We start from the raw sequence: 120,251 nt of genomic DNA on the forward strand, positions 1-120,251 counted from the left end.
GAGATCATTGAAATATCCTGCCAGATTTCTTCATACTGGGACAATAAAATGTATCAAAAGATAGATATATTAGAAGTGAGGAATATATTTGAAACTGAGAGGCATTTGGAACACTTGCAAATCAGACTGGATTTGAAGGAGAAACTGTATGAGCAAGAAAAGCTCTGAGCCCACCAGTTGAGGAGCATATTAGAAGAACTTGAGAAGCTCAGGAAGTTCAGAGGAATTGCATTGTGCAGATGAAAGGACAACTAGTAGAATTAGCTGAGGAAGCTGCACTTTTGGCAGTAGTGAATGAGAACAAATCCTGGGCGTGCTCCTCCTTACTACATAAGTAAGTCTGCTGAAGCCATACTTCTGGAAGACTCTCTCCCTTTGCTTAAAACCCAAAATTTCTTTTGTTACATTTGGAATATCTTAAAGCTCTTGCTGTTAGTAACAGTTTGTTTTAGACTACTCAGTTACTATTTTATCAGCAATAACATTCCACTATTGTTCAGTGGCAGTATATTTGATATACTGGTGCAAATCTTGTACCCATACTTCATTTTTAAAAATGAAGGACTATTACCTTTTGAAGAATAGCTGTAATGGCTCTGCAGAGCTGTCCACATCAATTTAGGAATCTCCCCTTGTACTGTTTTTGGCTGGGGTAGAGTTAAATTTCTTCATAGTAGCTAGTATGGGGCTATGTTTTGGATTTGTACTGTAAACAATTTTGATAATACAGGGATGTTTTCATTATTGCTGAGCAGTGCTCACACAGAGTCAAGGCCTTTTCTGCTTCTCACCCCACCCCACCAGCGAGTAGGCTGGGGGTGCACAAGAAGTTGGGAGGGGACACAGCTGGGACAGCTGACCCCAACTGACCAAAGAGCTATCCCAAACCATATGATGTTGTCCTCAGCAATAATGGGGAGGGTGAGGGCTGGCATGTGCTACTGTTGCTCAGGGACTGGCTGGGCATTGGTTGATTGGTGGTAAGCAATTGTTTTCTTTTGCATCACTTGTTTTTCTTGGTTTTGTTGTGGTTCTCCACCCCCTCCCCTCTTTTTTTTTTAATTATTAAACTCTCTTTATCTCAAGGAACAAGTTTCTCACTTTTACCCTTCTGATTCTACCCCTAATCCTGCTGGGGGGGAGTGAGCAAACAGCTGTGTGGTGCTGAGCTGCCTACGAGGGCTAAACCATGACACCCCTTCTGTGAATTAATACATGAGTTCATGCGTTTTTTTAGATATCAAGTAAACTTTAGGTTCTGAACATAAGTTTGGGTTTTTTTTTAATTAGGCAGTTAACTGTGAATATATTTTATAGTAGATAGCTGCATGTAGTAAAAATCCAACAGAGGACTCACTGCCTCAGGCAACAGAGGCAAAAAAATTGCAGTTTGTCCTAATCTGACTGAAAGTGGGCAATGTGCAGTACTTGATCCTGGAATCCACTTCCCTACTAGACTGCCAGCTTCTAAGTTTTTTCACCTATGGGTCACATTGCAGAGTATATCTTTTCTCCAGACTTTGAGGAAGAGCATGGAGGAATTAAAAGATACGAAAGGGTTTAGTATGTTAGTTGAGGCTGGTTAAAAAGGGCTTTCATTACTGGACATTAATTCAGACAGTACATATTTATATTTTGCTAAAACCTTTTGTTTGTGCATCTAGACACAATAGGCACAGGGACTTTTAAAATACAAACAAATAAATACATGCCATTTTGTGGATGGAAAGTTAAATCCTAAAGACCAACATGGTAGCTGGCCAACTGGTAATCATGCTGAGCCTTCATATTTAGCCCTGACATTTATGCACAAAGCAGGTAAACGAAGCTTGCCAGGCAGGAGCTAGCAAACAAACAGTACACTGAACAAATAAGATACAGGGAAAAAACTCTTAGACAGTGAAGTGAAAGCTGTGATTCCAGGACATCATTTTCACTGTAGGTTGTAGCAGTGGCAGTGGAGAAAAAATCCAGAGATGAAAAGACTAGAACAACCCCTTAATCTCCTTCGTGCCTGTCCTGTGTGACAAGTCATCCTTTGAAATCAGAAGAGATACAGCCTAGAATAGAAAAGTTTGAGCATAAAGAGATCGGGCAATGCTCAGAGGTAAGGTGAAGTCAGAAGAAGGTTTCTATTTAAGATGCTGAACTGTGACTCAGAGGAACTAAATTTTCTTCCTGCATCCTTCCTCCTTTTCCTCTGGCAAGGCACTTAATCTCTTCATATCTCAGTTCCCCAACTGAATAATGAGGCAGTAATATTAAATAGTGTGTTTCTTTTCATACTTGAGAGCATTTGTTTGTTTGTTTGTTTTAAACTAGAATAATTTTACAGATCTGAGGGAGGGAATGATAAGATAAAGAGTTGAAATGGCAAAGTGGAGGGGGCAAAAGAGAAGAGGTTGTGGCAAAGGCTGAGGGTAGAAATCTCTTACCCTGGATCAACAACACCAGTGAGAACAGTTGACGTACACATGAAAATGGCTTAGTCAGAGAAAATGCCTGGTACAATCTAAATAGAGACCCAATCTAAATAGAGACCTTTAAGTACTATTGTTATTGGATAATATTAATAATGAGAAGTGAACTGCCTGTAAGGGGGTATTTGGGCCAAGGTAGTCTGAACTGTATTACCTGGCAATTCATTGACAATTGCAGCTGTGCAAAGCCAGACTGATGTTACTTAATTCTTGTTGCCCAGTGCCACAGGGAAAGCCATGAGAAAAATTAATGTTCAGTGGGGTCAAAGTTAAGAAGGAAACATGGTCACAAAGAAAGGGTTCCAGAAATATATCTGTCATGGTTTAACCCCAGGCGGCAACTAAGCACCACACAGCCACTTGCTCACTCCCCCCCGGTGGGATGGGAGAGAGAATCAGGAGAGTAAAAGTGAGAAAATTCGTGGGTTGAGATAAAGACAGTTTAATAGGTAAAGCAAAAGCTGCGCACGCAAGCAAAGCAAACCAAGGAATTCATTCATTGCTTCCCATCGGCAGGCAGGTGTTCAGCCATCCCCAGGAAAACAGTGCTTCATCACATGTAATGGTTACTTGGGAAGACAAACGCCATCACTCCGAACGTCCACCCTTCCTTCTTCTTCCCCCAGCTTTATATGCTGAGCATGACATCATACGGTATGGAATATCCCTTTGGTCAGTTGGGGTCAGCTGTCCCAGCCATGCCCCCTCCCAACTTCTTCTGTACCCTGAGCCTACTTGCTGGTGGGGTGGGATGAGAAGCAGAAAAGGCCTTGACTCTGTGTGAGCACTGCTCAACAATAACAAAAACATCCCTGTATTATCAACATTGTTTTCAGCAGAAATCCAAAACATAGCCCCATACTAGCTACTACGAAGAAAATCAACTCTACCCCAGCCAAAACCAGCACAATGTCCTGCCAAAGAAGATAACTCTGCAATGGAGTAGATGATAGCTTTCTTGCCCTCATTTTTCAACAGATCTTCTCAACCAGCCTCAGCTGTTGTCCTGTATGCATAACACACATGAATTCTGAGGGTGGCTTACATAAAACTTCAGAGGCTTCTGTAGGAACCAATGGCAGCATTACAGCTTGCAAATGTATTTTCAGTAAAAAATTGTTACGTCATGTAACACATAAATATGGGGTGAATTCTGCACAGAGAGGAAACAAATCTCTCTCTGTTTTTGATAAACTGTTTCAATAGCAGTATTTACAGGTCATACAAAAATAAGGTTTTCCTGTTAAACCAGGGATAAAGAACCAGAATGAGGCAAAAAATCACATATGCAGCACTGTCCTTTCTATAATTTGCAGTCTTTATGAATGATGTATAGAAGACTCAGATAATCCTATGATGTTTCTGTGTTTCCCATCTTTATTTAAGGAAAAAAAAAAGAAAAAAAATAAAGAAAATTATGTGCTTGGTTATCACAGAAAAAAGCAAAGTCATATTTTTAATTCACACCTTTTTCATGTTCTGAATATAGCTGTAGGGCTGAATTCCTGCAGGGAAAATCTGTACAATTACAGTCAGGTGACAACACCTTTCCGTTGAAGACCCCATATGTGCCAGAAAGTGCTACACAGTGCTATAAGCAGCAGAAGGGAAGCTGAGCAAGAAGTGACTTGAAACAGGTATGTGAGCATGTTATATCTGTGTGTTATATAAACTTTTGCTTTCTTTACAACTTCAGTTAAAACCATGCTTACAGCAGCAATTCATTGCTTTTAAACAGCAATTTTCTTAATCTGAAAACTTGACATACAAAGATGATGAAAACTAGCTTTTCTTACCTGCCTTATTTCGTTTTCACTCTTTGATTGGCTTAATTACTTTTTCTGGCATTCATTCTTTCCAAGTGCATTCTTGTAGACAACTTGAGGTGTACATGAGGTCTCACGGGGGTTCATATGCACACATACTTCTGCAGTTACCCTAACTAGAAGACCATTGTACATTAACAAGTTAGTGATCTACAAAACAGTTAACCTGAGAAGGTGCAGGCTTGTGCTGTGCTGTACATTCAGCTTGGTATTCGGGCCTGTGGTGTGCTGCACATATCCTTTGGCCTCAGGGGAAACCTAGCCTGCTGATTGTAGTGAAGGAGCCTGTTGGCAGCTCCCGTGTGGCACCAGGGATTAGACCACCTGCACGTCCTGTACCTTAAAAAACACTTCCATTGTTCCAAGTCTTTCTCCAGACTTTCAGAAGATAGAAAGGAATGAAGTACACTCTCAAAATATCGCGCTTGTAATTTCTTCCTGTAAATTACAGTATGTATATTACATATTGCAGTAAGTGCTGAAGACTTTGACCAAAATGACCAGAATGACCTTTTGTGATAAACACTGTATGCAGGTTTATTGACAAATAAATCCTGCCCTTGAGCATGCAGAATTGCACAACAGGTGTGTTAATATTGCCTTATTTGGGAGCAGAGAGGCAGTGTGGCGAGATCAAATTACTTATTGAGATCATAGAGCCTGTGGAAACTGAACTTAGATCTTCAGCCAGTCTAACAAGATGAATATTACTCTTGTGTTTAAAGCAATTAGCTTTAAACACAAGAACAATACCTCATTAGAAGTCTCCTTTGTAGGGAGAAAATTAATTTTCTTATTCACTTGGATACTTGGGTGACTGAACACTAAGGTGACACCTTATATGGTGACACTTAATGATCAGTGAACAGAAGTAGGAGTCAGGAAATGCTTGAAATATTTAGCTACAGATGTAGACTCATCCAGTCCAGATGCTTGAGAACTCTGAAGCTACAGCTGACTCAGCATCTGATTGCTTTTCCTCAGCACTGTCTCTAGTACCCTAACAACTTTGAGGTTGTTCAAAGAAACCTGCTAAAAGGTTGCCAAATGTGCTGCATTTTCAGAGGTGCTGCACTCCTGCAGCTCTTATTGACTTCCCTGAGGCTGAGGTAAGGCAGCTCTGCAGAGAAGCAAAACTGCTGTCCCTCCCTGGACAGAGCTCCAGACCCTGTTTTTACATTGGTGCTGACTTCAAAGGAGGCTGAGGATCTGACCACAAAGAAACCAGAGCCAGTACCTTTCAGTGGCTGGAAAGAATCCTTTCACTGCAGGCACCAAATGTGTTTCTGTGCAACTTACCCTGTTCCCCATAACCTGTCACATTCAGCAAGAAAGGCTCTCTGGGGGAAAGATGGAAATAGTAAATCAGGCTATTGTATTATTTGAAAATAATCTTTTCCAAAGGGAATATAGGCTAGGGACTTTTAAGAAGATGGGACTTCAGAGCTGACAAGTGTGTCTAGCATGTTAACGGGGTAATGAAGTTAGTTCTGCACTGTTCGGAAAACAGCAAATTTCCTTGCAAGGTTTGTGATTAAACATCTAACAGAAAATAATGATTTCCTTGCAGGCACTTTTAGGCACCAAATATAAAGACACAACCTGAGAAAGAACCCGCCAAATATCACTATTGAAAGACACTATTATTGTAGGGTCCTCTTAATATTCACTTTTAATTATAAAAACTAATATCTATAGAATTGAAGTACCCAGTGGGAAGAAGTACGACATTTAACTTGCAGAATTCCTTCTCCCCTCGATCCTTTTACACACACAAAAAGTTGGTGCTTATTCTGGAAAAAACAGCAGCTGGAGAGAGGAGAGAGAGAGCATATTGATTTTCATGTGTATCTTGTTATTGAAGAGGAGCAACAAATTAGATAAAGTACAAGGGAGAAAAACTGTGTTTTGCTGCATATAAGCAAAGATTTCTATAATGAACTTGAGTAAGCGGAAGAGCAATGTTTGCTTGCCTGGGATGGAGTGGGAGAGAAAGTATTTCTGCCCATTACTATGAGTGTGGGGAATTGTACCTTACGTAAACCAGTGGGAAATGTTTGTTATGTAGAGCAGAGATTCACATTTGCACTACTTGTGCCTACACAAAATATTAGATCAAATGGGAAATGTATAAACAAGTTGAGTATGAAGTATTTGGAAGAAATCTGAAAAAAAATTAGGCTTGCTAGCATTAGTCTAAAATAATACCCATAACTTCTTGAAGGAAGTTGTTGCTTCTTCCTGTGTCATTGCACTTTTATTTTTTATCGTTTTTCTCCTAATGTGTCTTAATTTATATTTTGGTGAGGGGAAATTTGGTGAGCAGACAAAAACAATTCCTTCACTTTTCTACATATTTATTTTCTTTTTGGAGAAAAAAGAAAAGAGAATAGAAAAGCAAAGCAAAGCAAAGCAAAACAATGAGAAAAGACAACAAAAGAAAAGAGGAAAGAAAAGAAAAAAGAGCAAACAAAAAAATGAAACAAATACATGGAAAATCGTACGGCATATGAACAGGATTCCTGCAATATCTACTCACAGATTGGGATGGTACTAGGTACAACTATGGATATCACAACTGAGAATGCCACATGTCCTCCTTCTGTGAGACTATAATGCCAAAATCTAAGTTGCCTTAGTCTTTCTTTTCAAATAATGACTTCTGAATTCTGTCTTTTTAAAAATGAGGCAGCAGGGAATTTTCCTATTTGAGAAATAATCTAGATAAAAAAAGGATAATCTGATTCAATAAAAAAGATGTGAGGATTTCATTTGCTAGACTTCTCTCTAGAGAAGAAAGCAGCTTCTTTTTAAATAAACAAAACATGTTGATTTATTCACAATTACTGTGGGTAGATATTTTTGCCAATCAAACATAACAGGTATACATTGTAGAACAACTTCAGGAGGAGTTGAGAGGAAGCAACTCGATAAAAACAAACAGGTCAACCCACTTAGACAAGAATAATGAACTGCAAAACATAAGGCGAGGAAGGACAAGCTAAGTAACAGCATAACAGAAAAAGATTTGGATGTTAACATAGATCACAGGCTGAACAGGAGTAAACAATGTTATGCTGCTGTAAAAAAGGCAAACCTTACTGCAATCTACAGCCAGTGTTATCACCTACAAAACATTTAGTAATTCTCCAGCTCTCCTTGGAGCTGTCTGTGCCCCAGCTGGAATGCTGTGTCCAATTTTAGATACTTCAAGGAAAGTACGGTCCTGTTGGGAAAAAAACAGAGGAAGACAACAAAAGTTATCAGGCTTCATAAAAATATAAGGAAAGGCTGAAGGAACTGGGTTAAGTTTAGACTGACATTCATCTGAACAGCTGAATTTCAGAGAAAAGAAAATTAAGAGGTAAAACAATAGCTGTTTTCAAATACATAAAAGGTCATTTCAGTGAGAGGAACAAGCTGTTTTCTGTGTCTATTGTGGACAGGACAAAGACATTTTGCTCTCATAACTGTTTGCTCATCTTTTTTGAAGTGCTGTCTGGAAATCAATGTGTTACCCAAATAACACTAAATACAGTCTTTGCACTGCTACAAGTTTCATGGTGCATTAAAAATACACTTAAATACAATTCAGGAAAAGCATGGTGGAACTGGAGAGAAGGGAAAAAATCTTCCTACAATTGTAGATTGCTCTCCTCCTCTGAAGCAGCTGCTGTCTGAAATTGTTTTCAAAGAACCTTCTCCTCACCTCTGTGCTGAATGAGCCTACAGAAAAACCTGGCACAAGCTTGATTTGAAATGAAATAACTCCCATTTTGGAGTGGACTGTGTGATGAAGATGTAGTTATAAAATAAATAATGATTCAGCTCTAACTTTCCATTTTGTCCTTATTAAGTTGCTCAACCAGGTGTTGAAGCCAATAGAATTTGCTTTTCCTCTGTTGGAAAGCTATTTTGAGTGCAGTGTGACTGAAGAACAGCCACTTATTAGCTGTTCGGCTGTGCTCTCGGCTTTTCTGCTAGAATCTCCTGCAATTGCTCAAACAACACTTTTGCCAATACTCATCTAGCTCAATCAGTAGCTGTAACGCTGGAGTATGAAATTATGTGGTGGTTGCAATGGTGATAAGTTGCCTGCTGTTTAACATCTCTGTTTCACGGCCTGGTGTCGGGAGGGATGCAATACTTATTTTGAGCTTCAGTTTGTATTTCTTTCTCTCTTCAGCCTATCCAATTGAATTCCCATGTAATTTCAGTGCAGTACACATCCTGGCTGGAATTCCTGGGTAATGTTGTTGTGTGCTGTTACAGAGTTGCCATGTTTCACACTGGAGCTATCTTTCCTTCGTGATGAGGGATGTAATCCTTCTGCATCCCAACTGGACTGTGAGGATTAATTAAAGTTTGCAGTGCACTGCGAGTACCTTGCATGCTATTGAAGTGGAAATTATTGTTTGTTACAGCCAGTCTGAATGCCATCTGGGATTTCCATGCTATTGTTTCAGCTCTGTTGTACATCACCAAGCTCGAGCTGGTACCATGAACAAAAGATTAGCATTGCACTCTGTTGTGTGTTCGGTGCTGTGTCTAGCACCTATATAAGGCCACGTACATCCTGAGAAGCTGTGCTCGGCACACTAGGACTCCAAGGGCTCTTCTGTAGCTTGAAGCCTGCAACATCCCTTTCCTTTTTTTTCTGCACTTCCACTCTGGTATGGGCTGGATCCATAGTGCAGTGGATCCCTTTGGCCTTCTCCACTGTCACCCTCGCCTGCTATTAACTTCAAGTCAGCTTTGGGAGACTGCATAAGAAATTATGGTGGAATTGGGCTCTGCATTTGGCAAAAGATGCTTTTCCCATGCAGCAGAATTGTACCTTTGTGTGGCATCTGAAGTCCTATGGGGACATGGCAAAAAGGGCTGATCTTGCCTGAGACCCAAGCCAGTGATGTAAGCAATGCATAGCCATTCTTATATTCTTATAATAAACTTAACCCAAAACCTGTTTTGCTAGTTCGCTGTGAGATTCTTCTTCAGTCTCTGCAGGGCCAGATGAACATATTTGAACGAAACAAATCACAGCCATGATTTGTTACTCTGCTTTTATGCCCCAGCTTTAGTTCAGGTAAGAGTGCATTTTAAAACACATTCTTGTGACTTCATTGCCTTTGTAAGCCACAATAAACAAATGGGGTTTAAATGACTGTGGGAAATCCCCTAGTATCATGACAGATACTCATTATTGACAGAAAAAATGGCATAAAATGTAACCACACAATTCACCTCTGAGCTGAGAAAGAGATCAGCTAACAAACAGTTTGAAGTCCACTTCCTGTCTGAAGGATTCCATTATGTGTCTTACCTAAATAAACTGGGAGGCCTGACCTTCCTTAAAGGGCACTATTAAAGAGGTACAAATGTAGTCCTCTCACCACACTAATTACTGCTGTTTACATTTTTGTAGATCTGAGAGGTTTCAGGTTTAGAGTTAGACCCCAATGCTGAGTGCTAAATAAATACCTACCAAAAGTTAGATGCTATCCCATTGAGCTTCGTGTTCCCTCACTCCCCCCATAGCATCAGACTCTTCTCAACCTTTGAAGTGTCCATTCTGGTTCTGTGAACAAGTACAAAGTTAATTTGGCAGGAATTCTGCTGTAACTGTTCTTCAGTGAGGACAGCATCATGTACATTACTCTTCTCCCCTCCTCCCCCCCGTGAGACATTAGTTTCTGTTTTTATGAAGAAAAGCATAGGTGGTATCTACACTTCCAGATTCTGGAGCCAGCTTAAGGAACAATGCCTATTTGATAATTTTCAAACAACCACACTATGTGGACTATGTTTGTCTCTACACATCTCCAACCTGCTGCCCAATTTCAGTCAATTTTTACTTAATGTCTTCAGAGATACTAAGGTCTTAGAAATTTCATAAAAATAGGCAACTGGTTACAGAAAATAAACTGTATTAGTGACCCCACCAGGCAAAGGTTTCAGCAAAGGTAATAATCATCTTTGGCATTTGGCCTGGTATTGGGGAAGCAGCATGGAGAGCTCAGAAACATGCATTGCCTCTTACCCAGCCAGTAGCTGGGAGCAAGGAGATGAGGTTATAAAAAATGTGAACAGAAAGCTCCAGGTGAAATTTCAGGGAATATGGGGCTTATGACAAATCTGTAGGAAGCAAAGTTAAATAGAAAAATGTAGGAGATGAAACAGAGTGTCAAAGCAAAAGAGAGGATGGAGAGGAGATGCAAAAAGGGTAGAAGCATTTAGGAAAGAACAGATGGGGCAATGGAAAAAAAAGGGCAGATTTGGGTAGGGGAGATTCTGGGAGGGACAGGTGAAGAGATGAACAACTGGGAAGAACAGAGACTGGGAATCAGAATGAAGGAATGATACAAGAAGAACTGACGTCTAAATTTTTATTACAATATAAATGCAATTTATTGTCATTAGAGCTTCTTTAATTCCCTTTCAACCTTTCTTTAATGATGCCCATATGTTGCAAATAACAGGGTTTTATGACTTTTGTTCTCTCACCTTTCCCATGGCTTACATTCCCACTTTAATTACTACACTGACATCAGATGCCTCGCGTAATGTTTTTGCACCAGTGCTCCCTATTTGTGGTGATATCGCACTTGGGGAAACAAAACCACCTGTCTCTCCTGGTCGAAGGCTACTTGCTGTTCTTGTGGATGTCCACCAGATGGCAAAGCCGGTATTTTTGTAGAGTTTCCAGGCCACCTTCAGATACTAATTTACCCTAGAGAGAGCGGGGGCTTGTTTAACAGCAGATCCTTTACTGCATAGATAAAAATAAGTGATTAGATTCTGTGTGGATTTCCCGGGAATAATAATAAAACAGGAAAATAACATGCAGTTAGAAAATGATAGTGCTGTCAGGAAGGCACAACGTTCACTCTAGTCACTGCATATCTCTGTATGAGGAAAACAAATCTCAAAAATCTCTTGAGTTAATATTACTACTTTTTTCTGTTATTATAAATTGTATAGAGACAATAATGTTTTCTCATGTCTAGTCTCTTTGAAATTGTTGGGACTAGACCAGGTCTTAGAATGAAATCTACATAAGTAAAACTAACTGCCCATGACTTGCCTAAAACTAATTTCCTAGCTCTTGTGGTTATAGACATAAGAATAGCAATGAGGCTTGTTAACGCTCTTTTCCTTCCAACCTGCCCTCATGGTGGCAAGGCTGTAATTATGCAGATAAGCATTGATCTTCTTCCCTTACCTCTGTGGAGTTTACTTACTGTTTTAACCATGTTGGCTCAAGAAACTTCTGTCATTTCATCATTGAAACTCGGTTGCATGTATATACAGCACAAAGACATGGAGAGTTTCCTTAAAGAGGCTACATCTGGATAGCACTTGTTATAAACTGATGTAACACTATCGGTACACAAGCTCTGTACAGACAGGGCACGATATTGTAAGATGTTGAATGTTCTTAATTACTTAGCTTAATTTTACATTGCATTGCCCCTTCATATAGTGCACTATCTCTGCTGAAAGGCCTATACAAAAGGCAGTGAAAAAAATCTAGTCCCTTTAGCTTCCTCCAAGAAATTTAACCCCTTCTCCCTGCAAAAAAACCCCTATGTCAAGAGACTGTTTAGAGACTTAAAAAAAAAAAAAAGGAAGAGGGTGAATTTACCTCTCTTTTTTAAGAAAAAAATCCCTGTCTTTTCAGGTTTGGTCTCTTTTCTAAGTGGTAGGAACAAAGGAAGGATGATTTGTTTCTTTAATGGTTTTGTAGGTTGACCTGAATTCTGCTTCCAGCAGATTGATAGGGGTAAGAGGGAATGTTACAGTCTTTCTCTTCAGCTGGCTGGTTGACTTACAGCTGGCATCAAGTATATTCGTTCAATGGCTCCCAATCAATTATATCCTGTAGTACTCGTTTTTCCGAGTATCAAGACACAAGTAAAAAGATGAGGCCGTTCCCACTCCAAGTAGATGTTAGGGCACTGTGGGAAAAAAAGCCAGTGCTATATTTGGAGCATTCCTAATTGCACTGTTCTATTTCCAGCTGCCCGAAATCTGCGCTAGAATTTTAATTAAGGGCTAAATTCATGCAGCAAATCCTAACAACAGGAAACAGTTATGTTATTTAAATAGGCTTTGAAGTGATCAGATTTTATCTCCCAAAGCAGCCCTCGGATGAATATTAAAGCCGCTTTTGTTCTTCTGGAAAGGGCTGCAATTGCTTGGCAAGCTGAAGGAGGTCACGGTCTCTGGTTCGGAACACCACTAACAGCGGGCCAGCCGTCCAGGGGACAGGCTGGGCGAGGCAAGCAGCCGTTCCCTTACGCACACCGCCCCCGCTGGCAGAACACCCAGCGGGGAGCACTCCGCGGGCTGCCGCGCCAAACCTCCGCCCGCTGCCTCCCCGCGCGGGGGGCGGCGCGCCTCAGGCCAGCGGGGGGACGCCACCTCCCGCCCCAACATGTCGGCCCCGAGGCCTCGTACCCGCCCCGGCCTCTCCCCAGCGCCGCGGCGCCCCCTAGCGACTGCGGCGCCCCCCGCAGCGCTCCGCTCCGTTGCGGGGGCCGCGGAGCGGAGCGCGCATGCGCAGGAGTGGCTCCGCGCTTCCCGCTCCGCCCCTCTCAGTAGGGCGACAGGCGCAAGCGCAAGGAGCGGTCCCCGCGTGCCCCGCCTCCTCCCCTTGGCGCATGCGCACGGCGCGGCTTTGGAAACCGCCAGAAGGGGCGGGGGAGGGATGGGTTGCTGCAGGCACGCGCGGCGCTGGGGGCGGGGCCGGGGTCAGCTGACTCGGCAGCCTCGCGCTGAGTGACGGTTAGCCGCGGCCGTTGGAGCAGTAACGGTAGCGACGGCGGCGGTGGCCTGGGGGGGCGGAAGGAAGGAAGGAAGGGAGGGTCTCGGCCCGAGGGAGGCGCTATGGCGACGACCGTCACGACTCAACGGGGCCCGGTGAGTGCTGCCGGGTGAGGATCAGCCGCAGGGGCCTCTGAAGGTTGTCTCCTGTTAATTCTCGCGAATTGCACCGCGTTGGGCTGGTGAGGCCCGGCTTGGACCCTTCTGAGCTTCGGCTTCTGTCCCTCTTCCCCTCGGCCCGGCTCCTGCCACTGGGCTTCGGTGGGAGGGTGACTCATCCTTCTTGTCTCCCTCCTTCCTTCCCTTCCCCCGCTCGCGGCCCGTGGCAGAGAGGAGAGAAAAGACCTCTCTTCTCCAGACTGCCGTGATACGGCAGGAGGGGGCGGGGGAAGGAAAGTCTGCCTCTTCTCCTGCTTCTCTGTCTTGCCAAGAGGCTATGGGAAAGGGGAGGGGAAAGTCCCTCCTATCTGCGTGTAGGGCTTGAAGAGGCTGTTCTGCCCGTCCTTTGTCTTAAGGGCCTTCCAAGGGAGGGAGCGGCTTAAACTAAACCAAAGTTAAACCTCTTTCTTTTTAAAGCAGGGTAGAGCTTTGTGTTTTCATGGTTGCGCTGGGCAGATTCAGGTAGCTGTCTCTGAAATTGCTACCTGAAAGCTGGAACGTGAAACGTGCTGAAAGGCGCATTCAATGGTAGTATGTAGGCGTGTGCATTGAGGGGGAGGAACTGAGCAGTCTTAAACCAATTTAACAGTCTTCTCAGAGTTCGTGTTGATAGTTTATTGGGAATGTGTTATTGGCTAGTTTTGCCTTGGAATAATCTTGCCCCACACCGGACTGTTCTACTGTGTGGTGTATAACTCTGCGGTATAACATCAGCTCTCGACTGATGTGCTGTTCCTGTCTGTTCCTCCTGTCTGGAAGGATCTGGTAGTAATTGACAATACGATGTTGCTCTGCAGGTGAAGTAAGATTTTCTCAAACAATCAGTTTAAACTGCTGTATTTTATTTTTTAGAAACAGCTACTTTTTTGTGTGTCTATGCAGCCTTGGTGAAAGACTAGAGAAGTGAATTATTAAACTGCTAATCTTGAAAAACTGCATCGTTGTCTGTTGTTATCTCATGACAGTAATGTTATATGATCATCAATTTAGTTCCTTAAAATGTCTTATTTGTCTGGTCTTCCAGAATAGATTCCTTTTACAATGGATTGTGATGATGGTTGTGTTGTAGGAATAAAAGTCTGAAGCGGAGAATTAAGGTAAAAAGAGTGAATTAAGTTTTTTGTTCTCTCTTGATGGTATTGTGAAAAGACAACGACTGTTGTTCTGGTTGAATCTGTGGTGAATTAGGTAGTTGCAATCCCTAAAGCCGTGGTGTTTGAGAGTTGATGGTGTGATTGCACCCAAATAGAATTCTGTCAATATGTAACAGGTTTTACTCAAAGAAGCTCAAAATAATATAAATACCTTTTTTTCTTACGTGTTCCTGACATTGTTGTGTATGTTTTTCTTCCTTGTCTTAACCACTTTAGAGATTTGAGTGCTTTCAAATGAATGAATAAATTATGCATTATTAAGCTGCCATACACAGGTTAGGATGCTGATATGGTACATGCTAGCCTTTCTTAATTCTCTCTAGAGCAGAAGATAGAATTCTATTTGTTTCTATATATACAACTGCATTACAAATGAATAACCACTAAATGGTGCTAAAGGATTGGGAAACATTTTCTCTTTAGTGCTGCAGAGAACAGTTCTGTCCCTTTCTGTTTGAACAGGCAAGAAAATATTCAAGCTTGTTTCATGCAGGTAGGAAAATAAAGTATGCTGCTATACTGTTGCCAGTCTTGTTCTTATACCTGTGCTTTCTAGTTTCTGACGATGCTTATTTGGTGAGTAATTAAAACTTCTGATTGCTGTTTAGTTTTCAGATGAAACAGAACTGGAATTCATCCTGTTCGTTAGTGGTAAATATTCTGCTAGAATGTAGAATTCTCTGGCTGTTTTCAGTATGTTATGGAATTAGCGTGTTTTCATGTTTTGTGATCTTTTGAGAACAAAACAGCTTTTGAAATCTGAACTCTAGCTGAACATATAAGGGCTGCTAAATGATACCTCTCACTTGGAAAAGGTATTAATGAACAATTTGATCAGGCTTCAGGTTAAGTCTGAGAGACCAAAACCTTGTATTTGTGATTCCTTAGCTAGCCAAGCACACCCAAAATTAATCTCTGTGATTATTCACCATACTGGCAAATATGTCAGGTCCTCCAAAATTAGATCAAGTAGCAAGCTAGGAGTACTTAGATTTCTGCTCCTTATTTCCCTAATAATCACTACTCTGATGACTGGAAATCTTCTAACGGGCAGGCTATATTTATGATTACTTCTCTTTTCTTGTCCTAATACTGTCATTTAACTACGTAAGTCTTATTTTCTCTGATTTTACTTGAAGTTTTGTTTCGAGACCCTTCAAAACTTTGGTATCTTTTTCTGAATGAAGGTGACAAAGAAGCAATTCCTCTTTGCATTGTCCAGTGTTGATATGTTATGCTGTCACATGAGCAATTTTGAATACAAAGTCCCATCAGCAAACTAATTGTGTTGATAATTCTGGGTATAATTGAGTATTTTATTAGATATTTTGTTTCTTATTAGAATGTGAATATATGTAGTATTAAAATCCTGATCTGTGAAGGTGGAAATTTCATAGAGATACATTGTTGCAATCAATTTGGATTTCAGAAGTTGTTTAAAAAGTTGAGGGTGTAAGATGTCATTGAGTGTTTCTAAGCAAAATGTGAATTAATTTTTAAGTGCTGTGATCTGATCTCTGGAGCATGTTCCTTTGACAGAAAATGCTGAGAGCAGCATTGGTAATGGTGTGAAGTTCTTGCTCTCTAACAGGTAAGAGAAGTACCTTAAGGCACTAAGTGACTTATTTTCTGTTGCATCCAATGGCATTTTCTTTTAACCAAGACTTGGAGGGAAGAGAGGTCTGTATTAGTATGTCTAGGGGTAGTGTAGAAAAAATCAGAAGCCTGTTCCTGGAATTGATGGCAATTATCCTTCTCCTTAATGCTAATCCCAATGTGAATTTATGGGTTTCCTTATTTTGAGCTGTTTCTATGGCTTTTCCTAATGTTATTCCTCTGTTACATTGAGCGCAGACCAAATCTGCATAGCTCAAATGTGCTAGAAACACTTCTTGATTTTGAGATGTCTATGAACAGTCATTCTATCTTTAATTTTTAACTCACGTTCGAATATAATAGTTCTTGCTATACTTAGTAGGAATTTATTGTTTTAGTGAAGAACGGAATCTTTCCTGATTGTAACCAATATTTCATATTGATTTCTTCTTCAGTGAAGTCAAACTTTTTTTTCTTTATTAACAGTTGTGCTTTTGCACTGTGGAATGTATTTTGCAGATATTTAAATGTTAATGTCTTTGACAAATTTAGATGTGCTGGGAAAATCTAGAGGCAGTAGCTTGTGGAAAAATACTTGGTCAAGATTAAATATAGGTGGTGTAATTGGGGGAAGGGGAAAATACTGTTAAGGTGATGACTGTAGAATCATAAAGCCTTTATAGGTAGATATATGGAAGCAACAGAAGTGACAACGTAGATGGGAAATTTCTGGCAACAGGAAAAAATAATAAGAACAGGAGAAGAAATGTCTGGTACCTTGCAGTCCGTGACACTTGTTTTATTTTGGTGACGTTTAAAAAAACAACACAACCCTCTCCTCCCCCCAAAACAAAAAAAACAAACAGCAAAAATCTGTAAATGTAATAAACTTTATTGATGTTAACTCTTTCCTTTGTCCATCTCTAAATTGAAATTCTGAAGTAGAGCCTTTGACTATGATTCTACAGGAGTTTAACTGGGGATGTGTCATGCTATAACGTGAGTTCTACAGAATCCTAGAGTAGTTTAGGTTAGAAAGGATGTCAGGAGGCCATGTAGTCCAACCTCTTGCTAAAAACATGGTCAATTTTTAATTCAGACCAGGTTGCTCAGGGTTTTATCCAGTAGGATCTTTGCAATCTTCCTGGGCAATTTGTTCCTATCTGTAGCTGTCCCTGCAGTGAATTCTGCCCCACCCACCCCCACCCCCCCTTATTTCATGTCAAACTTCCCCTGTTTCAGTTTGACAGTTGAGGTCTCCTTTCTTCTTGCTTTCCATCTCAGAAGAGAATGTGGCTCTGTTTTCTTAATGACCTCCTTATAGATACTGTAAAGCTGCTATGAGGTGCATCCTAAGTTTCTTCTACTCTAAACAAATTCTCAGCCTGCCCTCAAAAGTCTTGTGCTACAGCCCTTTTCATGGGCCCTCTTGGTGGATCTTTGCTGGGCTCACTCAAGTTTATCATTTTTCATGTACTGCTGGGTCCCAAATGGGTTGCAGTGTTCCAGATGTGGTCTAATGAGTGCTGAGTAAAGGGAAACAATCATTTTCCTCAGCGTACTGGCTAGGCTTTTGTTGATCCAGTATAGTATGCTTCATTGTATATAGGCCGCATTGTTGTGAGAGTGCTCTGCTCATTCATGTTTAGCTTGCTCTCCACCAGGACCCGCATGTTTTTCTCTGCAGAGCTGCAGCCCTGCCGGTTGTTCTCTAGTCTGTACCAGTGCCAGGGATTTTTCTGTCCAAAGTACAGGACTTTGCACTTGTTGAATTTCATGAGATTCCTGCCAGTGAATTCTTCTGTGTCTCTGGTTGTTTGTCCTGTCCTCAAGTATACCAGTCATTCCCCCTCAAATTTGGTGTCATCCTCAAAACTGATAAGGGTACATTCTGTCTTCACCTCTGGTCACTGATAAGGAAAAATATTAGACACATGTTAGTCTCGGTACAGACCTCTGAGAAACTTTGCTTTTAACCAGCCTCCAGTGTCATTAACCACTGAACTTCAACTGACAAGCTTAGTGACCCAGCCAGTCTCTCATCCATTCAGTGGTCCACCCATTTGGATTGTAATGACCCGGCTTTGATCTTTGATACATACCACTCTCTCCTTGTTCATAGATTCTAATAATTTTACTGTAGAAGGCAATTGGGCTCATTAGGCTGCTTTTTTTTTTTTTTTTTTTAAAACCCTTGGCTATTCCTAGTCCCTGTTTTTTTCCTTCATATGTATAGAAATGGCTTCCAGAAGGACTTGCTCTATGACTTTCTTAGCAACCAAAGTGAAGCTGACCTGCCTGTTGATCCTCAGGTCATCCTTCTTGCACTTTTGAAAGCTGGGTATGACATTTGTCTTTCTCCAGTTATAGGGGACTTTCTCTAATCTCCATTACCTTCAAAGATGATAGAGAGTAGCCTTGAAAAACTATCAGCTAGCTCTATTAGGACCTCTGGATGCATCCTATCTGGTCCCAATTTTTTCTTTAGTGTGCAAAACATAGAATAATAGTTCAAAATTCTCTCTCGTTCACTCACTTATTCTTTCTTAAAAACAGTAAGACCATTTAAAGGGGAATGGTTACAACTTTTTTGACTAGTAGGTGTTTAAAGCTCTTGAACATGAAACTTCTCTGAAACCTAGTATCGGAGTTCCTTGGTAATTGCTAGTGTGGAAGCCTTAGTTACAGTTCCCTAAACGTATGTATTGTGTCTTGGCATGTGGTTCTGTAAGTCAGGGCATTTGCGGTTGTCCTTGCCTCTGTTCCCTTTTCCTCCCATATGTAGGTACCAGTGCTCACATGATCAGTTAGCAAGGTAAGAGTCCTGATGACTTCTTCTGCTCTTCCCTGTACTTCCAACCCATGTTTCATTTTCTTCTGATCAGCCCTCTGCACTAGCATAAGTTAAAATTGCCTTAGCACCATTTAATGTTGCACAAGAAATGGGGGTGAGAAGAAGCAGGAGGGTGAGACTGAGACCGCCCAGTCCTAAATTAGCTCAAATAGCTGTAGAACATCACACCGCCTTCGATTTGAAGAAGTTGAAATGCAGTTTGTATACCTGCAGCGTTTCACTTTGAAGATCCTCAAAACTAGCTCTAAGGTAGTTTTAGCAGATAGGAAGGGCAATATTATTCTGTTTCTAGGTAGTTCATATTTTTGATATGCAGTGCTGTCAATAAAGTTTATTAGGAAGTAATTAACAAGGCAGGCTTATTTTTGTGAATGCCTGCTTAACACTGTCATATTGCTGTCTTGCTTGAAAAGAGAGTTGTAGTAAAATTCAAATGTTAAATGGAATTAATTTTTTGTTCTACAGTTAATGGCAGAGCAGGGTTGAATTTCACATTCTTCCTTAAATGTTGTTATAGTAGAGGGAAGCGCGTTTTTTGTAAAGTAGGTGTTGAGTAGGATCAGTGATACAAGCTTGTCACTTATGTTCTCCTTGCTTTAAAAACAAAAGCTGTGTTTGAACTTTGGTTATGTAACTTTGTATTTTTGATTCAGGTTTGGAGGTGGCAATTATGTGCCTGCTTTTTAAATGCTTTGAGGAAAACATCAATTACCTGTTTTCTTTATAGATAAAAGATTGCATGGTACTGATTTGTCTCTATCAATATGGAATCAACTGATAATTAGCACAAGAACTTACTGCGTAGTGTATTTTCCTCAATAAGCATCTCTCCTAGATATTTCACTGAATATATCACCAGGACTTGTGTACCAGATCTCAGTCAGAGCAGAACATTTAAGATGGTAGCATATGCATCTCCTGTTCCCCACTCTTCCTTTTGGGGGGGTTTACCAGTCGGATCTTTTGAGAATTTAGTTACACTGGCTGTTTTCAGTTTCTGTGTATGTCTGCCCTGCAATTCCAGGAGAAGAATGTAGCTTTGTGTGAGATAACTGAATGACCTAAAATCAGCTTAGATGCTGTAAGAAAACTTTGGTCTCACTTACGGATTTTATTTGTCCCTTTCAGACCTCAGTACAGAGACTAGTTTATATATTTTATTTTGGAGTAGTATTTGGGTGACTTAAAATAAAATTTAAAAAGTTAAAGATATTATTAGACTTCTCACTTGTTGTGAATGAATTAAACTTTCCAATGTCCATGTTAAGGTGGTTGAGACAAAATATGCTATCCTGTTTTCTGAGAAGTTGACAGAGGGAGCTTGCACATATGGGGAATGTAATTCCAGGGCTGCAGCCACCACTTCTGACTATGGTAAATCTTTGATGTCTATTCTTAGAGATGCTAATAACATCAGATTTGAAACTTCCTGGAGGTCAAGGGTTGGAGGGGACCTGCTGTGTTGTAAGTGCCATTGCCTTGCTAATTCTGGTGCCATTTCAAATCTTTTCTAAATGGATTATGTTTTATTTTAAAGCTAACTCCTTTTTTTATAACATGTATTCTAATGAGAAAGCTGTTGCAAGACCATGTCTAATTTCCAGCCTAACTTAAATAAGCTTTCTTTTAATATTAGCACTATCTTTTAGTATAGTCTTCTCCCTCTCTGCCCGCATTTCCCTCCCCACTTTTTAAAGCTTAAGCTACTTAGGATCTTAATTGTAATATTTTAAGGTGCTTCTAAGCAGAAATGATTCAGTCTTTTCCCTCCCTCCCAATAACGTAGCAGCAGGCATTCAGTACTTCCTCCTTAGCTTTTTAATAAAGTTCCTTTCTGGCCTGTAGCACCTACTGTTGCCTACTGAGGCTCTCAGGCAGAAATTGCAGCTCTTGCCAAATAACATTTTGTATGACTGTTGCTATCTCCAAGATGTAATCTTGGCATGCAAGTGCTGACTGATCTTCAAAAGCTATGTCCTAGAGGCTTGTTAACGTCTTAAAGTATGTTCTGTAGGCATGTGTCTGCCAGATATACAATTGAGTAATTTTGCCTGGGATAGCAACATAATAAATTGCACTGTCTTTTGTCTTGATGCGGTGGACAGTTCTGTATTAAATATGTAAGCAACTCTAGACAACAGAAATGAGTACAGCTTAATTAAAAGTTTTCTATGCCACTTTATTTGCCTTTTAAAATGTATTATTATAGCATGCTTGTTATTTTAATGTGATGGTCTCTCCAAATGTCTTAGTGATAATGTTGGCTGAGCATTTAAAATGTAGAAACAACCTGAGTTGTTGAATTGACAGTAATAGAACTGACAAGTAATAGGTAGAAACTTTCCCTTCTTTTACCATAAAGCTAACTGAAAATACGTGGTGACTGCCGATTCTTATTGGCACATGTGACGGAGTTCCGCTAAGATTTCTCTACTTTGAATTTTTTTTGTTCTTTCTTATGATGGACCAGATCTTGAATTCCTCCATTATTGTTTTGAATATGGTGGGATTTCATCCTCAAATTGTCCCCAAAGTTGCAGACTGGCCATGTTTAACATTGGAAAAGCATTAGGGCATCTTTGTTATGTTCAAGGATTCTTAGTTATGTTAAAGGATTTGGTTCATAGAAAACATTGTCTTTATGATCTGTCTTGAAGGTGACTGTGAAAATGACCCTTTCAAATGAAAGCAGGGTGCTATGTCTTGTCACAGGAATGATTGGGTGCAACATGAGTGATAAGTGAAAGAGCTAGGTGCCATCAGATGTCATATGTGAATGGGATGTAAAACTTGGTAGCTCTGACTTTTCTGTGGACTACTTAAATGTCTAGTTGCAGAGCAGACTTGGCTCTGTGTGTCCTACTTTTTTTCAGAGGCTTATGTTGGAAATTACTGTTTTTGAAAGTGAGTATGAGAACATTCTCTACATGAGTTGGCAGTTTTGTCATTTAATTAGTTCTTTGTTCATGCTGTCAAAACTAGACTAAATTCTGCTGAATGTTTTTGCTAAGCTTTTCTTTGATTTATATTATTCTCTCTTTTTTCATTGTGCAAGTAGAAGACCTAAGTGTGAAGGTTTTTTTAATCTTTTTCTTTTCTTTTTTAAGGTATATGTTGGTGAGCTTCCTCAAGATTTTCTTCGCATTACCCCAACCCAGCAGCAACAGCAAATCCAGCTGGATGCCCAGGCAGCTCAGCAGCTACAGTATGGAGGACCAATGGGTACAGTAGGCAGACTCAGCATTACTGTAGTACAGGTATAAATTGTACCATCTTTGTACAATTAAGTAATTATAATTAGCAGATAAGGGGGCAGACAGTACAGTGTTCAAGAAGGAGTTTTGTATCTCAGTTTGAGTGGCTATGTACAGAAACATCCAGATTCCTGTTTGGATTGGTGAACTGATGGAGTTGATACTGGTCTTTATCAGGTTCAATCCTCGTTTATTTTTAGGTGCTTGTGCAGACAAGAAAAAAATATTTATCTTACTTGAAGAATAAAATCTAATGGCTGTTCTTGGTGCCATGTCTGTAAGTAACCACTTGTTATAGAATCAGAGGATAGTTGAGGTTAGAGGGGACCTCTGGAGTTTATTTTGTCCAAACCTTATCCCACCCCTACCCTCCCTAGGCCAGTCCCTTAATTGAGGATTAAGGAGGATGTTATATACAAGGAAAGGCTGAGAGAGCTGGGGAACAGTCTTGGGGGGAATCTTACCAATGAGTAGTCCCTGCCATCAGGTATTTATGAAGATGACAGCTAGGTTCTTTTCAGTGCTATCTAGAGGAAAGACAAGAGGTGCAGTGAGCAGAAATTGAAATACAGCAAACTCTTTAAATATATGAAAAACCTTTCTACTGTGAGAGTTGTCAGACATCAGAACAGGTTGCCTGAAGGGGTTGTGGAGCTTCCACCCATGGAGACACTCAGAACTTACCTGAGCATTTGACCCTGCTTTGAGCAGGAAGCTTGGGCTGGACAATCTCTAGAGGTCCCATCCAACCTCAGTAATTCTGTGAAACCCTTAATTGTGTTAGTGGCCCTTTGCTGGACTTGTTCAAGTATGACCATGTCTTCTACTGGGCAGCCCAGAACTAAAGAGAACAGTACTCCACATGTGGTCTCCCCAGTGCTGCGTAGAAGGGATCATCTTCCTTGATCTGCTAGCTGTGCTTTTCCTAACGCAGCCCAGGATGCTGTCTGTCTTCTTTGCTGCAAAGGTGCATTGCTGGCTTATTTCCAACTTGGTGTCCACCAAGACCCCCAAGTCCTTCTCTGTAAAGCTGCTCTCCAACCAGTTGGCCCACAGCCTATTGTTGTACATGTGGTTGTTCCTCCTCAGGGGCAGAACATTGCATTTCCACTTGTTGAACTTCGAGATTCTTGTCTGTGCACTTCTCCAGCCTGTCAAGGTCCGTCTGAATGGCAGTGCAACCCTATGGTGTCCCAAGAGATAGTCTTCTGTACCTGTCTGAGAGTTTGTGCAAGAATGCTGTGGGAATCTTGGCTGCGTATTGAGGCATGTGGCATTCTGGATAGGAGACTTAAAATGGCAGAGTTAACCTGTGGAACATGAAAAGCTGGTTGAAGTCTTTTGTATTTAAATACGTGTTGATAAAGTATACAGAGCAGCATGCCTTAATTCTGTTACTAATAAACTGGTGGAAGATCAAAAAATGTTTTTGGGAAGGTAATTTACTGCTTTTTTTCCTTGCAGATATATAGGAATGGTGGTGAGTTTGTCTAAGCACGGTTGATTGTGTCCTCTTAAATTACTAGACAGACAATTTATGTGCTGTTTTTTGTTTTGGTGAGGTTTTATGGTAAACTGCCTGATCTCAGGTCTTCAGAGTCTAGAGAGCACATAATTTAGGTGCCAGCTTTCCTACTTTAATTGTTAAGCCCACATTTACAAGGAATGGTTTGACACACTTTTGACCAGCTCTAATATATGAATTACTGAACCAGCAGGTGCCCTGATTGTACGATTTCTACTTTGGCATAGCTATGCAAAGTACTCAGTGTTGTCTTCAGGACAATCATCAACTTGTTTTGTTCTATTCCTCTGATGTTACAGCGAAAGTGTGTTGGATATCTTCTGATTCTCTGCAGCATCTGTTTTTATACTAACATAGAACTTAAGTTGCCCACTGAATTAAGTGATATCAAATGCACCCACTGAGTTAAGTAAGTTTTTTAATTGCTTTGAAAAGTATGATCTACTATATTTTACCTCAATTGAAATGCTTTTGGAGTTTGTGCTTTTGTATTGTGTGATATTCTTGAAGCTACTGGATTTCTGTATTTTATCCTTTAAAAGTGCTTCAGTGAGAGAGGACAGGTTACCTATCCCATTAAGTTTATGATTGTGTATTAGAGAGCAGATACCTAGGCAAAAATTGAACTTATTACTATTTCCTTGTAGTCATATATCTTTTGGTTTGGTATGAAGTAACTTATTTTAGCTGTGGTGAAGATGTGTATTTTCTACAACAGACAGGTTAAAAAGAGGCTCCCTTTTGAAGGTCTCCCAGACATTTAGTGGTGTCATTGCCTGTTCTATGTTTTAGATAATCTTTTTCCTTCCTGTCTACCTCATAATTGAATCTAGTCCTTTGTTCAATATCTGATTCTCTTTGTGAACGAATAGTAATCAACTTCTCAAGTTAATGTCAATATTGTACACTTATAGGCTTTATTTTCTTTCCAGGCAAAATTGGCAAAGAACTATGGAATGACCCGCATGGATCCATATTGTCGAATACGGCTGGGGTATGCTGTGTATGAAACTCCAACAGCGCATAATGGAGCCAAGAATCCCCGCTGGAACAAAGTTATTCAGTGCACTGTTCCCCCGGGTGTGGACTCTTTTTATCTAGAGATATTTGATGAGGTCAGAACTACCATACATTTTTATATTATATTTTTATATTATATATATTTAATATTATATATTATATATATTATATATTATATTTTTATATTATATTATATTTATATTATATTTTTATATTATATTTTTATATTATATTTTTATATTATATTTTTATATTATATTTTTATATTATATTTTTATATTATATTATATTCTGTACTGTCCCTATTAAAAATGGCTTGCTTATACAATGCTGAAATTCTTCAGTGTTATTCTAATGCAGGAGGAGCTCGGAAGCTTTCCCAAGCTTGGAAATGCCAAAAATAAAACTGTCAAATATAGACTGTGTGTGGTCACTAGGATTTATTAGCAGAAACATAACTTAATCTCTATTTGCCTGAATTTCATTCCAAGTGGGCATGTAGGCACTTGTCTATGCTTTACTTAAGACACAGTGGTAATAAATACCTAACCTCCGAACAATTTCATTTTCTTAGAGAATGAATGGGTCTGATTGCCTACCAGAGCTATTAATCTGCTCTACAAAGCTTTTCTAGAAGAGTACCATCTCATGTTCTAGTATGTTGTTCTGCTGGGTGTTGTTATTGTTGGCAGCAGGGAATATGTGCCTGCATCTCAGCTGTTCCACTTAGCACAAACGTACCTTCTTGAACAATTTAAACTAAGTCTACAACTGAGGCTAGAATCTCTGGTTTACCTTTTTTTTGCTGCCTCTCTTACTGTGTGTAGTAAAACTTGACACTGCACCAGCTGTGTGGTCATTACGCAAGTGAGGCTTTTGGATGGTATTTTGCGGGCTTAGTTGATTGGTTGAAGTGTCTGTTTCTTGCTGCAACAGGGGTGGCAGATCAGTATTTGTATCTGCACTTGAATTACTGGAGTTCACAGCCTATTGTAGAAGTGTAAATGGAAGCTGTTTGCATTCATTTAATGGCATCTGATACAATGTCACTAGATTCACATAGGTTTTCAATTTCTTATTATTGAATATCTGCAATCAATGCATAATTGCACGTAAAGCATCATTCATCCTTGTTGGAAAGGAGATGGCTAAAATATTTACCAACACTTTAGTAATTTCAAAAGGAATAACTTAAAAATAAAATTGGCAAAATGAAATAGACTGAAACTGAAGGAAGTGTTAGTCAAGAATAATCAGAAGATTTTTTTTTTCCCCTCAAGACAATTAACTTGATAATTTTTTTTTATTATATTCCAGCGGGCCTTTTCAATGGATGACCGCATCGCTTGGACACACATTACAATTCCTGAGTCTCTGAAACAAGGAAATGTGGAGGATGAATGGTATAGTCTGAGTGGAAGACAGGGTGATGACAAGGAAGGAATGATTAATCTAGTTATGTCGTACACGGTAAGCCAAGTTTGGGGTGGGAGGAGGAGGGGAGAGAAGCTTCTTGGGTAGTGGGAGGGAGATATTTTAGTTTGAGGTAGAAGTAGTTCCATTGTACCTTACTGGGTGTCTGTGTGTGTTAGCATTTAAAATAATTATACTTAACTTGGGGAATGACAGTCAAAAATATTAGTTAAGGCAGTAAATACTTCTTGGTGCAGTGGTAAGTGGGTATTTATTTATCTGGTTTTGCAATTACAAAAAATCAGCTTACTGCTGTGCTAATAGAAGTATAAAAAAGAAATCCTCAGTCAAATGGTCCATTGTCATTTCTAATTTAATACTTTTTAAAAGGCTTCATGGAATCTAACAATAACTTACCTTTTTTCCCCTACATCTTTAGAAAGTCATGTCAATTTAAAAGCAAAAATAATGGAAACTCTTCTCTGTTTTAGGTCTTTCTGGATAGTTTGAGTGCTCTTTGGGATTACTTTGTTTTTTACTTCCGTTCTTGTTCATTTGGTGCTCCTAGTCATGAACTGCTGACTTACACTGGTCCATTTAGCAGCTCATGGACTATTCTGTCATCTATCACTTTTGTCTTAAGTAGCTGTTGGATAGCATGTGTAGCATGTGCAGCCCTGAATGCTTCCTAATATGCTTGTACATGATCAAAAGTTCCAAGTTGCTGTTGAGTGTACAACTGGGAACAGATGTTCCCTGCTGTTTGAAATTCACATTCTGCCCCACATCCATTATCCCTAGGAGAAATGAGTTTGTAATTAACCTTTAAAACTGTCTGCCCATGAATGTACTGTACATAGAATCTGACCTTTTAATATTTTCCAATATAAAACTGAACAGGAATTGTGATAGTAAAAGGGAATGGAGTTAAATTGATATTTTGTTTAAAGTACTGGTTTATCTCAAAAATAATTGATTTAAACTAAAATTTCCTTCTAGGAGCGGTATACTGCTTTTAATAAAATTTAGGTTTGCTCTACGTTTTCATTTACAATGAATATGTTGTATATTCATTTCACAAGAATAAGGCATGGAAGCTGAATAAACCCTTATTTTAAAATAATTCACTTCAGTAACAAAATTTCAGTGGCAAAATTTATCACTACTGTTGCAAAAGGCTAGTTTGACATGATGTGTTTATATTGATTTACAGGCAAATTAATTGTCGCTTAAAAGGATGGTAGTTCAGTTAATTTGCCAGAGATTTTGCTTAATATAGATTAGCACTTAGTATAATCATATTGTAATATTGAACATGGATTTGCAATGTAACAATTTTTTTTGCAAATACTATTTTAATTGTTTTAATGGCTGCTTTAGTTTTTTTCTATTTCTTGAGTAGTTCTAATCTGTCTATTGTGCTTTTTGTGTCAAGTCTTTGCCAGCTGCCATGATGATGCAGCCCCAGCCAGTGGTCCTGATGCCCACTGTATATCAGCAAGGAGTTGGATATGTGCCTATAGCAGGTATGTTTTCTCTCCTTGAAGACTCTTAAAACTTCCAGGTGAAGGGTTTTGCAGAAATAACTACCAAATTTCTCCTGTTTTTTAAAATACAAAGGAAGCTATAAATGGTTTTGTCTGTGACCACTTTCCCATGTTACATTTTTGGGAGGAAAAGAGTGAGTGAATGAAGTATAGGTCTGCTTTCAGGCTTGTACCCTGTTTAATGGAGCTGCATGAGTTTGATTAAATGGATTAAAATGAATATTAAGTTGGAACAAGTAGAGTATTTCTTTTAGACTTATGTCAGGTCACTGAATAACTAAATATCTAGCAGGCTACACTCTAATATAATGTGTGCTTATTTAAATGGTGGCAATCCATGTGTGAAACTGTTCAGACTTCAGAAAGTGCACCAAATGACTTGTGCTGTCAGAACTGCAGCTTAAATAGCCCGTAAAGCGATTGACTTTTCTGCAGTCTTTGCTGGAAAAAGATGCTTTCTGTGTTTTCTTTGCTGGAAAAAGATGCTTTCTGCTTTTTTCTATGCTTTGTTGGAAACTTGCTACACTGCATGTGAAGCGTGTAGCACAGTGAATGAAAAATGTTAGGGAGCTCTGAGATAGTTATGTAAATACATCAAGAAGAGCTAAAGTAAGTATTGTCAGTTTTCTTAGTCTGTGCAAAGTAAGTTTTGGACTTGTATAGAAAGATGTGTTAACTTAGGTTTTGTAGTTTTTCTATCAAAGATGAAAAGTTTAAAGTATGTTAATAAGCTTGAGTTTGCCCTGCTTAGGTAACTGATAAGTAAAGTTCATTTGGGTTTTTTTGTCCATTTCACTTACAGCTCTTAAAAGCTCCAGTTTGTTGTATGGACACTTAGTCATTAATATGTGTACTTTTTAGGGAAAATAAGACATAAATTTAGATATTTTGAATTTCTTTGCATACAAGTGTATGAATGAGTGATAGAGTGTGTGGGTCATAATTGCAGTGCTGACTCAACAGATATATTTTTTTTTTTAAAGACTCAATTCCTGATTGAATTTAAAATTTAATTCTCTGTAAAAACAAACCTCCTCAACAGAAGACTGCATATGTAACTTAAAAAATCATACCTCCTGTTTCATTTTTATCGAGTTAAGTTAGAGCAAAACATGGAAAAGTTAGGTTAAATACTTTGCATGTTTTCATCAGGGAATAGTTTACTTCATTTAAAGTGCTTTTATCTCTATAGCTTAATTCTCAAGATTTCAGTCTTGCTTGCTTTGCCAATGAACTAGTTTCAACTTGTGTGTGCATCCTGAAGTGTGATCCATTGTGGTAAGCCAGACTTCTGTGTAGCTTTTCTGTGTTTGAATTAGATGCCATATCTTTTTTGCTTGTAGGTTCATCGCATCCCTATATACTGAAGCAGTTAGTGAACTTCAAACATAGTTATCTTGTGTATGGTTAAAAGAAAAACAATAGCTGGGGTGGTACATATAGCAATGTAATAGAAGGTGCTATAGAATTTCTTTAACGGATCAAAATGACAATATTCGTACTGCAAAATTACTGCGCCAGTGAGAGTACAAACAGTAGAAATCAAGAGACTAGTTTCAGGTATAATTGAAACTAGACATAGAACTGAACAGATGAAACTGATACTAGACCTTCAACGTTGAAAAACAAGTACGGTGGTGTACCTTGATGTTCAGATCTTAGTGTTCTGTAAATTTTGTATTTATCTTGAGAGTATTTTCAGTAATACTTATGAAATGTACTTGGACAAGTGAAGAAATAACTAATATTTAGCAAGTGATAGTAATACCTGACATTTTAGAATATAAGAATTTGGCTTTATATAACAATTTTATTGATCTGTATGTTGGAGCATTGCCCTTCTGGAAAGATCCAGCATGTTTGTTTTAATTACTGCTATGATAATCTTCTGTATTAAAAATTCTTCCTTATTCCATGACTTGTATACCTAAAGCATTGCAAAGTTCTACCCCTTGATTTGAACTTTTCTTTTGTTCTGGATAAGCTTGAATACACTTCCTTGACTTTTATAAATGTCAAACTTATTACAAGCCACCTTTGACGTATTTAGATTTTTTTATATTTTTGATGTTTTTTTAGTATTACTGTGCTTTGTGTTTGCTGTTCTAGAACTTCTGTGTGCACCATCAAAATTTCTCAAAACACTGAGTTTTAAAGCTTTTGCCTATTCACTAATCAATGACCCACTCATAATAATTAGATGGATGGTTAGGTTTGGACTTTGAAAGTGACTTGACTTCGGAATACTTCTGCTGTTTCATACATTTAATTGTATGGATTAATAACAGTAATTTCAAATTATGAAGGAACTAATAGTGCATCTTGGAAGACATGGAGTATTGCCAGAATGTTTTCTATATACTGAACTAGATGCTCCACCTGAATTCCATAAGCTCTTTCATGCAAACTACTGGCCTTCCCTGCCCAGCTGAATTGGTTGTATCTTATGGGGAAACTGTTGATAAACTTGCTTTGGAACACTGTATAGGGTTTTCTCTCTTTTTGAGATTGATTCAAGAAGGGCAATGGTAGGGCATCAGTATTCTCCACAGGAAAGTGTTTACCTTCTTCCCATCTTGTTAGTTTAGTTTTTTACCTATCCAGTTAAATGAGCATAGTCAATAAGCAAGTTCTGCTCATTTCCTTCAAAAGAGTGGAAAAGCAGCACTGAACAGTTTATTACATCTGAAATGGAGGAGATTCTGCTGTTGGGCAAGACTGTTATATTCTAAGTCTTATCTGTGATGGAAATACAATGGGTGGACTAAAATGCTTATCCAGACAATTTAACAGTTATTTGTTAACTATTTGTCCAAAATAATTGCGCTTTAAAGAGAGATGGTGTTAAGTCAAATTTAGCTGTCATGAAGGCCAACCTGTTTTTTCTGTAACTAACCTTCTAATTAAGGTTGAAGCAACTAATTCCTATCACATGTATCTCTATCATACAAATTGAGGTGAATAGTAGTAGCAAGCAGTTAGTCACTGTGGTAAGCAGATGAAGCTTGAAATGCCAAAACAAGTAATGCTTTTTTCCCCTCATTTGATGGTACATGTTACAGAACTGTGGTGAAAGCAGAAATGGCCATAGAATATTCTTGCATCATGCTAATCCATTTCAAAAGTTTTAAAAATTAAACACCTGCTGACAATAGAGCTAGTTGCTACAGACTACAGTTGCCATTGATGATGTCTGTGGATTGGGTTTGGGAAAATTTGAACTTGTCAATCCTGTTGCTCTTCTGAAAGTTGAGTTTATCTACCATTTCTTCCCATTTCTTTTTCTAAAGATTACTTAATTTAGGCTGTACAATATTGTGGTGTACTGGTTGCTTACAGTCCAAGCTGGTGGTCTTGATAGTGTATGGAAGCCAGTAAGCGAAAAGAAGTTAGTTCTATGAAGCAAGCTATATTTCTTATCAGCTAAGTATTTGTGGGATAAATAGGAAATATATTTGTACTTAACTTATAAACACCTCTGTAAAAAGTAGGTTAAAACCCCATGTGTTTCAGGGCTCTGTCAGAGTCCAGAATATAATTTTTCATTGAGGCAAAGTTGTATGTATGTGTACATTACTCCTTTAGGTGTCTGTATTGAGTTTCATAGGTTAGCTTGTGATGTTATTGGTATTTGTTCAGAAAACCATGGGTGTATATTGTCCTTTGTGGGCTATAAAATATAATCCTTGCTGCAAACACCTGGTGGCTTACGTATTTTGAAAACATTTCCTCTAATTGTTACTTCTGTAAAAACAGCACACTTAGGAAATTTGTTCAGAGCACTGAAGCAAATTAGTTGGGAGACTGAATCCTAGCAGCATTTAGTTTTTGATATTAGGTAGTTTAGTTTTTACCCAATTGCCTCAGTTTATCCAACTTTCACCTTTGGAAGCTAAATGGTTCATTTCCTTTTAAAAATAGATTAATATTTCTTTCCCATGTCTTATTCCTTTCCCCTTGCCCCTTCATTTTCACCTATCTTTAGGGCTTGAGTACTTTGCTCTGGGTAAGTTTCCAAGCTCTTTTTTCACTCCCATCCTCATTGGCTCAAGAATCTTTGCATGAACATATCTAAACAGCTTTATTTGTTACAGCAGACTGTATCACAAGGTATTGCCACTTGAATGTCACAATAGAACAATTTAATGCATCTCCTGGAAATTAATAAAGCCCTTTTAACCTGTTGGAAAGTCTTTAAAGGCATCTGCTCAGCTTCAAGCTATAATGATTAAAGTAATTGGTGATAGCGTTGTTGATGGCTAAAACATGATGTTAATACTCGTCTGTAACATTTGCATGTCAGTGAGCTGTTCTAGGGGATAGTACTGGTTTCATAGAAGAGAAACTTTAATCTTGCATTTGTTCTGCTACTGCAAGATTTGGAGAGAAGCAGGTAATGTCATGATTTTTTGTAAACTCGAAAGCGAAGAACTCAGTGCTGCAATGACATTGAGAAGAGAGCCTGCCAGTTGCCTTCTGTTAATCTTCAAGTAAGCCTTTTTTCAAAAAATAACACTTTTTTCATCAGTGTGTATCTTTCATGCACATCTGTGTTAGATCCGTGTCAAGTTGAGCATTTGACTTGAACTCTAAAGGCAAATTATGTTAAAGGAAATCAATTTTCCTTCAATTGAGACTCACTTTACTATGACACCTTTGATTATGAATTGTGCAAAGATGTTGTGACGTCCTCAACTTTGATAAAAGCATTAGTCTTCAATCAAGTACGTTCAGAAAATTCTAGAATTCTGTGAGATAAAATGTCATTTCTTGATGCTCTGAATTTCAGAAAGATGCTGTAAATAAAACTGATGTGGTTGTTGCAGCGTATTTGGTTTATTCAGACCAGTGGAATTGTAGAATTTTTCTGCAGGTCCATACACTCCACTTTTCTACTAGTTTGCAAAGAAGAAACATTTTAACAAAATTGAGATGATGGCATGCATATTTTAGCACTGAATTTTTTTCTGAAGCAAGTGTCATTAAGACCTATTTGTGTATATTAAAGAAGGTGATACTGGTTTCTTCCTTTAATTGAAAGAATTTGTGCTGAGAAGGTTCCTGAGTTTACTCTGAAAGGGTCTATGCATGGGACAGAATAATAATGAGTTAAGAAATTAAACACAGGTCACTTAACAAGAAAATTAAAAGTATGTAATGCCTTGTGTGCAGTTAAAAAAAGTGTATCCTGTTAATGCTGCTTTGATGCTTCCATTGTTGCTTGTAGCAATTGACTTGCTATTGTACATACTGGTTTCATGTATTGGAATTTCACTGCTTATGCCAGCATGTTTGTCATTGCCATTTCACTGAATTGGAAAACAATGCTCCATTCTTCTGATTTATAATGCTTACTTAATATCTGAGAACAACACAGGAGTGTGCAATTCCATTTATAGTGGAGTCTTACGTGGTTTAGTTTCAGTTTTCACCTGTTAGTGAAATGAGGTGCTTAATATGTAAAGCAGCTTTTTACTGAACATTTATAATTTTGAAGTTTATTATAACTTTCTCTAAAGACTGCATATATATATATATGTATATTTGCTAAATTTTAGTGTGTAGTTCTTTAAGTTTATGCTTAAGGTTTGCTTACTATTTTGTAAATCAGAAGTTATGGATGCTTTTAGTCTGAGTGTGGAACAAAGCAAAAAACCAAGGTACTCTTTAGATTGGTATTTGTATAGCTTGAACATTGAGTTTTGTGAAAAGTAAGCATTTATCATGGAAATATTAAAATCACTGTGATACTAATTTCCATTTGTATACAGTGTAGCTGTAGACAGCATAAACTAATTCTACAACTGTAAGAGCTGAGAAAATGGATTTTGAAAATCATTAGTGAAAAACAATACTATCAAGAAATTTCTTGACTCTAAAATTGAATATTTATATTGAAAATACTTCCTGAATACTGCCTGTGCAGACGTCTGGCTTCGTAATTTGTGTGCTGGTCTTGATTTTTTTTTTTTTTTTTTTTTTTGGACTCTGACAATACACTGAAACTTTATTGGTAAGCTGTAGGATGCTGTGGTACTCGAAGCAAGCCTCATGTTTCATTTGGATTAATATTTTAAACTGACGTCTTGTATGGACAGTTCCTACACAACTTAGGCTGATAGTTGGATAATCTTACGGTGCTGAGGACTTACTGAAGAATATTAGGAAGCTCATGTTAGAAGTAAAACAGAACTTCTGTTGCTCTGTTCTTTCAAGTACTTTGCAGCTTTATTTTTTGAGGCCATAAATCTTTGTTCACCTCTTGTAAATGCCTACATTGTTTGTAGGAAGCGTGAGGAATTCATTGAAGCTTGTTGAAGCTATAGAAGAGGCAATTTGAAATGCTGCTAGATATGGTTATTGGGTAAAGTGTATTTGCGGTGTTGGTGAGGACTGCATAGTGGTTTGCATCCAGGGTACACACGTGGTCTGATTTACGAGATGTTCAAACACATAGTGCCAGACAGAATTCCTGGGACCATGGTCCATATGTTATAAGAAGCTCTAGAGCTAAAGTTTAGGTTGTTGCAGAAGAGGCGATAGATATCCTTGGTAGCAGTGTGATGCAAATGGCTGGGCAGAGACATGGTTCAAGTGTGTAGGTAATAAATTTATGGTGAGAGGGACATTTCTTTAGTTGCCAGCATGAACCTTTTTGCATAGATGCAGCCTGTACATTAGACTTAAAGCATCTAGGTTCCTTTTTTGCTTCTAATAAAACTTAAGATGATTACAAGGAGAATTGTAAAATCAAAACTGGAGAACATTGATAAGTGTGGAGGTGTTTACAATTCAGTAATGCATCCCTTCAGATAGGACAAAAGTCCAAGCTGAAGAAAGAAATAGCAAAGAGTACGTTAGGCAAAATCCCAGTTGCAATGCACACAGTCAAACTATATTCAATTACAGTACCTTGTCAACCAGAGTTATGTAAATTAAGATAGATTTAGCTGATCTGACCTTGAATGTGAATTTTAATATAGCATTTTTAAAGCTGATAGAAAAACGATAATCACTGAGATGCTAAAATATTTGTGCAAGTCAGAGTGAGCATAGACATTTCTGACTAAATAGTTACAGGTTAAAGACAATCTTGAAGAAACAGGTAAGTATTTAAATTGCTCTTTGCTCTTTTTTTTTTTTTTGGAGGTGTTAAGTCTAAATAGAAGTAGTATGATATAGTTGAAACACGTTTGATCACATAAGTAGTACTTCAGTCATTATGCTAAGAGAGACAAGGCTGCGAAGAGGCACACTTGAAAATAATGTTGATTGTAGATCTGCTTTATGTTATTATGCTTTGAGCAGTTAGTCAGAATTCAATAGAGGAGAAGCAGGTTTTGATCTACTCCTGAGTAATATATGAAACCTGGTTCAAAAAGTACCTTATTTTGAAGATGTATAATAGTGGTGATGCAAATAGTTCATCCTTTGTTTAACTTAAGGAGAAGTAATTAATGTCTGAGAAAGAAAGCTAAACAGGTGAACTAAAAACTATGTTAAAAAAAAGTTGTTAGCCGCTCAAAGTAAATGTATGCCAAATTTTAAAAAAAAAAAAAAAAGGCACTCTTGGAGAACCCTAAAAAGTCTCTGCAGTAAAACAGTAAAGTAGGTTGCTGCCAAAAATTGGTAGGTCTGCCCAAATGAGGGGATGTGAGAGTTAAATTATATATTAAATCTAAAGTGGTAATAAGGTTGGCTAACAAAGCCTTTGAAGATTGAATGTGTAAGGAGTTGAGAACTATTTATTTTAAAGAAGCAGAGAACCTAGAATCATTTAGGTAATTAAGTGACTATAAAGATATACTTATGTATACCAGGGAGTACAAAAAAAGCAGTTGCAATGTGAGACCATAACATGGGGAGGAGGAAAGTGTTTGGTTTTGTCCTTCCTAGGCAGGAATGCTTTTTTTTATGGAGAAGGAGCCTCTAATTTTAGAGTTTAACACTAATTGTTAAGATGATCAGTAAGGAAATGCAGGTAAGATAGCATTTATTCCCAGTCTTTTGTTTTGGATTTTTTTACCAAATGCAGTATGTAACCCATTGCTTAATTAGTCTTGCTTTCAGAGGACTGGAGGATAGCAAACAATTTTATTTTTTTTAAAAACAGTTCTGAAGTAACTGTTTTCCCTATTGCATAAACTAATTAAAACCTATGGAGATTAGAATGAGCTGATTTAAAACAGACAACTAAGTAGGTAAACTTTAGAAGGAGGTGACATGGTTATGTAGGGAAAGCTCATACCTTAGAAATTATAGGTGCATGAGTATGTGGATAAGAATGATGTGGTCTGTGTATATCACCTTGTCAGCTGCATTTTGAAAATGTTATTTGCTAAGGACTCTTCCTATCATATGATATTCTGATACAATAAAGGTCCTGCTGTGGTTTAATAGCTATTTTGAAAAGCTGATGAACAGATAAAATAAGTGATGAGTCATCCCCCAGTGGAGGGAGGCCTTTGGTGGGGTGCATCATATTTTTAAAAAAACTAATCGAGGCAAGGGGACTAATAGACAATTTGTCAAAACAAAAACTCTTAGCAGTTTTCTAAGTCTCTCTGCAGCAGGTTGCAGAAGGATCTCCTTATAGTAAATGGGAAATAAAATCACATATAAAGGCTGGTGTTAAAGTATTATGTGTAAAGAAAAACCTTAACTAATGCATATTGGGTTTGAATATTTGAATTGCTGTGGACTATTTTATGAAAATACCAGGTGAATAGTGTTTGAAACAGTAGAAAGCAAATAAAGAACAAATACAAAAGCTTTATCATGCTGCTGTATGAAGCAGTGCCATGTTTGTGTCTAGATGCAGGTGATTCTACCTTAGAAACAATACAGCAGAACTGGAAAAGTAACACACAAAGGTGTGGGACTAAGATAATCAGGGTCTGGAACTACTTAGAGAAGAAATGACATATGCCAGTTTCAGAATTGATAACAAACGACTCTAGATGTATACTATACCTGGTTTCAGTTTTATAAAAACAAATGGTAGTTTTTTCAGCAACGGATCTATGCTTAATTAATGATAAAAGCTGTTAAGTGATGAAAAGGGACTTTTGTCTGGTAGTTCCTTTTAACAGGAATTAGAAAACTCACGTTCTAAAACTGTGTTTATAAACTGACAGTGCTTTAATTTTACACAGACATACAAGTAGTGCATGAAAAATGATCAGATTACTTTTGTCCTCTGGCAGAGGAACAGGGAGAAGTAGTCTGTATCCCTGTAGGCATAAGAGGAGTTGTTCTTTTGCCACTTTGTGACTTTGCAGGCTGAACTGGATGGAACTTTAACCAGGGAAAAACATTTGCTTAAAACTTGCTTATGAGTGTGATCCAGTCTCCTAGTGGACCTAAATACTTTGTTTTCCTTTGAACACAATAGAGATTGTATTCATTGGATTTCTAAATATCAGTTATGTATATTGCTGATGTAAAACCATCTTTTTCATCACAACATAAATACACTACGAACTATGATGGATGCCTTGTTTTTGGAGTTTAGAGGGTGGGGGGAAAACACCCCCACCTTTCTGTGGTGCGCTTAGTGTTTGGTTAGTGATTCATGTGTAAACCTGGTTAATGCAAGTTGTACCTAAATTTTGAGCTATACCTGTTGCCATACTGTAGTTTACCACTTCTGGAACATAACTTGGTCAGAGAACCTGTTCCAGAAAAATGTATTCTGATTGCAGCAGTCTAGGTATGATCATCTCTGCCATCTTTTTTTTTTTTTTTTTTTTTTTTCTTCCTCTCTTTCCTGGAGTACATGTTAAAAAACAAAAAACAAACGCTGAAGTTGGTGGGTTGGGGTGAGTCATGAGCCGCTTTCTTCAAAATCATTGATTACTGCCACCCCTGCCTCATGTATGTTTTGGTTTTTTTCTTCTGTTTTTTGCCTGCAGGGATGCCTGCAGTCTGTAATCCAGGCATGGTACCAGTGGCAATACCACCTCCTGCGGTCAACCCTCAGCACCTGTGTAATGAAGAGGACCTGAAATCTATCCAGGACATGTTTCCCAACATGGACAGGGAAGTAATCCGCTCAGTGCTAGAAGCTCAGAGGGGGAACAAGGATGCAGCTATCAACTCCCTGCTTCAGATGGCTGAAGAATCATAGATCCCTACTTCCTGCATAGTCCCTGTCCTCAATGCCACTTATTTTTACTTGCCAAGCCAGGGATTTAGCTAGAGGAAGAATTTCCCAACAGCTTTCTGTTAGCGCATCCTGTGTGAAAGATTATACCCCTTTTCTCCTTGGACATTTGGATCTTTTTCACTTTCTTTCTCAGTCTGTACATATTCAGTTTAGCTTATGTCCTACAATATAGCATTGAAGCATCTTTACTATCAGCTGTGCCCTGTGTGGCTATATTCTGATGGGATGGGGAGTAATGCTGCTTTTTTTTCTTTCTCTCTCCCTTTTCATAAACTTGTTCTTACAAAGTAACTCTATGCAGTACAGGATTTACTAGTGTTCGTTAGGTTGAAAAAAATTTCCTTTCCGTGGAGGGTTTGCTCTTTAAACATAACTGATTCGTTTAAGTATTTACGTTTCATCAAGCAGCCTATTTCTGCCAGAAATTAAAAGAAAGACCCTTTCCTTGTCCTGTGGTGTTTAGTTATTGCTGTGATATATTCAACTGTTTCTGACTGAAGATTTTTAATTTAATAAGGTAAATTTCTTAGGTTGCACTGTTGGTATTTGTAATGAGCATCTTCTATTCAATCTAGTCATTGGGCACCAAAGCAATATAGTATCTGGTGTGCATTTGGGGCTTTATCCTCCCATATAGTATTGTTAGATATCTCTAAAATCTTAACAGGTAACTTTTAACTTGTACAGTATGTATTGCTGTAGCAGAGAACAGGACTGAGCCCTAATGTACTCGCATGGTTAATTGCACTCTAATTACTACTTCTGCATTCCCATGGCTATTTCAAAGAATAAATGCAGAAGGAAAGATTTTTATACCTGGAAAATTACTGAAGCCGTAAACAATTATTTAAGGCGTTGTCTTACATGAAAAAAGCAAAAGCTATGATCTAGTTATAAGACTTCTTTCTTTACACCTATATTTCAGCAAAATTATCATTTTATGTCAGTGGAAAATCTATTGTATTTTTTCCTGTAATCTGAAATAAGAAGCACGAAAAGTAGCTTCAGAATCTTTGAATGGCATTATGAGTTGCTCAGTGACTAAGACTACGGTTGCTGTAGTCAATTTATTATTATTTGATGCAGATGGAAATAAATTCTTTGTGAGAGAAAATTTAACATAGCTGAGTTATAGTCTGATCCTCAGAGGAGGTTGGAGGTTGCTTGTATTTATTGTTAGTGTTATTTTTTCAGATAACAGTTCATCTTGGAGCTGCAGAATCTTACAGTATGCACCAGTTACACCTGCTGGACAGATATCTGCAGCGTCTGTTTTTGTAGCTGGTAAAGTAATGCACTTTAACTAGTATGCACCAGTTTCTTTTTCCAGTGATGTGCAATGTTGCTGTTTTATCTTTTTAATGTTTGATTTCAAATACTTTCTACAATAGCCATAGACCTTTATATTTTCAAGAGTTGGAATGAATGTACACTTGAAATCTAGGCTCTTGAGTGATTCATGAGAACATTAAAGCCAGGTTTGGAATAGGGAAAAGGGACCTGTATTCTCTTCTTCCCTACACTTTGTTTCATGTCCCACGCTTAAAATATTTTCTTTATTACCTGCCGAAAAGCTGATTTTTATCCCCCCGCCCATTGAAGAAGCCTTTAGTTAGCACTGTCAGTAGAGTGTGAATATTTATTTATTTTTATGATTAAAAGTGATACTGAAACTTTTAAAATACAGCACCAAAAGTCATCCCAGTTTCTGACCTTCTAAAGCTGTTTTTTCATAATGTATGATTTTAAGTTTTGTTATGAATCCCTTACCATTTTAAATTTACCATTGAAAGCATAAGTGTCTATACGTCCTCCGATTGGCTTTTCAATAATGAGTTTCAAGGCTATGGTTTCTGTGTCCTTTAGTTGTAGAATCACCACATTTTTATTTTCTAAAATAAAACAGGTGTTTATCAAGAAACTAGTCTTGCCCCTTCCCTACAATCATGGTAAATTTTGTGACTGAGTAGGTGTAGAGGCATTTGGTCTTTATTGCACAGTGATTTGTGACATTGTCACCCAAAAGGTAAATCTTGGTAAGGATTTAATGCTTAGATATCTCCAGGAAGAGTCCCTTGCTCTAACTTTTACACAGCATGAACTGCTAAGGATGGAACAATTCAGGGAAAATGTATATATTTAAATTTTTATATTAAAATGTTGGGATCCATAATACAGCTTTTTATAAAAGCAAGTGGTCATGGTTCAATTTAATGGCTGGTAAATTGTACTGCATCCTATTACAGCTCAATTTTAAGCACAGAATAAACACCTTTCAATCCGAACCACCAGGAGAGGTAAGTGTGAATGTTAGGTTAGCCAGGTTTATTCATAAATAAAGCTCTGGGCCTCTGAGGAAGGCTCCTGTTCTTAGATTTTATTTTTTTTTTATTGTTTTGTTCTAGGCAAATGTCATGCAAAACAGGGTAGATATGAGTTGAAGGTGGGATTTGTAGGAGCAGTATGGCCAGTAGATGGATTTCAGCATGCTACACTGAATATTAAATACTTAAATATTGTTCTGGGGACTTTTTTGTCTTGATTTAATTAAGCATTATAGCTGAAACTCTTATGTCAAGATGTGCTACTTTATCTTGTTAAAAAGAACAAAACACTGATCATAAGTCTACTCAGCTTTTCAGCATACATATCCTCTCAGTCAAGCTGTTCATTGTCAGGTTTGAGTTGGAGAGATGAAAAAAGGCAGGGAGTGTTTAGTTATTCTAGGGTGTGTGAAATACAGGTATTGGAACTGAAAGTCTATTTCTTGATTTAAAACAAATAAATTGTCACTCATTATGGTTGTAGCTTTTGACAAAATGCTAATGGGATAATACTGTGTTTGATGCTGCTCTTCTGCTCAACAGCTTCAAGCAGCTTAGAGCCAAAGCCAGTTGTGTAAGACTGGCATCTGCTAAAAGTTAGTGCTCTTAGTGCTAGTTTGAGTCCTGCCAAGAGCCTAAACTTGCTAAAGGTAGGAACATTTTTTGTCTAGCTAGATCCTTGCTACTTTCTTCTCTACTGCTCTTTGCATCTGCTGATGGTACTGTATGTTTTTTCCCTTACAAATGTTATTGCTTGTTTAGTTGATATGTAATACCGTACAGAGGATGTTTTTCACTGTAATAATTCTGAAGACATTGTTTCTCTGTATTGAGGTCCAGTGTCCAATATGTTTCTTGCACTCTAAAGTACATTAACTTTTTCATTCTAATTTAATAAATGTATCATCTAAATGAAAGTGTATTATGTCTTTGTTGGAGAGCACCACAATTTGAGTCTTTGTCTGTAGACAGATGTAGAACTCAAGTACCAGTTACTGTCTTTTATTCAGTCTTGCACATTAGTTAACAAGTTACACTGGTTCTTAATGTGATCATCTGGTGGGACTAGTACAGTAAACGCTCAAACGTATTTTAAGCATTCATCTTTTGGTAGATACCTTTTTCTAACTCTTCTAGGTGCTACTTTCTCAAGAAAATGTTACGGTATTGCAGGCGTAGAGGACAGAATGAGGCAGTAGTGACATTGCATTGTTTGAAGGACAATGTTGGAGGTACAAGGGAGGAGGGAAGAACAGTATGTGGGTATGGATGAAATGCTCTGCATTATGAAGGGGTTGAGAATGCTCTAGATAAGAGTGGTGTCCAAGTGAAGAGTTATGAAATAGACCTTGTTATGTGCTATTTTAGTTACAGTAAGAGCTGGCTTTATCTGCTAATATGTAATGAATTAATTTTAAAGATTTTGGTTTACATAGCATCTCTTTTTAATTCTATGAATGACTGTAAAGCTATCTGAGGTCCTCTTTCTCATTTAACAGCATTGATATCCGTGCTCAGTGATTATTAATCAACTGCTAGAGTATTACAGATAATATATAATTATATATAATAATAATATAATATAATATAATATTATCTATAATATTATAGATAATAATACTGTAGAGTATTATCAAGCTAACATTTTGGGGTTTACTGTCCAGATCATAGTGTGGTTTTTTTATTAGGAGTTAATTTTTTTTTTTTAACAAATGATAGTTGAGAGGAATCTTTCAAAACTGAATTTCCTTTCATTTATTTCCTTAGTGTACTTAGCACCTAGTATGAAATGAAACTGTATTCGAATTGTGCTTTCTGCTAGCCCCTGAGTGTCACTTTGTATCTCAATTTGTGTTCTAAACCTTACAGTTTGCTTTCACATTTCTCCAGTGCACTGTGAGAGATAAGAAAATTGAGAATTAATTTACTTAAACAAACGTTGCTGTTCTTGTGGCTGCTAAAACATCTATTTAGCATTTTATTATTTACTAGCTTTTTCATTTCAGTGCTAATCAACCAGTGATGATGTGTAGGGGTGTAAAGAGAAATCAGTGTATTTTGAATTACTAAAACATTTAAGTACATCAATGAGAGCAGGGCCTCTAGGAAGAAATACAAATATGTGTTTTCTTAGAATAAGTAGGAGAAATGAAAACCCATATTAACAATCTCCTCTGCTGCAGTTTTAAGTTGTAGCCTACTTCAGCTTTCTCTCCTAGATATTCAGAAAACTTGTTTAGAATCCCAAGTTGATCTATTTTCATACTACAGTATATTTTAGATGGATTTTCTTTACTGTCTTGCCAAAAAGCTTAATTTTGTAAGAACGAGTAGTCTGTATTTATTGTATACCATAACTTTTGAAGTAAAATTTGCATATAGGTGGGAAAAGTGAATTCATGGAAAGCAAGTAGATTGAAATTGATCTTAGCTACATCTGTGTTTCCATGTGTGGGAGAACTATGAAAGTACTGCTGTTTGGAATATCCAAACAATTCACTTGGAACACGTTTTTAAAACATTAAGTGTACTAATCTGGAATATGAAGCAGACTAGATGCAAATGGACAACCTTTATAATTTTAATGCATTTATCATTGGAAAAGAATGAAGGATGATTCAATTTCTTTTAAAATCATCTCCAATTATGAAATAACTACAGTGAGTGAAAAAGTACACTGAACTTATCTTCCATGTCTGTGCTGTCCATGTTTCTCTATGGATTAGTTTCAGGAGCTTGGCACTGTGTCACAGGACAATGTTTTTTCCACCTTAAATGCATAATTTTTGTACTAGTAATCAGCTTAATGTGGAACAGTCAGGTTGATTTGAAATGCTTAATGCTATTTTAAAAATTAACCACTGAGTAATTATAGAAGTGCACATAGTGGGGGGAATGGCGACAAGTTCCTGCCCAGTGCAGCAGGCGAATCTCCTCTGTGACTGCCCCACCTTCTCAGGTGCCCTTGCATAATAGGTACAAGGTTCCGCAAGTGGAATCGAACAATAACGAAGACAATGGTTCCATCTAGGTTGGAGGCATTGCCAAGGTTAAGTTGGCCTGCGCCCTGTGACAGAACCACTTCCATAAAGAAAAAAACACTGGTCATTGTCATAAGAGACCCTCTTCTGAGAGCAACAGAAGGCCCAATATGCAGACTGGACCCTCTTCATAGGGAAGTCTGCTGCCTCCCAGGGGCCCGCGTTAAAGATGTGATGGTTTCCTACCCTGGTATGGCCCTCAGATTATTATCCATTGTTGCTTTTTCATCTAGGCAGCAATGAAGTTGCAATAAGAAGTCCAAGGGCGATGAAAAGGCCTTGGGATGACTGGTTAAGGGGTCAGGAGGACAAGTAGTATTCTTATCTGTCCTTCCAGTTGCAGGGAATGATAAGGGAAGAAACAAGAAGACCCAGCTGATCAATAGCTGGCTCCGAGACTGGTGTCACTGGAAAAGTTTTTTGGGTTTTTTGATCATGGGTCGGTCTACACAACACCAGGCCTGCTGGTGACAGATGGGGTACACCTGCCTCAAAGGGGGAAAAGGATCTTTGCGCAGGAGTTAGCAGGGCTCATTGAAAGAGCTTTAAGCTAGATTTGAAGAGGGAAGGGAATAAAACCAGGCTTGCTAGAGATAAGTGTGTTGGTAGCATACCAGTGAGGGATGGTGTGGTTAGCAAGGTTCTTCAGCCTGCCCCATGATGTGCTGCGTACACTGGAGCACATTTGAACTGTCTATACTAATACACACAGCATGAGAAATAAACAAGAGGAGCTAGAAGCTTTGGCCCAGTCGCAGAGCTAAGACATCATTGGCTTAAGCAAAACCTGGTGAGATGTGTCCTCTGACTGATGTGTTGTGATGGACAGTTACAGGCTCCTCAGGAGGCATAGGCAGGGCAGGCGAGGCAGAGGGGTGGCGCTGTCTTTAAGGGAGGGGTTGGATTGTATGGAGATTAGAGTTGGTGACAACATGGTTGAGAGCCTCTGGGTAAGGAATCATAGAATCATAGAATACCAGGTTGGAAGGGACCTCAATGATCATCTGGTCCAACCTTTCTAGGCAAGAGCACAATCTAGATGAGATGGCCATGTCCAGCTGAGTCTTAAACATGTTCAGCATAGCGGAGTCAGCCACTTCCTTGGGGAGATTATTCCAATGATTGACTGTTATCATTGTGAAAAATTTTCCTCTCATGTCCAATCGGAATCTCCCTGGGAGTAACTTGTACCCGTTACCCCTTGTCCTCACCATGTGACTCCTTGTAAAAAGGGAGTCTCCATCTTTGTAGCTCCCCTTTAAGTACTGGTACATGGTGATGAGATCACCTCTAAGCCTCCTTTTCTCAAGGCTGAACAAACCCAGCTCTCTCAGCCTATCCTCATACGGCAGGCTTCCCAGACCCTTGATCATCTTGGTGGCCCTTCTCTGGACCCCCTGCAGCCTGTCCACATCTTTTTTTGTATAACGGGGACCAGAACTGTACAGAGTATTCCAGGTGTGGCCTGACAAGCGCTGAGTAGAGTGGGATAATGACTTCTTTATCTCTGCTGGTGATGCTCTTTTTGATCCAGCATCCTATTGGCCTTCTTGGCCACAGCAGCACACTGTTCACTCTTATTGAGCTTCCTGTCCACCAGGATCCCCAGGGCCCTTTCCACGGAGCTGCTCTCTAGCCAGGTGGATCCCAGTCTGAGCTGCACTCCTGGATTATGTTTTCCCAGGTGCAAGACCTTACACTTGTCCTTGTTAAACTTCATAAGGTTCGTGTTAGCCCACTCTACCACCCTATCCAGATCTTCCTGCAGGGTGGCTCTCGCTTCCAGAGTGTCTACTTCCCCACTCAGTTTGGTGTCATCTGCAAACTTCATCAGGCTACACTTGATCCCATTATCCAGATCACTTATGAAAATATTGAATAGTGTTGGGCCCAATATCGATCCCTGGGGGACCCCAGTTGTGATGGGTTGCCAGTTTGAAAAAGAGCTATTTACCACCGCCCTTTGTGTGCAGCCTGCCAGCCAATTCCTCACCCACTGCACAGACCACTTGTCTAGGCCAAAACGCATCAATTTCTCCAGGAGGAGGCTATTGGGAACCGTATCGAAAGCCTTGGAGACGTCCAGGTAGACAATGTCCACTGCTCGCCCCATGTCAACCAAACAGGTCACTTTATCATAGAAGGCCACCGGATTTGTCAGGCATGATCTGCCCTTGGTGAAGCCGTGTTGGCTTTTCCTAATCACGTGCTTCATTTGACTCATGATGGCCCCCAGGAGGATCCGTTCCATGACTTTCCCGGGGATTGAAGTAAGACTGATGGGCCTATAATTACCTAGATCCTCCCTTGGGCTCTTCTTGTAGATAGGGGTAACATTCGCCTTCCTCCAGTCTTCTGGGACATCCCCTGATCTCCACAACTTCTCAAAGATTATAGAGAGTGGCCCAGCAATGACATCAGCCAGCTCTCTCAACACCCTCGGGTGGATAGCATCGGGGCCCATTGATTTGTAGGGGACAAGCTCCTGTAATAATTCATAGTAACTCCTTCTTCACTGATGGTGGGTCTATGTTTGGATCATCCTGGATTTTTGTTCTCAGTGCCTGGGATCCAACAGTGTTGGTAAAGACAGAGGTGAAGAAAGTGTTGAGAACCTCTACCTTTTCAGCATTGTTGGTGACTGATTCACCTCTCCTGTTTAACAGTGGGCCTGTGTTTTCCTTCTGTTTCCGCTTGCAACTTACATACCTGAAGAACCCTTTCTTGATATTTTTGACATCTCTCGCCAGTTCCAATGCAAGCTGAGCTTTTGCTTTTCTAACTGCATCTCTGCACACTCTGGCAATTCCCTTGTAGTTCTCAATGGATAATCTTCTACTTCTCCATCTCTGGTATGCATCTCTTGGTTTTAAGCAGACCCAGGAGCTCGTGGTTGAACCAAGGGGCCCTCTTGCTCTGCTTACTTCCCGTCCTTTTATAGGGGATAAACTGGTTTTGTGCTTCCAAGAGAGCATTCTTGAAGAGCTCCCAGCACTTGCTGGCTCCTTTATCCTCCATGGAAGCTTCCCATGGAATCCCTCCCAACTGAGCTCTGAGCAAGCTGAAGTTTGCTCTTCTAAAATCTAGAACCCTTGTTTTGGTGCTAACCTTCAGCATGCTCAGCCGGATCCCGAACTCCACAGTACTGTGATCACTGCAGCCAAGGTTGTTACTGACTGAGATACTACAAAGCAGGTTTTCTTGGTTTGTGAATAGCAGGCCTAGCAGTGCCTCCTTCCTGATTGGCAGGAAGGAGGGGGAAGCAAATAAAGCGGATGTTGTTGTGGTAGTCTACTATCAACCACTCAGCCAGAATGATGACAACGATGAATTATTCTACAGTAAATTAAGGGGTATCTCTAGATCAACTGCCCTTGTCCTTATGGGTGATTTTAGCTTCCCAGAGATCAACTGAGAATATCATACAGTGGACATAAACAGGTCCAGGAAATTCCTGAAGCGTGTTGAAGATAACTTCTTGGTGCAGGTACTAAGGGAGCCAACTAGGAAAGATGCCCTCCTAGATTTGTGTGTAAACAGAGAGGGACTTGTGGATGAAGCGGTGATTGATGGCTGTCTTGGTCACAGCGACAGTTGAGTTTCAAATCATTGGTGATAGGAAAAACACTGCCAGTAAAACTTTGACCCTGGATATGGGGAGAGCAGACTTCAGGCTGCTGAAGGAGCTAGTAAGGGCTCCTGGGAATCTGCTTTTGAAGGTATTGGGGTCCATGAACACTGGTCACTTTTTAAGAGTCATCTCTTAAGAGCGCAGGAGCAGACAATTCCAGAGTGTTGGAAGTCAAGCAAGCGGGGCAGAAGGCTTACAGTAAATGGGGTTATGTCAGGCTGGTGGCCAGTCACCAGTGGGGCTCCCCAGGGCTCAGTTTTAGGGCCAGTGCTCTTTAATGTTTTTATAAATGGTCTGGATGCAGTAAGTACATTAAGTTTGCTGATGATGCTAAACTAGAAGAAGCTGTGGACTCCCTCAAGGGTAGAGAGGCCTTACAGAGAGATCTGGATAGACTAGAGAGCTGGGCAATTGCCAGCCGTATGAAATTTAGCAAGAGCGAGTGCCAGATTTTGCACCTGGGATGGGTTAATCCTGGTTTTATGTACAAACTGGGGGAGGAGAGGCTGGAGAGCTGCCCAGCAGAAAGAGATCCTGGGTGTTTGGGTTGATGGCAAGTTGAATATGAGTCAACAGTGTGCCCTGGCAGCCAGAAGGTCCAACCATGTCCTGGAGTGCATCAAGCACAGCATAGCTAGCTGGTCAAGGGACGTGATTGTCCCACTCTGCACTGGACTGGTGTGGCCCCATCTGAACTGTGTGCAGGACTGTGTGCAGTTTTGGGTGCCTCAATATAAGAAGGACATCAAACAATTAGAGTGTGTCTGAGGAGGGTGACCAAGATGGTGACAGGTCTCGAGGGCAAGACTTACAAGGAGTGGCTGAGGTCACTTGGCTTGTTCAGCTTGGAGAAGAGAAGGCTGAGGGGTGACCTCATTGCAGTCTACAACTTCCTCAAGGGGGGTGGCAGGGGGGAGGTGGTGATCTCCTCTCTCTGGTGACCAGCGATAGGACACGAGGAAATGGAATGAAGCTGCATGAAGGGAAGTTCAGGTTGGATATTAGGAAAAGGTTCCTTGCTGAGGGCGTGGTCAATCCCCGGAACAGGCTCCCCAGGGAAGTGGTCAGGGCACCAAGCCTGTCAGAGTTCAAGGAGTGTCTGGATGATGCTCTTAGTCATATGATTTAGTTTCAGGTAGTCCTGCAAAGAGCAGGGAGTTGAACTCAGTGGTCCTTATGGGTCTCTTCCAACCTGAGATATTCTATGATAGTAGCTTTTATTTAGAGGCAGCTCACTAAATGTAATTCCCTTTATAAAATAGGATTTATTCTGTTCTCAAATGGCACAGTTTGAATTAACAAGCTTGCTTGTTATCACAAGATTATTATTTTTTATTTTAATGTGATGTGTAAATAAACTGGCAACAATTTCAGTGTAAATAAACTGGCAACAATTTCAGTTTCATTTCATGTCTGGGTGGTAACTCTGAGAGTCCAGAAGATACTTTATATAGTTTCAAACAATACAGCTGTGCTTGGAATAAATCTTTGAGAAGCTAGAAATCCGGACAGCTGAGAATAGTAAAAGTTTAGCTCCCCAACTTTAAGGTGTCCAGGTTTTGAGCTTTATAAAGGGAGGTTGATTTATACATTTGTCCTGCTTCTAATAAATTTGCAATGCTGACTTTTGTAAGCTACTTCCTATCTGGGCTTGATCATTTCATTTTCTATCATTTTGAAGAATGAAAATACCACTCTGCTTGTTCTAGTAGACGTTTCCAAGCTTAACAGCTTTTGTAATCTGTTGTTAATCAGCCTGTCTCATGTTTTTTGGTTGTCACAGATAATGATTTGTTTGTTCGCAGATAGTAAGGCATTGAAGAACATTGAACACTGGAAATCAGATGCGCAGTTCCAGCACAGCCATAGCACTACTGAAGAAAACACAAAACATAAAAGGCTATAACAATATGGCTTTAATGGCATAGAACTTTGTAGTAAGTTCGTAACTCCCATTAACTTACAAATGGTGTTAGAGAAACTCTTAAAGAATTGGGGGGGGAGGGTGTGTGCTATTTTTTCATCTTTTCACTTCAAGTGTTTTCTACAGTGGTGAGGTGTTAAAATATTTAAGTTTCAGTAATAATTTTCTTCATCCTAAGTATCCTAAGTATTATGAAGAAAATTACTACTTAAGTTATTTTTTACAAAGTGTAAATTTAAATCTTATTGAATATCATTAAAAATTCTGATTGATTAGAAAGGGCAGGTTCATGTACAGCTTAGAAGTTCTTATATTGTGTGCCCCATTTTGAGTTGTTACACTATCTACACGCACAATCGGCAAGGGATTTCTCATGTCCTCCCATTTCATGTTACCTTGCTCTTAAGTATGATACCCAGAGTGGGCTATCTCACAGCACTAATGTTCTCCATGAATACACTTGCATCTTGAAGTATGGGGCAAATAGTATATTCTCTTAGAAAAACAGAGTTAGCCTAGTTGGAGAAAGGAGGGAAACTGGTTTCAGTGTTCTGTAACGTGTGCTTGAACCCTCTCTTGTGAAGAGAGGTATCTGCAGGCAAGAAATGAATTACCATTGGCAATGCTTCCGACCAGTGTGAGAAGTGTTTAAAAAGAAACTCTTCTCATAGCAGGTGACTAGCAAACCCAATCATTACAGTCATAAGAATAAGGCTGCAGTTTCATGAGTGAGGTACTTAACATAATTTAAACAACATTATCTGCTTTTTTCCATAAACGCGAGGTTTGATTCAAAGCCTCCTGATATCAGCAGGAATATTTTCACTGAATTCAATGGTTTAGATGAGGCTCTGCTTCATTACAGGTCACATGGTAAGTACTGGAGTGTGAGAGGCTTTGGGTTATTGTTATATTTTCAGATGTCTTCTATTCATCAACTCTGCATTTCCTTGATTGTTAATTGACGATACATATAAAGCTATAGTTATACCTTCATTTGGATCTTCCAATTTGATTCGAGTCCTACTAAGAGGAATAGGCTATCAATTATTCTAACCTGTCTGCTGCTGCTGGCAGAAACTGGTACTGAGATTGTTGCACAGAAAATAACCCTCCAAGGTACCTGCTTGGGGTTTTTTATAGTACTGGTAAGAAGAAGGTGTGAAGGGAGATTTTTTTTTTTTTTTTTTTTTCCCCCAGCTCAAATTAAAAATCAGCATGTGGCCTGTAGCAGGAGGATTGAGAACTTTTTCCCTTTTCATCCTAAGTAACATATTTTTCAAGTGCTATTTTTGTCCATTTGAAAAAGGTCACTTAAAACTACTAAAATGTGGGTGTCTGAATAAGAAAACCTTAGCAGGATGATGCCAAAAGAAATGATGATTTTATTTTTCTTTTATGACACAGAGTATTATGGGAATACTTTAAAATGATAAATACTTACATTGAAACAGCTGGTAAGACAAACCTGATAACCTCTCTGAAGCACATTTCTTTTTCAAAAGAAATGGAAGGATGATTTATGTGTCTCTTAAAGTTTCAGCGTGTTCACACAGCATGGAAGTAAGAAGCATCTAAATACTTTCTGGCATACTTCAGGACTTAAATTCATGTGATACAGAACCTGAGGACCAGGACTCAGCCTTCATATCGAGTGAATGTTTCAAAAGAATTTAACATGATCTGTGTCTTCACTATTAAAATATAGCAGAAGTGCTAAAATGTACCTCAGAAATGGTTCAGCCTGTTGAGCTGATCTGAATATTTTTATATTGAAGGTGATCCATTACTGCTCTCCTTAGTGGGGGGAACAAAACAAACAGTGAAAGCAGCTGGGAGAATCAGGGGAGCTTAATTATTTTAGTGTTGTGGTATAGTTAGCTGTTGGCAAACGGCATGACGGTAAGGACTATGTTGTGACTATCTCTGCATAAACAACCACAAAGTTGCTGTGATACTTGATGTTAGAACACAGCATTTTTGTTTCTTTGCCACTTTTACGTTTTAAATAAAAACAATTGTGCTATTACGTGAGTTGGGTTGGATGGGATGAAGGAAGCTTATGCAAAAGAAATTCTCAATCCTTTTCTACAGGAGGCAAAATCCAATTAAGAATCTTCTGCTTCTCTAGAGAGGAAAAGGCAGAGGCTTTAGAAAGAGGAATAAGTAAAATGGATTCAAGATCTGCAATATCTTAATTTGTAGATTCCAAGCTAGCATATCTATGATTTTTGTAACAAAAATAAATGGAGTATGATTGGTCATTTAAAGAAGGTCAGCATATTGTGTTTTAATGATCCCTTCTGACACCATGTAGAAAGGAGGTATTCTTTACTTTGTAGCCAACTCCTTATAAAGTTCTATGTCTCCAAAATCATGAAAATGTTAGGGCTCTGTATGATACTCATACATCAGGCAAGCCCTTCTGCACATACCTCCTATTTTCAGGATTACAGCAAGTGAACTTTATGTACTTCTGTTAGCTACTGCCACAGTATCTGCCAAGTCAGAGACTTATCCTCCTGTTAGCAACTAATCTTGAGGATCAGGAAATGAAAGTGTGAAAACAGGAGATACAAAAGTAAAGGTAACTATAAAAATGTTCTGGTATAACTCATTGCCCAGAAGCATGTTACTTCTTAGAGAACAGAATCTCTGCTCTCTCAACAGATGGAATTGCATTGTGTGCAGTGACAAAATTAACAATGCAGAAACTCCATGTGTTGTTGGGAGACAAGTAGGTGGTGTAAATGAACACATCAAGCTCCCTAGACATAATGTTATTGTATTAAAAACATGCATGGTGCTATCAAATATCAATAGAGGAAGGGAGGTAAGGGAGGTGAATGAAAGTCAGAAGCCAAAATCAAGCTCCTTAAATCACTGCCTGGAGGCGCTGTTTCAAAAGAAGAGGAAACAGGGAAAGTTACAGTGAAAGGTGAGGAGGAAAGAGAAGTGTTGGCGTAAAGGGAGAAGTATTTATCTTGTTCAGTATTTCTGTATCATGCAAATTTTTCAAAATTTGCTTAAGACTTAGGGAAAGATTGATAAATAGGGACTTACTATTCTTTATTAACCAAAATAATTTGGAGCTATTGTTTCCCAGTTTACAGGATAATTGGTTTCATCTAATCTTTCAAATTACTTTTAGTCTATTCGGCTATTTTCCAGTCCTCCACCTGATTGAATGTTGTTGGTATTTTCTGTTTTGGAAAGGCTAGAGCAAGCATAAGTCATTAATTTGGATTGGGAGGTAAAGGGCCCTGCACATGAATGTTGTACACATATCTTACCCAATTTAGTTTGTTCAGTGATATTAAATTCTGTCCTCCACCTGATGAATGTATATATTAACAAATGTCTTTCATGTGGTTAAGTACAGTTCCACAAATGCACTGATTTTTGAACAACAGCATAACCTTCATATTTGCCCAGTGTAGTTGATCAGACAATAAAACCTGTAAATTATTTGCTAATGGGACATGCTATTCAATAAGCTGTTTAAGATTCTCAGTATGGTTGACAGATTTGTTTAAAAGGCATCAATAAAATGCACTAACTGGGTAGTTTCACCATGTATATGCTTATTACTACATAACATTCCCTAATGCAGTAGTCCATGTAATTGACTATTAGTGGAACAGGAGAGTGAGTGTTCTGTTTCCTGATGTAGGTAAATGCTTTTCTATGGTAATTTTTAGTGAAGCATCGGTATATTTAATTATGGTAAATATCATAGGATGAAAAGACAGCACTTTCTGATTAATTTGATACCCCACGGAAATGACAGGAAAGAGCTGAGGATTCATTTTATATTATATACCGTTTCTTGTTTTAAATATTATTTATTAGTCTGTAGTTCTATAACTGGAATTATTTTGCTGCTATGATTGTGCATTTTAACGTATTTGGAAACTGCTATAAAATTAGGGCATACATGCATTTTATCATTTCTAGTTCTAAGGAGCTTGGTATAGTACACAATAGCTAGATATATTTTAACATAAATGGTAACTTCTTGTATATCAAACAAATGTTTGTCTTCGTGTTTTCCTATTTAGCTAATTTCTCTGCTTTAAAGTAATTACTAGAGGTTCCTTGGACTTGTAATTGTAGTATAGCATTTGTTCCAAAGAGAAATCTAAATGTTTGTCTCCTCCTCAATCCTGTTTACTTAAAGTGCAAATCCTCTGGGTTTTCTTCTGTGTAGGCTTGAGAGAAAAAAGGTACAAAAATAGATTTCCCTTAAAAAAAAAAAAAATGGAAGCTGTATTTTAAGGAGAACAGAGAAAATTCAGTGGTTTCTAGCATTTTGCAGTGGGCTGGTTTTCAAAGCGGGAAAAAAAAACCAAAACAAACCAAAACAACCCTAAACCAAAAAAAAAAACACCTAATCAAGATTATCTCTTCTAAGCAGTGAATTGTGGTGCTGATTTGTTTTTGTTTTGTTTTGTTTTTTTCATGAACACTATTGATCGCAATGACATCTTCAAATTAAACTCATGGGTAACCAGTCAGCTACCTGGAAATAATGTGGTGTTCAGCTTTGAGAAATAGCCTCTACATCTTCCATAATTTGGGAATTTAAAATCAAAAAATAATTTTACATGCTAATATAATTGATCTCTGATGGATGAACATGCTCTGCAAGGCTGAATGTTTCCAGTAGAATTAAGGGAAAAGTTCCTGGTTTAGTTTTCTTTAGAGAAGCGAATAATGACCGTTAGAGGGCAGCTTAAGACTTGAACTGGAACATACTGCTAACATGTTAATACAGTGCTTAAAATAGTTGAGGAAAACCTACAGACCAGAAAATGTTAGGGAAGCTTTGAACCGGTGAACGTGGTACTAAATACTCAATATAAAGACTAGGGAGTTAGGGAGGAAGAGGGAAAAGCATGCAGATTTCATTGGCTTCAGTCTGAACTCAAAGCCAACTTTAGAAGTGTTTACAGCCATTTGTTATATGTTACGTAAGTGTCACTGGGTTTTTGCACTCTGCACCCTGGCCCATCAGCTCTGCAGGCATCAATTTGTCCAGGTTGGATTAATATTGCTGGCTCTGCATTATAACACCAGGCCTAACACGGCTGGTGTATGCAAATACCTCTCACGTAGGAAGCCCTCCTACAGCCAGCAGCACTGTTTTTTCACTGCAGTACAGTTCTAGATCCCAGTTTCTCACTGCAGTACAGTTCTAGATCGCATCAGGCCCTCTCTGTTCTCGTGGTGCTATGCCCAAAGTGCTAAACCCTCTGGAAGCCAGAAACCTGGGAAGGTATGTTGACGCTGTCAAACTGCTTGACCCACTGGTCACTCTGTTCAGGACTGTTTGGATGTCTCCTCATAGCGATACCTGGTGTTCAGGGTCTGAGGATGCAGTGGTGAAATTGTAAAAGTGGTGGTGCGCAGCTGGTCTGCCTTCAGTGCAGGTTCCCAATGAAAAGTGGCTTATTACTGGGTCAGAGGAGGTGCAGGGAGTGAGTGGTACAGCTGTCTGCTCCACTGTCACAGCTGGTAACCCTGTGGGGAGCCTGCATACCTGCTGCTGTGGGACAGGCAAACCGGGGGTAGTTGAGAGATCAGTTGAGTTCAGCAGTAAAATGCGAAGCTTACAAACCTGCCTACTTCTCCCCACTGGTTAACCCTAATATGATATCAGGTCGTGCCTGTGAAGGCCAATACATAGGGCTCTGCTAATTTCATTCAGGGATTGAATTTCGCTTCTAAATAAGCATGTATAAAATGTGCAATTATTTGATCAAACAGTTCCTCCTTTATTTTTCAGCCAAGCCTTCAGGGCAGATTTCAGGCTTTGTATTATAACAGCTACTGATAAGGTAAATGCTCCAAACAGTTCAGGTAAACATGATGAACTACTGTGGCAGCCAATTTTCTCACTAGTGTAAATCCAATCAAAATCTTTTAGATAGGACAGGGAAAAAATGCACAGTTTAAAAACATATCCTGAACTTATTTGTGAATATTGTTAAAATTAGGGGCAGGAGAATTTTCTGATTTTACTAAGTTCATTGACTTCACCTTAAGTATTCTTCAACTAATTAGAGCTTTCATTTATATGCGGATTTGTTTCTTCAGCTGAAGAAGCAAGTGCTGATTTCTAAGGCCAGATACCTTTAGATCTAGAACATGAAATGGTAGTGATGAATAAAGTTTTCCCTTCCTCCTTTTTTTTTTATACTTGTCTTCTGGACCTCTCCACTAATTACAGGGAAGACAAACTACAGCCTGCCTGTTATCCCACCATTCTGGCAACTAGAATGCAGCGAGCAACTAAGAGGGTTTTTTTTATCTCTGTACCTTTTATTGCCAGTGAGCAGAGTTATTTAGGCCTGGGTGAGGGAATTTAACCTCATCCAGGAAAAGGGTTTTGAGAGTGTCTTCATTCCCAAAGGCTGCTAGAGAATATACCCACGCGAGTTGGAGAAAACTCCCTGATGTCATTGGGCTCTCCGTCATTTAGATAATGAAGATGAGTGTCGAATAGTCACCAGTCACCAAAATTGAAAAATGCTGAAAGTTTTATTAAGTAAGAGATAAAATGAATAGGAAAACAGTCTTCTCCCTGTCACTGTGATGTCTGTTAGGACCATTACATCCATAAAAATGATATGCAATAAATCTTTCTCTAGGCACAAGATTTAAATGCAATGTAGCTACCATGTTTTCTGGTTTTGTTTTTTTAGAGACCCCTTAAACTTTTTTTCCAAAATGTCAATTTTGTGATCGAATGGAAACATATTTGCATATTTCCATAATTTACACAAAGGTATTTTACGCAGTCATCTATTTCTACCCTTCAATATGGTATCACTTAAAATTAAAAACAAAACAAAACCCAAGATTTAATTATTTGACTTTTTTTTTTTTTTTACAAGTAACAAATGAGAAAAGGTGATAACAGAAACTGAAGTAAGATCTGTTACAGAAAGAGCACAATTCTGCAGAAAGCATGAGTCCAGCTTCCCTAGGGTCTCTGCTTTCTTTTTGCAATGATCGTCTCTTTCTTCTGCTGATTTTTCTATTGGGAACCATATGCTGAAGATTTTTTCTGTTGGGAACTATATGCTGCAGAGTTTTTCGAAGTGCATGCATTCATGCACTGGCATTGTTCCACGTAAACATAGTTATAATTTATGCTTGTTCCATTTTGGCAGGTCAGGGTCACCTCCCTTGTTTGGCTGCTGGACTCCTGGCAGCAACTACACTCATGTTGCATCTGGTTTGCTTCAAGAGAATACCTGTGTTCCAACAGGAAAAGAAAATATTTCTCATTAAAAACTGATACACGGAACTCCCCCAGTGACTTTTGTTTTGGGGGTGTATTTTATTTTTTTTTTTACATCCTCTCTTCCTCCCTCCCACACACACACTTATGAATGTGATTTTAATTACCTGTCTCTTCAATAGTGAAACTGTTCTTGCTTCCATTGAGTCTGATTCTGCTCAATGCAATCATATAAACACATTAACTTTGTTGCTATTCTGTAATCATAGAATCATGTAGGTTGGAAAAGGCCCTTAAGAGCATCAAGTCCAACCATTAACCTAGCACTGCCAAGTCCACCACTAAACCATGTCCCTAAGCATGACACTTACACATCTTTTAAATACGTCTAGGGGTGGAGACTCAACCTCTTCCCTGGGCAGCCTGTTCCAGTGCCTGACTACCCTTTCGGTGAAGAAATTTTTCCTAATATCCAATCTAAACCTCCCCTGGCGCAACTTGAGGCCATTTCCTCTCATCCCATCACTTGCTACTTGGGAGAGAAGACTGACCCCCACGTCACTACAGCCTGCTTTCAGGTAGTTGTAGAGAGCGATAAGGTCTCCCTTGAGCCTCCTTTTCTCCAGGCTAAACAACCCCAGCTCCCTCAGCTGCTCCTCAGAAGACTTGTTCTCTAGACCCTTCACCAGCTTCGTTGCCCTTCTCTGGACACGCTCCAGCACCTCAATGTCTTTCTTGTAGTGAGGGGCCCAAAACTGAACGCAGTACTTGAGGTGCGGCCTCACCAGTGCCTAGTACAGGGGCACTGTCACCTCCCTGGTCCTGCTGGCCACACTGTTTCTGATACAAGCCAGGATGCCATTGGCCTTCTTGGCCACCTGGGCACACTGCTGGCTCATATTCAGCTGGCTGTCGACCAACACCCCCAGGTCCTTTTCCGCCAGGCAGCTCTCCAGCCACCCTTCCCCAAGCCTGTAGCGTTGCATGGGGTTGTTGTGACCCAAGTGCAGGACCCGGCACTTGGCCTTGTTGAACCTCATATGATTGGCCTCGGCTCATCAATCCAGCCTGTCCAGATCCCTCTGTAGAGCCTTCCTACCCTCCAGCACATCAACACTTCCACCAAATTTGGCGTCATCTGCAAACTTGCTGAGGGGGCACTCGATCCCCTCATCCAGATCATTGATACAGATACTGAACAGAACTGGCCCCAATACTGAACCCTGGGGAACGCCACTTGTGACCGGCTGCCAACTGGATTTAACTCCATTAACACCACAACTCTTTGGGCCCGGCCATCCAGCCAGTTCTTTACCTAGCAAAGAGTACACCCATTCAAACCATGAGGAGCCAGCTTCTCCAGGAGAATGCTGTGGGAAAAGGTGTCTAAGGCTTTACTGAAGTCCAGGTAGACAACATCCACAGCCTTTGTCTCATCCACTAAGCAGGTCACATTGTCACAAAAGAAGATCAGGTTAGTCAAGCAGGACCTGCCTTTCATAAACCCATGCTGACTGGGCCTGATCAGCTCGTTGTCCTGTACGTGCCATGTGATGGCACTCAGAATGACCTGCTCCATGACCTTCCCCAGCAGGGGAGGTCACACTGGCAGGCCTGTAGTTCCCTGGATCCTCCTTCCAGTCCTTCTTGTAGATGGGCATCACATCTGCTAACCTCCAGTCCACTGGGACCTCCCCGGTTAGCCAGGACTGCTGATAAACGATTGAAAGTGTCTTGGTAAGCACTTCCACAAGTTCCCTCAGTACCCTTGGGTGATTGATTAACTTGAGAGACTGCAAGTGTAAATGAAGCCATAGAGATACTAAATTAAGTTTTTGGATCTTACACTGAGGAGCCAGGACAAGTTCCTTCACAATATGCCAGCTCAACAGGTTCAGAAGATTCACAGTCACCGTGGTGGATCACAGTTTTCTTGCTGTAAGGTTTGCAGTTTGTAGCTGCACAAGAATAGGGGCAAAAAACATGTACTTCAAATCTCTAGTTCAGAACTAAATGAATGCCAAAACAATTTCAAAGTGCACGATGTCTGATTATTGAGACTGCAGTATGTGACAGTAGTGGGGAGGATACTGCATAACGTATCTGGAGTTCTCAGGTTATTCTTTGATCTCAGCTATACAGTGTCTTTGGAAGATAATGCAGAGGCTTGAGCATTGGTGGCTTGAGTTGCACTATTATTCAGTATCAGGAAAACAAATTTGCTTTTTCCTTCTGAATAAATAGTGAAACACAGGGTCTTGATAAATAGAGTAAGTGAAAACTGGGGGAGTGAAGAATCCTTCCATTCATGTGATAGTTAGAAGTTGAATACAGCACTTCTCAAGCAGAAAAAATGAACACAGCATTACTTACGTTTACATATTTTGCAGCAGCCATCGGGAGTAGTCTCTGCTTCATCCTTTGCAGAAGTAAATAAGGAGGATTTGTATTAATGCGCAGATGACAATCATGAGTAAGTATATGAGTTAGCATTACTGACACTGGGCAGAAGGCTCCTCTGTGATGAACACTGAATGACTTACTGTCCCCACCACAGAAGTCTTGAATCCTTGTAGACTCATATAAAAATACGAAGCTTTTCTTATCGCTAATGTTACAGCAAGATTGATTTCATTCTTAAGACATTCCTGCAACTTTAGTGAAAGTGATTTGTTGTATTCTTCTTTGCCCCCCCCCCCCTTGTTCTTTTAAATGTCATTTAATCAATGAAAAATTGATTAAAACTTACAGGGTCGCACTCTTCTGGGTTGTACTCGGGGCATATTTTTTTAGTTTGGACTGCAACAAATTGATCTTCAATTTTTTCACATTTGTAATGGCTGCAATGATCGAGTGGCATGATCTCATCAATCTAAGATTTTATAAGAAAAGAAAACAATTTTTTTTTCATTGTGATCGGGTATAGTAGGATTACTTCAAAAATGTCTGAGATAATTAAGTTCTCACACCTCAAAGATTCTCAGATGCTTCTGAACTTCTTTTAATTGGCAAAAGCAAAATTTTGCAAACTATGGCTAGCTTGAAAGTTTAAATCCTGGATCTGCATGCTCAGACCACAAATTAGAAACAATTGCCCAGTTAACCATAAATATCGAGAACTAGTTATTCCAAGTAAGTGTTCAATTCAGAAAAATGGTGTATTGTTTTCAGAGTAATTTCAGTGTTAATTAGGTATTTACTAGTAAGGGACATGAGTTGGTTCCTAGCTGTTCTATCCTGTATTGGCTAATACGCAGGTCTGAAAATGAAAGGAATACTTACATCGAGCAACACAACAGTGTCGTTACTTAGTTTGATTTTGCAAGCTACCTCAATACACTTCCCACAGCACTCTCCATCCTTAGGCGTATATTGATGACCCTACTCACAAGGAGATGAAAAAGAAAGTATGTTGAGCTGGCGATGGAGAATTCCAGTCTTCCTGTAATTGTGGTCTGACTGGGCAGCCTAGAGAATCTGAACTCACCAGTGGGCAAGATGTTTCACATTGGACTCTTTCACAATGCACGATATTTGCGTTACTCACTGGGTCTTTCTCAGAACTGCAGGTACAATTCATACATGAATTGATTACTGTTGACATTCCAACCTGGAAGACAGAAAAAAAAAATTAAATGGATAAAGTTTATATTTTTATGTGTGTATATATATAAAAATAGTACAGACAGAGTTGAAAGCATTGCTGAGAACCATTAAGGTTGTTGAAATGCAAGTGCGACTGAGTTGTTCAACTCTCTTCGAACATAATAAAGGTGTTTGCCTTTATGCCTTGCAAGAAAACACACATTAGGATGAAACTGAATGAAGCAATATAAAAGAGAAAAGTAAATTAATAAAATACAGGTAAGACTGGTTTATACTGCCTCATTAATTTACCAGCTTTTCAATGCTCCATTTAAAAAATTTTTTTTCCCTGTACGTCATATTCAGTGGTTATAAAACAATTATAATTTACAAATGGTGATTAAAATAATTGGATACATATGCAGATACATAAGCAGAGATACAAATTTACAAATGGATTTTAGTCTTTCTGAAATGTATCCCCAAAAGGCTCCAGTGCTAATGTTTGAATTCTGATTAAATAACCTAAGTACCAATTTTAGCAAAAGATTAAAGCAAAAAATCTTAGCTTTATTTTTGAAGGTTCTCTGGGCTTATTTCAAAGAATCATTGATTTTGGGCTATTCATCAGCTCGTTTGGAAAATTCATTAATTCCAGAAGTGGGAGAGAGCTTAAAAAGTACATCACTAAAAATGGCACACTCTTGTTCTACACTACATGTTGAGGAACTCTTCTGTGACAATTTTGGTTTTGACATTAGAAAAAACCCTACACTTCCGGTTAAGGACTAGAGATAAAACAGCATGTACTGGGAAAAGAACTGTCTCAAAGGCTTATTTTTGTAGAAAGGGTGTACTTTTCACTTCCAGCAATATACCACTATAAGTATAACATTCTCACCCCATACGTTGTACCATTAATGACACAGATGTCAGGTATTGGTTCTGAAAAACAACAAAAAAAAAAAATTCCAATGTAAACTCAAATTCTGAGACTTCCTGAGAAGTCAAGATGTTATCAAGGTTTGTTAGTAACACAGAGATTATGGAAAACTTGAATTCAATCCCCCCTACATGCTTACACCTCATATTAGTATAGCTGGATGTTTAAGTAAAGTTTCATCTTTGAAATCAGCTAGAAGAGTTGAGGAGGAATGGCTTCAAACTTGAGCTATACATGAAAAATCCCCTTTTTGCCCTTTCAATATCAGGTTCACTTCAAATTAAATTAGTTGTTTCCTCTTTGAACCCTAGAAGTCCAGTAACCTTCAAAGATGCCTTTGTTATTGATTCTTTATGACCTCTCTGAACATGGCTTGGATGGAAGATTGACTCTGAGTGGAAAAAAGGTATTTTTACTGTGGTTATATAAATAATTTGACAGCATGGCAGAGCCCATTCATGTCTTTCACAGAACAACTTCAAACTTGGCAGTTCCTTTGTTCTGATCTTCCTGTTTTGGGCTTAATTTATGGCTACCCTTTTCTTTGTATTGTTTTGTATAAATATATGTGTATAAAAATATACATATATAAAAAATTATGTATATAAATAAACATATATAACTATTGGATTTTTAAATTTTCGTGAACATTCAACAGTGTAAGTATAATTATTTTTCATACATCGACAATTCGGTTACTGATTACAATTCACTTTGTATTATTGCTTCGTGTAACTTGCTTTTGTAGTTAACTGTTAAGATTTTTGCTGGCTTATTCTTATGTTTATGCATCTTAGTTTAGCTACAGTTAGGCTAATTCTAATGTGCTCCAATGCTCCCTTAATAACATTAAATAAAATGCATTAATAACATTTATGATTACAGATACAGAGATAGTTGAGCTACATAGACCACTTGAAGGTTCAAAGTATTATCCTGCTCTCCCACCCATTCCAATTCTCTCAGCAAACTTCATTGAAAATAACATTTTGGTTTTAAATAAACTTGTAATGCATATTTAGCCAAAAACTGATGCGTGTTCCTTGAGCCAGAACAATTTAAGGAAGCTATTGCTGGTTTTGTGATACATGAAGAACTTGCTTAGATATTAACAGAAGTGCAAATGTAATTTACCAGAGTGTGTAGCCTCGTGTGTATATATATATTTTCAATACTTACCACATACAAATTCAGGACAACATGGGTCTTTTATTGGTAGTACAGTCTTGGAAGCAAATCCTAAGTCACAAATTGGTGTCTGGCATAAGAGCGACTTGCATTGTGTGGTAGTAGTGAGAGGGTCACAGACACACTTCTGGCATTCATTTATCCAGTTCTCTCCAGGCTGAAAATACATAAATGATTTACTCTTAAGTGCTCTCTCACCCTAGTTGTTCCAAGTCACCTTGAAATAGACTCTCAAATTTGGTAGGGAGTTCAGATTAGAGTTTTCTTAGCATGTGATTTCAGGCCTTAAGAGTGGGCAGAATTTTCTTCTGTGTAGAAGGAATGATATTTTAACATTTTCATGGCTGGTCTACTTATTTCTATGACATTTAAATGTCTTTTGTTAAAAAAAGTCTCTGCTATGGTATTAGTGAGCTTTTCCATTTCCAGATTACTTAAAAGCCTGGTAATGCCAGGTTGAAGAATTGTGCGCTATCACATCATTTGTAACATGACCAACTTTGTTACTGAAATACATACAAGTTGATTTGAATTCATTATTAGAGGGCAGAAATTGGGCTGGTTTTGCAATGATGATATATTAGAAAATAATGAGGGGAACCACCTTTCGTGGAGGACTGACATCAGTACAGTTTGCTTCTACTGAAGTTGTGAGGGATGTTGCTGTAGTTGGTGAGACAGAAGAAAATCCACGTTCTGTGGATGAGGAGACTTGTGTTGTCGTTACTGAGGTGACTGGAGTGAAAGGAGTTGTCGAAGGACATGGCCCCTGAAATGGGTCAATTCCGCATTCCTTGCTGCAAAGTGCATAAAAATTACAGCCAGCCCTATCTGTTATGTTGTATACCACTTCCCCTGTAGAGAAAAATTGGAGGAGAAATTAAAAGACCAATGAAAACACTTAGGGAAAAAAACCCAACAGAATATTGTGAAAATATAAAGTGTATTCATGTATAAAAAGTTCTATGTTTAGGTGATTTTGTGTGGTTATATTTAATTGAATAGGGTATTAAGGGTTTATATTGCTTATGAAAATTTTTATAACCATAAAATAAGACACTTACCAGGAGAAAAAAAATTACCAAACACATGACAAAAACATGGAGTTGTTTGTCTTGATGTAACATATGTACTTGCTTCTGTTGTGACAGGTGTGCTGGGGGAAGAACTGAAGATTGCAGAAGTGCTTTTTGTGACATGACTTGATTGTGATGTACCAGTTGTAGCTACTGTTGAGCACAAGACATACTTTAGTTTGCATCACAGGATTTTGTACTCATAATTTTAACATATTGGAGAGGACTGTTCAACATTCCGGCAAATCAAGCCAAAGTTTTTGTTGCATTCAACTATTTGACCTACTGATAAGTGGAGATTGTGGAAATCTTTTAGCTCTACGCTAAATATCATCTGGGATTTGGCAATTATTATGACATTTAGCTCAAATGTTTTCAAAAGTTTCAAAGTCACCACTGTCTCCTCCAAGCTCAGGATAAGTAATATCAAGCTATAGGGTCCACTCACACACATGTCTAACACAGATACTAGTAGCAGAGGGACAGAAAAGGTGGTTTATGTATTGGAAGAAGTAGGGATAATGGTGGAAGAAGGCACGGGCCACAATGATACCAATGTTGTTCTACTGAAATAACTGTTTGTAACCTTTCGTGAGGCAGACAATGACATACCTGGGCTCCTTGTGGTAGTGAAACTTGTGGTGAAAACAGCGGTGGCAGTAGTTTGTCCAGTAGAAGAAACAGATGTTGGAAGAATATATATGGTGCTTCTAATTCCTGACTGTGGAAGACTGAAGGCGGTAGTGGGTGATGTTGGAGTCTGTATTGCCACAGTGGATGTTTCTGCTGGAGCAGACGTGGCTGTGGACATTGTGGTGCTTCTTAGAGTTGTCCTGTAGGTGCTGGCAGTGCTACTGGCTGAGGTGGGCACAGTTGGTGTAGTTGTGATGATGGTCGTTCCTTGTGTTGGAGGGGGAGAGGTCTTGGCGGTGCTGGCCCTGCTGGTGGTAGTGATGATAGTTGTGCCTTGAGTTGGAGGGGCAGTGGTACTGGGGATAACCGTGGTGCCAGCAGTGATACTTATTTTTGTTTCGGGGACAGCGGAGGCAGTAGTGAGTGATGTTGGAGCCTGTGTTGCCACAGTGGATGTTTCTTCTGGAGCAGACGTGGCTGTGGACGTTGTGGTGCTTCTTACGGTTGTCCTGGAGGTGCTGGTACTGCTGGCTGCTGAGGTGGGCACAGTTGGTGTAGTTGTGATGATGGTTGTTCGTTGTGTTGGAGGGGCAGTGGTCCTGCGGACAGCTGTGGTGCCAGGGGCGGTACTTATTAGTGTTTTGGGGACAGTGGAGGCAGTAGCGAGTGATGTTGGAGTCTGGGTTGCCACAGTGGAGGTTTCTCCAGGAAAGGTTGTGGTGGAGGAGCCTGCAGTGGTGCCTGGGGGTGCTGATGTTGTCTGGCAGTGTTTACGGTCACAGCACAGCACCTTGACCTCATAGTCAAAGCACATGGGGTACTTTCTGATCTGATCCTTATTTCTGCACACAAGCCCAGTGTCAAGGCTGCACTCAAATTTCTGTCCCAGTTTGTCCAGACTCCTATCAGGATAATCTTTAGCACGGCAGTTGATGTCTTGTGGCTTGTCACACAGTGCATACCCAGCGGCTCGGATTTTTGCAAACGTCTCTACGTCTCCATTTTCTCTACCGGGGCTAGGGGAATCCAAGTTAAACCACTGCGTCCAGGCACATTGTGGCTGGCAGATGTTTGTGGTCTTGGAGGTGCTTGCGGTGGTGGTGGCTACTGAGGTGGGCGCTGTTGTTGCTGGTGTGGTGGTGGTTGTGACACCTTTCAGAGGGGGAGAGGTCTTGGTGGTGCTCTGCCTGCTAGTGGGTGTGATGATGGTCGTTCCTTGTGTTGGAGGGGGAGAGGTCTTGGCAGTGCTGGCCCTGCTGGTGGTAGTGATGATAGTTGTGCCTTGAGTTGGAGGGGCAGTGGTACTGGGGACAACCGTGGTGCCAGCAGTGGTACTTATTACTGTTTTGTGGACAGTGGAGGCAGTACTGGGTGATGCTGGAGCCTGTGTTGCCACAGTGGATGTTTCTTCTGGAGCAGACGTGGCTGTGGAGATTGTGGTGCTTCTTACAGCTGTCCTGGAGGTGCTGGTACTGCTGCCTGCTGAGGTGGGCACAGTTGGTGTGAGTGTGATCATGGTTGTTCCTGATTTTGGAGGGGCAGTGGTCCTGCGGACAGCTGTGGTGCCAGGGGTGGTACTTATTACTCTTTCGGTGACAGTGGAGGCAGTAGTGGGTGATGTTGGAGCCTGTGTTGCCACAGTGGATGTTTCTTCTGGAGCAGACGTGGCTGTGGACGTTGTGGTGCTTCTTACGGTTGTCCTGGAGGTGCTGGTACTGCTGGCTGCTGAGGTGGGCACAGTTGGTGTAGTTGTGATGATGGTCGTTCCTTGTGTTGGAGGGGGAGAGGTCTTGGCAGTGCTGGCCCTGCTGGTGGTAGTGATGATAGTTGTGCCTTGAGTTGGAGGGGCAGTGGTACTGGGGATAACCGTGGTGCCAGCAGTGATACTTATTTTTGTTTCGGGGACAGCGGAGGCAGTAGTGAGTGATGTTGGAGCCTGTGTTGCCACAGTGGATGTTTCTTCTGGAGCAGACGTGGCTGTGGACGTTGTGGTGCTTCTTACGGTTGTCCTGGAGGTGCTGGTACTGCTGGCTGCTGAGGTGGGCACAGTTGGTGTAGTTGTGATGATGGTTGTTCGTTGTGTTGGAGGGGCAGTGGTCCTGCGGACAGCTGTGGTGCCAGGGGCGGTACTTATTAGTGTTTTGGGGACAGTGGAGGCAGTAGCGAGTGATGTTGGAGTCTGGGTTGCCACAGTGGAGGTTTCTCCAGGAAAGGTTGTGGTGGAGGAGCCTGCAGTGGTGCCTGGGGGTGCTGATGTTGTCTGGCAGTGTTTACGGTCACAGCACAGCACCTTGACCTCATAGTCAAAGCACATGGGGTACTTTCTGATCTGATCCTTATTTCTGCACACAAGCCCAGTGTCAAGGCTGCACTCAAATTTCTGTCCCAGTTTGTCCAGACTCCTATCAGGATAATCTTTAGCACGGCAGTTGATGTCTTGTGGCTTGTCACACAGTGCATACCCAGCGGCTCGGATTTTTGCAAACGTCTCTACGTCTCCATTTTCTCTACCGGGGCTAGGGGAATCCAAGTTAAACCACTGCGTCCAGGCACATTGTGGCTGGCAGATGTTTGTGGTCTTGGAGGTGCTTGCGGTGGTGGTGGCTACTGAGGTGGGCGCTGTTGTTGCTGGTGTGGTGGTGGTTGTGACACCTTTCAGAGGGGGAGAGGTCTTGGTGGTGCTCTGCCTGCTAGTGGGTGTGATGATGGTCGTTCCTTGTGTTGGAGGGGGAGAGGTCTTGGCAGTGCTGGCCCTGCTGGTGGTAGTGATGATAGTTGTGCCTTGAGTTGGAGGGGCAGTGGTACTGGGGACAACCGTGGTGCCAGCAGTGGTACTTATTACTGTTTTGTGGACAGTGGAGGCAGTACTGGGTGATGCTGGAGCCTGTGTTGCCACAGTGGATGTTTCTTCTGGAGCAGATGTGGCTGTGGAGATTGTGGTGCTTCTTACAGCTGTCCTGGAGGTGCTGGTACTGCTGGCTGCTGAGGTGGGCACAGTTGGTGTGAGTGTGATCATGGTTGTTCCTGATTTTGGAGGGGCAGTGGTCCTGCGGACAGCTGTGGTGCCAGGGGTGGTACTTATTACTCTTTCGGTGACAGTGGAGGCAGTAGTGGGTGATGTTGGAGCCTGTGTTGCCACAGTGGATGTTTCTTCTGGAGCAGACGTGGCTGTGGACGTTGTGGTGCTTCTTACGGTTGTCCTGGAGGTGCTGGTACTGCTGGCTGCTGAGGTGGGCACAGTTGGTGTAGTTGTGATGATGGTCGTTCCTTGTGTTGGAGGGGGAGAGGTCTTGGCGGTGCTGGCCCTGCTGGTGGTAGTGATGATAGTTGTGCCTTGAGTTGGAGGGGCAGTGGTACTGGGGATAACCGTGGTGCCAGCAGTGATACTTATTTTTGTTTCGGGGACAGCGGAGGCAGTAGTGAGTGATGTTGGAGCCTGTGTTGCCACAGTGGATGTTTCTTCTGGAGCAGACGTGGCTGTGGACGTTGTGGTGCTTCTTACGGTTGTCCTGGAGGTGCTGGTACTGCTGGCTGCTGAGGTGGGCACAGTTGGTGTAGTTGTGATGATGGTTGTTCGTTGTGTTGGAGGGGCAGTGGTCCTGCGGACAGCTGTGGTGCCAGGGGCGGTACTTATTAGTGTTTTGGGGACAGTGGAGGCAGTAGCGAGTGATGTTGGAGTCTGGGTTGCCACAGTGGAGGTTTCTCCAGGAAAGGTTGTGGTGGAGGAGCCTGCAGTGGTGCCTGGGGGTGCTGATGTTGTCTGGCAGTGTTTACGGTCACAGCACAGCACCTTGACCTCATAGTCAAAGCACATGGGGTACTTTCTGATCTGATCCTTATTTCTGCACACAAGCCCAGTGTCAAGGCTGCACTCAAATTTCTGTCCCAGTTTGTCCAGACTCCTATCAGGATAATCTTTAGCACGGCAGTTGATGTCTTGTGGCTTGTCACACAGTGCATACCCAGCGGCTCGGATTTTTGCAAATGTCTCTACGTCTCCATTTTCTCTACCAGGGCTAGGGGAATCCAAGTTAAACCACTGCGTCCAGGCACATTGTGGCTGGCAGATGTTTGTGGTCTTGGAGGTGCTTGCGGTGGTGGTGGCTACTGAGGTGGGCGCTGTTGTTGCTGGTGTGGTGGTGGTTGTGACACCTTTCAGAGGGGGAGAGGTCTTGGTGGTGCTCTGCCTGCTAGTGGGTGTGATGATGGTCGTTCCTTGTGTTGGAGGGGGAGAGGTCTTGGCAGTGCTGGCCCTGCTGGTGGTAGTGATGATAGTTGTGCCTTGAGTTGGAGGGGCAGTGGTACTGGGGACAACCGTGGTGCCAGCAGTGGTACTTATTACTGTTTTGTGGACAGTGGAGGCAGTACTGGGTGATGCTGGAGCCTGTGTTGCCACAGTGGATGTTTCTTCTGGAGCAGACGTGGCTGTGGAGATTGTGGTGCTTCTTACAGCTGTCCTGGAGGTGCTGGTACTGCTGCCTGCTGAGGTGGGCACAGTTGGTGTGAGTGTGATCATGGTTGTTCCTGATTTTGGAGGAGCAGTGGTCCTGCGGACAGCTGTGGTGCCAGGGGTGGTACTTATTACTCTTTCGGTGACAGTGGAGGCAGTAGTGGGTGATGTTGGAGCCTGTGTTGCCACAGTGGATGTTTCTTCTGGAGCAGACGTGGCTGTGGACGTTGTGGTGCTTCTTACGGTTGTCCTGGAGGTGCTGGTACTGCTGGCTGCTGAGGTGGGCACAGTTGGTGTAGTTGTGATGATGGTCGTTCCTTGTGTTGGAGGGGGAGAGGTCTTGGCAGTGCTGGCCCTGCTGGTAGTAGTGATGATAGTTGTGCCTTGAGCTGGAGGGGCAGTGATACTGGGAACAACCGTGGTGCCAGCAGTGATACTTATTTTTGTTTCGGGGACAGTGGAGGCAGTAGTGAGTGATGTTGGAGCCTGTGTTGCCACAGTGGATGTTTCTTCTGGAGCAGACGTGGCTGTGGACGTTGTGGTGCTTCTTACGGTTGTCCTGGAGGTGCTGGTACTGCTGGCTGCTGAGGTGGGCACAGTTGGTGTAGTTGTGATGATGGTCGTTCCTTGTGTTGGAGGGGCAGAGGTCTTGGCGGTGCTGGCCCTGCTGGTGGTAGTGATGATAGTTGTGCCTTGAGTTGGAGGGGCAGTGGTACTGGGAACAACCGTGGTGCCAGTGGTGGTTTTAATTGCTGATTTGGTGAGGGTGGAGGCAGTAGTGGGTGATGCTGGAGTCCGGGTTGCCACAGTGGTGATTTCTTGTGGAGCTGACGTGGTCTGGTAACCTGTTGTTGAGACTTGTGATGTCTTTGCTGTAGTTGGAGTTCCTGTCATTGGAGTCGGGCGTTCTCTTTCTTTTCCTAATGTTGGAGGTACTTCGGTTTTTTGCACTTCAGTTTGTTTTTGTGTTGTTGGTTTTGTCCTTGTCTGTAATGTAAATGGTGTTGCTGATGTTACAGCAGTTGTTGTTGTGAATTCTTCCATGGTTCTTGGTGTTGTAGTTCGTAATTCTGAACATTGTATGTAGTTGCAGCATGATATTCTGATTTCATAATTATAGCAGTGCTTACTTTGTTGGTCTTTGTTATTGCATATTAATCCCCTGCTTTGACTGCATTGTACCGTTTGGTTAAGATTGTTTATTTCTGTATCTGGGTATTCTTTGGCTCTGCATTGAACACCGTTTGGGTTTTTACACACACTGTATCCTTTATGTCTGAGATTTTCAAATGTTTCATAATCTCCACTGTCCTCTTTATTTTCAGGCTGTGTGGAATCATACCATTGTGACCATGCACATAGATTCTTCACACATACATCTGTCACTGGTCTTGTGGTTGTTGTTTCTGTAATTGAAAGCAAGAAATATAAGTCTTGTCTGTTCTTATTAAAGGAAGTGCCAGGAAAAAATTATTCATCTTCCATACATTTTAATATTCTATGTAATATTACGTATGTTAATGTATTATTTTAACGAACTTGCTTTGACAGTCTTGAATTTCATTTCTAAGGTAGGTTTTGGTCTCATGTCTGTATTATTTTTCTAGTGGTACTTTATGAGACATTTATTAAAAAATTGTCGTTAAATATAGCTAATATCCTTTGTGTGGAATTTCAATACATAGGATAATGTGATCTCAGGATTGCTATGGTATAAGTAAGAGAAGGTTTTATTCTCCTTGGTATTATCTCTGTACCTATTTACACTTAGCTACATAACCACACAGGCTTTAAAATATTTTTACAGGTTAATGACTTTTCTAATTATTTTAATATTATAACATGTAATACATTTATAAATATAAAATATATATTTAACACATATATATTTTATATATAATACATCATAATATAGAATATACATATACAATATATATGAAATATATAATCTAATAAGTATTTTCTACTTATTTTATTAAGATTTCTTTTCATATTTTTAGCATTATGAAGATAACTGTGTGGAATATATGCCACTTGCTTCACATGAATGTTACTTAATAAAAGTTGAATATTTAGTTCTTGCTGTAGTATTGTATAATTTTGTGGAAACATTTCTTACAATTTCTCAGAATTACATGGTCACTATAATGAGTTAACTGCAGGAGCAGAAAGAAACTGTTGAGTTGGTTATTAAATACAATTAGGAATGGTTCCAAAGAATGGTTCTAAATAAAGCTGGAGCTTTGTTTAAATGGTTTTAAATAAATAAATTTAAATAAATAAATTTCAATGGTTTTAAATAAAGCTTGAGCATTCCCTCAAGCTAGGTTTCTTATCTTCAGTTTGCACTAATGTGGTCAATAATTTAAAAAATCTCAGTAATTGTCTTTTGTGTTTTCAGAAGTTAGTCTAGAACAGCTGGATTTTGTTTGCAAGGAAATGAAGATATTCTCCAGGGTGCAATGATTAACAAGCCCTATTTTTTGTCCCCTGGAAAAACCATGGTGAAACAGTGGAAATTGAGTTTGTAAGAAATGCTGTACTCACTTCTATGTCCTTGATTAAGGTCTTCTTTAGCAACTGAAGTTGCCAGATGAATTGGTGGCTCCAGCAGAAGTCAACAGTTTCAAGTAAAATTATATGCTATTAACTGATGAAAAGGCCCTCCCTTTCAGGCAATTTTCAGTCCCTTCCAGGGATTTTTCAGTTATTTTAAAGAGTATTCATGCATACCTGAAGCAGTAGTTGTGGGCTGACTTGTAGAAAATGTAAATGGTGGTGTGGTAACAATGCCACATTTAAAGATATTTCTGTTTATTGTTCCATTGACATCACATGTTGCACTGAAACACCATCCAGTTCCATCTGTGGTGTTGTAGATGAGTTGACCATATTTATAGCTGTTCTGTTCATAAATGCAGTAGCATGCTGTAATTCAGAAGAAGTTTATTTTACAGGTATCTATGAAAAGATAATACCCAATATTTCATTTTCTTAATAATTCTTCTTAGCTGTCTTACCTTTATCATCAAACCTGCACTGTAAACCTTCTGATGTGCATTCACTGAAATAAAAAACATAAGAAACCCCATATTTTTTGATTATGAAGTAATTTTATTAGTCATCTTTCTGCCAGATACTAGCATCAAAAGACAGGACATTTTATTTGTGTTTATTCCTTGAGTGTCCAGTTCATGTTGGCTTCTTTTTTTGCCATTATTTTACAAAATGTTTCTTTATATTAAACCCAAACTTATAAATAGAAGTGAAGCTAAATATTATGCAAAGCTACAGGTAGAAGTCTTAAGGAAGACTTTCTTTCTTTCCTCCTTATCACTTTCACTCCTTATCACTTGTAATGTTTTTTACTAAAAAGCGGGCTAAAAAGGGAAAGAGTCTAAATACTGCAAGCAGTGTAAGAATGTAATAAAATCCTTGGAAGTAGACCCCTGTTAGATACCTATACTCCTGGAACAATATTTTTCTTGCCATAGGAATGGGAAATAGGGAAAGCCTGGTCATAAAGGACTTACTGTTCTTGTTGTATCTTTATGCTGAGGATTTACGACATAATCAGGAACAAATTCAACAGAACATAAAATCACATAAAAACTTACTACTAATGTAGTAAGAAAACTAGTATTAGATAGTAAGGCGTTATTTTTACACATGCAGCATAAACTAGTCCTGTCGTGTAACAGGAACATGCAATTTCCCGCTATTGTTTTGATCATTTTTCCTTGTACATGAATTAGGCTGATATGTTAGGTCTTACCATAAATTACATTCATCCCGTCTATATATCTTTCCATCTTCATTATCATAACAGTCACAGAGACTGACACATTTCATCTGATCCTCATGAAAATATGGCTTGTCTGGTGGGCAGTTAGGGTAGCAGCCTGAAGGAAGGAAAAGGGCACAGAGAAGGTAGAAAAGGTGAGAATGAGATACAGTCAGCAGAAGTTTTATTTGTGCAGAATGTGTTTGCAAGTCTTGTTTTTAACAGTCATAATTTTTACTACTTAATTTTTTTCAATAATTCTAGGAAGTAATGCAGAGTACTAGCATGAGCAGAGCCCACCCACAAGGACTTAGTTCTAGAGATGTTTTTAACTCCAGTTTCCATACTCTGCCTCCATTCATGTGGATGCAATGATGTTGAAGAGAATCACATGGTGCAAATGCAGCTGATGGGGGAAATACTCTCCATTAAAGACCATTAAAAATATAATAAAGTGTACCCCCTTAAAGGTACTTGCAGCTCTTTTTACCTTCTAAACCTGGTAAATTATGGAGGCATTTTCCACTTGGGTTCCTACAGGTCTTCATACAGGAGGCTCCACAAGGCTTATAGTGCCATTCACATTCCCCTTGTTGATTGTAGTAATCACAGAACAGTGCTAAGGAGAAACAGAAATTTGGATATATTTAGTAAAAAAAAAAAAAAAGCGCTTTTTTCTGACCCATGTCTGTTCATCATATCCCTGCAATGCTGCCTGAACAGTCTTGAAAACCGTGAATGAATAGGTGAAATTGTGTGACCATCAAAACAGCTTAGTGTGAAAAGTCTACACAGTAAGATTAATATGCACATACGTAAGATACCCAGAGTGTGTGTTCAAGGACACCAGCAAGGCACTGTACATTTAACTACATTCTCAGAAGACGTGTTTATGACATAAAACTCACGACAGATTGATGGGGTTCTCCAGGCTATGCAGACACCAACTTCACTACATGCTTGAGCATAGGCAGCTACTGCTGTACAAAAGCAATCACAGTCTCCTCCAGTGTCACATGCACAAGCGTCTGTCACGCATGCTTGGTAATATTTTGCTGGTTCAACCTGTTATTAAAAAGAAATATAATACTATACATCCTGCCTTCTAAATTCTTTCTTAGCTTTGCTAGGGTAATTTTCTTAAAATTGTAATATCTCAGAAGAAAGACCTACATCAGTAATTTCTTTTTCTTTTGTTTATATACACTTTAAACACCAGAGGTGATGCCAGATGATACATCCAAATCATGTATTGACAGATTTTTAGACACCCAGACTTGTGTCCTAGTGGAAGATTAGATTCATGTTCCCAAGCAATATTAGGCAACTGCGCTTGAAAATGAAGGTCTCTGCCAGTGGAAAGAACTAAGACAATAAAAAGAGCACAGAGTTACCCTGCATTGTTTGGTATGTACTTAGTGTCAGATAAAGGCTATGCTGATACTTCACTACTGTGTTATTATTTCATTGAGCTTGTGTTCTGTACATGGTATATGAGGATTTTTATTCAAGCCACACTACAAGAACATACACAGTAATTATGAAATTATTATTCTTTCGTAATAGGTCAATATTTCCTATGAACTAAATGTCCTTTTATTTTTTACAGGTAGGGACTATAAATCTGTCCCATTGACTGTGGATTCAGACTGAAGTTTTCCTGACACAATTCAAAGTGAAACATGCTAATGAATTAGGCATGCTTGTTAAAATGTATAAGGATAGCAGCTTCAATAATACACAGACCTAGTCTTCACACAGTAAACTTCTGCCCTGGTAATACCTGAGAGTGACAGGCAGCAAAGACGTTGCTGTTGATGATGCTACACTGCTTCTCTGACCAGGACTTTCGATAAGGGTTGGTAGAACATGGGTCCTTTATGCTGTAAGCATCAGGACACGTAGAGGATACTTTCCAGCTGTTTCCAAACTCTAGGACGTTCTCTACTACAGACTGACTCCTTGTAGTAAAGTCATTGATGCCATTGCCGTCATAATTTCCACAGAGGCCACAGATCTGGCCCTGCAAAAGGAAGTGAATAAATTACAATGTATGTGAGAAAACTTGAAACAACATCTGAGACTGAAAGAATACTTGAAATTCAGCTCTTAGAATGGTACCATTCCATTCTAGCGTTCCTGAACATCTTCATCCTTTGTCCAGCCACATAGTCTACTCATTGAGTCTTTATTGTTATGACTGCTCACAGGTATAAAAATGAATGACATTTTCCTTGCACATCCAGAAATATCCCTCTTTCTAAATTTATGGATCTGTAAAACTGTGATAGGATACAATAGATGGTATGTTTCTCTATGAATCTAAGGTGCATACTTTCCATATTACTACTATTTTTATAAAGTGCCAGTGGGTGAGGCAGCAAAAGAACCTACGATACTAAAATAAATTTGTATATCTATTTCTAAATTACACTTAATTTATATACCTAGTTGAAATGTCACTGTGGTATACAATAAGATAGCAAATTCTTCATTTACTACAGTTTTTGGTACTTCTATATCATAAGCTAGGAGAAGGAATATGACAACAGCAATACATTTTCCTTATCACCTGTGTAGATATATACTTGAAAAATACATGGTAGCATTTTACAAGAGGCTTTCACTCATAGTATTTCACTGAAAGCTGCCTTCAGAGCTCAGAACAGCAGCAGAATGATGACATGACTTCCTGAGGCACCAGAGGAATGCAAAACAACATGGGATGTCCTGCAGGAATGCTTGAGACATCACCTGTTCGGGATCTTGGCAGGATCTCAACAAAATTCACACCCAGTCCAAATCTGGACTGCAAATTGCCATTTAACTGCTAGTTCCGCACCTTAAAATCAGGGCTGAGCTTGATGAAGATGCTGGTTTTCTTGTCCCACATGAGGATCAGTCCGCTCATGGTCTCAATTACCATGTACATACCCATATAGCGGACTGTGTATGGCACCTTATCATTTTGTCCTCTCTTTACAACACTGACATGCTCCTCACCAAGTATCAGTTCATAGCCCTGAAACAGGAGGAAAAGGTGATGAGAAATTAAATCAATAGCTGCAGCTGTGCTCTTAAACATGTTTTTCTGCTTTTAAGAGTACTATGAATAGTTTATATAATGAAAACAAACAATCCAAATGCGATAACTCAAAACTGTGTAGTTCAAATCTCAGGTTCCTGGAACTGTGGTAAAAAGGTATTTATAGGGTGGGAAATGGAAAAGATAGAAAACTGGGAAGCTCTACCAAGTATGTCACTTGAATCTGATATAAGCTTAATTTACAAGTTTATTTGCTTTTTAAAATCTTTTTCCAACTTCATTGAAGCAATGGATATCTAGACTTCTCCTAAGCCCTAAACAGATACAGAACAAAACTGGTCTATACGCAAAACCTTCTTACCTCTAAGAAAACTTTTATAGATTTTGAGCATGTTGTCCCGGTGTTGCCACAAGGAATATTTTCAGTGATAACCCTGAAGGTCCCATTGGCTGTGCCACTCTTCCCACAGTGGTCCTGGGTAGAGAATAACATTTAAAAATATATTATTTTTGTAGACACAACCAAGGTTATGTCTCATTTACTATGGCTAATTATCAGTACCTGGACTAGTGTGTATTCACAGTTTCCATTGAAGCTGAACCTTTTGTCATCAAAGGTATTATAATGACCGTCTCCATAAACAGCACAAGTGCCCAGACATTGATCTTCGGTGCATTCCCACTTCCTATTCTTGCATACACTAGGAATGAGAATAAAACATTTTAATAATGAAACAACTCACTGTTTTGTGTAGACATATTCCAACAACTCAGTATTTTTTTGGCAGCTCATCCCTGGTAAGTGTATTTATTCTGGAGTTAAAATAGTCTTTTACATTTTTCATGTAAAGAATTAAAGCAAAGTTCTGTTCTGCTACTCTGAATGCATTAACTGCAAAATAGAATAATACTTAATGAACACTGTAGTCCCAAAGATTTCCTCCCATTCTGTGCTTTGGCCGTCTGCCTACATGAGAAGGAAAACTGCTCATACTGTTTAATCCAAAACTAAAAGAACCATCAGTTGATGAAAAGTGCAATCCAAATCTTTCCTCACTGCTGTACTATTTAAGATCTTTGGAAAGGCAAATGATGGAACCAGGAATGCTACTTCCAAGGAAATATTTACCAGGTGTTACAGTCAACGTTGATCTTTTCCCCAGGCTGATACATGGCTTCATTGTGAATACATGGACATTCTTCTTCAGGTATACAAGCACCATTCCTATCTAACACAAGCCCAGCTGGGCACACACAGCCAGATCTACATTGCGTGCTATACTGGAAAAGTCAAGAGGAAGGTACAATTTCAGAATGAAATAATCAGAACAGAAAAAGGAAGATTAAATTCTTATGAAATGCCTTTATAGGGTCTTATTGCTGCCCAGCTTAAGGGAGAGAGGACTACAAAGTACTTATAGGACAATGGAAAAAAAAGGAAGTTATTAGCCATTGATTTAATAGAATATAAATCTGTAAAGATAAATGTTTTATGTATGCCAATTCTGATTGCTCTGCTAGACTCTGTGAAATCTGAAATACGTTAATCTTAATTCTTGCACTGTGTTAGCCAAAGAAGCCTTGCACTTTGTAGTGGGTGATTTGTGATTGAATGGAGCTTTAAAAAGAAAATAAGTAATATTTTTTCAGTTTGGTTGAGTTACACTGAAATCTGTTTATCTCATATGGTACTTATTCATGAAAAGGCACGTGGCTACCATGCACCTAGGTGGAGTAATATAACTAGATGTGCACGAAGTTCACAATTGTGTCATGGTATGAGAAAGAATGATTTCTCCTAGCCAGTTCATAGCCAGTAATTTTCTCCTAAAGAAGTAAAATGTGTGGCAGGGCCCTAGAAATTTTCACTACTAATTACTGTTACCTGCAGTAGCTGAAGAAAGGTAGACACTAATCTTATGAATTAAATTGGATGTTCCTTTATTATATTTTGGTGTAAGGGTCCCATTGGTAATGCTTTATAACATGGTTTTAGGTTTTTGGTACAAGAACAAAGTATCTGTGTTGTAGAGTTGGAGTAGATCAGATAGATCACTCACTCCCTTTAGCACAAAGAGCACAGACAAAACCCAGAAGCACCATTTCATCCAGCCATGACATACTTACACACTGCACATCCAGAGTCTGGCAACTTTTTTGACATTCTGCTCCATTTGCTCCTGCAGTGATGTTTCTACAGTCAAAGTAGACCATGGGAGATTCACAGACTAGAGGAAAGAAAGAAGTGAGAGCAGTAAGAAAAGGCACAGGGTTTATCCCACAGCTGCAGCCATTAAAACCACCAAGAAATTATTTGGAAAATGCATATTTCAATTAGTAGGGATTGCTGTCCCTATTCAATCTGCTAAATAGATTTGCTTCAGAGCACTGAATTCCCAGAAAAAACCCCACAGTATTTCAGAAAAAAATCTTTATGAAAAAGAGGTCTTCTCATTAATCTAGGTTCCTTTCTGCCTTTTATGATAACTGTTGTACTATAACTAAATGAGAAATACTTGTATTATTTAAAAATCCATTAAAAAAAAATTGTATCAACTATTTCTGTCCAAAACCTGGCACAGAGGAAAAGATAAGTGGAAGACTTTTTTTTTTTACCTGGAGTTGGATTGGGTGCTCCAATGCAATTCAGTCTTCCCTGGATGCAAGAGCTGTAAGAGAGGGAAAAACATATTTTATTTTTTCTTCTCAAATCATGTACTGAGATTGAGAGCTACTTCTCTCTTGTCAAGTTTCAGAATTTTTGAAGGAATTCCGGAATGCTGTTTTGCAGTCTCAGGGAAGAATTTCCCTCAATACTACTACTAGTGCTGCTTTCATATGATATCCATTATTGCTTAACAGGAAAAATCAGTATATATATGAAATGAGTACATGTCTCTGCTTGTTACTTTCTCATCAAATCTCCCCTTGCTGCTGTTGTCATAACTTTATGCTTGAAAAATCATGGAATTAAAGAGAAAATGCACCTAAATACAATTGCTTTATCAATCTGGAAATATAGAATCATAGAATCATGTAGGTTGGAAAAGACCCTTAAGATCATCAAGTCCACCTGTAAACCTAGCGCTGCCAAGTCCACCACTAAACCATATCCCTAAGCATGACACTTACACATCTTTTAAATACGTCTAGGGGTGGAGACTCAACCTCTTCCCTGGGCAGCCTGTTCCAGTGCCTGACTACCCTTTCGGTGAAGAAATTTTTCCTAATATCCAATCTAAACCTCCCCTGGCGCAACTTGAGGCCATTTCCTCTCATCCCATCACTTGCTACTTGGGAGAGAAGACTGACCCCCACGTCACTACAGCCTGCTTTCAGGTAGTTGTAGAGAGCGATAAGGTCTCCCTTGAGCCTCCTTTTCTCCAGGCTAAACAACCCCAGCTCCCTCAGCTGCTCCTCAGAAGACTTGTTCTCTAGACCCTTCACCAGCTTCGTTGCCCTTCTCTGGACACGCTCCAGCACCTCAATGTCTTTCTTGTAGTGAGGGGCCCAAAACTGAACGCAGTACTTGAGGTGCGGCCTCACCAGTGCCTAGTACAGGGGCACTGTCACCTCCCTGGTCCTGCTGGCCACACTGTTTCTGATACAAGCCAGGATGCCATTGGCCTTCTTGGCCACCTGGGCACACTGCTGGCTCATATTCAGCTGGCTGTCGACCAACACCCCCAGGTCCTTTTCCGCCAGGCAGCTCTCCAGCCACCCTTCCCCAAGCCTGTAGCGTTGCATGGGGTTGTTGTGACCCAAGTGCAGGACCCGGCACTTGGCCTTGTTGAACCTCATATGATTGGCCTCGGCTCATCAATCCAGCCTGTCCAGATCCCTCTGTAGAGCCTTCCTACCCTCCAGCACATCAACACTTCCACCAAATTTGGCGTCATATGCAAATCCCCTCATCCAGATCATTGATAAAGATACTGAACAGAACTGGCCCCAATACTGAGCCCTGGGGAACACCACTTGTGACCGGCTGCCAACTGGATTTAACTCCATTAACGCCACAACTCTTTGGGCCCGGCCATCCAGCCAGTTCTTTACCTAGCAAAGAGTACACCCATTCAAACCATGAGCAGCTACTTTCTCCAGGAGAATGCTGTGGGAAAAGGTGTCTAAGGCTTTACTGAAGTCCAGGTAGACAACATCCACAGCCTTTCCCTCATCCACTAGGTGGGTCACATTGTCACAAAAGAAGATCAGGTTAGTCAAGCAGGACCTGCCTTTCATAAACCCATGCTGACTGGGCCTGATCAGCTCGTTGTCCTGTACGTGCCATGTGACGGCACTCAGGATGACCTGCTCCATGACCTTCCCCAGCAGGGGAGGTCACACTGGCAGGCCTGTAGTTCCCTGGATCCTCCTTCCAGTCCTTCTTGTAGATGGGCTTCACATTTGCTAACCTCCAGTTCACTGGGACCTCCCCAGTTAGCCAGGACTGCTGATAAACGATTGAAAGTGTCTTGGTGAGCACTTCCACCAGCTTCCCCAGTACTCTTCGGTGGATTCCATCTGGTCCCATAGACTTGTGTATGTCTAAGTGGTGTAGCAGGTCGCTAACCGTTTCCCCTTGGGTTATGGAGGCTTCATTCTGCTCCCTGTCTCTGTCTTCTAGCTCAGGGGAATATTCTTAAAAGTTGAAAATAAAGTGGAAAAAGAAATGAGAGCGCATTTGTATTGAAATTCAGGCAAGGCAGGGTGAGACCAGTTTAAATGTAGCAGATTTTAATGAGTATATACATATAGTATTGCTTGAGTGTTTTGCAGAAGATTCACTTACCATAAAAGCCCATCTTCATGGACAACTTCTCCAAATGGTATGGGAGATCCTCTGTAGTAGCAGGGGCATTCATTAGCAGGCACACATTTGCCACTCTCATCCATGTAAGTTCCATTTACGCAGGTGCAACCATCAACTGGGACAAACTTAATGTTGCATGTGACATCAGGCTCACTCAGAGACCGACAAGTGGGTTGACAGGACGAGATGTCATAGCTGTAGCTTAGGGATTTGGGACATGAGGTGGTGTATTTTGCTTGAGATAGGAAAATAGAACAGGTTTGTTAATCCCAGATGGTAATTTCTGGTGGGGAAAAAGAAACCATAGGTAGTAGAAATAACATGTAAACAATACTGTATACCTCTGCCTATATTGCATCTTTCATGTAAATGTATTTCTGAATACTTTCATAGTTAGACCTGAAAAGCTACTGTACAAGTGGAATAAGTGACGCATGCAAAGATGAAACTATTTTTTCAAATGCAATTCTGGAAAGAAACCTCCATTTGGCACTGCCATTCATTGCCAAGACTTCCAAACCTTTTGAAGTACGAGACAAGATGTCTCACTGAATGTCTCCTGGTATGCTGAAAACAGACCTACTGGATCAGTGGAACCCAGCATGCAGCTTCAGAGACCTTTCATTTGCAAGTGTTCTGCTTAGTATTACTAGTATTGTAATTCTAATATGTCACATTTTCTCTATAATAACTTGTGAGACATAAAGCTGTAGTGAAATTCAAAGTTGCACAGAAACAGGTGGAGGCACTTCCATATCAGCAGTCTCTTTCCTAAGCAAGCTATGTCTCTCATTTATTCATATTCACTCTTGCTAGCAATGGATTGATTCTCAGAGAACATCAGAGAATTACCTCCAGGAGTGCACTTAACAAAATCCCTTCCTCAAGACTTACTATATTTGTCTAGAAATCAATATAAAGTAATCCCCAATCAGCAGTTTTTATTGATGTGTGTTCTTAGGAAAGGGGATAGTTAAGAGTACTTACAGCAGACATCAGTCCTCCATCCGTGCAGCTGGATTCCTTTTGCAGCACAAGCTCTCACGTAGGAAGACAGGGTTGCACACAGACAGTCCTCACTGTTTTCACAGTTACATGTGTCAAACATGCAGTTCTAAGAATGCAGAGAAAAATAAAGTCTCAGTACTGGTAATACTGTCAATCTAAAAAAAAAACAACCCAACATTATCTTTCTGGTCTTATGCACTAATCCTTCTTCAGCTATTCTCACTCATAGACAGTACTAACATAGCTTTATCACTTTCCAGTCTGTCTAAGTTTCCTGGCAGGGGAGAATGAAGGTAATGGAAATTCAGTCAGTATTATTTTTACTATTGGGAAATAGTGGGCTTAAAGTCTATTGTACATTTAACAGCTTCATGTTCCTCTGAACCATATTTACAAATATGCTGCACAACAGCATACAAAGCTCTATTCACAGTACACAGTCTAGACACATCATTTCACCAGTGTCCATGCCTGGATGATTCATAGTAAGAAGAAAGATTGGCAACACATTGAGAGCAGAATGATGATAATTAGCTAATGGACTTTCTCTGCCAAGTAGTTATTAATGAGATACGAGGCTGATGAGACAGCAATTCACTGATATTTAGACAAGCATTTCACATGCCTTTACATACACTTCCTACTGTATGTGTATATCCATCCAGGAGTAAATAGCTGCTTTTTCATTTGCAAGCAAGTCAGGATCTTGAAGCCAAGAATGACAAGTGAAATAAGGTAATGTTACAACACAAACAGAAACACATGTTGAAAAAAGGAAGTGCTGCTGTACAGAAATGAAAACACAGGCATCACATAAGACAAAAGACATGACTGGAACAGCCCTTTTCTGGTAGCTAGTTGTAATGATCCTATTTCTATTGTTTGTCAAGGGAAAAACAGTCTAACAAAGTACCATGTGGTAAACAGAGGGATTCACTGCATAGTGACAACCACCAAAAGGTCCTTTGCTGTCCGTTAGTAGTCCACACCAATGCTGAGCATATTTTTCTGTGAAGAGAACAAACAATACAAATGCACATTACTCTTTGCATTTCATTAGTCACAAAACCACACTGCCCTGGTCTATGAAGCCAGTTCTGAAATTACATCAAATCTCTCCTTCTCCTGTCTTTTTTTCACTATACAGTTTCCTTCAGTTATGTTTCTGTGACTCTTCCTTTACTTTGTTACTTATGCTTAGTGCTTTCATTTTGAATATTTGCTTCTGATTTCAGATGTATGTTTTTACCAAGTATATAAGTCTTTATTCTCTTATCTTTGCTTTCCAATGGATGTGTTTTCCTTAGGGATGAGCAAAAAAATCCTACAAAAAATTCTAAGCAGCACGCACCATTATCAATGCTGAGTGCACAAGGGTTCTCAAAACTGCGCTGGATATTAGGGCATGAAGCCTGAGTTCCCCACGTGTTGGCAAATGCTGTTGCTGTTCCTTCAATTATTCCACTTGTGGCCTTGAAGTCATCAGTTTGGATATTATTGAAATTTCCACAGAGACCTGTTGAAAAGCAGTGAAAAGTTTATACTGTTTATATTAGACAAACGATATTAAACAAGATGTTCTTATATTTCATTCACTTACCACAGGTCTGGTCTTTGAAAATAGGATCCAGTCGAACAAACACTTGCATGATGGGTGTGATTTGGATTTCAAGGTGGACACCAAAGTTTGTCTGCATGATGATGAAGAATGATGAAGGTCTGAACACGGTGACATTAGCTACAGATGAAAAACAGAATGATGACTTTCTGAAAGAGGTCGAATGCTGGAAACAGTGCATAATTATACTATTCTTGAATTTCTGTTGCAATTGTTGCAAATTCTGAGGTGAAATAAAGCCAATCTTTATGAAAATGAATCAGAAACATAAATAAAAACTTACAGTTCAGAATTTGCTTGTAACTGTATGGCACTGAGCATTAAAAAGAATACTTCTATTTTTGTTTCTAAGCTTGTACAGCACACATTGGAACCCTCCCTCCACTGGTGAGGGAAAATAAGCAGGTCTGGAGGTCAGAGATAATGCATAGAGTCATTAGTTGTTGAGACAGAGAGCAAAAATCAGATTTCTGTTTGAGGAAGTGTGAGCACAGGGGTGGTAAGTTAAAAAAAAACCAAACAAACAGAGGTAGAAGAGGTAAACAGATGTCTTCTGTGTTCAATTTTGGGCAGTGAGAAGGAAGTGAACCTTACAGTGATCAAATCAGGAGAGTGCAAATGCTGTTCGCTTCTGTTTGAACTCTTGCCTATGCTTGTACTGCCTCCCATTTCTTTATGACACCAAACTTCCCACTTCTACTTCAAAAGCACTTGTGTGACTCAGGAACTATCCCAAAGAGAACCAAGGTGTGAACATGCAGGTTCTGAACAACTCACAGTCCTTTTATCTTCCATAGTTTAAGAAAATAAGCAGGTGTGGAGTTGAAGTTCTGAGCTTATAGCTAACAGACTGTTAGAGAAAAAAATACCTGCTGAGATGGGCAGCTGGGTGTAGATTGAGTTCACAAACACACCACCATCAGGTTTGACCTCGATGAGCTGATAAGGAAGAGGAACAAGAGGTAACTGTGTGTGGAGGATAACTATAGTCCAAAGAGTAATAATGGTGATGACTCCAGTGATATTAATTAAAAAGATATTAAATAAAAAGGGTAGTTTTTTGTGATTTCACCTCCTCCCTCTTTCCACTTTGTACATTTTACTAATTTTCCCTCCCATAAAAGAATTATTTTTAAAGAGACTTTCTCAAGTCCTTAGGGAATGACATCATCTTGGTTTCTTTGAACACATCTTTGTGATGAATTACTGAGTGGTCCCTTACTGTTGTACTTGCAGTTTCTAACCTAAAAGATCATGGGTTTTCCATCTAATTGGCAGAGAAAATAGCTTCTTTCTGATTTGTGAGTACAATGTTTTTCTTAATGAACTTCCACAAAGCCGAATTCATGGCTGATCTGATTTTCATTAAAAAATCAATTTCTTTCCACTTGATTAAAAATAACATGTACTTATTGCATATGCTGACCATTTGAGAGAGAAATGCAGTTCCCTGACTGATTAAGGCCTAGCTTCTTTGCTCCCCATTTTTTCAATACTCATTTCCCATGCTTATTTTGTATTCTTACAGTTTCTCCTTTATTCACGCTGAGGGTCACTGTCTTTAAGCATGTCTCAGTGTCTGTTCGGCCACATTTGCGTAGTTCTACCAGGATGGTGAATGATTCTTCTTTACAGTGCTGAAAAAAAATGCCAACAGTTATTTAATGAAAGGCTAATTACAGAAGCTTTCCCTGTAAAATTTTCTCTCAACTCTGAAAAAATATTTCTGTTTCTGCAGACGATGCAGACTCTCCCAAATCCCAGGCCTTATTTGGCCTAAGATTCAGTTTTGCCTTTTGTAATGATGTAAGGAGAGAATTAGAATCTGGTTTTGCATTTTATTTATGATATCCATATTTGAATTTTTTATTCATGCCCACTTCTAATGTTTGATTCAATTCTACTGCATCTCTCATCTTTCTGTAGCTGGTATCAATGCTAGACAAAAATTTCAGATAAAACATTTTTCAGGAGAACAGTAACATACAGCATTTTTTTTTTTACTGAATTGTGCAGATAGGGAAAAAAGAAAGCAAAGAACAAACAGAAAAAGCCCCTAAAAGATCAAAACATTTCACTTGCGCATTGCTGTAATTAAATATTTTTATTATAATTAACTTCTAATTTTTCTATTTCTTTTGACTTATTTTTAAATCTTTAAAAATGTTCAGAACCTTAATGAAATATATTGGTTGACTTGAACTGATTTTCTGTATTTGAACTTCCCAGAAATGAAATAAAAAAGTTAGTCTTATAAATTCAACTTTTTTTTTTTTTTTCAGAACTGTTAGTGTAATTTTTCAGACTTGTATCATTTGACCCAACACCATACAATACATTAACATGGTAAAAATTATGCATCTCAGTGAGAAAGCTGGATAAATCACACTGAAGAATGTAGACTAAGCAAGTTCTTAAAAAAGGTAATGCTCTTCAGCAATTACTACATCACAGAACTGGAAATTCCTCAGTAAACACCATATACTGTTGCATGACATCCTCATAGTTAACAGATGATTGTCATTTGAATGGCAGCATATGTTCTAGTAAACATCTGGCTAAGGGAGAGGCGATTTAACGTCTGTATGTCAAAAGAGGTAAGTTTCAAAAGTGTTGATTGAGATTACCTTTTCTTTCTACAAACGTATAAGGCTTTATAACCTAGTAAAATCTGATTCCCACCTTAGAAAGGACGTAAGTGCAGTCTCCATGGTGATCATAGTGTTTTTTATCGTATGTGGAAATGTGCGAACCTCCCTCTACTGAACATGTTCCTGGGCATGACATGTCTTGGCAGCTCCACTGGCCTCCATTACAGGTACTGGAAGAGAGAGAATAAAGTTATCGGAAATCAGTAACAGTGGTCCAGAGTAAAAGGAATTACAGTGATATTAGGTTCAACTATTTTGCTTCTGTTTCTCCCTTAAATCTAGGTTTAAGACTTTTCAAAACATTGTGAACATGTGTAAAAGGAATGACTCCGGTATGCATTCACTTTGCTTATTTAATTGTTTTCCTTCTTTGAGCAGCTGAACTCTCCAGCAACGGGTATAGGGTGAGTAATTATTTGTTTTTTGCAGCTAATATAAAGCACAATGACAAATCAAAATCTCTTCTGTTTTGTTATACGAATGTATCAGAAACTAACAGATATGTAACCCCATGTCTGCTCCTGATGCAAAGCATATCTGTTTTCTAAGGTGATGTGGTAGTGCACAGGTACAGGATTAATAATTGTGAAATCGAGGTTGTATTGTGTCATCCCTTGCTTTCTCCAGAGAAAATAAATATTTGCAAATACATAAATGGCTGCAACTTCATTCCCCTTAGAGAAGTCCAAATGTTTGAACAAAATAAACAAAGAGGAATCATTTTAATTGACTGGTGAGAAATCTAAACATTGTAAATCCTTGCTTTGATCACCTTGAGTTAGAGTGCAAAGCTAGTTAAGGCTGTTGCTAAATAAAACAAAGAATGTTCTTTAGGGGTATTTTGGAACTGTAGCGGTCAGTTAAATACACATATCAATTACCAATGATGCAATTGCATATAATAAATCATTAAACTCATTAAATATATGAGAGGAAATAGTAAGTTAAAAAAGTAACAAAGGTTACCAGGAATGGCATTGCTCTGAAAAAGAAGTTCCTGTAGCGTAGGTGTTGCCATTGTAAACACAGGAGCACTGCTGATGGGGAATGCAGCCAGAATTGTTGATGTCATCAAATACATATCCTAGATTAAAAAAAAAAAAGACAAAACCTTGATCAATTAAAGATGCATTTCCTATACACCATTTTTGTTTGTTACAAATCCTAAATATGATCTTAGAGACAGATCTGCAGCTGTTGTGAATGGACATGCCTATGCTGATGACAGTAGGACTATGCCAGTTTGCACAGTGAAGGATTCAACCTTTGTATTCTTAAATTCCACCTGCTTTGAAAGAGGGGCTTACTGTAGCACAGGTGGCTTGTTGAGAGACTGGTTTTGATCTATTTGCTGTTCTGCTTTCCTGCTTTCTGAATATTGCACATGTTTTGGCAATTAATTCAGATATCTTTTCGCAGCTGAGACATGACAAATGCTTGTCACTTGCACCTGTGATAAATGCAAATACAGGAGGCTTAAACCCCATGGAACCTGCCCAAATCTTACAGGTAAGCTGTTGCTGTTCTTTGAGATCATAGACATGAGTACATAAGAACTTGCCTGGGGGGCAGAAACAACCATCCACACAGTGTTCTTCACAAAACTGAGATCGTTCAGGATTGGTGCATGTGTCAGCACAGGGGGAGCTGCACTCCTGGTACTGCATGTTGTAAGGACACTTCTTGGCTGAAATTTTAAAGAGATTTTTTTTTTTCAGTCAAAAGTATTTCTAGTTCACTGTATATGAAAATACTTATATTCATTTAAGTTTTTCAGTAGACATAAAGCCACACTAAACTGCAGATCCACTGCCAGCTCTCAAAATTTCCAGGCTTAGTCACTCAGATCCATGTTTTACAGTTGAGATGTGCTTTCCATGACTGTCTGGTGCTGAACTGGCTCAATGACTGGATTTCTGGGGACAGCAAGGTAATGACCCCACAAAGTCAGCAAGGCCTGTGTTTCTACTGAAGATGCTTTTCTTATGAACACCTGTATTGCTAGTGAAATGTAAGACTTAAGTTCCTAAAGCTTTAATATACTTGCATTTTCCAGATACCATTGGAAGGGCAAATAGTACCTCATGAGGTTTTGTTTTGGAGCAAATGCTGGTGACCGTATCAACAGCTACAACCCATAATCTAATATGTGTTTAATTCAGTGCAAATCTCTATGAAGATTACAGTGGTACAAACTCACTCCCAACCAAGAGGAGATAAATAAGTGCTTAACCAGCCAAACACCTGTGAAGACCCGATCAGTTAATAATTGAGAATAAAAAATGCTGTAGCCACCATGAGAACAGGAGAGAAACAGGAATACAAGCAAGCAAGTACCCCTCATTCTTTCTCCTTTATTTGCTTCCTTTACTGCTCCAGTTCATTAAATAACACTTTGACTCTCAATTAGAGTATCCATGTAAGTCTTTGACCGTGTTTAATCCAGTTTGCATTAAAATCCTTAGCTCTTCTGCTGAAGTGTTCATGCTGGAACTTGTCCATCAGAACCCTCTGGAGAATACAGTCTTGAATGACCTGTAAATTCTCATGCATCCTCAGCATCATTTGAGAGCTTGTTGCTTGTTAGTTACTGAACATAAAGTAAAGCTATCTCCACTGATACTTACGACACAGTTTTGGTGTTCTCCAGTTCAGAGGATGCCCACCAGCATGAGCACACTGCCGGGAGTATTCAGCAAAGGTGTCACAGATACATGAGGCATTTTTAGACTCTTCAGAGCGGCACAAGTCATCTTGGCAAGCCATAATGTACTCTCTAACATCAACTAGGTCATTACACTCTGCAAATGCAGAGCTGGTCAATGTTTGCTGGCATATGTCATCCTTGGGAGAAAAAAAAATTAAACAACTTCCAGAAAATAGAAAGGTGCAATTTTTTTATATTGTTACTTTGTATAATTATTTGTTGATAGAATCTTACATCCCTTTTTAACTTGCTGTTGCCCAAGGGCTTTGCCTGTTGACCCATCTGAAGCTGTAGAAGGGTACAGATAAATTTGAAAGAAAAATAAAAGAATAGTCAAAAGATCCTTACAAAGTTGTCAGTGCAATTATCTGGCAGGGTAGAAGTGGAGTCTTCACAGTGTTCTGTTGGTCCATCCATTTTCTGCATATTCCCAAACTGCAAGGCTGTCATCTTAATATCTGTACAAAAGAAATTTAATAATGAAGGTTGGGTTTTTTTGTTCAATGCAACTGCCTGTTATCTTTTTCTCCTCTCAAGAATTCTGCTCAAGACTGGTTAAGGCAGCTAGTTCCCTTAAGTCTTTAAATTTGATCATCATCCCTTCCAAAGGAAGAACTACATCACTGTCTCAATTTACCTTTGCACAGCACCGTGGAAAAAGTAAACATTAGAAAATTATTCTCAGCCTATTACATCTAGATGCAAACTAAGGTTTCTACCAGAAAAATAACAAACTGTTTTCAGATTATATTGAGCCCACACAGGGAAGAGAGAAAAGAATCTAAACAGGGATTTGGATAATGGAAACTGCTGTGAGACAAAGTTTAGGAAGCTCAAGCTGGGAATAGATAGAATGATGAAGATAAGATCTTATAAAGATTATGCAATTCAGCAGGCAAATGTGGATATGCCAGTTTTAAGACAGAGCTGAAACAATAAATGTACTGACTAGACAATACACTTACTTTTTAAAATTGAATATATTTCTATATTTATTTATGTTATTAGTGAAAATCTGGCTCATTCTTATTGGGTTAGCTGATTAGGTAAATAAAACCATGGCATACAAGAAATATGCAATCAGTTGTTAACACTGGTACTATATTTATACTTAAAGTACTAAATCACATTATCTGATCTCTCTACTACATATTTTTCAACAAAGGTTGAATCATATCTTCTGGGTAAATCATTTAACAGGATAGGAAAGAAGAATGCTGATGATGTTAGAGTTAAGAGAATACAAAAAAAAAGCATGTTGGAGACTACAGAAACCAATTTTTATTATTTAAAAAACTTACTGTTTGAATAGAACTCATTGTAAATTGGAAAGCCATTGAAGTCCCCACAAAGTCCACAGGTTTGATTGGCATATTTCTCATTCAATTCCAGCTAAAATGATGGACAGTAAGTTGACAGAAGTTAGTATAAACATTCTAAAATATATTCAAGACCACTGAAAGCACCTGCACCTGCTGCCTCTAAGTATTTTTCATTAGATCTGTGTAATTTTATTTAACAATCTAATTCAAACCTGGGGATAGAATGAAGAGTTGGCTTGGATTTGATTTACAATGCAGAGTCCAAGCTATTGATGCTACTGATGCAGACTTCAGTTTTCACCACAATATCTATATTGGTCTCAGCTTCTTTCTCTCTATTCATTCTTCAGAAAGAAAATCAAATCCATAGCAAAAATGAAGTCCTAAGAAAGTGAAATTCTGCTAGAAAATGATATTTGAAGGGGTAAGTAGGCCCTACAACAATGTCGATATGTTAATGATACAATGAAAGTGATTTTTCACCCTATTTTAAGCAGACATCTGTTATCCACCAGAAGTAAATCCATATAATCTTCTTTAGGCAAACCTACCTTTATTAAGACAGAATTGCTCAAAAGTATGAGATGGTAAGGCAATAGTAACCTCCTAAACAGACAGGGACTGGCTTAATCAAAGATTAGCTCTGGTCTCTGAAGTTGTAGACAGGTCCAGGAGCAGTTCTTACCAGGATACTGTCATCTTCATTCCACATTAACACAATACCCATTTTGCTGGCAACTTTCACATAAATGCTGCTTTTCTCTATTGTAATTCCAGATTGGCTGTATGGCAGTTGAACTCTGGGAAAAGGCAGAAAGAATGCTAGGTATTTTCTGATCCAGATGTTTGATAAAGAGAAAAAAATGGCTTGTGGTAACCAGCATCTGTAGGGATTCTAAAATAATGCAGTTGTGTGGAAAGAAAAGTGATTAAAAAATAAGATGGTCCAACATCATCAAATATAGATCTGAATTTGGATCCAATCTCTCGGGATTTTTCATCCAAATTTTGTCTTTGAGGTAACACTTAAGGGAAGGATTGATCTACTGTGAAAGGAATTAATAGCAACTTATTGATAATTTCTGTTGGTAAAATTGTCAGATTTATTGAAGAACACATGATTTTTTCCCCACAAATATACCAAACTACTTGGCAAGTTTGAAAAAAAGGCCTGTGTTTACCAAACAAGTGGTGTGAATGAACTTACCTGTTGCTATTGATCATGACAACATCCTTTGTTAGTTCAGCAGCTACACCTTCAAGTTTCATGGTGATACGGTTGATTGTTGGAGCATTTTCTACCACTGTGCGCCTAATCTGGATGTTGAAATCCTCATAGGGAGCATTGCAATGGGATGCAAAAACATAATTACAGAGCCCAGGGAAGGAGAATATGTCTCCGTCAAAGGTCTTGAAGTGGAAGTTGCCCCATGTGCTGCACACACGGCCATTGTGAGCAGGATTGGAAGCTGTGAATTAAAACTAACTGTAAAAAAATGATTTAAAATTCCTAACCTTAACATGGTGAAAATCAACTTATCCAAGACTTCATTTTGTCATTGAATAGTTTTTGCCTGCCTTCATTTGTTATTTTTTATCCATCTATCCATTATAAAACTGTGTATTCATTCTTCATTCATCTTATATCCATTACTCATCTTATATACCCTTATATTACCCTTATTATATACCCTTATATTACCCTTACTATATACCGTTATATACCCTTACCTTATTATATACACTTATTACCCTTATATACCCTTATATATACCTTATAATGGTTATAGTTATGTTCAGCTAGAGCTTTATTATTTGTCCACATTTCAGCTAAGATAACAGTTCAATATTATGTTTCTTAACCACCCTCTTTCTCCTCTTAATAATCCATGACTTCCTTTACCAGTGCCTATTCCTATTTGTATTAGATTCCTCTGTCTACATCCCCTAAAACTGATAACTTATTGAATAAATTTCATTTCCTTTACTTACGTATTATTACTGGATTTGTCAGCATTGGCTGGATGATGTTCACCTTAGATGAAACTGGAGTAGATGCTAGAAAAAAGTAAGAAAGAAAACAAAATCTAGTATAACAATACCAAAATTTGCACCTAAAATTGACTGAGAAAAGACTAGAAAGTTAATATGCCAGATCCAGTGAAACAATGTTAACCCTGTTTTGTTTTATACAGGCCATGGATCAGGCTAAAAGTGAATACTAAAATTCAAAATGGGGATAATTAAATCAGAAGAAATTGCTTTCAACTGTGATGATCTGCATTGTTTATCTTTTAATTTTGACCCCTTAATGAAACTCTATATTGTGTTAGGAGAGGCAGAAATTCACAGCTCTGCATATTGAAGTGCTTCAGACACACTGAAAAATACAAAGGGTTAAGCTGTACTAAATTATCCTGTTACTGGTACAAAAGCATAGTTGCCTTCTTGTTACACCTCCTCTTTCTAAGGATGGAATAAAAACTTTAATTATCCCCTTTGCTGTCTGTTTAATGTTTTTCTATTAAGAGGCTGAAAACCCTTAGAAATGACCAAAAATCCATTGTACAGGATGATCACAAATCATTACATGGTAAAAATCAATGAAGTTGTGTTGCCATCTTGATTCCTAACATCAGCCGCTGAATTTACAGCTTGCCAAAGTGGTCTGATATCCTTGTTTATAAGGAACCAAACATCCCGCGTGTGTATGCCACTTTGATTTTATATATACATATTCATGCACATATGCATACAACCTCTACAAACACACATTTTTTTCTTAGTTACCTATTATTACACAAATATAACCATACTGTGTGTGTTTAGTAATTGGTATCTAATAAAGATATTACTATTCTTATCTCGAGAGAGGCTTGTTAACACACATTTATCTTTATTTGACATTACTGGCAATATGCTAAGGAGGTTTTTTTTTTACATATTTTTATTATTTAGTAGAGATGTAGCAAATAAACACAAATACACAGTATAAATGAACATACTGTTTTGTTTCTGCTGAACAGCCTCAGTGTATTTGCTTCCTGTTTCCTGTTGGATTTCAATCTGGGCTCCTGTGAAGAAATTGTAAAAAGCATATTAAGTACAATGTCCTGTATCTGAACTTTTAAAGCAAAGCATTTAGATAGGATCAAGGGACCCAGATACATCTCTGTAAGACAAAGGGAAGAGTCCTTTATCACATCAGAAAAAACGAAACAGGCCCCCAAAAAAGGTAAAATGTAATTACAGAAAGAGACTTTCTATTACAAATACACAGAGTTTGAAATCCGAATAACATTTAATGTATATCTGCTTTCTTTGTTTCCCTTAGAACTCACTACAAGGGATTCTAATGACTGGATTACAGCCCTCATTTCAGTGCTGCACTAAATCTCACTAATATGTGAAACAATTACAGGAAGAATTCACAAAATGTAAGAGAGTAATTTATTAAAATTGCTGTGTAATAGCTAGGTAATAATAAAAAAAGGCTCAGAACTGGTTAAAAGAAACAACAGACTTAGGGCTTGATTCAGTAATGGCTGCAGATATTTATATGCCTGTTTCTTTAGTGCCTAAGCATAGGCCCTTTTCTTCTGGAGCAAATCTAAAGCCTCAATCAGGGATCTGGATTTGCTTTACAGCTGGATGCAAGAAGGTACTTCTGAGTGACAATACAAGGGCCCACAGCCTGAGCAGTAACGCAGAAGTAACCAAAAGAACCAGGTTTCCTGTTCTACCCCTCTTCTCACTCTGAGATGGTTCAAACTCACATCATCTCTGCGGAAAGCCTTAAGCATCATACAGCAAGTCTATTCGACCAAGGGTTCTTGCTACCCCACCTGAAGCTGAGACACAGTGCCGAAAAGAGTGGGACAGTGACAAAGGAGGAAAAAATAGGCCATGATCATGTGATCATGACTAGGGCACTCAGCTACATCAAAACTGTCCTATTCTTGTGCCTTGTTTCAAGGACTATTTTTGCACCTCCAGTTAAACGGTTACTGGATCAACTACACGAACTGTCTTCCAGATGAGTTCTCCTTCTCTCTATCATGACTCCATAAGTTTTTAATTCCTTTCCATGCATGGCGCAGCAATACCGTACTAGAGGAGGTATTGGCAAATTTTGAGAGATGACAAATATTGACCTGAACACTTTCATGCCTAGAAAAAGACTGAACCTGAGCTCCTAGGTTGGTGCTCTAAGCTCTTGTCTTTTAGAAGTAAATATGGCAGGCATTTCCTGTAAGAGAAAAATGGCTAAAACTATTTTGGGAAGGCTGAATCCTGTCAGCATGTGATAACCATGCTTGGAACATGTTGACTAACATATTCCTATAACCTGCTAAGCCTAAATCCTCAAAGGATTTAGGTGATGAAATGACTAAAATCTGAATCCTGATCAGAATTACGTGAATGAGCACTCTAGGTGTCTAGAGAATTTCTGAGTCAGAGAAACTGTTTGTGTAATTTAGTCCTAAATTAATCCCCCTTTTTCCTTATACAATAGGTGGGAAGACTTCACTGACTCAGAACTGGATCCATAACACCTATCTCACTGAACAGGGAGCCATATTAGTGGAAGAAGGGGAAATGCCCAAGTCGGGGGTGTGCCATAAACCCCAGTCCCCTTTGGTCCTTACATTCCTTGGTGAGCATTTCCTCCACTTAGGAACCTCAGCCCAGATAGATACCTCCATGAAAGCTGGACAACTACCTTTGCCTTAAAAATAACCAGATCAGGAACACCTTTTTTAAAAAATTATTTTTCTAATGTAACTTCTGTCTGCGCCCACAATATAAGCCAATTGAGTACTTGATCCCAGAGCTGAAGGATGCCTGCCCGAAGGGATTCAAGCCCCCACTCCCAAAGAGGTCCCAAGAGACTGCTGGCTTTGGAGGAGAGAGTTCTGGGCAGCCTCACCATATCTAGGAGTTGTTGCAGTGTCTGCAGTTTCTTTCAGACCTAAGCTTTTTATTCTTTTCTATTTAACTTCATGTGTGACCACTAGTGATGTACAAAGAAGTAACGTAGGACAGAATTTAACCATTTTCCATTTCCTGTTAATCTTTCAGTATCACAGATAATATCATTAGGTAAATACAGTCATATCATTATAAATTATACTGATCAGGTGAGAAAAATTGGTACTGATCAGGTGAGACAAATGCCTCTAAGTCTTAATAATAGTCCAGAATTTGTTCTCACCCAACACATGTATAGGAATCTCAGCAGGCATACAATCATAGAATGTTTGTTTATTTTAGCATGAGAACCTTTATAACAGAGAAAAATATCATATACATGTATTAGGTATTGGAACAGACTGCCCAGGGAAGTGGTGCAATCACAGTCCCTGGAAGTATTCAAAAAACATGTGGATGTGGTGCTTAGGGACATGGTTTAGAGATGGACCAGGTGGTTAGGTTAATGAATGGTTTAGAGATGGACCAGGCAGTTAGGTTAATGGTTGGACTCGATCTCAGAGGTCCTTTCCAACCTTAATCATTTTATGATTCTGTGATTTTGGTCTGTTAATTTTTCTCAAGGAAATAGCAGGGGCTTTTGTTTACTTAGCAAATACATCATACCCAAGGAAATTCTAGCTGCATTGGTTTATTCAGCAATTGCACAATACAACATTGTTGACCATTATGAAATTAAGTGTCTCTCAGTTGTAAGAATAGTCAAGATCATTTACTATTTGATAATTTGGGAACAGACCTAATTATCAAGAATATTTCTGGATGCACCTTGCTACATCTATATCCAGCTGCCAATCCACATATGCAGTTATCGTTACAATCAATTTATAAAAGTTAGTATTTGACCTAAAACATAAAGTCAGGCACAGAATGTCTGCGGAGATGGCATGGGACTGGGCCAATATTATTTAGTCACTCAGGACACCTGAAAATATTTTCCACAGAATGTGATTCAAATAAAGAGGAGTTTGCTGGACACTGTCTAACCACTACTCATTTTTCAAAGCAATTTATCAGATTAACATTGCACAGTACAAATAACTTTCTTGCTCAATGAATGGCTGAAGATGCTTTTGACTGACATAAGCAATGCTTTTGACTGACGTTGACTAAACATAAGCTTATACTCTGACTGTTGTATTTTGTGCTTAAATCAACTTGCCAATATTTTAGTGTTTATTTCACAAACTGTAAAGTAGCCTAAAATTACATTTGCACTTGTCAATGTTTTGATAATTATATGCAAGATAAATTTACTTAGGCAATCTGAAGATTTAAAAATGTTAGCTGACAGGGCAGTAATTACTGTACATGAATGGGACTGACTTAGCAAGCTTGTACTCATGCAAGTAATTTCAATTTGAGCGGTCCCATTGACATAATAGGGCTACTCATATTAAGAAAAACTGCCAAGACCAGCCCTGATGGATATAATATTGACAGGAGAAAAAAAAACATCCAAAATGATGGATTGCATGTGTCAGATAAACCTCCCAGTCCTGCTCACAGTCAATATCAGTGATTTATATAAATATTTTGCACAGGGTGTTATCAATGCACAATCAGTTACTGAAAATCATTGCCACATGAATATTCACTTCTAGTCTCTTTTGCAAAAGAAATTGCAAGAAATCTTGAGGAATCTGGTATTAGCTCGTGGTAAATGACAAGATACTGGAAAAGATTGACCAGTGGTCTGATCTAACAACTGGAAAATGTAGTGTTTTAAATTTCATAAAAACCCGTAACATTCATAATCAATCCTCAGACAAAATGCAACAGGAATAAAATGCTTTTGTAAGGCATAAGCAATACTGAAAATCTGACATTTTAAGACATGAATAATGGTTCTTTTTGATTTGATCTTCAACGCTACCTTCCAAATGTAGTTGTATGCAGTAGTTTGAGGCAATATTAAATTAAATCAGTCCAGTTAATAGACAGACATTAAATATTTAATGAAAATTGAAAAAAATAGGTATAAAGAAATCTTGTTTTAAATGTAACCATCTGTTAAGGGAAACAATAAAATTAGTATAGTAGTTTAAAATATATTACTAGATCTCAACAGAGTATTTTTTCTTTTCCCAGTAAAAAAGAGAACTTCTTACCTATCTGATGGATACAGCAAACTGCTAACAGGAAAGCCCATTCTGGTACCTGTATCCCCATGCCAAACCCCATCTTGAGTGGAGTCTGGCACAAGGATGTCGGGTCTAAAGTTGGTCAGGAGGAGTACTTCACCGGTGCTCTGTCAGTCTTATATAGTAGGTGCCTTTGGCTTCAGTCCCAGATTGATTCAGAGAGTCTAGAGAGGTGGAGTTCGGGGGATTTTAGCAAATGAGCAGGTAAATAGAGGATGCTATTCCTTCCTCAGAAACTAGCCAATGGTATTTGCATTTTAGGAGGAGTATAGACATATACCTACATATATTTTGTTAAGGTTCAGTCTAATAAAGAAACATAACATGATTGCAAATAAAACACAACTTCTCCTCCACAAATAACAGGTCCTGGAACAAATTTAATTTGGTGTTTCTTTATAGTTATGCAGATGGCATGTAAGTAACTATTCAAAGTTTTTCTATACTGAAACTGATGCCAGGCAGCTCCTTGGCAAAAAGCCCTGCTGATTTCTGAAGACTGAGGAGGTGTGGAGTATTTCATATGTAGGGATCCAGCATTAGGAAGTAATTTTGTGCCTCTTGGGGTAGCTAATCTTCTTGTAAAAAGAACAGACTAATAACCTTGAAGGGTCCTGCCCTATCACGTGGCCACACTGAGTGTATGCCATGGAAACCCTTCTGTGGGGCACTAACAAGCATTAGGCACCCATCTGAGGAACATTAAGCCGGCTTCACCTAGATTGTATCCTACATTTATTAGAGATGGACTTAAACCTTGAAATCTGCTTCTGAATTCTCTGCATAATCCGATTTTGCCTTCTCATAGAAAATATCAGGAGTCATTTCAGACAGTCAGACAGCCTTACACCAGCTTTGTAGGACAAAAAAAAAATTTAGATTTATTATGGCCTGCAACCATGATCACACTGTTTCAGTATCATTCCTATGTAATTCCATTCACATCCATGGAGTTAGGAGGACTACAGATTAGAGACACAGGCAATGAATCAGGCCTATAAGGCTTGCCAGTAAATGTTTAATGTACTTCTGTTTCTGAACATTGGCTTTTTGTAGTTCTACTGGATTATCATTTCAAAAGTGGGAATGAATGTATACTGCAATAAACAGGGACAGTATTGCTACTTCACGTCACTTTATCTTTCTTTTTTACCTTGGCATCAGAGATAGGTAGGATGAGTTGCTCTGGGCAGATTTCTGTCTCTTTCCAAGGTCAATAGACCTTACTTCAGTATGGTAAAAGATGGACAAAAATGTTCAAAGTTAGTGAAACCATTCTTTTAAAACTGCTAGGTTTGACAAAAGTGATGCACAGCCCAGAACTTGGTATATGCATAACATTTGCCCTCAGTCCAGAACTTGGTATATGCATAACATTTGTCCTCAGTTCATCTTCATCTTCAGCCTCCTGCCAGTTTACGAGAATGAAGGTAGCTGATGGATCCAAAAATCTTCATCATAAGAAATGCAATGAGAGCTGCTCAGTGAGGGATTTAGCAAGAGGCATCTGGGAGATATAATTGGGGTGGGGGAGCCACAGGAGTAGGAGGGGGAGGAAGAAAAAAAAAAGAAGAAAAAAGAGATGTATACTAGGATGTGTAGAGATGCAGAAAGGACTTTCTTTGTGTATAATGGACAGTATTATCTTCTGCATATTTGGTAAGATTCAGTTCAGCAGTCTCTACTGATGTTTGTCATTTCTGCTGAAGCAGGGGAAGGAGACAAAGTCAGGAAGGTTTCCTAATTGTAAAATGTGATCACAGCTGGATGCCTAATTCCCTTGGGTTCTTATCAAAATCCTACCCTGCAATTATAAATATAAAATTATTTCCGTAAAAGAACAGGAGATTATAGTACAATATTCCATTCAGGTGTTACTGAACTGAATTGTGTCATTTTTTTTTTTCAATTTATGTCAGTCAGCCCTTATTTCCACTTTTGTTTAGCACTAAATATATCAGATCCTTACTAATTTAGTACTATAAAATAAACAAAAAAAGAGCTCCTTTATGAAGTGTTATCTGGATTTCATTTTTGGACTGAAATCAGTAATAGCTTACTATGGCAAGGTTGGGGTACTTAAGCCAACATATTGGCCTGCTATAACATGAAACATGTTCCCTGTCAAAATATCCAGGATGTTTAATGAAGTTACATCTTCATAATCAGTAGTAAGCTGTTTACACACCCTAGATCTATATCTTCATGCTTCAGCAGACCAGGAGAAAAGAAAAACTGGATTTCCTGCCCATAGAAGGTTGTTTTATTCTGTGCCAGTACTCATAATGAATGTAAATTCATCTGTACACAGAGAAGGCAAATGATATCTTCTTTATGTGACCAGTTAGCTGTATTAAATAAATATACACTAGTCTTACTTAAGCAATTAAACAAGCCACCCAACAAACTAGGCTTTCAGCAACTAATGTGCACATACCTTTACCAATGGGCTACATGTGATGGTGAGAAGTAGCAGAGCTTGCTTCCTTTCTCAGTTACACCCACCTCTGCATGAGAGGAATAACAGAATACCAGGATCCTCTTGTGTTAATTTAAAACATTTGGAGAGAGTTTCTTGTTTCCCAATGGGTATACTAGAGCAAGGGACTGCTGATAAAGGGAGGAATTTTCTGAGGGGGCAATTAGTGCTTTTGATACTCATCTGGTGAAGGTGAAGAGGGTGTCTGTACCTAGGAAGACTAGGTATGTTAGTGGGGTCAAGGCTGTTTTTTCCTTTGCCCTGTCTCTTTTACTGGAGTTGTTGCTAAGCAGAATGCTAATAACAAATACTTCTTTCTTCTTCTAAGAGAGTTTTTAGTTTTCACTCATTATAACTCTTTGTGAGTAGAACAATGCATGTCAAACTTGAATATGCTACTTCACTAAGCATTTACCAGTGCACGGTATTTATACCTGTTATGAAGGTTGTCCCAGTTGAATTTGAAGGTGTTCTTCACAGCATGTTGTTCAGATATTTTTCTCAAAACTTTATGTATTCTGGCGTTGTTATGATTGCTACTGCTCAGACTGAAATTTTTGATCGGCAGAGAGTAGTGACATTCAAATGATGTTCCAGTGTTCAGCTTATCGAACTATACAGGCTCTTCCCCCCTTTCCACCACAAGGAGTGGGTGAAATTAGTAAAACCAAAACAGGTACAGAAGAAATGGAGGTCACTTTGTTAGGTGGCTTATGAAATTTTGAAAGTTATCAGGCTATGAGATTTTACTGATTGCTGAGGGAATCATATCTGTAGATGAGAGTATCACAAAAACCAGAAGGTTTTAAGTAAACATGTTCATTAATCACGTGGGCGGTTGCTCCAAGTGGTTCTTGTAGACTAAAAAAAAGTAGTTGGAGGACTTTTGAGTTTCCCAGGTGGTACAGTGAAAAGAGTCTACCTACACAGGTAGGGAGGAACAATCTGTCCTCTTCAATTGTATGAGGGGAAAGAAACCCCAGAGGCAAGTTTTGAAGTATTTTAATAACAGAAACTTAAGCAGCTGTCTTTATTGTTAATGTACACTAGGATTCCACTAAGGGACCACAGTTTTGGTATTACCTGGTACTAAAACAAAGCACTTTTGTTTGCAGGAGGGAATGTTCAGGGAAGTATTGAAAGCATTTTTGTTTCTTTCCTGCATTTTTGTCTGCTTTTCTCAGTTTTAACGCTGTGTGAAATCCAGAAGCTTATCTTGACATCTCAGTGTCAAATAACATGGAAATTAATTTAGGATAGACCTGTAGAGTTGATATAGACCAGCTTATTTTATAGGAGGTTATTAGAAATTAATTACAACAGCCAAGGATCTGGCTGACAAATATTCTTCTGAGTCTTATTTTGATCTTGTATCAAAAATCTATACCAATGGACTGATCACTAAAAGTACCTCTTGTAACAGTAAATCCAATATATGTGTAATTTGACCCTTAATTCTGACAATGGATATAATCTCTCAATTTTACCTTTTCTTTTTGGCTTCTTGCATAGAAGGAGGGACAAAATTTGAGACATTGATTATACCAATTTAATGTAAAATTTCAAATGTCAGATAAAATGTGAATATCATATATACTATAAATACTGTAATTACAACCTGAAAGTAGATCATATAACATGAGGGTGGCAAAGGCAAGCATTCAGAAGTTAGGAAGTGGTAGTATTAAGGTTATTAATGAAACCAGAATTTATCTGCCTTCTGTGTTCAAATTACAACTCTGCTAGTGTTAAGAACTTTTACCCCCTCAAACGTGTGATAAACCAGAGGTAGTTGGGACCTGGGCAAAGCTGCATTGTTCCTCAGATCTGTGAAGTACTTGCTTGCTATGTGCACTGGGAAAATGGATGAATAGCTGGATTGGTCAGAGAAAGGAATGTTTATTGTGGTGTGGAAAGTAATGTAAAGTAACGACAGTCTGCAATTAACGTAAACCAGGTTGGCATTAACTTAAGCAGAGTATCCGGTACACCCTTTCTACCTAGCTCTGTAGAGGTTTAGTTGCTCTCCTTGTCTTGTTCCGCTCATGCTTTTCTCACCTTTCTTTAATAGCCTCAATTGTTCTTTCCTTCTGCCAGTCTACAGGTGACTCACCAGGGTTTTGCTTTCCAGCCCTACCCAGGGATTCATGCGCCCTCTCCACCTTTTTTTCAATGGCCTGTTAACTTCCCCCTAATAAATACATGCACTGCCACTGTGGAAGAAAATGGTGGACACACTCTGGCTATAGGTTCCTTTCTCTGGTTCTTGGAATAGATGATGCAGTCTATTTTCTGTTTAGTATAACATGTCACACCACTTGAGAAATCTCAGAGGGGTTTCTCCATTGAAAACAAAGCTACACACAGCCTCCTGGTGAAAAGCATGCAGAGAGAGTGAGCTCTGTGTTGTATATGGTTGTTATCGCTTTTTAGTTTGTTACAGTAACTTTAGAACTGGTTATGCAAGACACTATGGAATGTGGAAGAAAACTCTTGCTGTGGGGATTAAATTGTCTAAATGGAAAACAGGTGAGAGCTAAGAGCAGTGGAGGTTAGAAGAAATGAAGTAACTTGCTTCATTTGTCAGTGACATTGGTCAAGTTCCTTAATTACAGAGTAACACCTTAACTGCACAGTTGTGCTGTCTTCCCTTTTCTTGATTCTGTTTTAAAGGATTTGGAAGAGGAGCCTGTAACTGGTGTCTTGAACTCTTGGCAGGCAAGGAAGAGCTCTTGCTCTGCTCACCTTAACGAAGGCAAATGAAAGATGCAAGAAAAATAAATGAAACTCACGTCTAATACCTTGGCAACAATGGCTTTTGCACATTTCAAATTGAACTAATGAAATGTGGTCATTTGTGTTGTGGTTTTCAAATGCAAGAGCTCTTCTTAAGCACACAGCTTGCTTGACTTCTATGTGATCAGTATATAACTCAGGTGAGCACAACACCTTTCTTATCATGATTCTCCTGGGCTTTAACTGTGCGAGTATTCAGCTGTACTGGCTGAATAATTTTTTAATCTAATTGCCATCCTTTAAAAATATCTGGAAAGACTTTTAATAGTTTTGCTGCCGGAAGGCTGACATGCCTTGTTTTATCTCAGTATTTTTGGTTGTTGGGTGCTATTTTTTTTTAAGTTGGGAGAATGTATATATGTATGTGGTGAATAATTTTTACCAGGTTTAATGTCCTTAGGTTCATCGTGTACTTAATTCAGCTGAAAGCATAACTTTTCCATTGTACGTGCTATCTGAAAACTCAGCTGGTAGGTTTTTTCACCTTCAGTATTTGCTTTGTTCTCACAGTGTTAGGATGGTGTTTATAGTTCTCATTCAATTTGTCTGGCTGGCTTTCAGTTTTGTTTTCATCTTCTGCATAGTGCCGAGTATGCCTTTCTGGACTAATATTGCCACTGATGCTTTGTTATCCGTTTGGGATTCACTGTCCTATATGTTATTGTGCTTTTGCCTTGCCTGTGCATCTTTTCTTCTTTTCATAAATTATTTATTCCGTGGGAGACTAATAACATACACAAGCCAAATCTGACCTTTTGAATCTTCGATGGGAGATTTAAATATAGTTCATTTTTTTTCTTTGTTTTTCTTCTCCACAAGCTTGGCATAATTATTTCTCATGCCCTAGTAACTGCAAGTAGCCCCTCATTTTAATGATTCTTTTTTTCCAAAGCACTCTCAAGTTTTCATTTGCATTTCTTTGCCTGCTTCAGAATCTGCTGTTGAACACATTTTGGTGTATTTTTCCTTATATTGTGAGGCTTTCTCAGTGACACTTGATGAGTCATTTCTGCATCTGTTCCACAAAAAACTCTTCAGATTTGAGTATGCTCATTCGTGCTGCACATATCCTCAGTGCTTGACAGACTAAGTATATGCCCGTATCGGTAGGTAAATTCAAGTTGAGTCTGAAGACTGTATGGGGAGATCAGGCTCTAAGTTTAACTCCTGTCTGCAGTGCTGACTGAGTTAGTTAGACTAGAAGCTCAGCTGGACTTCTGCCTAAGGAGTCAAGCTTATCATCCCTTATCTCCTTGTCTGCCCTATTCTTCAGATTAACGGAAGTTACCTGGCATCCATCCTGAGCAGACAAACAACAATGCAACAATTCAGTTTTCAGTTCATAGCTCTTTTGCTCCCTCTTTCCCTCTCTATAACCAATAGAGAGTATGAGACAAATCTACAAGTTGAGAAAAGTTTTACACAGACTAACTCCTAGAATAGCCCAATTTGCAAATAAAAGCTCAACATAGATAGTTGTGTTGTGGGCTACCAGGTGTGCAGCAGAGTCCATCTGTTTTGGGAAGGCTGATGCTAATGGTCAGTGCAGACAACCACAGTGGTTCCTCTTGCTGCTCTCCTCTGTGACATTCTGTTCTACCCCATTAGTCAAGATCCGGTTCCCAAGAAGTTCAAACCCACCTAAAGCAGAGCAGCTGCTATATCTTTTTCCCCTACACTGGCTACTCACTCCCTCCCTCACTCCAGCCTTGTCACTCTTATGACCCCCACAGTGAACCAGGTCAGTGAATGATCTGGCTCCAAAATTACATCACCTTTTTGTGCAAGATTACCCATCATGAATTTAATTATTTTCTACAGTTTTGACAATTATAGGAATCAATCATTTTTTGTGGTTTATGATCTATTGTTTCTCCAAATTCCTGGGTACATGAACTGAAAACACCTCTTTTATAGATAACATATTTGCGGCTTGAAATTTTTTGGAGGGAGCTTCTTGGACTTCTTACAAGCCCTCCTTGTCTTCTTGCAGCACATCTAGATGGTGCAGGAGCACCTGTAAGCCTTTTCCCCTTCCTACTAATTCTGTTTCAGTCTTTCTCTTCCTTACTTGTTCCTATTTCAATTTCAGAGCTCCTCTTTAATGGTTAAAAATCACCATGAGATTGTTAAATGTGCTTCTGTCTGCTCAGGGACAAGGAATCAGTGTTCTGGTTTAATTCTTTTTCCTATCTATAGTTATCTTTCATCAAATGCTTCCTAAAAGTAGGATTTTCTGAATCCCTAGGCATTGTCCTGTATGTAAGACATCACAAAGGCTGCCATATCCATGGACAAGAGGGGCTGTGAGCCATGTAGCTGTGGCTATATCACCCTGTTACAATGCTCTCTGTACCTTATTTATCAAAACACTAATAAGGACTAGACATTCAAAACACAGTCCAGGCCGGTGGTGAGTACAGCACCTGCTCTCTGAGTATGTTCTGCAGCCAGCAAACAGAATAAGAGAGGCAAAGAATGGATGTGAATTTGGTGTTATTGCTCTTGCCTCAGTCTAATCAGGCAAAGAAGCTAGGCAAGAATAGGGGTAAGCAAGCTTCTGCTTTCCACAGGCTGCAGCATCATCCTTTATTTTAAGACCAAGCAAGAATTATGGGACAGCAAAGTGCTGCCTGCCACTGCTGGGGTAGGTAAAGCAGTTGAACTGAGTTTCAAACTACTTGCAACTCATCCAAAGTACTTAGGAAACAAAAGCTGGGTATTTCTGCTTATGTCCAAGTATGAACGTGGATAGGACACAGTTCACGGTAAGAATCTTGATGTTTCTCCGACTGTACTGTTTGACTGCTTTTAGTTGCAGCAAAAGATTTCAGAGGAATAGAGTTGTATTAATTACTGTTACTCTTTTACTGCTGAGGTGAGTTTTAATTTTAAGTATTGATCTTTACAAACAGAAAAAACATGCAGAGCAACTTGCACTTGGTTTAAATGAATTGCCATTCTGCATGTGGTATTTCAGGGCCAGTCAAAGCAGAATGTTGATGGATCACATGCAGTTAGGCTTTGCTCTGGAGAGGCTGCAAGTTACCCATTCTATTTATTATTTGCACATCATAACCTTTTGATGTATGCGCATATATGCACGCTGTTTTGCTAGTCTACCATAATGAATATATTGCAACTGGTGAGGGAGATGATCCTGACGGCTGTAAGGGGGTTTGTTTCTTCACTTCGTCATGGTTTAACTCCAGCTGTCAACTAAGCACCACACAGCCACTCGCTCACTCCCCCCCACCCCAGTGGGATGGGGGAGAGAATTGGAAGGGTGAAAGTGAGAAAACTCATGGGTTGAGATAAGAACAGTTTAATAATTGAAGTAAAAAGAAATAGTAGTAGTAGTAGTAATAATAATAATAATACAATAATAATATACAAAGCAAGTGATACATGATACAATTGCTCACCACCTGCTGACCGATGCCCAGCCCATTCCCTGGCAGTGATCGCTGCCCCCCCGGCCAACTCCCCCCAGTTTATATACTGAGCATGATGTCATACGGTATGGAATATCCCGTTGGCCAGTCTGGGTCAGCTGTCCTGGTTGTGCCCCCTCCCAGCTTCTTGTGCACTGGGCAGAGCATGGGAAGCTAAAAAGTCCTTGACTAGTGTAAGCACTACGTAGCAAGAACTAAAACATCAGTGTGTTATCAACATTATTCTCATACTAAATCCAAAACACAGCACTATACCAGCTACTAGGAAGAAAAAATCAACTCTATCCCCACTGAAACCAGGACACGCTTCCAGTTTCAAATTCCCAAAGAGAATTTGAAATGAACCAGGCTATATTTCTTCTCATTTCCATGACATACACCTGTAAAGAAGAAGGGAGTCTCCACAACTTTAGCAATTTTATTTCATCCAAACCCAACTGTATTTTAGGACCACATTCAATAAAGGTGCTGACTGATCTGTAGAAACATTGCAAAGGACAGTAGAAACTATTCTTGCAGCTTTCTGAACATAATGAGGAAGAATCTCATCTCTTTTTTACATTCTTGTGTGTCATAGCCAAAGGTATTCAGGTACCCTGCTTACAGGTAAGAAGCTTGAGAATCAGATTAAATGCAGGTAGTGTGGTATTAAAGTGTCTTAGTGAAGACAGGAGGTTATACGATGCTGAAGAGATGGTCTGACATCCTGAAGGTCATCATCCAAATACCTGCCCACCCCAGGCTCTTTATGAAACTCATGTCCCTGAACATAGGATCTCTTCAAATTTGTGGGTTAAGGTATGAACTGTTTGGATCCTATGGAGGAAGGGTAGACTTTAATACAGAAACCAGTTCCTGAAAATAAAAATCTTGCTGCCATCTCATTGCTGAGTTGTTGGTTCTCTTTCAGGAAACAGCAGAGAATGGTGTGAAGGGCTACACGCTGCTTTGAATTTTTCTCTACTACTCTATTTTTCCCTTGCTGATGCATTTCCATGCACTTCAGCTGCATACTCTACAGCAGCCCTTACTCCTGTGCCTAACTCTTCAACCCCACTGTTACCCACAGACAACAAACAGCATCCTCTGCAACTCCAAGCTGTTTGTACTCACCTAAATGTCCTACCAGATGGCCTTCCAACTTTCTTTTAAACTCAACCTGTGCTGCCTGCAACACCACTACTTATACTCCAGTATTCACCCTGCCTACTGCTTTGTAAACCCCTCCACACAAGAGCATCTCATGCTTTCTGACTCTTCATGGAAATAAGATCCTTGACTATATTCAGTAATGCTCAAATGAAGTCAAACATCTGCTCTGCCATGTCTTTCTATACATGGAGGCATATGCAATGCCTTACATATATCCTTTGTTGTTCACAGGTCAGTATCACAGCAGCCCTGAGTTTGGTACAGGGGTTCTGTGACATTTCAAATGATAATTTCAAAGTAATGTTTAAAGTTTCAAGCCACAAACTTGGCCAACTCAAGGACTTTCTATGCACACTTTATACATTTGAGAGATAAATTGACTTCTGCCTCCTTTCAAGTTGATAAGGAGTTTTTCCAATGTATTCAGTTTGAACATAATCATGTCACCTGTGAGGTAACCTTTTGGGACTCTTTTATGTAATAAAACGTATTATTGGATAAACATCAGACACACCTTAATTGTGAAGGCTAAGGTGGTCTCAACCACAGAGCGTGCTGTATATACACCCTGGACAATCCAGTGGGTTTTTCCATTTTGTGCTACTTTGCTCCTAACAGAAGCAACATGCTGTATACATCAAGATCAAAGACAAGTAGGACTTTGGGAAAGAATTTCCAGTTTGACCACTCATGAAAGAACTGAATGAGGTCATTCTGTATGTCAGAGACATTAGCTGTACCCAAGAAGACATCTGGATCTAGAATTATTTGCTAGGATATTTGTGGATCAAAACCATATATAAGTTCTGAATGGAGCAAAACATTTGCTATTTTGAAACCAAGGAGAATAGAATAGAATGTCAGGAAACTCTCATGGTTGTTCTTTTGGGCGTACCTGCTAATTAGTCACTATTCTAGCTAATATTTGCTCATAAAGAGAAAGGAACGTAAGTATATTTATGCATGTAATTTAGTCATTCTACACCAAAACTTATTTAAAAATAATTTTCTTCAGACCTTTTTTATTCAATGGTCCTTGAATGTTAATGTGGGAAAGTTCTTCCTGGGAGCTTACAGGCAGGAAGATTACCTGAATTGATTTAGTGAAGAACACCTTGGGAAAAGAACTCTCTTTGGATATTTTTTCTGTGGTCCAGAGATCCAGATAATGAAAGTGATGGCAAAGATCTATGCAAGTTTGTATTTTTCTTAAATTGTGCTAATTTGTTAAAATGTAAGAATTTGCACTTGTATTTTAATGATTAACCTTAGATATCCTCTATTCTTCAAAGTTCAGTAAGAATTCAATATATGTAGAACATTATTCACCTCCCACTGAAATCAATAAGGAGAATTCTATGGAAGATCGTACAAATTTCATTAATCCTTTAATAATGTATACTTTGATTTTTATCCTTTCACATGCTGGCTAAGTTAGCAAAATGCTACCTATCCCACGGCAATGTATAATGCAGAATTGTAGAAGCTGAATGACTGCACATTTACTGACATGAATTGTTATCTTGAACTATCAGTTATACGTTAGCTAGAACATGACTCACTCTAGTTTTGATTTGTTCCTGAATCTTTCTTATATCTTTACCTTATAGCACTGCCAGATGTGATCATACTACATTTTCCATGCTAAGACCCTCTTTCCAATTGCTATGACTTTGTCAAGCTTTTAGTCATTTAGTTGACATTTTACAGACTTCTGATCTACTTCTGTGAAGTATTTCTGGAAGGAGGAGGTAGAAATATTTCAATCAGAATGATCCAGCTGTTCAGAATGTGAAAAGAGAATAAATTGCTTGAGAGAATAAATTTAACAAATCAAAGTGTTGCAACATAAGGGAATTCGAGGGGATCTTGCTTCTGTTTAAAAAGTATGTCTTGACAACTACACTTGAAAAGCAAAACACTGTTCATTAGAATTTACCAGAATTCAAGTTGTTCATACAACTGCTGATGCCATCCTAGGGTGTTATGTTTAGCTCAGAGAGATCCCGGTATTTCTATTGCGTGGTAAAGCATTTAATGGATGCCAAATCAAACTCTTAACCTTTCTGCACTTCAGCAGAAAAGTAAACTAGATACCGGGAAACAGAAACAAACCTTTCTGATAAATACGTGTTTGCTTTGCTAATATGTTGGAGTTTTTTTTCCCCCCAACACTAACGTAAAGCAAGAACAGTAGGTAAGTTGGTGTTGGTTTTACCCAGATGAGAACTACTTCTACTCTGATCATGTAGTATAAGAATGATCATAGTAGGTGAGAGAAAATGCCCATCCAACCCAATACCTCATCTGTGGCAGTGCCCAACATAGCATGTCAAGCAAAGAGCTGAGCAAGCACAAAGTGATAATTCTGAAGAACACTCTCCTATACTCCACAAATATGTGGCTTAGTGGATCTTGATGTGATGTCTTTGAGTTCACTATTTCTATGGCTTTGTTGTTGCTGTTGTTTTTTGTTATTGTTATTAAGTTAAAAGGGCATACGGATCATGGTTGCAGTCAGTATGGAGAAGAAGCAAACTTAAAACACAAGTTAAAAGACCTTGAAGACTGACCAATTTCATTCTCTTCATGACTTTCTGTTTTAGCTCAGATGTTGCCAGCAGATGAGCTTCCTCTTAACTGCCCCTTTTTTTGCCCTTTGTTGTTGCTGCTAGTGGACTATGAGTGTGACAGCTTCCTCTTAAAGAAGTGAAAGGGAGATGGAAAGTGGAGCACTGACTGGGAGAGAGGGGAGAGAAAGAAAGCGGGACTTGAGGATCATAAAGGGAGAATAGCTAGAAAGAACGAGTGAGGAGACAATGCAGATACGTTTCAGAGGGAAGTGGGTATGTATGAATGAGTGAGGAAGCTGAGAATGCGTGTGAGGTAGCAAGTGGAAAAATGAATAGGATAATATATCTGTTTGTACCTCCAGATCCTGGAGGTAAACTAGATTAAATACAACTAAAGATACTGGCTGGCCTTTGTGACTGAAAGAGTCAAACAACTTGGTATAAAGAATTCCTTTCTATACTGTTCTGGGCAAACCATGGAAAGGACGTCATGCTTCTGAATTTTATTTGTCTTGGAGGTGGTGCGCGGACATCCTTGTATCTCAGAGTCTCCTTTAAATGACATTGCTTGCTGGAGTTTAAGAAAAATTTCTGTCTCTAGTCAGCTTTGATCCCTCCCTTCTGTTTGATGACTGCTGTTCATTCCATTAACACTGTGACTGCTGTCCTAAAACTAGCAGAGCAGTGGCCATGCTACTACAGAAATAACTAGCAAAACCCCAGTTTCAAGCAGTTGTCTATTTCCTTTAAGCTTCATAAATAGCACAGGTAACCTTAGATGCCTATTACCGTTCTCTCTCTCCTCTCTTCCGTGTCTTTATATTACCTTTTATCTCTAAGAATTCTCATGTTTCATGTTTGTACAGCACAGCAGAGAGTAATTCTATGCCATTCTACTACAAGCACCGCCATGGCTTAATAAATATCTAGATAAATAATAATAGGACAATGCAGAGAGATATAAACAAAACGAAACCTCTAATCTAGTTTGGCAAAGCTCGTATGTGCATATTTCAAAGAATTTATTCAGACCATAGTATATTATAGTGCCCAGCACAGGAAAATCCTTGTCCATGTGAGTGGGGTTCTTAGCTGTTAGGGTAACACTAACACCAAAGCAAGCATTTAGTTTATTCTGAAATGCATATGTTCTTAAGTGACCTTTCTGAATAAGTATGTGGAATGGAATTGGGTATTAAGTGGAATCTGATTTACAGACATAAGTAATCCCAGTTGTTCCAACACAGCCACTCATGAGTTTAGAGTTTCATAAATTCTCAAGAACGTTGCCGAGTTGACAGCTAAGAACCAGTACCCCATAGCCCCAAAACTGAAATGTTCTTAACGAAATGCAATCAGAAAACTAGAAAAAAACCCACAGACAATGGAGGGGGAAAAAAAAGAAAAAACAGAGAGAGACAGAGTAGGATCGCCCTTTCCTTGCTACTCATTCCCTCCTATAAAGGAAATTACTCATGCTGTTGCATGATTTTTACAGAAATATTTCAACCACAACTCTGTCCTTGTTCTGTGTTCCTGTAGCTTTCATATGGCTTCCAAACAGACTGTCTTGATTACTTATATTGATCTTTTCATCAGAAAGTACATTTTTGATGAGGATTTAATTTATCTACCAGCAATTATTTTACAAAGCTCTGATCTGTCAGCATGTGCATTGTGTTGGGGTAGAGCCAAGACCACACCTCAATGACATTTTTAGGCACAAGGCTGAAGGTAACATAACTCATCCACAATGGCAGTCTCTGTCTGACTGTTTGCTCTGTATGGATTCAGTTTGTGTGACACCTGTTAAATATCTAAGCCTTTGTCAAAATGAATAGGAGACTTATTATCAGGGATAAAATGGCAACTACTCTCAACCTTTGCAGAACTCGAGGGCAAAGCAGTTTTTCCAGTTAGAAGGAGGACTTTTCCTGCTACCAGCAGCTAATGGTGTCACACACATGGATAGAAGTGGAGGACCCTGAAACAACCTATCATGAAACCAATTTCAGTAAAATAAGCAACTGCCACCGCCCATAACGCACCAATGTTAATACTAGAGGGACCAATCCTTTCTGCTGGGAACAATTCCTCAAGACCCAGGAGCCTTCCTGGGATGTATTTACAAGTAAAATACTGACTACTTGTTTAGAATTTGTCTACATGGTTGTTGCATATGTATGCGTCTTATACACAGTGTAGAGACATGTAAATGTAACACTACAGTATGCTCTACTTGAAGTAACAAAACAATGTTGCACCAGTACAGCTAGTGGGAGTGAGTCCTACAAGTCTCTTTTACATCTAGCAACATACATATGTTACAGTAGTAGTACTAATTGTTTGGAGTGACTATAGTGGAATAGAAGTATATGGAGAAAGCAAGCCTTTAAACATACCACTAAAATAATGGAGGATTTTTCTTCATGTCAATGATGCAAATGTTTTCCTGAAGCTGACTGTGGGCCAAATTCTGCCCTGACTGTGCAAATCCAGTCCTCCTGGCTTCAGCTGAATGGGCTAGGAGAGTAGGATTTGGCTGGATTTCACCACTTCCTTAGGTAGACTTACTTATCTAAGAAATAACTCACTGATGGCAAAATATTTAGTTGCCTTTTTTTGAAGCTGACTGGAGGGCTTCTGTGCCAAAAAGCTTGCCTAATTTTTCTAATAAAAAAGTCAATAAAATATTATCTCTGCCTACAAACCTTATAATACCTGTGACCTTTGTTTAAGAGAGAGAAGGCTGGATGGACTTCAGAGAAGTAATAGTACAAGTAGCTCCAGATTGATTACTGAAAATAAGAGGAAAAGGTTTGGTTGAAATAGCAAAGAACAATAGACAACAAATCTGTACTTTCTGTGTAGATCCTTTCCCCTTTGGGATCCTTGTGCACTAACCACAGAAAGTACTCTTAATGTGAGAGTTCATAAATATATCCATGCAGATTGCCTAACAGAGCTGAAATATCTGAGTCACATGCTAGATGACACAAAACTTTTTTGGAGAAAAGAACAAAATAACCTGTTGTCTCAAGCAAAACACTCTGTTTAATATTGTATTGTACAGAAGTTTAAGTTTGACAAGATAGACCAGTGTTGTTCAATGCAACTGCTGATAGGTCAATAAATCAAATGCATAACTGTGAAACTTCCTGTGTAATTTTGAAAGCAGCTAGCTATATTTTCTGGAGACTAGTAACATAGTTTCTTCAGAAGAGTGAAAGCTTATGGATTTAATTTAAAATATAAATACGCGTTATTGTTTAAAAATAATATGCTTAAAATACTTATTTCAAAACATATTTAAGAAAACATATATATGTCAGTAAACAAAATGAAACAGTCAGTAGCCTATATCATGTAACAGAAGAAATGCAATATAATCATCAGTGCAAATATGCATTAAGATGCATGACACACTGGATATTAAGAATGAAACAAAGAATAAATAACAAGACAGAGTCAAAAAATATAAGTGAGGATGGAATTGCTCTTCCAGTAAGGTGGCAAACAGGCTGTCCTTGCCTACATTCTGCTGTTTCCTTGTAAGCGACCTGTTTGATCTTGACAGTCATTACTTTTGCAGTCAGGATACCTGAGTTCATTGGTATGACACATCAGATTCTCAGCAGTGCCAGACCACAGTTTGGCACACCTTACGGAGAGGAATATGTACAGCTTTGAGCATAATTGTCCTGATTCAGCCCATTGTCTAAATTAACAGAATCCTCAGCCTTGCCTGAAGGCCCTGTAAACAGAGCAGAAATGTGCACCAGGCAGAGACAGGGGAGCATCTACTAAGGCACACAGATGGCTCTAAAATGCGGTATCTGTGCAACTTTGCTGTGCCAGGCAACCAGGATCAACCAGCAAAACTTGCTGATAAAACCAAAGAGATTGGGCAAAAGATACACTTTCAAAAATCAGCTCGAGACATTTTTCTCTCTTCTCTTTTAACATTTAAAAAACCTAAAACTGTACCAAATGCCAGTGATGTTAGAAACTGGACTTTATGGAAAATGGTGGGGTAGCTTGCCTTGTTCACCTGTATATAAATACTGTGTATTTATACCACGTGTATAAATACTGCATGGTGTGTGCATTGCCACAGAGGATATAGGAGGGAGCTAGGGCACTGCTGTGCCCCGGCTGCAGGGGCCAAGGGAGGCTGGCCCTGGGGCTGCAGCCGGGCCAGGGCAGCCCTACCGGAGCATGGGGGGCTTTGAGGGACAGTTTGCCACCAGTGCTTTACATGTAATCTCAGGTATGAGTTAACAGGTTACCTTGCTGAGGCGGCTTAGCTTGCGCTCCACTAAGTCGTTTCAGGGCGGAAAGCGTGTGATTTCGTTTGTGGTGCCTGCTTGCGTGAGAGGGTGGGGTTGTTCTGCCCCAAATTCCTGTCGGGGGAAAAAAAAAAAGGAACTATTAAAAGAAAGGGTGAAACAAAAGTCCCAAGGCTTTCAGGCACAAGTTTTGGTTGCTGTCCCAGTAGCAGAAATGCAACAACCTTGCCAAGTCCTCTCAGAATAGGTTTGCTGAAGAGGTAGGAGTACTGCACTGCAGGTACATACCTCACTGCCTTTCTCCCAAAGAAGTGGTGATGATGGTGAATTGCCATCTCTGGAGCTGCAGGCGCCCTCCATGCATGGTACAAGGCGCTGCCCGGGTGGTGCCAGTAATCCCTCTATCTGGGGGGCTGTGCTGAGATAAACTATGCCCGGCAGCCCCTGTGAAGAGCTGCACTTTCTCTGGGAGGCAGGTGACACTTTGCATTCTGGTGGATGTCATCTCTGGGGGCTTTACCCAGCCTCGATGACAGCCAGGGAGCATGACACACCTCAGGCCGGCCACCTTAGCTGCTCAGCTGCCAGCTACCCAGGAGCAAAGTGTTTCCCACTGCTGGTGCCCTGCATCCTGTGGTGGTCCTGTAGGTTTAAGATGGCGTACCTGAAGGCCACCTGGGGAAGGGAGTCCTCTCTCTGTTGTATTTCTCAATATTTCTCAGGTGGACATTCCTGGAGCTTGGTGAGTTTGGAGTTAGACCTTGGGAAGGACACAACCTCCTTCTGCCAGGCCCCTCACAGCTCCTGTGCTGCCACCCTTTTGCAGCATTATCTTCAGTGGTTTGTGACAGCCGTGGTGGCGTTTTGAGTGGGAAAAGCTCTCTGAAGGCAGTGGGTGGTTGTTCTCTTTCCTCACTCCCAAAATGCTCTTATATCATGGATGAACAGGTTGTGGCACATTCAGATAAATTTGTTTCATCCTGTACTGTTTACTCTGAGCCCTTGTAAAAGGAGTTTTCAAAGAGCAGTGTGGGGCACAGTGTGGTTTGAGTCTTTATTATTTAATGGCATTTGTGACTAAATTATGTGTGAGAAATTATTTGTAATACATTACATTAATTCTACCTTTGATATAAGCTTTTAAAAAGCACAGTCGCCAGGATTGAAGCAATTTGCTACCGGGAGGCTTTAGTACGTACAGTTTCCAAATGGTTAGCTTGGCCACATCACCAGATCAGATTAATCTCAAATTGCTTAAAGTGAATTGACAACTTGAAAAAATAAACCTGCCTTTAGAAAGATGGCCTCTTCTTTATCGTTGCTATCATAAATGCAAGAAAGATTGTAATCCTCATGCTTTGCTTTGTGTTTAATTCCCAGCATACGAAGGCCTGATGCTCCTGTCACATGTGCTAGAAAAATCATGGAATAACACCAGTGTGGCCATACCAGAGTAAGTGAACCAAGGTAGGAGAAAGTCTCTGTCTCTCTCTAGTAACATTTATCTATTTATTCATTTCTAACCCTTGTGTGCTGCTCAAATGTGCTTCCTCAATTGGGTAAGTGAGGTGTGCTTAGTGAGGCATTTGGGATGTTCAGTAATTTTTTCAGTTGGGGCAGAGGAACTGTAAAAAAGTCTCCAAGCCATTTTCATAGTTTTCTGAAAGTCTCAGAGATTAGTCACAGCACATATTTGTATTTTCCTGTGAGATAAGTTGAGATCCTGCTATCATGTCCACTGTAGTTACATCAGTGTAATGCTGACAGGTTTTTCTGTGTCTCTTGGAGTGCAGGCTAGCTTTGATGGCCTTGTGGCTTAGGATTGCTGTTCTGTGTGAATTTCTGCTTCGGCAGTGCAAAAATGGCTTCTTTGATACTGAGGTAGAAGAGTTCGTGAGCTTTGCCAGGTTTGCAGGAGTTGAGCAGACCTGAGCTATTCTTCGCCCCATCCCTGCGGTGTACTCCAAGCCTGGAGAGGTGAGAAGGGGCGGATTAGAGTAGATCATGTAGTCTTTTAATCAGCTGAAGTCTTCCTTGTGCCAAATAAGTGGCTGGCAATTTAAATCAATTTTATAGTGCAGTTGTGTCACAGGAGAACTTGCAGGAGTTTAAGTATAAACAAAGATTTGGCCCAGCTTTTTGCACAAATAAATCTCTACATTTAACGTATAAAGGCAATCTGTAAGATCAAGTATTCCCATGAGATGCAGTTTTTTATTGTGTTCTCTCTGCTCCCTGGCTTTTTTAGTGATCCCACAGAAGTCTCCTCTCTTTTCCAGGGTGTGATTCAGCAGTGACTGTGCTGGTTTTACATAGACACAACTGAGGCCTTGGTTGCCCTCTGCTATGGAAGGGCTTCTTTTCATGGGTGAGTCCTTGCACTGAAGGAAAGGCACATGTGAATCCGTGTGGTCTGATGGCTGACTGAAGTTCATACGCTTTTTGGTAGCATTCCTCCTTTTCCCTCAAGCCCACTGTTCCTCTCACAAAGATAGTGACATAGAGGAATTATTCAGGAAAGAATTTAAAAGCAGATCTAATAAATCAATGGTAAGCTAACATGGCAATGGGCTATTCTTTGTTTATGTAAAAAGCTGGATTTTGTGAATTTTCTGCTAAATGTTTGTATTCTGCTAGAAAGCTTGCTTCAGAAATGCCTTTTCCTCAGGACCTCCAGCTTGCTAAGTTGAAACAAAATTGTGGGCTACTCTGTTATTTCCGGTTAGTAATTGCTCTGAATTAACAGACTATGTGTGTGAAGCCTCTGGTGCTAACCATTTCAGACTGAAGATAAAAGATAAATGGGAGGTAGGATTGTTGATGAGTTTGTCCTATATATAACTTTGCCAGTCTGTACACATGTATATATAAATAAATATAGAATCTATAACAACATAATATACATTTATAGTGACTAACAAACTTTTTTTTCTTTTTGACCTGGTTTGCCTGGGATAGAATTAATTTTCTTCCTAGTAGCTGGTATAGTGCTGTTGGATTTAGTATGAGAATAATGTTGATAACACAGTGATGTTTTAGTTGTTGCTAAGTAGTTCTTACACTAAATCAAAGACTTTTCAGCTTCTCATGCTCTACTGACTGAGAAGGCTAGAGATGCACAAGAAGCTGGGAGGCGGCACAGCCAGGACAGCTGATCCAAACCGGCCAAAGGGATATTCCATACCATATGATGTCATGCTCAGTATATAAACTAGGGAAAAGCTGGCCGGGGGGCCACTGCTTGGGAACTGGCTGGGCATTGATTGGTGGGTGGTGAGTAATGGCATCATGCATGACTTGCTTTGTATATTCTATTATTATTATTATTATTATTACTATTTTATTTCATTTCAATTATTAAACTGTTCTTATCTCAACCCATGAGTTTTCTCACTTTTAGTTTTCTGATTCTCTCCCCCATCCCACCACAGAGGGGGGAGTGAGCATGAGGCTGTGTGGTGCTCAGTTGCTGGCTGGGGTTAAACCACGACACTTTTATAACAGCCCAGAGTATACTGGAAATCTGAGAATGGTTTAGGTTGAAAAATTACTTCTGATGGAATCTCAACTGAGATTGAAAGACTGTTTTTTGAAATACTGGTCATTAAAATCCTGTCTAGGATTACTGAGGGATGGATTATATTAATCACATATCTTCCTTGCTAAAGGTAAAAGTTTTTTACATGTCTCTGTTAGATCAAGTGTACTGTGACAACTTCTCTATTATGAATGTTATGCAACTGCATAATCACACATAACATGTGATTTAGTACTGTTTTGCATTATCTTCAGTCAACACAAATTTAGTGCAATTATAATGCTCATTTCCTGTAAAATAGCAGATATCTGAATAACGGACCCAAATTTCCATTAGTATGAGGTCATAAAGCATTCATAGAAAAGCAAGTGATAGAACTGCATCAGGTAGAATAATCTAATTCTCCAGAATACAGAGCAACCACCAGCTAATGTGAATAAAAAAGTTAGTTCTGCTGTGGCAGGAGGTCATTCCATGATGGTGTTTATTATGCCTTTTGCACAGATTCTATATCACCTACTCTCATATTTAGTCTGTGAATTCTCACATTGTGCATGTGTTGCAGTTGGCAGTCGTGCCTCAGTAGGTGTGACATTGAGCAATGCGATAAAGCTCAGTTTGGGCCCCAAACCTCCCTAGAGATCAGCTAAAGTGGAATGAGAGGTTTTGACTGGCTCCTTGCTGAGTGAGGGAACAGCTGCAGAGTCCACATCTGATATTCTCCAAAACTTAGGCCAGTTCCAAATTTGCCTTGGAATCAGGCTCCCCTCAAATATTTCTGGCATTTATTTTTTTGAAGTCAATGAAAACCAATAACAGCCATGGGGATATCCTTGCAGTTAAACTGGTGCAAGTACAGAAGCAGTGATTTAGTTTCAGGATTGGCTACTAGACTTGTACAGTTGTCACAGCATTTTGTGAGACTTAGTGCATGAGATGTCCATAATTCCTCATGTTTAATGGCTTCATTTTTGACTGCCTGGACAGCCTTTTCTTTCTTAAAACAGAGGGAAGCAAAAGTGGAATTTTATTTGCAGGAATGGCTGTAACAGCAGGAGAGGAGTTAGCAGACAGAAAGTTTCTGTCTAGTTAAAGGATTTTAACTGTGTGAATAATTGTTAGGAACAACAATTATTGTAACAGTGCAAACATTTGCTGGTTCCTTATAACCAAATTATGGTTATAAATAAGAATTATAATGAACGCCGAAAGAAATGAGAGACTCAAGAAGGAAGATAATTTATGAAACAGTAAGGAGCAAAAGAAAATGTGACAGTCATGAGCACTGCATCATTTGCAAAAATGTACTTTCCATGCATTTATAATTGTTTTACTATTACATTAATAATGTTCAAATAGAACTAGTCTCCTGTTCTATTATAAAACTCTGTTTTAAATTGGCTGGTTGCAACAGAGGTGGTCTTTTTTTGCAATGGTAGAACTAAACCTATTGAAGAGGAAGAAAGCTCCCTCCTTTGAGTTGGGTTTTGCTATTATCAAGTGTGGTTTCCATTCTTGAGTTGTCTTTTATCAGCTCTGATCCTGGGTTGTGCCACAAACAATCCTAAGTCTTTCCATAGCTGTTTTCAGAATGTGATGTGGCTTAAAAGCTGGCTGTTGTGCTTTAACAGTCACATGAATTACTTGGAGTGGACTCCTAAGCAGTAAATCTGAAGACACATAATTTCAGGTTGTATTTTATATGTTACTGATAATTACAAAGCATAGTTGAATAGCGATTATTAGTGATTTTTTTATTTACGCTACAGAGTTTTAAAATGCTGCGTGGAAAAGGGGAAAAAAATAAGCTAGTCATGCATTAGTTAGGCTATGTAACAGGAGTCCTGAGTGGAGAAGAAGTGTACGAATGCCCAAGGAAGGACTGCTGACAGCCAATATTGAAATGAGACCCAAAACCTTCGAATGTTTTTTGTACAGCTGGAATAAGTTTTGTCCTAAGTGAATGATTTCTCTGCTGCCATTTATTTGTGTTCCAATGATGATCAGATAAGAAAAAAATAAAGTCATGTATAAACAAGTCTTGATACATTAAGTGGAATGGATGCCTGTAGATTCAAGAGGAAGTTAAGAGCAAAGTTTATCTTAATGATTTCAAAGTAAGGCAATAGTTATTATGTGTCTCACTTTGAAGTGCCTTGAAAGAAACCCTTTTGACAGAAAACCTTTTCATACATGCTTGTAAACTGTGAGCCTAGAGCCCTCTGGTGTTAGCATTGGTGTAATATACACTAATTTTCTACACTAGTATAGTTTAGTATGACCTGCACAGTATTCTGACCTGTGTCAATAAAGAGCTACCAATCCAATCACTTTCTTCCACCTAATTATTTATTGACTTTATTATTTATCTACGGTTTAAAAAAATTGGCGATTTATTTTTGAGGGATATAACCCATCTCATTCATCCCAGTTTTTAGGAAAGTTTACTTTGGAGCTATTACCCAGTCTGCATCAGCAAAAACTCAGAGCAAAGATAGGTCCTATGTAAAGGAAAATTTAGGAAGCATGTAAAGCTGGTCTGCTACATCCACTGCAGCTTCCTGTTTTTCATTTACTTCGTGTCTTGTTTCAGGGAGTCCCTGCAAGTCCTTCCACTTGCTTTTTCATGCCCAAAACATGTTGCCCCGTGTTCTCCTTCTCTTGAATTGAGGTTTCCCATTTGCTCTTTCCCAGCACTGAATACAGTGATACAGATCCTTCCTTCTCCAAGGCAGCATCTCCAGTACGTCCTCAGCCACAGGTTCTGTGTGCCTCTATGGTTTGCCTTGGCTTATGTTTCTCTTCCTTGTTTCCTTGCCTCCTTGTCTTCCCATGCCAGGACCAAAGTCTGTCCATTCCTTTGCTTCTCTTTCTTTTTCTTTTTTTTTTTTTTTCCTTCTTATGTTACCAAACTCTAGGTTGGTATTGGCCTCTGCTGTCCCTGTCATTATCACCTCTCAGTCTTCCCATATGCCACATGTTATGTGTCTCTCATTCCCTTCTTCCTCATCATATTAGTTTTTCCTCTTTAAGTGAGTTTTATGAAGTGGCTGGTGGCACAAACTTAATACACACAGAGTTTTCGAGGGAAGAGGGTAGCTGCTGGGATGCTGAGATACAGGCTTTGCATGGGAAAACAACTAATGATCTTGAAGCAACATGCAGGGAATCTCGTATTTCAGTGGGTTAACTGTGGACAAAGAGCTGTTGTGGATCAAAGAAATGCATAATAATTGATTTTATATTATAGACAATCCCTTTTTCCTTCTGCAGAATAAGTGGAAGAAGAATAATTTCCTGGCTTTTCTGGGAAGGCCAGAGAATCTGTCACTCACTGAACTGGTCATGAATTCAGTAGTAATAGTGCTAGATTGGGAAGCCTGTTGGGTTAGGTGGAAAGGAGGGAGCAGAGCAGTATGCCACCTGGGGCCTCATTGGGAAGCAGAAGAGCCTAAGGACTGGAAAAAATAGACAGTGAAGTAACAATTTGTCAACAGGAAGTTGGGAGGAGGTAGGGATTTTTGCTAGCAGGAAGTATGATGTTACTTGTGATCCGCAGTGCTCACCTCTGAGTGGGGGAGTATATGGGTTGTTATCGTTCTGTGAAAGAAAAATGGGTGAGAAAGCAGCCTAAGCTGCTGCAGGGCACCTGCAGAAAGCCGATGTTGCTCCCCTGTTACTTGCTGTACTGAGCTGTCCAAACAGTAGGTGAGGAGAAAGGTCATCACCTTTAATTTTTTACTGTTCCCCCTACTGATCCTAGAGCAGTCATTTGTAAACCGTGTAAAATATGTTACTTGATGTTATACAATCTACAGTCAGATCTGTGGTGGCTGGTTCAAAGTATAGCGTAACTAAACCTGCACAGTAACCTGTCAAAACTTGTATATTTATAACAGTGCAATTTCAGGTTTGAGATTTATGTATGTTGCAGTGGGCTCTAAAATATGAGACTAACTGTTTTGGAATAGTTTGGATAGCTTCCGTCTGTTAGGTAAAGAACTTTCAGAGCTGCAAA

The 120,251-nt window shown here is 39.3% G+C and overlaps 2 protein-coding genes and 1 long non-coding RNA gene across 17 annotated transcripts; 2 read left to right on the plus strand and 1 right to left on the minus strand.

The window, feature by feature from the left end:
• Window positions 1–13,051: 13,051 nt before the first annotated feature.
• Window positions 13,052–49,615, plus strand: TOLLIP (toll interacting protein). Of its 15 annotated transcripts, XR_015701866.1 has the most exons (11): window positions 13,119–13,228; window positions 20,295–20,359; window positions 22,003–22,152; window positions 24,607–24,789; window positions 26,012–26,164; window positions 27,543–27,633; window positions 31,640–31,660; window positions 37,569–39,106; window positions 40,069–40,119; window positions 48,624–48,755; window positions 49,527–49,615. XR_015701866.1 is itself a non-coding variant. In XM_087745804.1 (9 exons), exons 4-9 carry the CDS (start codon window positions 22,403–22,405, stop codon window positions 37,781–37,783), a joined length of 687 nt encoding a protein of 228 aa, XP_087601930.1. In that variant the 5' UTR covers window positions 13,104–13,228; window positions 14,316–14,388; window positions 22,003–22,152; window positions 22,350–22,402; the 3' UTR covers window positions 37,784–41,063. The 15 variants fall into 15 exon arrangements, 11 of the variants coding, with proteins under 11 accessions (XP_009460679.1, XP_009460688.1, XP_087601930.1 ...); XR_015701867.1 differs by lacking the exons at window positions 48,624–48,755; window positions 49,527–49,615 and having other exon boundaries at window positions 13,112–13,228; window positions 37,569–37,692; window positions 39,014–39,106; window positions 40,069–41,063; XR_015701864.1 differs by having other exon boundaries at window positions 37,569–40,119.
• A 6-nt stretch (window positions 49,616–49,621) lies between these two features.
• On the minus strand, window positions 49,622–98,427 carry LOC104010739 (uncharacterized). The gene is made up of 42 exons (XM_087745793.1): window positions 98,389–98,427; window positions 95,919–96,115; window positions 91,821–91,889; window positions 90,808–90,873; window positions 90,023–90,284; window positions 89,501–89,615; window positions 88,795–88,885; window positions 87,842–87,951; window positions 87,414–87,630; window positions 86,348–86,473; window positions 85,753–85,870; window positions 84,818–84,956; window positions 83,662–83,772; window positions 83,005–83,074; window positions 82,118–82,255; window positions 81,869–82,033; window positions 81,431–81,525; window positions 80,497–80,623; window positions 79,489–79,744; window positions 77,313–77,365; window positions 76,824–76,924; window positions 75,826–75,977; window positions 75,259–75,397; window positions 75,058–75,171; window positions 74,493–74,672; window positions 73,434–73,673; window positions 72,559–72,715; window positions 72,141–72,269; window positions 71,642–71,768; window positions 70,887–70,930; window positions 70,600–70,794; window positions 63,396–69,272; window positions 62,772–62,936; window positions 62,312–62,562; window positions 61,699–61,864; window positions 60,478–60,521; window positions 59,479–59,601; window positions 59,274–59,372; window positions 58,741–58,863; window positions 58,365–58,410; window positions 57,838–57,949; window positions 49,622–56,004 (listed from the first exon to the last, which is right to left on the minus strand). The coding sequence occupies exons 2-42, from the start codon at window positions 95,989–95,991 to the stop codon at window positions 55,785–55,787; spliced, it is 11,205 nt and encodes a 3,734-aa protein (XP_087601919.1). The 5' UTR covers window positions 95,992–96,115; window positions 98,389–98,427; the 3' UTR covers window positions 49,622–55,784.
• On the plus strand, window positions 56,581–62,988 carry LOC148057106 (uncharacterized). Its single transcript, XR_015701868.1, has 4 exons — window positions 56,581–57,728; window positions 58,382–58,464; window positions 60,831–60,925; window positions 62,859–62,988. It is a non-coding gene; the product is annotated as an uncharacterized LOC148057106 (long non-coding RNA).
• Window positions 98,428–120,251: the final 21,824 nt, after the last annotated feature.

Source organism: Nipponia nippon, unplaced genomic scaffold (assembly GCF_047370975.1).
Source record: "Nipponia nippon isolate SJK-2023a ecotype South Korea unplaced genomic scaffold, ASM4737097v1 scaffold_10, whole genome shotgun sequence".
Classification (NCBI taxonomy): domain Eukaryota; kingdom Metazoa; phylum Chordata; class Aves; order Pelecaniformes; family Threskiornithidae; genus Nipponia; species Nipponia nippon.

Bases quoted from the DNA above. Each gene is read 5' to 3' on its own strand.
- LOC104010739 (XM_087745793.1), bottom strand. From the start codon at position 95,991: ATGGGGTTTGGCATGGGGATACAGGTACCAGAATGGGCTTTCCTGTTA. The intron at 75,172-75,258 runs GTACTGATAATT...TTCTCTACCCAG, and splicing joins GTGAATACACACTAGTCCAG to GACCACTGTGGGAAGAGTGG. The intron at 72,716-73,433 runs GTATTACCAGGG...TTTTAATAACAG, and splicing joins TTGCTGCCTGTCACTCTCAG to GTTGAACCAGCAAAATATTA.
- TOLLIP (XM_087745796.1), top strand. From the start codon at position 20,297: ATGCTAATAACATCAGATTTGAAACTTCCTGGAGGTCAAGGGTTGGAG. The intron at 22,153-24,606 runs GTATAAATTGTA...TTTTCTTTCCAG, and splicing joins TCAGCATTACTGTAGTACAG to GCAAAATTGGCAAAGAACTA. The intron at 31,661-37,568 runs GTAAGTTTCCAA...TTTTGCCTGCAG, and splicing joins GCTTGAGTACTTTGCTCTGG to GGATGCCTGCAGTCTGTAAT.